We start from the raw sequence: 141,469 nt of genomic DNA on the forward strand, positions 1-141,469 counted from the left end.
AGACTAGCATGGCCAATATACTCCTCTTTGATGTATTTTATATTGTGAGGTTTCACATAGATTTTTATTGAGGAAACTCTATGACTAAAATCCCACATCCGGGATGTCCTCTCTCGGCTCTCCCAGCCCTCCAGCCCTGAAATGCCGTGTTCAGATAGCCTTGGGGCAGCCGAAGCCAGGAGTCTTCTTGGGCGTGTATCCTGTGTGTGTGGCCTTGGGCAGACTTCCCACTTTTCTGAGCCTCCGGGTCCTTACCTGTAAAGAAGAGGCGGGGGAGCTGTGAGGATCCACAAGGAACTGCAGACTGGAAAGGGGGAGATAGTGCTTCAGGGATACACTGACATTACTTCATCATGCACATTCGACCCACAACACCCACTCCAGGCAAGGACAGACGGGAGACTTCAGGTGAGGTAGCTGGAAGTCATGAAATTTTATTAATCCCTTCACTAAGCAAATATTTATTGTCACTGCTCAAGCTGCACAGGGCTCAGCAGCAACACACCAAAGTCCTTGCATCAGAGTGTAGGTACTGATGAGGGACACAACCTGCCCTGTGCTGGGTCCTGGGCCACAGTGCAGTCAGATCTTCTCTCTCAGCCATCATGCCCTCTGTCTGGGAGGAAAAGGGGTGGTGTCTGCCCCAATAACAATGATGGTTCACACTGATTGAGAGTTCACTATGTCCCAGACCCCTTGTGATTTAATTAAGCTTCAGTGAGTTAGGATATAATATAATATATGTATATACCATGTAATATATACACACACACACACACACACACACACACACACACACCCTTTACTCAGAGTGGAAAACTGGAGGAACTGAGGGATTGAGACACTTGTCCAAAGGCTACAGGTAGGACGTGTGGCAAGGCTGAGATCTATTCCAGTGCCTGCACATGAAACCACAGAGCTATTCAGATCTTGTGTGTATGTGTAGGTGTGTGGGTGGTGGGTGCAGGCTGGGGAAGGGGAGATAGGCAGGGGAGTGGGCTTCCAAGACTAAGCAGAATAGTAAAATTTGTCTGTTGCTTTGTCTCTTTCTGACTCTCAGACTCTCTCCCCGATTTCCATCTTAACCTCATTTGATAGGACGATTCCTGACTTCACAGTTCTCTTTGCCTTGCTTTAATCCTTTCATGCCTCCTCACTGTCCTCAGGATACTGCCCAAGATCCTAGGCCTGGCATTTAAGGCCCCCAGGAGGCTCCCCTCTCAGTCTCTCTTCCTGCCACTGTGCTGCCCCGAGCTCTGTGCTCTACTCAGATTGAGCTGTGACAGCTGCCCTCCCTGAGCCCGGCTGGCTCTCCCCACCCCACAGCTCTCTGCGCCCTGTTGTCCCTGCCTGGAGCACCCTTCCCCACTCTTCCCACTCAGCTCCAAGCAGCAGTTCCTTGGTCCTTGGGTTGGGCTATGTCTTTTCCCCAGCAGTGCCACAGCTCAGGCCCTTGACAGCTCCTCAAGGGCAGGGCCCAGATGGGGTCCCCAAATTTCCCCAACACAAAGCCTGCCATAGAGGGGACATCAGTGAACTTGCATTGGCCTGGATTACAGGCACTTTTTCAGGGACCCCTGGAGGATGGCCACACACACAGAGGGACAGGTGGAGAAGAGGGCAGGGAAGGGTGTGGAGACCAGGGCATAGGGAGGTCAGAATGGCCAGAGGTGTTCATCTGAGACCCCAAGAACAGATACTCAGATTGGTTCAGAGGAATGCCAGGGCCAAACCCCAAACATCCTATTTGTCCACGGCTAGGTTATGGCCCTGGCATTAAAAAAAAAAAAAAAAAAAATCACATATATTATGTAATATTAGATGCATACAAAAGAGATGCATGTTGCATTTTTATAATAATAAGTAGATAAGTTATATAATTTAGATCCAAATCAGGACTTTTCTGAGAAAGAAAGGGTGGCGATGAATAATTATGTTGGGACAACAGGTATAAATCAGGATTGTCCTGGGAACACAGGATGTATGGCCACCCTGGATATGAAGCATAATAATAGACACCTTTGAACCCAACTGAAACTTGAGTGTATGACTAATACTGTGGACTTCTTCCTTCTTATTCCCCACCCCTTCCCTACAATAGTAGCCACTATTTCGAATTTTATGTGAATCATTTCCTCAATAAGAAAAACAAACTTGTATTACGTATGTATGAAAACCTAAACAATATTAATTATTTTGCTTGGTTTTGAGCCTTATAAATGTTGGGTTATATTGCATGTAGTCTCCTGCAGCAAGCTTTTCGCACTCAGCATTATATTTCTAAGATGCCTTCTCTTAGTTGGCTGCAGCTATATTTAATTCATGTCCACTGCTGTGCTGGATTTCAGTATATGGCATAATTTATTAACTCATTTTTCTGCTAAGGACAGGTTTTTGCCACTATAAACAGTGCTGCTGTGAACATCCTTGTATAGGTCTCCTGGTGCTTTTATGCAAGTTTCTCTAAGGTTTCCACTTAGTAATGAAATCACAAGTTTCAAAGTGGTTGCAACATTTTTCACTGCTTTAGGAGCATAGAGGAAGTCCTGTTGTTCCACATCCTCCCCAACACTTGTCACTGTCAGATTCCTTTCTGTAAAAAATCTCATGTGGTATTAATTTGCATTTTCCTGATTACTATACGGTTCAGCATCTCTTCTTTAGATTTATTATCCACTCATATTTCCTTTGCTGTGAAATGCTTGTTCATATCTTTCGCTGTTTTTTAATTGAGTTGCTTGTCTTCTTACTGATTTGTAAGAGCTCTTTATATATTCTGGGTAGTAATGCTTTGTTCATTATTAGTGCTATAATAGAGTCTCCGAATTTGTGGCTAGTCTTTTCAACTATCAGAAAAAAATGAATTTGGAGGAAACAGAGACTATGAATGGTGATAAACACTTTAACAGAAACAATGACAATACATTAACATCCTCAAAGAATTGAGAAAATATTGCATCCATGAAAAAAAAGAACAAGATAGCATAAAAAAGGAATAGTTGGTGAACAAACATGGAGTTCTTGGAAATATGATAAGAGAAAAAAGAAAACTGTAGAGGATTGAAGACATTTTCCATAATGGAGAATAAAAAGAGGTAAGAAAAAAAGGTAAAAGACCAGTCCATGAGGAGTAAAGGAGATTCAGAAAGGGGGGGAAAAATAGAGGTGAGGAAATGATTATAAAGTAATTCTAGAAAATTTCCTAACTGAAGATGAGTTTCCAGAATGAGAGGACCTACAGCATGCCCAGCATGATGAATGGAAATAAGATTTACTCTAAGACACATTCAGGACACAATGACTAAAAGTTCCAGAGAGAAAGAACAGGATTTCTAGAAAAGATTAGCAAACAAAATGGCATTGAACTTTTCAACAGAAACTAGAAGACAATGAAGCAAGCCTTCAAAATTCAGAAGAAAAATTATTTTCAACTTAGAATTCTATAACTAGTCAAACTATCAGTTAAATGTGAGGCGCTTTTAGAAATCCAAGGTCTCCAAAATTTTACCTAAAATATTAACTTTTAGAAAGCTACAGGTAGATGTTCCCCCAAGTAAGATAGTGAGTATAGAAAGGGAAAGCATGGGATCTAGAAAGAAAGAGACGCAACAAAGAAGAAGAAGCCTCCAGATGATAGTAAAGGGAGAGCCCATGATGAGAGCTGGGCAGCTGGCCTTCCCATCAACCAGGCCAGGATGGAACAGTCAGAAATCTGCAGGGACTTCTAGACATGTGAATCAGTAGAACACTTAATATGAGTGATTGTATTAAGAAGAGAAAATGGAACCCTTGTGCACTGTTGGTGGGAATGAAAATGGTACAATTACTATGGAAAATAGTATGGCAGTTTCTAAAAAAAATTAAAAATAGAATGACCATATGACCCAGCAATTCCACTTCTGGATATATACCCAAAAGAATGGAGAGCAGGGACTAGAAAAAAATTCTGTAAATTCATGTTCATAGCAGCATTATTCACAATAGCCAAGAGATGGAAGCAACCCAAGCATCCATCAACGAATGAATGGATCAACAAAGTGTGGAATATACATACAATGGATATTATTCATCCTTAAAGAGAAAGGAAATTCTAACATATGCTACAATATGGATGAACACTGAGGACATAATGCTAAGTGAAATAAGCCAATCATAACAGAATAAATATTGTGTAATCCCACTTATTTAAAGGTAGCTAGAGTAGTCAGATTCACAGAGACAGAAAGTTGAATGTGGTTGCCAGGGGAGGAGGAGTTATTGTTTTTTTTTTATCCTCACCCGAGGACATTTTTCCATTTTTTTGTTCAGATAGAGTGGGAGGGAGAGAGAGGAAGAGAGAGAGAGAGAGAAACATCGACGTGAAAGGGATACATCCAGTGGCTGCCACCCGCTCGACCAACCAGGGCCGGGGACAAACTGCAACTGAGGTATATGCCCTTAGCGGGAACCGAACCCGGGTCTCTCTGGACCGCAGGCCGACGCTCTCATCGCTGAGCCAAACTGGCCAGGGTGAGGAGTTATTGTTTAATGGGTACAGAGTTTCAGCTTTACAAGATGAAAAGAGTTCTGGAGCCCTGGCCAGTTTGGCTCAGCGGTGAGAGCGTCGGCCTGCAGTCCAGAGAGACCCGGGTTCGGTTTCCACTGAGGGTACGTACCTCGGTTGCATTTTGTTCCTGGCCCTGGTTGGGTCATGCGGGTGGCAACCACTCGATGTGTCCCTTTCACATCGATGTTTCTGTCTCTCTCTCTCTCCCCCTCCCACTCTATCTGAACAAAAAATGGAAAAATGTCCTCAGGTGAGGATAAAAAAGAAAAAAAGAGTTCTGGAGATGGATGGTGGTCATGGTAGCACAACAACGTGAATGTATTTAACACCACTGAACTTGGTAATTTTATGTTATGTATATTTGACCGCAATTAAAAATAAAAAGACATTTTAAAATCACATAATTGCAACCATAGTGGAAGGATGGGCAGAAGTTGACACAGAGAGAGTTGAGTATGTGGGTGTCTGTGTGTATGTGTTTGTGGGTACTGGGGTGTGTGTGAGAGAGCTAAATCTTCGTTGTCATGGTGGGAGTTAAAAGATAGTGCCTAAAACCGAAAGATGAAGAAATAGAAATGAGTGTGTTATTTAATGATAAGGAGGTAAACACCAAAAGAATCAGCCAAAAGAGTTGAAAGTGTTTGCCTCTGGGGAGAAGGAAATGGAGGTGGGGAGTGAATGACTTAAGTTTCCATAGCAAGCCTCACAGAACTATTTGATTCTTTAAACTATGCGAAGTAAAATTTTAATAAGAAAATAGAAACGAAAACAAAACAAAAGCAAATGGAAAATTGCTCAACCACCCCTAGAAGGCCCTGTGACTCAGGCAGTGGGCACCCAGGGCGTGGCAGTCCCCAAGTCACCTTGAGGAATCATCATGGGCAGAGAGGTCGGGGATCCTGCCCTCCATCCTTTCCCCCAGATTAAATGGGAGACAGAGCTGGAGGCCCAGAGAGAAGCGATACACATCTGGATGGACCGAGGAGCATTGTTTATTTGAATAGGCACATATTTATTTGAATGTGTATTGGAAAAATGTTATTAGCATATCAAACATGTGATTTCATGGAGGTTATTGCTTAGGATAAAGCTAAGTGTATTAAGTGAGAAGATTTAAAGGAAAATACTAGGGTGATAGTAGAGGAGGTGAGTAGGAAAGGAGTTAAAAGATAGTGCCTAAGACAGAAAGATGAAGTAAAATTAGTGTGTTATTTAATGATAAGGAGGAAATAAAAAAGAAACAGCCAGAAGTCCAACCCCTTGTGTCAGGAATGGGGACCCCACTCCCAGAAGGGGAAAGGGACCTGCCCGTGTCCGACAGCCAGGCAGTGAGCGGGCAGATGTGACCCAGCTGTCCTGAGCACACGGCCTGCAGGCAGGAAACCAAGGCTGGGTTTGTCCTGCTCTGCCTCTAATCTGCCTGAAACCCTGAAACACCTTCACCCTCTCAGTTCCTGGGTGTCTCCCTCTGTATGATGAAGGGGCTCTGCAGTTAATAGCAATAATATTCGTGATAATTGTAGATAATCCTTATGGAGTGCTTACTACATGCCAGAAACAATAATAATGTAATAAGCAAGCACTTACATAGGATGTACTACATATAGAAAACTCTTCTGAGCACTTTATATATATATATATATATATATATATATATATATATATATATAAATTTATTTCATTCTCATTAACCCTATGGTTAATGTGGCAACCAGGCTCCAGGACGACCACAGTGATTTTTGCCTCCTGGCTGTCGCACTCCTGTAGAGTTCCTTTCCACATGGAACAGGGCCAACCTTTGTAACCAATAAGACATTGCAGAAATGATGGAGTATGACTTCCATAGTTAGGTTATAAAAGACACTGTCACTTCCTCCTTGCCTTCTCTTTCTCTCTCTTGGATCAGTCAGTGTGGGGGAAGCTGTACAGCATGAAGGACTCGGGCTGCCATATTGTGAAGACACACTCAAGCAGTCCTATGGAGAAATCTTTGCACTGAAAAACTGAGTCGTCCTGCCCATAGCCAACATGAACCTGACAGTCATGAGGGAGCCAACCCAGCCCCACGAGCCCCAGTTAAACCCTTAGAAGATTGCAGCCCAGCCAACATTGTGACCCAACTAAGCTGCTCCCAAATTCCTGACCCACAGACACTGTGAGAGATAGTAAATATTCATTGTTGTCTTAAAGGGCTAAATTTGAGGGTTACTATTAGGTAACATTGCCATCCCTGTTTTATAGATCAGGAAATTGAGGCACAGAGAGTTCAAGTAACTTGTCTCAGGTCATATGGTTATCAAGTAATTTAAATCCTGGCAGTTTGGGTCTATATAAAGTTCATGTAGCCCTGGTCAGTTTGGCTCAGCGGTTAGAGCGTCGGCCTGCGGTCCGGAGAGACCCGGGTTCGGTTCCCGCTAAGGGCACGTACTTCGGTTGCAGTTTGTCCCCGGCCCTGGTTGGTCGTGCGGGTGGCAGCCACTCGATGTGTCCCTTCACATCGATGTTTCTCTCTCTCTCTCCCTTCTTCTCTCTCCCTCCCACTCTATCTGTACAAAAAATGGAAAAATATCCTCGGGTGAGGATAAAAAAAAAAAAAAAAAGTTCATGTAATGACTTAGAATCCCTCTTTTACAGGAAGGAAGACACTCTGTAGAGAGTGGGGTGGTGGGGAGGGAGAGAAATACAGAGACAGTGACAAAGAGAAATTGGCAATTGGTCCACAGTACATACAGCATAAAGGACTTGGGCTAGACTTCTGTAAAGTGCAGGTGGTAAACAGAGAAGGGTACTGCTGTCCTTGAAGCTCAGCTGTGATTAGCTCGAGACCTCTGGTCTCTGACCCTGCCTGGGCATGTGACATAGCCTTGGGTACCTGAGGGTGGGACCCTGATGCCCCTGAGCAGCCCCCTGTCTGGGGCTCTTATCACACTGTGCTGTCATAGTGTGTCGACAGACCAGAGATTTCAAGGGCCGTGACAAGGTCTTGTTCAACTGTGCCCCTTGCCTGGCACAAGGTCAACAAGAGCAGCCTGGGGGAGGTGTATGCAGAAGGCCCGCTGGTCCTAGCCCTAGCCTTGGTGAGAATTCATATGGTCACACTTCCCTTTAACAAGTGATCACTGGAGACACAGCAAGAACCCAGATGACCCAGTTTCTGGCTCGAGGAGCCCCCCCATTGGATGAAGGATTCATCATTGACAGCCCAATGTGATCAGAGATTGGGATACACAGTGTTGTGGGAGCCCAGGAGCAGGCAAAACCTCTCTGGAGGAGGCCGGAAGGCTTCCCAGAGGAGGAGACATTTGAACTGAGGCCCAAAAGATGACTAGAAGTCAGCCACTGCAAGAGTGTTCTAGGAAGAGGGTACAGGCTGGCAGAGGCCTGAAGCTTCAGTTCTAGGGGGGCAGGGTGAGGGAGCAGAGGGTGCAAAGGATGGACTGCTGAGCTCCGGTGGCTCTGGAGGCTTCGGTGGGGCATGGTGCCATGCTGACAGCAGGTGGAATGTTTCTGTCTCATGAGGAATTCATTGTACTTGGGGTTGGGTTGGGTTTGAGGGTTTTCTTTGGAAACCCAGCAGTGTACAAAGCCCATATACTTGAGTCATCCCAGGATGGCGAGAGGACAGGTGGGGACAGGAAGTCCCCTGGGCAGCAGAAGTTGTACCAGGACCTCAGTGTCCATTTGGTGTCTGGTATGTGCCACCGGCTAGGCTTTCTCCATTTGCCCCTCACTGGAATTAAACGACTTATGTGCCCTGAAAAATTCCAGGTTCTGCCATGTATGTTTGAATGCTGGCTCTGCCACCTACTATCTGTGTGACCTCCCCATTCCTCAGCTTGCTTACCTGTAAGACGAGATAAACATAAACCCCGCCTCAAGGGGCTTTGTAGGGACTAAATGAGTTAAAGCATTGAAAGCACTTGGATGGTGCCTGACACCAGCAATTGTACAATAAATATTTACTATTATTATGACTTGATATGGTTTTCCTTTTAACTTTTTCAAGTATTTAAACATCATTTATCTAATGCTTGTTATATGTCAAGCCTTGTATTTATCCTCTGAATGTAAGGCTGATAAGACATAGTCCTGAGGGTAAAGAAACCATCAGTAAAGGCAGGAACAAACTGGTCCTGCCAGGGACCCACAGTGCAGTAGAGCTGATTCCTGTCCTCAGGGAGATCACAGGCTGACTAGGGAAAGAGGGAAGTGGCCCAAATTGGGTGGGGGATAACGGGAGCCCAGAGAACCTCTGCTGAGGGGGCTGTTGAGAGACAAGTAATTGCCCATTTTGGCAACTGGATGTTTGTGACACAATATGAGGAAAGACCCTCTGTGAGTGTTGAGAAGTCATCAGGGTTTTTTGAACAGGGAATTGTGTTTGAATAATAACATAACTAACAGTTATTATGCATCTACTGTATACTGCATGCCATGCATACATAATTTCATCTAATATAATCCTCACAAAACCCCTGTGAAGCAAGTACTGTCACCATTCCCAGTTTACAGCTGAAGAAACAGCCACAGAGATTAAGTGAATTGCCCAAGTTCACACAGCGAGGAAGGGAAGGAACAGACTTAAACCCAGGCAGTCTAACCCAGAGCTCATGCTCTTAATCTCTCTACCTTGCTGCCTCTGGACTTCAATCTACATAATTATCTTAAAACTACAATGAACCTTAGAAACACCCCATTACCCCCATTTTGCAGAAGAGAAACTAAGGTTCAGAGATGAGAACTAACTCTCCTAAAACCACAGAGTGAAGAAGGAGGGGCTGAACTGGAAAGGTCAGTCTGGTCCGCAGGAGGGGCTCCATCCCAGACTCCAAAGCCCCAGGCATCTGCTGTCACAGCAGGCATCTTTGGGCTTAGAACAAAATCCAGACTCCTACTGGGCCTATAAAGCCCTCATGTGATCAGGGCTTTTCTGACTCCCTCTGACCTCACCTGGTCACTACCCTCTCTTTGTCACCAGGTCTCAGACCACCTCAAGGCCTCTGCACTGCTGTTCTCTCTGATGGGAATGCCTTTCCACCTGATTTTCATGTGGCTGGGCTCTGACTTAGTCTGTTTGGGCTGCCGTGACAAAACACCATAGACTAGGTGGCTTATTAAGAACAGAAATTTAATTCTCACAGTTCTAGAGGCTAGGAAGTCCAAGATCAGGATGCCTGCAGATTTGTGTCTGGTGAGAGCCCAATTCCTTGTTCATAGACAGCCCTCTTCTCACTGTGTTTTCATGTTGTAGAATGGGTCAGAGATCTCTCTGAGGTCTCTTTTATAAAAGCACGAATACTATTCATGTCCTAGTTGCCTCCCAAAAGCCCCAACTTCATATAGCCCCACACTGAGAATTAGGTTTCAACATATAAATTTTGGAAGGACACAAACATTCAATCTATAATAGGCTCCTTCTTACCATTCAGTGAAATGTCACCTCCTCAGAGAGGCCTTCCTTCATTACCTCTTTCAAGTTACCTGCTAAAGCATAAACATGTTTTATTTTTTATGATGATCTGAAATTATCTTTTTTGTTTTCTTGCTTTCATGTCTCCCTCTCCCAACTAAAATGTCAGCTACAGGAGAGAAAGGAGGGACCTCATCTATTACTACACTGTATCCCCAGGCCTTGGACAATGCCTAGCACAGAGTAGGTGCTCCATAAATTTTTGTTGAAAACACGCATGTATTTCATTGTCTGCTGATGGTCTGTCTCCCCACCAGTCAGGGACCTCACAGGGGCTTGTACATGTCTAATTTGCCTTGGCACTACCTCTAGGCCCAAGACAGGGTTGGCATAGAGCAGGGCTGAAATATGTTTGTTGTATGACTGAATGAATGAGGATAGGAGTAATGGGAGGAGTACCTGCTGGACTCTACATTGGGTGGCCACAGCCATTTCCAAGGGGCTGCCCTTTGTGGGAAGTAATAGGGCTCAAGAGGCTGTTAATGAAACAGAGGGGCTTTCAGGCCTGGGACTAATAGCTCCTGAAGCCCTTTCTTCTGCCCTTCTGCAATGGAAATGAGAGGGCAAGAGGGGAGAGGATGGTGGACCTACACTGGGCTTAGGCACCTGTGAATCTATCTCTTTTGGTGGCCAATGCCCTCAAATCTTATTGTCCAAGAAATCTGTGTGGTTGGGCCTTGCTTACCAGCAGTCACCTAAAATCAAATCGTGGGTCTGCTCTCTGCACCCTGCACCCTGGCATGCATGAAGTGGGCCGTGGCTTTCCAGAGAGGCCTTTTCATTCATGCAGAGGTCAGCAGCAGTGGCAGAGGCCCTGTCTCCTGTGGGTAGCAATAATATATCCTTTCTGTGGGACCCCACAGTTCCTGCCCTTCTCTATCACAGCAAGGATTCCCCTGTTGTCCCTTCTAATTGTCTTCCCTCTACCCCAACCCCTGAAGAGTGTCAAATGAGGATGAATAAATAGTCTGTGCACCAGGCTCATGTACATGGACACATTAACCAGCTACATGGATGTGTAATATCCGTGTTGGAGCCATAAGGGGTGCAGAGATCCAGTCCGGCTCCCCAAACTTCTTCCTGATCATGCATATCCTGGTACCCAATCTCCTATTTATATGCTCCATGTGCACACCGCACAGACATGTGCACCCAGGAACATTGTCTTCCTTCCCTCCCAGGCTCGCTCCTAGGTTCCCTCAGCCTCCTATCAGCCTGTCACCTCCTCCAGGCAGCCTGTGCTGCTTTCCTTGGACCATCTGCTACCTCTGGAGACAGTGGCCTCGCCTGCCTTACCTCAGCTTCTGCAGCGCCCAGCAGCGGCCTGAGCAGGGTCACCGAGAGCCTGCTGAGGGAGGAGTGGACCAAGGACATGAGGGAGGAGGGAGAGGTGGCAGCAGCTAGAGGAACTTGGGGCGGAGGCGGCTGCGGGAGGGGGCGCGCGCGCGGGAGGCAGCAGTCTAGGGCCGGGGCCGCGCGCCCAGCCTGAGCCCGCCCCGCCGCCGAGCGTCACGGAACCTGCTTGAAATGCAGCCGAGGAGCCGGGGCGGGCGGCGGCGGCGGCGGCGGCGGCGGCGGGGGCAGCGGCAGCCCCGGCGCCGCAGCAAGAACTCCAGGGGCTGAAGCGCGGCGGCGACAGCGACACGGGGTGTGCGGGGCGCGGCGGCCGGAGCCCGGGGCCCGCCATGGGCCGCCCCGAATGGGGCGCGCTCCGGCCGCTGGCGCTGCTGCTGCTGCTGCTGCTGCGACTCCAGCATCTTGTGGCGGCGGCGGATCCACTGCACGGTAGCCAAGGTGCGTGCGGCCAGTCGCCGGGCAGGCTCTGCGCCACCGTAGCCGCCAACAAAGCGCGGCCCGGCGGCCGGGGAGCCGGTTGTACCAGGGCCACCCAGCCCGGGCCCGGCAGAGGCGCCCGGGTAGAATAGGGTCCTCCGGACCCATTTATCTTTTAATTTGCTCCCCGCTCCAGCGCCTCCCTGTGTTGTGGGCTCTGCCCTCCGGCACCTGCTTTTGGGGGATGGGCGCAGTGGGGTCCCGGCGGGCCGGGAACTTTGCCCGGAGGGGGTGGGACACCCGGGTAGTCAGTGATGGTTTTGGGTGGGCTGTATGATTCTTGTCGTTGACACGCGCTCTGTGGCGGTGGTGAGCGGAGCACAATGCGTTTCCGGGGACTCCTGCGTGCTGCCGAGAAAGAGGGGCTGCGTGCAAGAGGGGGATGTGCCCGGAGCTCCCAGTGCATGTGTCGCGGCGTGTTTCGGGGCTCCCTGTGGGCTCTGTCTCTGTGGATCTCTGACTGGGCCAAGTGAGCGAGCGAATGTGACTGAACAGAGGGTATGCCTAAGTCGTGTAACACCGACTGTGTGTGCCTAGTCTCGGCATGCCACAGAGCTGCCCGCCATCCCAGGAATCCTCCTCCCTTCCTTCCTGATCGAGGGTGCCCGAGGTCCCCGGGGTCGTTGCATCGCCCCCTTTCCTTCACCCCAGGAGACCCCTGCCGGCTGCCAGGACTGCATGGTCCGCGAATCGGCTCACGCCTCCTCTCCCCCGCGCAGGGCTGCTCAAGGAATGCGAAGAGGACCAGTTCCGGTGCCAGAACGAACGCTGCATCCCCTCTGTGTGGAGATGCGACGAGGACGATGACTGCTCGGACAACAGCGACGAGGACGACTGCCGTGAGTGGCCAGCGGGGAGGGAGGGAACGGTGCGGGACGCCATGCTTAGCGCGCTTGTGGAGGCAGCTGCCGCCGGGCCACCTGCGTGGACGTCACCCGGGCAGCCGGCAGGCAGGAAGCCGCCCGGGCGCAGCCTCCCTCGGGGCCGAGAGGCTCTTAGCGTTCTGGTGGGAGCTGGGCTGCAGGCGTGTCCTAACGGGGTCGGGGGCGGAGCCCGGGGCGATGTGGCCTGGGAGGAAGGCACGCCACACCCAGTTGCTGGGCCGGAACAGTGGACGGGGACGCGATGGTCCCTGTACGTGTCTAGTTTCCTGCGATCCGGCCCTTTCGGACTCCAGCCTCGGCTCCACTGAACGCGCGGGTGTTTCAAAGTTCCACACAGCTCCCGGCCTAGCCGCGCTCTTTTTCCTGCTTGAGTTTTTTGTGAATGAATGGGCTCCCCGGGGCCCCTGATTGGCTAGGCGAGGACCACCCCATAGGTCCCCGTGGCCGGAGCGGCCAATCGTGGTGCCGGCGGGTGTGTAGTTTTCGGGCTCAGTGGGCGCAGGGGCCTTGCCCTGGCCCCGCCCCGGCCACACCCCCGCACGCATCCCGCGGAGAGTAGGTGCAGGCCGGGCCTGTGAGCTGAAGCCCAATGTTTTTCCGCCTAGTCATCGAGAAGAAGCTCTTTTGTGCCACCCTGGTTGGCCGACCTCGATCTCCAGCCTGATAGACTCGGGCATGAGGCATGGGGCATGAGCCATCCGGGAAGGAGGGAGCCAGGAGGAAGAGTTTGTTTCCTGGGAGGGACCCGACGATCCCGAGGCCGCGTGTGAACCCCCGGCAATGTGTTGGTTGCGGGCGATCTTACCTGAGTGTGGTGTTTGTACACCGGGGGACGATTGCTTTGGAAGTTCCTTCTTGGTGTGCGCGAGGTTTCGGATGTCTGTGGGACCATAAGCGAGTTAGCAGGCAGTTGCCACGGCGGAGAGTAGTTCAGGGACAGAAAAACAGGACTTTTAGAAACAGACTCAGACAGACGGTCATTCATTCTCCGTCCCGGGAGCCTGCTGCGTGCAGGCACTGGGGCACTTGGAGAACAGGTCCACCCCACTGTCCCTGGAGAACAGGGTCTGTGGGAGGAGAGCAATGGGTGGACAGACCCATAGCTCCACACAGTTGTAGGGATGGGGGTGGGGGAGAGGGAACACATGGACAGGCACTACCTGTTGAATCCTCAAGGTTTTTTTTTTTTAAACTGGGTTTGCCAGTCAGCCTCCGGGTTCATTTTCTCAGACCCAAACCAGTGTTGGCTCTGTGACTGGGGCACATCTTTTCCTCCTGCCTCAGTTTCCTCACTTGACCACTTAGGCTAATGATTCCTGCTCTGGTTTTGAGGACCAGTTCTAGTAATGTAATGAGAAGTAATGAGACGAACAAGTGCCGGCTGTTAATTGTGTGCTAACTACTGTGGCTGTGCTTATTTAAATAAACTCCTTTAATCTTCAGAATAGTCCTAATTTACACACTAAACAAACAGAGGCACTGAGAGATGAAGTTACCTATATCCCACAGCTATTGAGTTGCTAAATAGGAACTCGAATTTAAGCATCTAACTGCAGAGTTCTTAGCTTAATCATGACTCCATCTTTTCCCAGTGCTATTGAACTTATTAATATGGCTGAGCTGGGGTAAAATATTATGAGTCTCATCATGGTGAGTTGTTCTCTGTGGTCCTCTTAATAGCAGGAGTGCTGAGGATGAGACAGGAAAATAAAAACTGCATTTCTGTGCTAGTTTTACCTTATCTCCCTGATTCTTTATAACAGCAATCTTGCAAGAGTGGCTGTGAAGAGCAGACATTTTTCTTGTCATCCTGTTTGTAGATAAGGGTTCTGGCTCAGAGAAGTTGAGTGATTTGCCCAAGGTCACACAGCAGAAAATGACAGAACTTAGTCAGGATGTCTGCCTGCCTCCCAGCTCAAGGACACTATTTGCTGTGGTGGGTGTGTGATGTGGAAGGATCTAGGAAGGTGATCCAGAATTTATAAAGTCATACTCTGAATATTGGGCCTGTCGCTTTTCATCTTTATGTGAGGCTCTGGGCAAGATGAAGGTGTGAAGTAGCAGGTGGCTGGATGAACCCAGATGGGACCAGGGGAGCTCCTGGGTTCCCGTTTTCATTCTGAAATAGATGGGATGGAATCATAGGCAGAGAATGAACAAAAACAAATGACATTGACAGCTTGAAGTGGAAGGAGTGAGGGCTTTGCAATTAGTACCAAGTATCAGTTCCACACGCTTGTCTTCTCTGAGCTTGTTTCCTCTTATTTGCTGAAAAGGGGTAACACCCATCATAGGTCATATGTAAAAGGTGTTCTCACAGGGCTGGCAAAGAAAAGGGAATGGATGAGTAGCACACCTCCAAGGTGTTTAGAGGTCTTTCATAGGGGGCCCCTAGGAGCCACAAAGAGAAATCTTAAAAAAAGGCGGTGGGGGCTTTGGGTGACTGTGTTGGGCCAGTTGTTTGAAAATGATCTTTCCTTACACCTTCCTTCCCCATCTGAGGATTTTCCACCCATTCTGGACCACCTGCCCAAATTGCATTTCTTTGAACTATCCTCCCCCCAAGGCTGTTGGCTTCTTCCTCAGCAACCTCCCTGCCTTATATCTGACCCCTTTCTTTTGCATTTCAACCCTCCGCTCTGTGACAGCTGCCCCACCTCTGTACCTTTCGACCTGTGAAATGGAGGTTGCGATTTGTAAGTGAAGTCTGTGTGAGGCAAAATGAGTTCAAGTTCTCAGCGGGGCCAGAATGCAGCCTGTGAATACCAAGAGCTAAGGGAGGCTGGAGGGAAGGAGCTTATATGTTGAGGAAGCACAGGAAGGCTTCCTGGAGGAGGAGACAGCTAGACCAGGCCTTGAAAGATGGTAACTAATGCCATTCCCTCAGGGCTTACCATTTAACAATAGGCAGTATAGCCCCCATATTATAGAGAAGGAAACTGGGGCTTAGAGAGGTGAAATGACTCCCCCAAAGTCACATAGCTCCTCAGGGTTGGAGCCAGCACTCAGACTAAGGCCTTCTAAATCCCGATCCTCAGCCACAGCAGATGGAACTCTGGAGAGTCAGGATAGAGCTGGCAGGGTGGGGAAGGGAAAGGCTCATGGGGCTTCAGTTCCCAGCTCAAAGGTTCTTCAAAGTGTAGGAAGGGGCTGGAAGCTGGAAGGCCAGGCCCAAGGAAGCCCAGGATAGCCCAGCCAGGGAAGTTGGGCTGTGGACCTGGGTCACGTAGGCCAGCTGGCCCCTTGGTCTCAGTTTCCTGTTGCTCCTTAGTGTCTAGGGGCAGACATGAGGGCTCTGGTCTCTGGCCAGCCCTTTGCTCCCAGAGTAACAACAGTAAACTCTTACGGAGCACTTGGTGTAGACCAGGCGTTGTGCTGAGATTCTGTGTGCATCAAGTCGTGCTTCTCAATTCTATAAAATGGGGCAACGCTATGATGTACCTGCATCATTCTCATTTTACAAAGGCACAGGGGAGTTAAGTAACCAGCCCCAGGGTATGTGATTTTTAAGCAGATTGCTGGGGTTTGAAAGCAAGCGCCCAACTATGGAACCTTTGCTGGTGACCTCAGGCAAGTCCTTCCAGGCCTGTTTCCCTATTTTGAGATGACATGAAACCACCTGTCCCTCCCGCTCTGGAAAGAACTCTGTTTCTCATTGTGGATGGGCTGAGGGGCTAGGTATATGGTGGACCAGTTTTGTGCTCAGATTCTTCTATCTTGTTCTGGCTCCTTTAGACTGCCTTGTTCTCCCAGCCCCCATCACCCCCTCATCCCAGGTTTAATAAAGAGTGGCTGCAGCGAGTTCTCCCACGGCTGAGAGTTCATTAGCTGGGCAAGGCCAGGCTGCAGGAGCGCCGAAGCCTGCTGGGAAGCAGCCTTGTAAATAATTAAAACGCTGCCCCAGCTCCCAGCTGGGGCTGCGGCCTGCATCTGCCCTTATGTGCCGCCTGGCCTTGGCCCCATTCTCACACCAGGCCCAGCGTCATCTCCTTTTTGGATGGAGTCATCTGACAGATGGTGCTGCTCCTTTCTAAACCTTAGTTTCCTCATCTGACCAGGCAACTCCATCTTTCAGAGTCCTCCTGAGACTTAGTGACCGGCTTCTGTTGCCCACTCCCCTCTAGCTCAGTCCTGTCTCTTCCTGTGAGCCTGTGACACCACACTGGGACTTTGTCTCACCCTTGCTTTCCTGCTGCTTCTCATCTCCAGGTCTTTGCATGTGCCATTCTGTCTGCCTAGAATACTCTTTCTGCTCCCTCACCTGGCCACCTTCTTTTTGTCACTTTACATGATTCAGTTTAGGTGTCACTTCCTCGAGGAAGCTGAGATACTAGAGTCAAAGAGAGGGACTTAGGGACCTGTTTTGAAATCACAGCTCACTGGGGCCCTGAATCAGACACACCTGGTTTTCTATGCTGCTGTCACTCCTGGCTGAATGGGTTTGGGAGTGATAATAGTCTCTCCCTCCCAGAGGTGGTGTGAGAGTTAAATGAGATAATGTCCCTGGTAAGGAGTGGATGTTCAGTGAATGGCAATGAGTATGATTGTCCTTGGAGGGAGGATTTTCACTGAAGTCTCTAGTTACCTGACTGCTGAGACACCCCTACTCCCCAGATGGCTGAAGGCTCCTGCAGCTGGGGCTTGCCTTAGCCAGGGGGTTGTCCAGCCACTGTGGAGGTTGCCCCAAGGCCATTCAGCCTGGGACCTGGAAAGAAGAGAGGTGCCCAGGGAGGGGTTGAGGGAAAAATGTGTCAAATAGTCCTTGTTGGTTTTGGTGAATAAGGCCCTGGGAAGGGCAGAGGATGGCTTCCCTGAGGCCTGTGCTTGTCCCAAGGCTGGTTTTGTCCTTGCTCCTTTCTTCCTGGCTGTGTGTGGGAAGGGGAAGCTGAACAGCCCCCAGGGCTCTGCCCAGCAGGCCCAACCTTCCCACTCTTCTGAGTCCAGATTTGTGCCTCTGGGGCTGGCCCTGGAAGGCCTTCCCTTGGGCCTTCCCACAGGCCCTCCAGGGACAGAGCTCCCCTCTGGGAGCCCCTGTGCTTTCTCAGGCCTGCTGGGATCCTAACTGCAACAGCCTCGGGGCTGGTTGGCCCCTCCCCCCCATTATCTACAGGCAACTGACTTGCCGGTTTTCCCTCCTTAGAGAAATGTCGGCAGTGGGTGAAACCAGAGTGATGCCCCCAGGGAGAGAATGAAGACAGGGAGAACCCAGAGGGCTGATGGAGCAGGAGTGTGTGGACTCCTTAGTGCCAGTCAAGGAATATAACCGGACGGAAACTTTCTTGGCCCCAGGGTGAGAAATCATACCCCTAGGCTGCCCCAGGGGAAGCCAGTCCTGGGCCTATGGGAGGATGTGGGGCTGTGTTCTGGGGGCTGTGGAGCCAGGCCTTGGGGCCCCAGTTCTAAGCAGCACTGATAACACCTACCCCATAGATGCCTTACATCCAGATCACCCAGTGGGTGGAGATGCTACCTGAAGGCCTGGTGGAGATGCTACCTCTTCCAGGTGACCTTCCCCGACCCCTTTTCCTCTAGCCTCCCAGTTCTTGAGTTCCCAAAACATGTCCCTATTCTTCCCACAGTTTCCGATTCTTCTCCACATTTTTCACTCTGCCAATCTTGTGCTGGGCACTAAGGATTCCAAAATAAATAATTCCCCCCAAAGAATTAATAATAACAGATATTGGCCACTTACCCCACACCTGGCACAGTGTCGGGCAATAGACATCTGTTAGCTTTGTCCCTCACAGTGCAGTGAGGGTGTTTTATTATCAGTCCCTGAGTGGTGGGACCAGAATTTGCCCCAAGTGTGTCTGCTCTGGAGACAGGCTGTTCCTCCCCAAGCTCTCTGTCTACCTGTTGGGATCAGAGGCCTGGGACTCAGCAGGTGTGGAGGAAATGGGTAGGTGGCTACAGTGTCCAGTTATGCCTCCTTGGGCTATAAGTTTCCAGCCTGGAAGATAGGATTGGGAGGGATTCTTGTCTCCGGAGACCCCATAGCACCCCAGTATAGCCCCCCAGGGTATGACTCCCCCCATTTCTGAAGGTCTCTTTGACCATTGTCTATGAGGTGGTGATTACTCTTCCAGCTGTACAGATAGGGAAACTGGGTACCTGACGTCACTGATGCAGGTGACCTCAAGGAGGGTCAGCCCCACTTGCTCTAGGAGTGTCATTCCCATTTACCATCTTTCTCCAGAAAAGTCCAAGAACCCAAGTCATTGAGACTGTTCAAAGTAGAGTCTTCATTTCTCTGAGCGCCCCACCCCCGGCCCATGCAACTCCCTTACTCCAGGTCTTTGCACATCATGTCCCCATCCTTCAAAATCAGCTCATTGCCACCTCCGTGAGGCTTTCCTCGTCTTCCTGGTGTTATCCAACCTCTCCTGTGTCTGGGTGCCCATGGCTTGCCCATGGCTTTGTGCACCCTGGTCATAGCCCATCATAGGAGCTCCAGCTGCCTTGAGAGTATCAGTGAGCAATTTGAGGTGGGGGACCACAGGGCCTGGCAGAGGCTGTATTTGGGGGATGGTGTATGAATGAATAAATGGGACTGAGGAAATGTCACTTTTGAGGGTAAAAAGCTGATTTTGGTCCGATGTGGGGGTATAGGAGCTTCTGAGTAGGCCCTGAGGGGCTCTTGAGGCTGGAGAAGGGAGCTGGGTGTCTTAGGGACCATAGTCAGGCCCCTTCTTGTGAGCTGGGTCACCTGAAGCCCAGAGAGCCCAAGCTACTTATCGGCAGGGCCTGGACTGCCTCTTTGTATGCGGGCTTCTCAGAGCTCACCCTGCAAACTTAGGAGCTTTGCCAGCTCCAGGCTTCAGAAGGTGAAACCAAGGCCCTGGTGACTGGAAATTGGCTCCAGGTGTTAACAGAGTCTGACTCTCAGAACTAGGGTGTCTTCAGTTCCTGGGCAGGTCTCGAGTCAGAACAGTATGCTCCTACCTCCTACCTGCTATAGCAGCTACCCACCACCCAGCCGTCTCTCCTCCCTGCTGGATCAGGCTAAAGGCTGGGCACAGCTTCTGCACATAGAAAGGGTTCTGGGAGACTTCAGGTGCAACCCCACCCCACCCCGGCTGGGCCCTACCTGCCCACCCCTGGATTGCTGAGAACTCATCTGAAATAATAATAATGTTAATTGTAATAAGAGTTAATGAGCATGTGTGCTGCTAGGGGCTTTCTCATACAAGACCTCCTTCAACCAGGGCCAGGAAAGAGCTGAAGCTCACTTGCTCTGGGTTTGGCTGGTTAGGGGCAGGACTGGGCCATGCCTGTCTGGTTATAAAGTCTGATGCAGGTGAAAGGAAGAGATACACATTCCATATTCACACATCCCTGTCACAACAGTGTGAATGGCATACCGGAGGACAGGAGGGGCTGTGGCCTCCCTTCCCTTCCAGGCACTCCAGGTGTCCCTCTTAGCCAGCCCCCACCAGTGAGTATACTGGCTCCCTCCTGAGCAGCTCTGGCCTCTGCACACCCTCAGGCATTTTTAATCACCAGCCATGCTCACCCTGGCTCCTCTCACAAGCTGCTGTATGTCACAGACCCCAGGTATAGTCGTTCAGCCCCCACCCACCTAGTCTGACCTCTGTGTCACTAGCAGGGCCTAGTCTAGATGCACACACGCGAGCTGCTTTGCGGGTGTGGAACCCAGCATACTATCATGTCCCTCAGAATGCCCTCTGGTGACTGAGAAGGTCACCCAGCAAGCCAGAGTCATGGGGCTTCCAGGTCCATGCAGGTCCCATGACCCCGCATGGCCTCCACACCTGCCCCTTGGAGCATGGCAGGACAGACAGCCCAAAGCCTCTCTGGGGTTTGGGAGCCTATGGGAGTGGTCACATAGCCACTTGAGTTGTCACAGAGACTTGATGCCAGTCACTCAAGAGCTATTTCAGTTTCTAGCCCTTTCAGTCTGTTAGGTCACAGTATGGCCTTTTCCAGCTCATGCCTCACGGCCTTCCTGAGAGGTAGGTGATGCAGGAGTTAATTATTACCCCCATTTTCCTGATGAGGAAATTGAGGCTCAGGGAGAGCACGGGGATCGTCTAGGGCCACACAGCTCACTGTTGGTAGTGCTGAAGCTAAGACTTGCTTTAGTTGATTTCATGTATTTATTTTTCCAGTAGAAGTAACTTTATGATTATACAAGAGTAATTTCATACTTGTAATAAAGAAAAAAACAAACACACAGACAATGCAGAAAAGCAAAAAGGGTGGTTACAACCACCCCTGGTTACACAGCCATGGAAGCAGCATATCTTCCCAAAGGTTTTCCTCTGCATGTGAGCTGGTGCGTGCAAACACACACTTTTTTAAGATAAAAATGAGGATGTGCTATGCCAATTCTTTTCTGCCCACATTATATGGGTCTTTCCATGCCAATAGAGTCATATCATTGTTTTAAGGACTAGGTAGTATTCTGCTGATGAATCATTCCAATTTAATGAAACCTCTCCTACTGACAGGCGCGAGTTTAGTTGGTTCTGTGTTTTCCACACAATGCTGGGACGAACATCCTTGAACTACACCTAAGGCCACATGGCCCTTCCCAGCCAGACTGGCCCACAGGACTTCCTCCTTCCTTAAGCACAGGGCCACCTTGTCCCAGGTTCACAGGGTAGACAAAGTAACCAGATCTCATCTGCACAAAGCAAAGTCAAGAGAAAGGACCATTGTGTTCTGGCCCAAGGACTCCCCACCCCCACTGAAGAAAACAAAAGGGAACAAAATTGGTCTTCATCCTTCTTAAGATATTTGTAGAATCCATCCCATTCATAGCATTATATTTGTTCTGTCTCCACCCCCAACTTGCTGTGTGACCCTGGGCTAGTGGTTCTCCCTCTCTGAACTTCATTTTTTCTTTAGCCATTGATCCTTGCTCTACCTACACTGCAACTAGCACTCTGAGCAGATTCTTTCTCCCTGGAGCTGGGCTCAAGGCCAGTCCTGGCCTGGGGGTGGGAGACCTGTGACCCTCAAGCTCCTTACTGCCTGGTGAGGATTGGTAGGCACATGGTTTGGTGGGTGGATTCTGGTCAGGCAGATATGGAGGGTGCTGGACTTCTTAGGGTCTACTTCCAGAACTCAGCCATTAGGCCCAGTTTCCTTGGGCCACTTTTCCTTCTGCCTTCTTCCTGTGCCCATGACTGGGTTGGATACAGTGGAGTGATGGAGAAAAATGGAGTCCGGCCCTTCAGCCCCATGACACACTAGCCAGGGGACCCTGGTGTGGGTCTTAGATTCTGAGCCTCAGATCCTTGGTCTGTGAAGCAGGATAACGAGCCCAGCTCGTGAAGGTGCACAGACTGACGTAAAGCATTCTGATCCTGAATGAAGATGAGCATGCTCCTTCCCCTTCCCAAGCCTGTGACCCGTGCGCAGGAACAGCTGACTAGAAGGGACTGGCAGCAGCTTCCTCCTCCTCCACCAAGGACACAACAAGAGGGCAGTTGCTGAAATAGCAACAAGAGAGATGTAGGTCAACTGGCCAGTTGGGAGGACTTGGCTGCCCGGAGAACAGCAGCTTCTCAGGTTGGGAGGGACTAGAGGAACCATCCCATCTGCACTGGGGCCCCAGGTGGCTGCTTCCTAGGTGGGCTGGGGAGCTAGTTAAGCAGAGGGAGCCAAGGAGAACTGGTTAACCAGCCAGGCCTGGCATGGTTAGTTATCCAGGAGGGGCCTTAGTTCACCAGTGGGTCCAAATTAACATCAGAGAGTTGGCAGCTGATAAGAGGCAGGAAGGCCCCGTCAGGCCCAGGTTAAGCTGCTCGAGTGAATAGCTGGAGACCAAGGCTGGGCTTTCCTGGTGGCCTGAGTCCAAGAACATTCAGGCCAGTGCGCCTCTCCCCCTCTCCACTTCCTGGACCCCGAGCTGCCATCTGCTGCCGACATCCCCTCAGAGCCCTCGCAGCCATGTGCCCGCACACGCGTCCATGCACTGGGGGTGCTCAAGGAGGGCTGCACCAAGGAGGGGAGTGCTGTGGATGCACGGAGGCTGCAAGGCCAAGGTGACTTCTTCCTCCTCCCACACTGGCCAAGGCGTCCCAGCCAAGCCAAAGCCCAAGCCCCCCGACTGGCTGTTTGTGGTGGGGAATTATTCGTAGCTGGAGAGGTGCCAGCAGTCTCTGTTCCCAGCCTGCCCCCCCCCCCCCGCCCCGGCACGGAGCCTCTCCCCACCAAGCCTCAGTCTGGCCCACAGTCTGGCCCCCACTTGGGGGGCTGAGGTTGGTATTATCACCATGGCCCAGAAGACAGGCCCGCCTCTGCCCCTCTTGGGGTCTCTGCTCCAGCTGGGCCAGGCATCTCCAGGCCTCTTTTGGCCTAATTCTCTGGGATTCTTTTGTTTTTCCCTGAGAGCCAGGGTATTCCCAGGAGTCCACCACAGCCAGGCCCCAGGTCGGGGTGGGGTGGTCTAAGGAGCTGCCCCTGTTCCCCGAGGCCAGGAGGCCCCGGGCAGGGAGCAGGCTGTGAAACCCAGCCCTGTACTCCAGGGACCTGGCCTGACGTGCACGCAGAGTCGGAACCAACTGCTTATTAGCTGAACCTGCATCCACCAGGGGTTTCCGCCTGTTTATTTTTTTTGCTGAGTCTGACCAGGCCAATGTTTTAATACCTGTGTGCCAGCAGAGCACACTTTGTATCAGCTGAGTATGTGGCATTCTTTTGTCCCCTTCCCTTGTCCTTCCCCCAGTCCCCCAGGCAACAAATGTCTCTCAAGGAGCAGAGGAGGCAGGGACCAGTGTGGCCTTCTAGTGTCAGCCAGACCTAGGTTTCCACTGTAGTTCCTCCTCATCCTAGTTGGGGGGCCGAGGGCAAGTCCCTGAACCTGAACCTGGTAAATAATTTCTGGTCTATCTAAAGCACCCAAAACCTTGTTGAGTCCCACGGAGCCAGTCAGTTCTTCCTCCACCAGGAATTGGGCCACACCAGGGCGCAGGGGTCTGCCAGCCTACGGTTACAGCCCCTGTTCCCTGTGCCCCCTCCTCTCCTAGACCCCTCACCCTCTCTCTCCATGGTTTTTGGCCCCTTCCATACCTGCAGATTCTGGGCTGAGTCCTCCTCCCTTATGTATGTGGGTTAACTGAACCCTGTTGCCACTCCCTCCACACCCTTGGCTCTCAGCCCCACCAGGACCCCTGTAGCCTCACCTTGTCACTGACTTGCTGAGTGACCTAAGCAAGTCTCCGCCCCTCTCTGGTCTTCAGGCTCCTCACCTGTACTGGGAAGGAGTTAGGATTGAATCAGGAGTTTGAGTCACTTTGGACAGCTTTTGAAATTCAGATTCCCTGCCCCTGGTCCAGGCCTGACTCCAAACCTCTGTGTGCTGTGCAGCCAGGTGGGAGCAAAGACCCTGCCCTTCAGGTCCTCTGCCTCTGACTGCTCCTGCCTGGGTCACCTCATCCATGGGAGGCCTCCCTGCGACAGATAGCAGCCAGGCCTCTAACCAGGCTGCCTGGGGTCCAATCCATACTTCACTATTTCCTAGCTGTGGGACCCAGGGCAAATTGCTTCACCTCTCTGAACTTTCGCCTCATCTGTAAACTGGAGCCATCAATACCTAACCCTCAAGGTGGCTGGAGGATTATGTGCGTTAATCTATAAAAAGCAGTCAGAGCAGTGCCTGGTCCATGATCAGTGTTCAAGTCAAGGTTAGCTAAGCTTATTTGACCTTCTGTGAACCTTCATTTCCTGTCTGCACTTTAGGAATTCCCTCCCATGCCATGCTTCTTCACTGCTGGGTAGAATGGGAGGGGCTAGGGCCTCCCCAAAGGCTCCTTTGTCTCCCCTTCTTCCCTGCGGCCCCAGGCCATAATTTACTGTCCTAGTTTAATTAGGAAGAGTCCTTCCAGGAGCCTCATTAGGAAATGAGCCCAGAGCCTCAGGGACCTCTGGAAGGGGTGGGGTGCAGGAGGAGGTTGCATTGTGCCTGACCCAGCCCAGCCCTTGGCCCTGTGTTCGTTCTTCAGAGGGGAGGATACAGATCTGTGCCGTGGAGTGTGGGCAGCCAGTGCCTCTGTCCTCTGTCCCCTGCCCTGCTCCAGCTTTGCCCCCTGAGTGGGGGAGGGGAAAGTTGAGAGAAGAGGCTTGTTTGGTTCTGCCCATTGTCCCCAGCCTGGCAGAGCAGGCCTTGGTGAACGTGTGCTGAGTGAATGAATGAGTGAACTGTGGCTGAAGCGGAGTCTTCATTTGGCCAGAGCAGCCTCCCCACACGCATCCCAATGCAGGAATTCCCTCAGCAGCCCCAGCGAGCGGTGTGCAGGGATTTCCAACTTCTACTTGAATACCTCCAGGGACAGGGAACTCACTAACTGACCAGATAGACTCTTCTGTCCCTGGACAGCTCTTCCTGTTAGAAAATCTGTCTTCCTTTCAATCCCAGATCTGCTTCCTGTGACTCTTGTATCCCCCTCTGGTCCCATTTCTGTTTCTGGGGCCTCTGCTCACAGAGACTACCCCATCCTTCACCCCAAGCCTGCTTAGGGTCCCTCCCCAGCCTGTGACAGCTGACATGCCATGTGGCCTCAGGTAAGGCCCATCCTCTCAGGTGAGGGCTACACACTGGTGAGCTACACACTGTCAGGCTCTGTAAACACTGGCTGCCTCCTGTGACCCACCTCCCAGGGAAGCGGAGGGTGAAGACAGTGTGCCGTGTCTTGAGGTAAAGACAGCTTGGTCTCCTGGTCAGTGGGGTGGCAGTGCCCAGATCCTATCATGACCTGCACACAGGTACTGGGGGTCTGAGCATGGACCTCTTCTGTCTCTGGTACCAGTCCACAGCATGGACATCACCTGGGCCTTGGGCAGGAACCTGGCAGTTGTCACAGCCTCACTATCCCTCACCTATAATAGCCACCAAGTCCTGAGATTCCTCCCTGCCACCTTCCAGGCCAAGCCCTTTTCCCATCCTGCTGCAGCCTTCCTAGCCCTCTGGGGCAGCCCTGACCGAGCTCCACTCTGCAGCCGAGTGCTCTTAACCATGACGGTTTTGTCCTGCCCCAGCTCAGCATCCTACAGTGATGTCCACCACTCATAGGATCAAGTCAGCTTGACTGACATGCAGGGCCATTCAAGTCCTAATATGCCCGTGGCATCTCTCTAGCCCCAGACCTCACCATCCACTTGCCACTGAACATCACAATTCTTGCTCCAGCCTTACCTCAAATGAGGATAGATATCACAGAAGCATCACCTTTTTCCTGAAGGCCCTTCCTCTGCTTGTCTGACCCTATTTACCTCGAGTCACCATGTTCAGGAACCTTCCCCCGCAGATGAGACTGGGCATCCTCTGGGCTTTGACCCTGTGTTTCCCTCCATTTCCTTGCCACTCTGCACCCAGATGGCCTACTTGAGAGTCTGGGGTTCACACCAGACCACGGGCCTCAGGGAATCCTGGCCAGGGCCTGTGAAGGGGGGGAGCGGGAGGAGGGGATGGGTTCTCTCTAGCTTTGCATATGTCCATGACCCTTCTCACCCACCCTGTGCTGTTTCTGCACCTCATGCTGTATGTGCCCGGACACGGTGTTTCTGTGAGATCCACCTCGGGAGCGTCTGGTGTGCACTGGGGCTCTTTGAGTCCGAGCCCCACCATTCACTGAAGGCCTGTTTGGCGCCAGTCCCCTGCCAGGACCTGGGAGGATCTGTAGGTGGGAAAGCAGACCCTATCTTCTGAACGGTGGACACCTAACTCAGTGTGTGACTTTGGGCAACTAGTTTCTCTTTTCTGAACCTCAAGCTTCCTTGGCTGTGAAAGGGCTGAGAACCCAAGACCCCTCCCTCTTTCCTTGGGCACTGTGCTGTGGCTGGGGTGAGACCTGGCCCCACAGGACCCCAAGACTGCAGCTGGGCCAGCACTTCCTCTCCATCTGGCCTCTGGGGCCTTGGGCCAAGCTGCACAGGGGTAGGGAGTGAGCACTTTTAGTCTCTTTTCTGTGAAATGCTCACCACTGCTTTTGCCCAGCACTTTGGCGTTATGAAGTGCCTATTTTCACATAGGGTGACCAACTCGTCCTGGTGTACTCAGAACTGTCCCGGTTTCTAAGCTAAAAGTCCCATGTCAAACGGGACATTATAGGCAGTCTACCTGTACCACATGAACTCAGGTCACTGCTCCCCCAGGTCTGTAGCAGGGCTTCCCCATTATTTGTGGATTCTGATGCCAGTTGACCAGGGATCGCTTAAGAAAAAAGTAAAGAACTGATTTCTTCCTTGGTTTTGGAGGGATTCATGGAGAAATAGAGCCTACTGGAAGGTCTGGAGGAGCCAGGGCTGGGCATCCTATTTGGGGAGCTGGCGTGGGCAGGCCCAGGAGGCCTGGCCATTGTCCCCGTCCTGCCTCAAGCACAGCTGTGTGACGGCTCGCTGGGCCTCAGCTTCCCCAGCTCTGCCTGCGCACCTCACCTTATATGGTGAGAATCATCACCTTGATGGCCCTGCCGTGCGTTCCTGCTGCCGTTTCTATCCTTCAAGACATTTTCCTGTGTGTACTTGTACCATTCTGACCTCTCCACGTCCAGGAGGAGGGCAGACTGGGTTTTCTTTTTTTTTTTTTTGTACAGATAGAGTGGGAGGGAGAGGGAGGAAGAGAGAGAGAGGGAAACATCGATGTGAAAGGGACACATCGAGTGGCTGCCACCCGCACGACCAACCAGGGCCGGGGACAAACTGCAACCGAGGTATATGCCCTTAGTGGGAACCGAACCCGGGTCTCTCCGGACCGCAGGTGGATGCTCCAACCGCTGAGCCAAACCGGCCAGGGCCAGACTGGGTTTTCATTCCCACATTAAATAGGAAGAAGCCGGGGACACCAAACATTTGCCTGCACAGGGCTCTGTGACTCACGAAGCCCTTTTCACATATCGCCTCCGGGCTCTTAAAAGCCCTTCAGAGGTGGGCCCGGCAGGAGGTATTGCTCAGTTGTATAGGTGGGGACACTGAACCCACAGTCAGGATTCTGACCCCTTAACGGGCAGGGAGAGGTAAGAGATGAAGACAGATGGGTGGCTTGCTGTGGCCATGGTATGTGGAGGTTACAAGTAAGTGGGGGGTCACTGGCTGGCTGGTCCTCTTCCTCTCCCCACTCCCACTTTGTCAATGACTTCATGAGCAGGAAAGATGCAGGTAGGCAGAAGGGAAAGGAGACACAGGGGTGGGGGCAGAGAGGGAACATGGGGTGGGGAGAGAGCGCTGGGGAGGCGGGGGAGGGGTCCAAGTAGAGCCGCTACTTGCTCTGTGGTTCTCACAGTCTGTCTGCACCGATTCCTGACAGATGGAGGGTAGGGGAGAGCTGGTGCCAAGAGGCTGTCACCGCAGGCGGGCAGAGTTGGGGGGAGGGTGCTTTGTGACCAGGGTTTGTATGGGGAGGGGGCAGCAGCTGGTGGTCTGGCTGCTAGGCCTCCTTGGAGCCTGCTCCCCGGGAACCATGGTTGGGGGGGTCATGGATGCTGTGGGGCAGGAAAGTGCAAGGGGTGAGCCCACCACCTGCCTGGGACTGGCTGTGCCCTTGCAGAGACAGCTGCCCCTCCCTCTTCCACACCCTGCTGCCAGCAACCCCCTCCCTGCAAGGACACCTCCTACCCATCCCTCACTGGGTATCGGGGTAGGCAGGGGTTTGGGGGCCTGGCACTGATCTGTGGTCAAGGTGGACCAGGGCAGGGAGAGCACAGGTGCTGGGAGACACCAGGAGGCCCTTGGGATCGGGGGCCATGGGACACTCAGAGCAGGGTAGAACCCAGCCTCATGTCTGCTGGGCCAGAGCTCAGCTCCTCTTTGAGCTCCCTGGGTGCTTCCCAAGCTTCCTTCATGGCAAAGTGCCTCTTCCTTTCTCTCCAGGCTCTGCCACATTTACAGGGGTGGGCAGGCCTGACCCGGGGTCTGTTTGGCACCTACAGCATCTCTTGCCTTTTTAGAGTGTGGGTTTCTCCAGGCAGGGTTGGGTCTCATGCTCTTTCCCAACACCCCAGTGCCCACCACAGAACTCAGCACAGAGGGGCCAATGAATACTTACTGAATGAATAGATGGACCCCTGGCTTGCACACCTCCTGGGATAGAGACTTCTCATTTGATCCTTACATCAGCCCCATAAGATAGGTACTGTTTTTGTCCCCCATCTTATAGAGGAGAGAAATGAGGTAGAGGTAATGAGTGGCATCCTCAAGGTCATGTGGCTAGTGTCAAGAGGTGGGGGGTTGGTAGGATGGGGGGTTGGCAGAGGGGGCCAGGAACGCGTCCTGGAACAGGGCATTGTGGCAGCGCTTGGAGGTTCATGGGGCTTTGCAGGGCTGAAAAGCTATCGCACTCTGGAGATAGATCTGCCCCAGCCCATACCCCCTCTGGCTTCCCCACACTGTTCCCAAGTAGATCCTTGACACCAAGACTCCAACTGGGCAGTCCCTCAGGTGAGACATAGGGACCTAGGTTCCAGAGCCCCTCCTGCCCCCTGGAGACCAGGGCATTAGGGTGCTCCTAGTGGAGCCCAAAGACCTTAACACAGCCTGTCCTGTTTGTGACCCACGATGTGTGCAGGGTGATGGCTGGGGCCTGGCATGTTGCATGGGTGCGTGGTAGCTGGGCCTTCTTCCTGCTGCTGCTGCTTAAAGTGGCTAGGCTAGGCATCAGAGGTGTCTTCCTCATTAATATTAATAACGGCAATCATTAATGATAAATGATGGTGTGCCTGCCCCATGCCAGGGCTGGGCTGGGCGCCCTGGAGAAAGCTGAGGAGAGTAAGAGGTGATATGAATCTTGAGAGCAGGGGAGCACCTTCCACCGCATTTATGACAGGCTGGGCATTCATGGGGCAGCGTAATGAAATCCCAGTGGTTGAAAAACAGGTACCTGGACCTCTCTGGTGGGATGCCCATTGCCAAAAGCACACTTCTCTCCTTCTTCCATCATTCACAGCTGGACTCCACGTAGAGCCCTCCCCTTGGTGCTGTGGATCCTTCCAGAGGCTCTCCAGTGGATGTAGGGGGGCTGTGTTCCCCTTACCCCTGCAGACTCTGTGTGGCCTTGGGCATATCTCCACCCTCAGTGCCTTGGCTTCCCCATCAGTACAGTGGTTATGACAGTCCCTGCCCTGAGGTGATCCTGGGAGGAGTGAATGAGATGATGAGCACAGGGACAGTAATATCACCGTTGGCTCCGATGCGAACGATGCGGGGAGGGAATATGCCAGTCTCAGAGCACCTGTGCCCTCCACACATGGCCTCATGCATCCTTCACACACGACCCCACGAATCCCCCCCTCACAGAGGGGGATTTGTTCTGTCCTCTTGCTGATGGGGATGGTGAGGCACAGAGAGGTGGGGTGACTCCCGCAGGGTCCCTCAGCACGAGTGGCAGATTTGAACTGTGGGCTCTCAGACCCTGAGGCCCGTGTGTTTGAACCGCACCAGGCAGGCACGAAGAGCTCAGCCTGAAAGCTCCTTTGGAAATGAAGTCGCAGAAGCTCCTGGCTTCCTGTGCTGATCTCCTGCAAGCAAGCCTCCAACCCCCCAGGTCCCCAGTCCCTCCTAATCCTGGGAGAGAGGCAGCCCCTGTGGTCACGTCTGCCAGCAGCTCTGGAGGCCTCCCTGGGCCTCTCACCTCCCATGTGAGCAGGGAAGCGGTAGGCTAGGGCCTGGGCTGCAAGGATGGGGGATTTCCCAACTCCAGTTGAGATCTGTCACAACATTAATGTTAATTAAGCCTCGTTAATTCAGCCCTCTGCTTATGCAGAGCTCCCAACACCAAATTACTCATAAGTGAGGCGGTAAATGTATTGCTGCATTTTCTCAAACACTCAGCAGCAAAGAATGTACCCCTGGAGAAGGTAGAGGCAAGGCCTGGAGGGCAAGTGCTGCCAACCTGAACCACTGTGCCCTCATGGCCCAGGGAATGAGCCAGGGCTCGCCCGGAGACCTGGGCGAGGATGGACCTTGGTCCAATCAGAGCAGGCTGCCTGGAGATGCAGTGAGCTCCCGGTCACTGGAAGTGTGTAAGGAGGACAGGGAGCATTGCAAGTCCCTCTGAACCAGCCCATCATCTTTCCAACTCATCCATCTCACACAGCAGACTGCCGTGGCTCTGTGCTTTGTTTCCACTCTCAGTGCCTTGGAGTCACACAGTAGGGCTCATGAAGGGCAAGTTTAGGTCTGGACGTGAGCCCAGAACTGCAGTGCAGTCTGACAGGAGCCCTGATGGCCTCGCAGGGACTGAGCTCCCTGTCTGCTGAGATGTGCAGGCTGGGCCAGACGGCCCTGCCAGGGATGCCGCGAAGGGGCCTCTCCCTGTCTGAGGTCGTGGAGCATTCTTGGAACCAGGATCAGACCCATATCTTGAATCCAGCCTTCCCTGCTAGGCTGGGCATCAACCCTCCAGGTGAGCTCTCAGCCTCTCCTGGGTGCAGTGGAAGCTGCTCTCCCTTCCTGGCCTCCCTCCTCCTTCCCCTAGGACCTGCTTCCATCCGTGGCCTCAGGCTGGGCCATGCCTGGGACATTTAGAATAAACTCATGCTCAGTATTCCTAGAATATTTTTTAAATTAATTAGAGCATTAAATGGTAGCCCTCTGGGAGAATCCCACCATATGGTTGTCACAGGAAAGGCAGGAAAATCTATGATTATTTGTCTGTAGTGTGTGAGCATCATATGAAGCCACCTGTGCATGTGTGGGTGTGCGGTCTGTGTGCTGCGATATGTGCACAGCGTGGCATGTGTGTCTGAGTATGTTCGGAATGTGGCGCATGTCTGAGTGTGCAAATGTGTGTGCCCATCTGTACATACGGGTGCTGTGTGCATGGACCTGAGGGCCTGCACGTCTGTCTGAGCATGCTTCTGTGCCAGGCCTGGCTTTTTGGTGCAGTGAATCAGGCTGGGCTGGAGAAGGGGCAGCCTCTTGTCCCCTCCTGGCTGAGGTGGTGGTCACAAACCACTGGCAGTGGGGCAGGGATACATTTAGCAGGTGCACGCTGGCCTGCAAGGGGCAGGCAGGGCAGGACTCTAGCCCCCTGTTTGACAGATGGGGAAACCCAGGCCCTCCCAAGCACAGGCCAGGGTGTGAAGGGGCCAGGACTGGAGCTCAGCCCAGACTGGGGCTCCCTGTGCAGTGCTCTTTCTGCGCCAGTGGGCCATTGCCCTGGCCAGCGCTTTGTGCCTTTGTCACCCTTTTGCTGGTGGATTCTCACAGCAGCTCAGAGAGGTTCTTGAGAGGGTATCACCCCCCCCCCCCCTTTCTCAGGGTTGCTTAGAGGACAAAGTCAGGACTTGTGCTGCAGGTCCTTCCCATTTTGTGGAGGAGACAGCAGGCCGCTGGCCTGGCCCAGGGTTGTGGTGTCAAGGCTGAACATTGGGCGGATGAATGGTGCCGAGCCCATCCTGCCCCTTCCTGAGCCTCGCGGGGTGGTTGTAAGACCTAGATGAGGAGGCATATACAAAGGGCTTTGTAAACCGCAAGATGCAGTGGGCAGATGAGGGCCTGGCCACCACACTGTGATCAGGGCCACATGTCTCCTTGAGGAACAGGCCAGGATGTGGGCTCCCAGCCAGTCTGGTGCCCTCCCCACCCTTGCAGACTGCGAACCTTTCACAGAACCATCTGTCTGGGTGTGGGCACCGTCCTCCAGCTCCAGTCTCCCACATGTGGCTCGTGGCGATGAACTGGAGGAAGAATGGGGCTCAGAGAGTAGGGGGACCCAACCCTTATCTAACAGGTGAATAGCTTGCTCAGGGCCACACAGCAGCTCAGGGACACGGCTGGAACCAGCCGACCCCCAGCTCTGTTCTCCTTGACACTGCACTGTTGTGTTCTGGGAAAGGGAGAAAGACGCAGAGGTGGTACCTATACCTGGAGGGAAGGGTGTGGGAATGTCAACCAACAACTGTCGAGGACTTGGGATCCCCTGAAGCCCCAGGTCATTATGCATGAATCAAGTATTTCTAAAGCAAGTTTTATGATTATTGTTTTTAATATGTATATAGAATGCAGGATGGTGAATATAATTAGTATCTTAGGCTGTAAATTCTACATAGATAGAAAAGAGCCAAGCCTCAAGGTTGCATTCATTCATTCATTCATTCATTCATTCATTTATTCAGCACACTCTTTTCAAGCATTCCCTTGGAGCCCACCATGCAGTCCTCATCCTGTGTCCGATGAGCTGCTAGTCTGGTAGGGAAAGGGAGGTGCATGACAGCAACACAGGGTGATGAGGCTGCAGTCAGGAGAGGCCTCGGATCCCACCTGGGGTCAGTGAAGGCCTTCCAGTGGAATCGGGGAGGGAGTCCTCCACTCCCAACTCCCACAGAATGAGGAAGATGTGCTCACCAGACACCCTGGCCTCCCAGCCTCACATGGGCTTGACCTTGGACAGGCTCATCATTCACCCAGAAGTGGGCAGTGGCTACCTTCCAGCTTCACTTCCCCTCTGTGCCCCCACACAGCTCTCATGGGCTCGGGCCCACACCAAGAGTGGACCTGTGGGCACCTGCCCCCTCCCTCTCTCTGCTTACCTCCCACAGCCATGCCTGTCTCCTTTTGCCCAGTGCTGGTCCTGAGCCTCTTAGCCATCCTGCTAGGCCCCTGGTCGGAGGCACTGAGCTGTGGCCTGCAGCCATGAACTCTGTCCATGCTGCCTGCTTCCTGGGTGGGTGGTCTCTGCCAGAGCCCTGAGCCCCAGCCCTGCAGGATATGGCCACCTCTGAAGGTCTTACCAAACTACAGGGCTTGCTAGCACCTAATAGGGCACCTGGCACACAGTAGGCCCCTACTTGATTCTTCCAGCAGCAGAGACCTGAGACTTTCCAGTTAGAAGAGGGGTCATCAGAAGCTTCGCCCTCCCAGATTCCCTCTCAGGACCCAGGACTTAAGGGTGTGAGCCGGGCAGGAGGAGGCCCCATGGCCCCTACACTGAGCTCTCCCTGAAGAGGGCCTGGGGACCTCCTCTGTCTGAGCACTGGCCAAGCAGCCCGATGGCAGTGCGTGGGCCTGCTTTTCCTCCTGCCTTGTGCAGACAGCTCCCAGGAACAGGGAGTGTTCCCTCATTCCCACCATCAGGGTGCCAGGCCAGGGCAAACAAACAACCTCATCCAGATGAGCCCGGGGCCACAATCACAGCCCCTTTCTTCATTTTCTCTTTATTTCTAGCAATTTTGAGAAGCCTGTAGTAATTGGTATTCCACACAGGTTAATAAAACTGCTGCCTTCTCAGTATTATGCTTTAATTTCCTTTATCGCATAGCAAGTTGGAATTAATCGCCCTTCTCCATCCTTTTCCCACCGCAAACCATTACCAGCCTGTCTGCTGGTTAAAGTCATTTTGTGGCAGCTCTTGGCTCCTCTCCACTTCCCTAGGAATCTTTCCGATCAGAGCCAAAGAACAAGGAGGGGTGAAAAATCCATTTGTACGAAGTGGGGATCTCCTGTTGAGAACTTATTTCCCTCCCTGTACAGGAGGAAGGAACGTGTCCAGCCTCCAGCCAGCACAGCTGACTGAGTCCCCTGTCGCTGAGAGCATTCAAGAAGGCAGAATGGCCATATGTCAGCGGTGGGAACAGGATTCCTGCACTGGTGGGAGGCAGGAGCAGGCCTTTGCACTCCAGGCGCCTGGATTAGCGTCTGTGACGCGAAGCTTCTAGGGTTCTGTCTTCTGTCTGTGATTTCAAAGTTGGAAAGATCCTATGAATCCACGGTCCTAACATTGGGACTTTTAGGTTTAAGTGCATTTAAATCGTGTGTTTTAAGATTCCAAGATCTCTTTTGGAATTAGAGATTCTGTTCTGTGGCTCTATAGCTGTTTTATGACTCCGTGATGCTGTTAAGCTGCAGTTCTGCCCCGTGACTAGGTCCTGGGAGGGGGTGTGACTGCTTCGCTGAGGCTGCCTTGGGAGTGTGGCCCCAGGCCAGCCCAGGCTTCTCAAGCCTCAGTTTTCTCCCATTTATGAAATGTAAGAGTTGGACCAGCTGGCCTCCAGGGCCTGACTCCCGGGTGTGTTCTGCCTGCAGCCCCTGCTGGCACCCTCTGTGTCTCCCCCCACAGTGCCCCATCTGCACTGACCATGCCCCAGCACCTCAGGGGACCTAGGAGCTTCTCCCATCTGAACCCAGTCCCGTGTCCACTTGCACCCAGCCCGCTCCCATTCCAGCTAGAAGGCAACCCGCTCTCCTCAGAGTCCCGGAAGGAAAGCCAGAGGGGCGATGGTAAAAAGTAAGTCAGATCATTGACAAGAGCTCTGCTGTCTTTGCGTGCTCTCCGGTTCACCATCTAATTTCAACATCTGTAACATCCTGTAATTCTCACTCCTGGGGGTGCAGTTATTGGTTGGTTGTTAGTCCCATTTTATAGATGAGGAAACTGAGGCTCTGAGAGGTTAACACCTGTAGTCACACTGGTGATGCCAGGACCCTGAGTCACACAGCTTCAGGCCGCCTGAGTTGACCCTGATCTAAGGAGCCCGAGGTGGTCAGTGTGATGAGGGAACCCAGGGGTCCTGGGGTCACCCTCCGAGGAATCTGCTACCTGTCAGGGGTGTGACCCACACATATACTTTCCTGCTGGAACCAACCCTTGGGATGTTAAAGGACTTTAGAGAAGAGATCCCATTTCCTTCCAAATGCACGAAGAAGCCAAAATAGAAACCACCTTCTCCACCTGTTTTTTGAGTCTACCTTCTTCTGGATCAAACAAGCTTTCTTCAGGCGGGCTTCCCCAGCCCCTACTGCTGCCAGCCAGAGTCACCCCTTCTTTGAGGTTCAACTTAAAGGCTGCCAGCTCTGCCCCACCCCCTCAGCAGCCCTCACTCACAGAGAGGGGAGGTGCTGGTGAGGGTTTGGGGACCCCTGGGTTCAGCATCCTTACTTTCAGGCCGGGGGCACTGAGGTCTAGAGAGGGGAGATGGCTGTCTGAGATCACGCAATGACCTCACCACCTTGATTTAACCAGGACCATCTTATCAGGTTCTGGGTTGTGGCTGTTATATCTGAATTCTCGGCTCTTCCGCTTGGCTGTAAGGGAAGGTCCGCCTCACACGTTCTCATTTTTCTTGTAGAGCATTAAGGATAAGATGACCTGGGTTCTGGTTCTCCCTTGAGCTCTGTCACTTTGGGACAGTCCATTGCCTATCAAAGGCTTTGCCTCTTCGTATCTCAAAAAGGGTGATGCCCCCACCTCACAGAGCTGCTGGGGTCTGGGGTCTGGGGTCTCTAACCTGTTAGAGTGCCTGCACTCGAGATCCCAGTTCTGCAGAATTCCTTTGGGCCCTGCTGAGTTTGTAACCAGTCTCTCCGTCCCCCTAACACCCCCATGGTTCCCCACCTCTGAGCCGCTGCTTCTCTGTGGCCCTATTGTCAGCGCCCTTCCCATCTCCATGGGCACCTACCCTGAGCCACTCACGTGCTCTGATGTCATCACCCAGTAGCACACCTGCTGTCCCTCCTAGAAGCAGGTGCCGACCACGCAGGCTTGCAGCACTGAGCCCTGCCCACACACCTGGAGTGCCCGCCCTCTGTCCCTTCCACTGTCAACCTGGGTAGACTTGAGTGGTGCACATGGAAAACCTCCCAGGTCTAGATGAGGAGACTGAGGCACAGGGAGGTTAAGGGACTTGTCCGAGATCACTCCAGAGGTCATGGGCAGCCTGGAGTAGAGCCCAGGATTCCAAGGCCCATGCCATTCAGAGACTCCTTCACATTCCCCCAATTCTAGCCTAGGTTTGTGGACCCCCCCCCCCTCAGGGAGCCCTATGAAGGGCATTCCCGCAGTCCAGAGCCCAGCTACAGTGAGAGGGGTAGGTTTGCATCTCCTGAGGCTGGCTTTGTGATGGTAGCTGAGCTGAGTGTCCCCAGCTGGCTGAGCTGTTGGGATGACTTATGAGCCCCCTCCACTCTGGTGGGTGGCTCCCGGGGCCTCCTCAGGCTGTCAACAGGGAGATGAGTGCTGTCCAGCAGGCTTCTAGATCTTCACCTCGGCGCTGACAGCCAGGGTGCGCACAGTCTGGAAGGGCTTGCGGCAGGCACTGCCCAGGTCTGACCTGCTGCAGCTGTGGCGACAGAATAAGCATCTCGTGGAGAACTGAGCTGGCTAATGTTCTTCGCTTGATGCTCTGAGCCTCCACAGGCTAGGGGCAGGTCTCCACTCCTTTTGGCCTTGGAGGTGGGGCATTGTCAGACACCATCGACAACTGACGCTTGAGCTGGCCTGGAGGAGTGGGGAGAGTTTCCCAGGGGAGATGGAAGAATCTCCTGCCTGGTGGAACTGCACAGTGAAGGCACTGGTGGGAAAGCCATGACCACTGAGTGGATATGGGACACGGTGGTAGCAGGGATGGGCCAGACAGGGACAGGTAGCAGGGCACTTAACGTGTTCTTTGGTATCTGCTGAGACACTTGCCCTCATTCTAGGGGAGATGGGAACCCAGCGGAATAAAGAAAGATGGCTTCCGGATTGTGAGAGGCCTTCAGCAGGGCAGTGGCTACTGACTCAGGACTTACAGCCCCACCTGGAGCACAGGAGTGAATTTGGAGGGCCTGGGGACCGAGCCTTGGTCTCCTCCCTCACCCTGGCCCCTGTGCAAGGTGATACCATGCTTCAAAAGGAAATGAACGTAGAGATCATCTTGTCCAATCCAGTTATGTCATGGAGGAAGAGAGCAAGGCACAGAGAAGACAGAGGACTTACACAAGGTCACACAGTGTCGCTGGGGCCCCAGGTCAGGGGTGGGAGAACCCAGTGCTAATCCCATTCACAGAGAAATAATCTTACCTTTCTCCGAATAAAAACCAGCAGCCTCCCTAGCACAGGCCTGAGCAGCTTCACAGAGTGACGCCCTAACCTTCGGGCATCCTGCTGGGCACACGTGGGCCGAGGCTCCCTGGCTGGCCAGCCAGGGACTAGGGCGTGGGGGAGGGGGCGCTCACACCAGCCTCCTGAGCCAGAAGCCCAGGGCCAGCACAGAGGGGGTGTCCCTGAGAGACTCACCCAGACCCAGGAGATGGATTTCCCAATAATAGGGTGTCACTGTCCATTTATCACCAGGATGGCCCAGTGGGGCTTCTCCCGGAAGCGCTTCTCGGTCCAGCCTAATTGGTGAAATCATTTGCATTTTCCACTTAGCCAGGGCTGCTTCCCAGCAATGTTAAACTACTGCCTCATGGCCAGAGGGAGCTGCGTGGACCCTCTGCAGGGCCAGTGCCTGAATACCTGTGGAGTGGGGGGAGGGACTCCCCCAGCAGGCGGGGGCCATCTCCCCACCATTCACTCCCTCGCACCTCCTGGCTGTGGGGCAGGAATGACTGGCCTGTCTACTCCCCCAGCAAACCCCATCCAGGCTGTTGACTGAGGTAGTGTCTGCCCTGCGTGGGTTCTCGGGCTCACTCCAGGCTGCAGCGTTCTGCCCGGGGAGCCCTGGGTTTCCCACTTGAGGGAAGCAGCAGAGCCCCGAGAGGCTTGCCCCGTGTCACCCAGCGTGCTGGGGGCAGAGCCGGGCTGGATTGAGACCTAGAGCTTTTTCCTCCGCTGCAGAAGCGGAGGCAGAAGAGCTGCCTCTCCTCCCACGGGGGCTGCCGGGGCAGAGCAGGGCCTGGAAGGTGGGGGTCCTTGGCAGGCTCCCCCGCCAGCTCAGGTGACCTGCCTGGGGTTTGATAGGAAGATCCGATGGTCAGAGGAGGCTGAGGCCCGCTGGGCTAGCAAATGCTCCACCTGAGTGGAGGGGCAGTGTGTGGCTGGGAGCCAGGCAGGACTCTGGCCGGAAGACGCAGGGGGTTTTCCAGCCTTGCCTCCTGTCCTCTGGAGGCTTCCACTCTGAGGATAGCAAGAGTTTCCCTCCCCTTGTTTCCTTGTGACCTAAAATCCCGATGCCAGGTGGGTGGCCCAAATCCAGGGTGGGCAGTCCTAGCCTAAAAGATGGACAGGGCCATGGGTATCCTCTCTGTGTACAGCCTGCCCTTCTAAGCAGCACCCCCACCCCATGGTGCTTGATCTTTTTGTAGACGCCAGCCAGGGACCCCTGCTAATTCCATCCACCTCTCCCCCACCCCCATTTCTCCCCAGCCCCTCACAGCTCCCACTGGCTCAATACCTCCTGCATCCACAAATCACTGCGACAGGAAGACCCCTTTGTCGTCTGTACCTCGGAGACGCTCATCTTCCCCGTGGCAACAGGGAGTCCCACATACCCCAGCGAGGGCTTGCACCTCCCCTGGTGACAGCAGTGCTGGGGTCGGGCCGTGTCCGAGAACAGCTGGGACGTGCTGGGGCCTGGAGGAGGGACTTGGCTGTGGGCAGCCCCAGGTGACCTTTCTGGAGGGGCCTCAGTGAGCACCATGAACCACAACTCATCTGTGTCTTAAAGTCGCAGACTCACAATGTCAGCTGGCCGGGGTCCTTAAAGATTTGTTCACGTGAGGAAACAGGCCTGGAGTGGGAAGGGGTCTGTCAGAGGTGTGGGGCCACAGGTAGTCTGAGCACCCGCCTGCTGTGATGTCCTGTGTGAGGCCGTGTGGAACACTGGGATGAGGAAATGATGGGGAAGCACAGTTGTGGGCCTGGGGACACGCAGGCTGAGGACACTGCCTGATTTGAAAGCAAAGACGCCTTCACCAGAGTGGCCCTCTCACACTCACCCTTCATTCTTTCATCTGCTCCAGCCCTTCACGCCCACCCTTGTGTCGTCTTTCTCCCTGGGTGGGTGGGGACATGGACTCAGATGGCACCTGCCGATGGACGGTGGTGGCCTGAGCCCTGGGCCCGCAGGGCCCCACAAAACTGAGGTTGAGACCCGCCTACCACACTCCGTGGGTGTCAGGACACTGTGGGAACTCTGCCTCTCTGGCACCGCCAAGAGCCTCGAGTCTGTCCGTGTGCAGACTCAGACACAGCCCCTCCTAGGGATGGGATGAGGGGTGGGGGCACCCACAGCTCATGGCCTGTCTGACTCATGCGGCGCTGGTCCTGGAGTCCATCACAGGCCAAGGGTGAGCGGGTCAGAGCGCAGTCTTAGAATCTTGGATTATTGGAGTGAGACCTCAAACCCAAGGCAGCTGTTCTAAATGTTGTATCAGACCCATGGGGTCTTTAAACCCAGGGTTGTTAGAGCATCATACATCGGGAGGTGTCTGGGTGAACCCCGAGCTGCTGGTGATGGGCTGTGAGTGGGTGTCACCGCCCTGCTGGGCCTGGTGGGGGGATAATGGGGAAACAGCTGATGGGGTTCCCCTCACCCTGCTTCCAGTAGTGCAGCTTCACTTTTTTGTTGGGTTTCACTTTGGAAAAAGAGTTCCTCTGCTTAAAAATAAAGAGTAAGTTTTCCGGGCCCTGTGCTGTGCCACAGCTCCGGAGGTGCCAGGGCCCGCTGCAGCCTGAGGACCGCTGGCAGTGGGTGAGCAGGCGGGGGCGGGGCGGGGGCTCCTGAGAGGGGGTGCAGGTTGCTCTGGGCCACCGGCTCCTCCCCCTCTCACTCCTGCTGTGTTGTTGCCGAAGCCAGAGAACACTCCGGGTCTGTCGTCCGTTGACTGGGGTGACAGTTTAATAGTAGCTTCCTGGGCTGTCATTTAAATCTGCCTGCCAGGTTAGTAGGCCAGAGGCGGGCTGGCACGCCCCCTGCCCCCACCCCGGATCTTCACTCTACTGGCAGTGGTTGTCTTGGCAACGCCAGGGCCTGGCGAGCTCTGCAGAAGGGTAACCATGGGGGAGCAGCCCTTTCATCTCCCCGATTCGGGTACAAGTGGTCCAGCTGTCTTAGGGCTGGGCTGCAGGGCCGGAGCCAGGCCACCCGGAGTTGGGCTACCCAGGTCTGGTCCAGGCCTGAGAGAGGAAGTTGGAGCAGATGAGTCCCCTCTGCACTGACCTCCAAGGCAGGGCTTTATGTGTTTGCCCTCTCAGACTCTCACCTACCCGGGAGGGGAAGGGACATGCCCCAGCTGGTTCAGCAACAATGTTGAGCTGGAATCCACCTTGCCTATGGGTCTCTACCCTCGTAGAATATTCCTTGAGGCCCACGACCTTAATGCAGAAACCCGAGACCAGACAGAGCCTACATCCCCAACATCTCTCTCATCTCTCTGTGCCATGTGGCCTGGTATTAGTTCCCCTTCCCCATCCTGGGCTCTCCTCTGGACATGTCCCTGCTCTGAGGACTGGGATGTTCCCAGGGGTGTCCTCTCAGCTTCACTCAGAGCCAGGTGCTCTGTGACCACCTCCTCCTATTTTCATTTTTGTTTTTATCCTCACCCAAGGACATTTTTTTGCATTTATCCTCAGATAGAGTGGGAGGGAGAGAGGGAGGAAGAGAGAGAGAGAGAAACATCGATGTGAGAGAAACACATCGACTGGCTGCCACCCACACAACCCCAACAGGGGCCAGGGACAAACTGCAACCAAGGTACATGCCCTTAGCGGGAACCGAACCCAGTCCTTTCTGGACCATGGGCTGACGCTCTAACCGCTGAGCCAAACCGGCCAGGGCAGCCTCCTCCTATTTTCACTGCTTGGTGGAGTTGGCTCAGGGACAGAAAATGGGGTGCAAGCTCTGCTGTGTGACATAGGCCAGTCTTTCCCCTCTCTGGGCCTCATCTGTACACTGAGGGGCTTGCACTGCAGTGGTGTTTCCTTGGGTGTGGTTCATTGGACCACTGTTTCTTGGGAAGTGAACGCATATGGCAACCAAAAAGGAAGTTTCTCAGCTAAACAAGTTTGGGAAGTGCTGGAGGAAACAGTCAATTTGGTACCTTCACTGTAGGCTTTCTCAGGGCCTTGGGAAAGCCAGTAAGCATCATACATCTCCAAGGGGCAAAGTAAGTGTCTTATCCCAAACATCTGGGTCGATGGCCCCCTGCTCACTGTCCTGCCCTCTGCCTTTCTCTTCCTCTGCTAGGAAACCCTTGAAAGAAGCCCCAGCAATTTAGAACCGTGAGTTTTTTGGCTGCTGAAAAGCAGCCCTGTGCTTAGCAGAGGCTGGTGAGTCTCTGGGTGAGCTCAGGAAAAGCCAGGCCCCTGCACTGGCCGGTGAGGAGTAGCTTTGTGCTGGGTGGGGCGAGCTGGCCCCTGGCCTAGTGGGGCTCCCAGGTCTCCAACCCTGCAAGGCCCTTCTGCTCCATGTCCCAGGCTCTGTTATCCTTCACCCTGGAACACCCTTCACTGCTCTCCCCACTCCCAGCGTGGCTGACTCCTCTTCCTTGAAAACCGCCCCTTCTCCAGGAAGCCTTCCCCGACTCCTAGACCCGGTGGGACCTGGAGTCAGGACCCCGGTTGGGGTGCAGCCCTCCTGTGGACATGTGCTGTCACTGGGAGCAGCCACTTCTCTGCCCTGGTTCTGGCGTATGGACTGGGAGAGCTGTGTAGAGGTCTCCAGGGCTCCGACATACGGAGCACTGTGATTGCCTAGAGGAGCCACACCAAGCAGTTCCACCTGGCAGCCCCACCCATCTTTGTTTTGAGGCCCCTGTGTACACTGGGGCTGTGGGGTGAGCCTGGGTGGGGAACTACCGTGTGAAGGATGTGTATTGTCTCGGGGAAGGACGCCTCTGGGGTGGGGAAGCTGGCAGGTGCTGAGTGATCACAATAATGTCACAAGATCATAGACTGGGTGCAGAGAGGGGCTTAAGATTCATTCAGCACCACACCTGCATTTCCATATGAGGAGGCCCAGTGTGACAGATGGGCCCACTGTCACACACAGCAGCTGGGGCTGCTGACTTCACACACATCAAACTTGCCCCTTCATGCTTTTCTGGTTATGCACTGGCACCATCCTTAGCCCTTCGACTCCTCACAATAATCCCTTGTGGTGAAGCAGGGATATTACCCCTGAATGCAGATGAAGAAAGTGAGGCTCAGAGAAGTTATGTAACTTGCATAAGGTCACACAGCCCACTAGTGGCAGAGCAGAGTTTGATTAACCGTGGACTGTCCAACACTTTCCTTGACCAGCGTTCTTGTTATAAAAAGCAACTCCCACTTCCTTTGTCCTGGATTTCCCATTCTCCCCCCCAATCTGCCCTGGTATCAGCCCCTCCCACCGCCCTCTGGAATCCCAAATCCTTTGTGGCAGCTCATCTGTTGCCATGGCACCAGATTATGATGTCGCAGACCTTGGATGACTATGCGCTGCCCCTGGGCTGTGGATTACAGGGACTCACAGAGGTGGGCATTGTCCAAGGGGCGACTGGCATGGAGGGACATGACTCCCTGGAAACAGGGAGCCACGGCCTCCAGCCCAGCTGGGGAATCACCCTGGGAGCTGGAGCCAAGGCCAAGAGAGTGGGGCTGGCATGGCTTGCTCCGACAGCCTCGAAAGACAGCCCGGCCCTCATCACTTGGCAGTGCTGATGTAGCCTCTTGACGGGCTGTCGGGCTCAATTCACTGAATGACCCGGCACTGGGATGCTTGCTCAAGTTCCCCAGAGAGCCTTTCTGCCTTTTGTACTGATAGCACAGCACGGGAAAGCCACCGTCCCCACTTGCCCAGAGAGGGAAGGAACTTGCGCAGAGTCACCCAGGGAAGAGGTGGCCGTGCCGGGACTCAGTCTCAGCTCTGACTCCAAATTCTTCCATGTGGTTACACTTCAGATGGGCCCATCAAGGTGGTTCAGTCTAGTCCCCAACCTGAAAGTGCATGCTGCCTGCCTGCCTCAGTTTCCCCAGGACAATCCACTCTTAGCACCAGTTGTCATAAACCCAGACTTACTCTACGGCACACTGTGGGCACGTTCCTGGACCGTGGTTGCTCTGCCTTGTCCCGTGGCTCCTAGGACTCATCACTCTGCACTTGCCTCTCTGGAGACCTCCTTGGGCCAGTATTGCTGAGACGACTGAGGGCCTTAGTGGAGGGAGACTCAGTTTTGGCAGCTGCCACGCAGAATTGCAGTCCTACTTCTGCCACCCTCATCTCTTTGAGCCTCTATTTCCTCTTGTGTGACTGGGATGAACAGCAGCTACCAGATCACTGGTAGCAGACTGTGAGGTCACATTGTGGCCCTGCTTTCTCCCATACGTGACCTTGGGCATGTAAGTTAGCACCCTTGGATTTTCCCATGTGTCAAGCGGGACACATGGCCCTTTGTCATAGGGGATCCTGGTAAAGTACCTAGCACAGAGACTGGCACACAGGACACAAGAATGTTAGAGCAGGAAAAAGAAAACACTGGAATGTACGTTTCTCTTTTGGATGCTGAGCTTCTGGTGGAGAAAACACTCTGTGTCCATGTCGGGAACCGCCCCAGGTGCTGTGGCCCATAACTGTGCTTCCTTTCCCGTGCTATGGGCCATGACTTACCTCAAGGCAGTACTGGTGTCTGCTACCTACCACGATGCCTTGGCGCAGGGCTCAGGGAGGGCTGCTCGGGACCCCGCCTGGGATTCCGGAAGGCTGGGTCTGATCCTTGCTGTTTCCTGGGCTGGTCTCTTTCCCTCTCTGAGCCTTTGGCTCCTGATCTGTGGGTGGATTCTGCACGGACAAAGGTGTTCTTCTATGAAAGTAGGAAGAAAAAACTCACCTTAGAATGAAGATCTGCAAAGATTCCACTGAAAAGAAAGGCAGAAATGGAATGGACTCAGGAGACCCAGTGTCTGTCCCCAAGTCCCTGCCAGGCTGCTTGGGGGCTGTGGGGCCGATGGGAGGATGTACTTAATTGAAGACTGGCCACTGGGAAGGAGCTTCTGGGAAGGGGAGTCCCGCCCCAATGTGTGTGAGCAGAGGCTGGGTAGCTGTGTTTCCATTGAGTTCAGTGCCCCCACTGCCGAGCCAGGTCCTGTGCTGAATGTGACCAAGTACGACGCTGGGGGAGCATCAGGCCAGGGAGGGACAGGGAGAAGAGCAAACCATACTGGAGCCTGTGCTCTCGTCCCAGTTCTGTTACCAGCTGTGAGATCTCAGCTTGCTACACACACCCCCAGGAGACCATGAACACCCCATTTCCTTTGCTTCTAATTAAGACTTCAAACCGTAAAAACAGCAATAGCTGCTACTTACCAAGCATCTGCTGAGTGCCAGGATCTTTGCTGCGTGTTTGTCATACATTATAACTTCTTGTTACTCCCCCTCAGAGCCCTTTGTTTCCTTCTTCCCATTATATACATAAGAAAATAGAGGCTCAGAGGCTCAGTAACAACCTTAAGGTCAGGCATATAGAAAGAGGAAGACTTGGGATTCAAACCCGGTGTGGAGGCCTCTCCCTCCAGACTAGATGCACCCTAGGGGCAGAGACCGATTTGGGTGTCTTGCCCAGTTGATAGATTCTCCTTCCGCCACTCTGAACAGAAGATACTCATTCATCTTGCTACAAAATAATCATTTGTCTTTATAATTTATTATCACTTGCTTTCTGGTGCTTACAAAAAAGAGGCCTCAACTTTGGTCCGGTCGGGGCGGGGGTGGGGGGCCAGGATAGGCAGGTAAGGGACTGAGAACTGGTAGAAGGGGCTAACGCAGCTGTGGTAGGTGATCAGGGAAGGCTTCCTGGAGGCTGTGACAGTGGAACTGGACTTTAGGGGAAGAGAAAGGTGGGATAAGGGAACAGGCATTCCCTTGGTGGATGGATCCTGTCACCCTTGTTGGACTTGAGCTCTGAACTTGGAGGGCAAAACAGGTGTCACCTGCCTCCACCTGGTGCTCAGTAAAAGCCTTTCCTGTTTTCTCCTCTTAGCCCTGGGGCACCCTGGGGCCTAGTGGGGCTGTGGAAGGTCATGTGGTCCAGCACGTTCTGGTCACCCATAGTCACCTGTCCTAGGAAAGCTTTCTGTGCCCACCAGGCCCCTTACGTTCTTCTCCTCGCCCCACAGCCAAGAAGACTTGTATGGACAGTGACTTCACCTGTGACAACGGCCACTGCATCCCCGAGCGGTGGAAGTGTGACGGCGAAGAGGAGTGTTCAGATGGCTCCGATGAGTTCGAGGCCACTTGCAGTGAGTCCTGACCCTCAGGCTTGGGGTGGGGGCCTTGCTCTGGGCTTTGGTTTCCTCGTTGAGCATCCTTTTGGGAGGATGGGAGGCCAAGTGAGGTGATCTGTCAAACACAGCCCTCGACTCACCTTGTGCTGTGCCCTCGGGGGCTCTTGGCCAACAGCAGGTGAATCTAGTAGCTGGTGTCTAATGACCTGTTTCTGGGCTTTCTTCCCTTGCGCGGTGGGCCCTGGTCCTGTAGAAACAGCCCCTTTGAGCCTTCGGCCCAGAAGTAGCCACAGCACATCCTCCAGGCCTCCCCGTCTACTTCCCCCACTATTGTTTTGAGGACTCTAATCATAACTCTAATAGTACTGATGACAGCCGGTGCTTATGAAGCATGTACGGTGTGCCAGGCACTGTGCTAAGCGCTTTGTACATATTCATTCTTTTTTTTTTTTTATCCTCACCCGAGTACATTTTTGCATTTATCTTCAGATACAGTGGGAGGGAGAGAGGGAAGAAGAGAGAGAGAGAGAAACATTGATGCGAGAGAGACACATCGAGTGGTTGCCACCCACACGACCCCAACCTGGCCAGGTCCAAACTGCAACTGAGGTACGTGTCCTTAGCGGGAACCGAACCCGGGACTCTCTGGTCCATGGGCCGATGCTCTAACCGCTGAGCCAAACTGGCCAGGGCTGTACATATTAATTCTTATCCCACAGCAGCCTCATGAGGCAGGTATTATCACTTTCTGAATTTTTCAAAGGAGGACACCGAGGCTCAGAGAGGTTGAGTGACTTGCCTAAGGCTACCCAGCCAGGTCTTTGAAGCCTCAGTTCTTTCCTCTGCCCTGGGCGGGTCTGCCCAGGAGCCCCAGCCTCCATGGCAGGCTGGTGGCAGCCGAGGCAGCCGGGGGTGAGGTGGAAGGCCAGAGCTGAGCCCCAGGCCTCCCTCCCACACTCAGGGCTTTGTCTCTCTGTGATTTCTTTTCCAGGCCCTAATCCTCAAAGCAAACTTACACCAGGCAGGTCATTCTGTGACATTTGTTAAATTAAAAAGGAGATGAGAAGGGGGCGGGGAAGGACCCAGTGGTCCTGGAGGCAGAGCTTCATCTGAGTGAGCCTGAGACAAGGGGGGGGGGGGGGGCAGGCAGTTAAAGCACGTGGAGGATGGTGGGGTTGGGGGGGACCTGCGAGTCACAGCCCCAGGTCCTTGTTAGGGGTCCCAGTTGCCTCAGAGGCAGAGGCAGGGACAATGGAGGCCAGCATCCCATCTAGTCCCATCTAGGGCTGCAGCTAGTGATAACTGGGTTTCCTTGTCTCCTAGCAACAGAGCTACCAGTCTCCGAGTCACAGAAAGAAGGGAGAGAGGCGGTGAGAGCAAGAGCAGCCCAACCTGAGGCAGGGCCCCCTTCCCTCGCACCACTGTCCCTGCCTTCCCTGCAGTGCCCGGGCCTGTCCTTTCCTCACCCACCAGGTGGCCAAACCCAGCACTGTCCTGGAGGTGCCTGGGCAAGGGCAGCCAGCTCATTGTCCTGAGCTTCAAAAGGAACAAAGCCCAGCTACACCCACTGTGACTTTCCTTCTCATGACAACCTTGGAAAGGGGGGAAGTGGAGTCCCATTTAGAGAGAAGAAAACAGGCTGGGACAGGTTCGCCCACTGGCCCAAGGCTACCGAGCTAACAAGAGGCAGAGCTGTGTGCAGCCGCAGCAGGGTATGGGGAGGGGCTGTGGCCACACGGGCTTTTCCACCATTGCAGTCAGCCAGCTGGGCCACCCAGCCCTCACTCTAGCAGTTACCCTGGACACAGGGGCGGGGGCAGAAGGGGAGGGGAGGGAACCCCATCACTATTATTATCAGGATCTATCTTGCTGCCTGAGAGCTGTGCTCCCCCTCTCCCCACATCTCTTTGTTTTGGTGACCCTTTTCGTCTTCCTCTTGCCCCTGAACCCCGCCACCAGTGTCCTGCCCACCCATTCCCTTGGGCTGCTTCCCTTCTCTGCCTGCATCCTGCCCTGCCCCACGTCTCCCTGTCTTTGTCCCTTTTTCCCAGTTAGCACTCGCTGCCTCCCCATTCTCTGGGCTGTGCAGGGCCCTCTGGTCTCGCCCCTCCTGCCTCCCAGGCCTGCTTGTACCCAGCTCGGGGGCACTGTCATCGGACAGCTGAGTAACTGGAGGCCGAGAGAAGCGGAGGGCCTTGCTTCCAAGGCACACAGGTTGTTCGCAGCTGGTCTGCTTTCCGTGACGACAGGCAGGCTCCACAGGCTCTCTGAGGCCTGAGACAGTACCCGTGGGAGTGGCGCCAAGGCTGCGTCCAGGGAGCCAGGAGGCCCAGCTCTCTGGGCTCTCCCAGTGATTTGCTGTGAGGTCCTGCATACTTTCCTGCCCCTCTCTGGGCCCTGGTTTCCAACATCCACAATTCCAAAGACCATGATTCTAAGATTCCTAGACTCGTAGGCTTCTGGGACACTCTTTCTCCCTTGCCTATGCCCAGCTGGGACACAAGGCCCAGGACCCCACTTCCCGTGCAGAGCTGCATGGTCAGAGGCAGACAAGGCCTATGGGTGGGGAGGGCTGCCTGGACGAGGTTGGCCAGGGTGGGACCTTGAGGGTCAGGCAGAATTGGGGCAGCAGGACCTGGTAGCAGGCTTGCTCACAGCTTCCTGACCAAAGGGGACCTGCTGCCCATTTAATTGGTGTTGTCATAGCAACCTTCACAGCCTACCAGGTTTCTGGGGATTGTGCCAGCTCCCAGGCTTGAGCCCCCTCCCCACCCTCAAAGAAAGATTATAGGCAGTAGTCAAGTGTGGTGAGTCTGGTGTTTGATATATTCGGGTTCAGGTCCTCTAACCTGTGAGTTTTCAGGCAGATTGATTTCCCACTCTCCCTGGGCCTCAGCTTTAAACTGGGGTGATGGTACCTGCCTTGCAGATGTGAGGCTCATGTGAAAAAGTGCATGTCAATGCTGGAGCAACTGGCAGGGTTCTTTTTATTATTATATTTTGATTCAGGCCCTCTCTCTCGCATACACCAGCTTAAAATCTTAGAATAGTATAGGCGAGGGGGTTGCATCGAGAGGGAAGGGGTTTGGGAGCAGCTTCCCATTGTTGCGTTCCTCCACTGTGTCCTCTCCTCCTGGCTAGGGCTTCTCCCAGCTGTTTCCTTCTGGTTCTGGACTCTGTGTCTATCAGATATAGCCAGGAGTCACAGTAGGAAAGCCTGGGATATTTGCCTAATGAAAGTAGCATTTCAGTTCTAATTATAGCTCACTTGATTGGGGATGGCTTCTGACCCATCTTCAGGCATCTGTGGGGGAGATGGTGGGTTGGAGATTGGCTCAAGGTGAATGAGTTACAACTCTGGGTGCTACTTACTAAAAGTGGGGTTTTATTCATGAGTCTTAGAACCTTTTCCCCTGGAAGAGGACCTCACTGATTAACCGAGTGCACCTTCCTGTTATAGCTAAGAAGTGGAAGCCTAGAGATTTCCTAAGATCACCTGCAAGTTAGGGGCTGACCCAGCTACAAGTACTTAGTCTGAGCTCATGTGAAGAAACTGGTGTAACTGCCCCTTCTGCACGGTGGATGGGACAGCAGCTGGACACTGCTAGCTCCCGACGCCTGAGCTCTGGTCCCCTTGGAGCCAGCTGTCCCCACGTGGAGGCTGTCTGGCCCTGAGCCTCACGTGACCTGAGACTGCAGACGTGCTTGCTCAATAAGCAGCCACCAAGTACTTTCATTCTTTTATTCAACAGACACTTCCCTTTTTATTAATTTGTGAGCTTATGAATTAGAGACAGTACCCATGGGTTTGGATTTCTGGGGCAGGTTTTTTCTGGGATTGATCAATGCTGACAGGCACTCCAGTGTGCAGTATTCCTGACGTCTGAGACAGTTGGTTCCTCACTCCTGCCTCTCAGAATCTGGGGATGCTTGAGCAGCAGGCTGAGGCATCCCTCAGGCATCTGTCTCAGAGAGAGAGAGAGAGAGAGGTGGGCAGAGACAGACGTGTGTTATGGGATGGGGCTGATCCTGATGGGCCATGTGGACTCTGATCAAGTGTGTCCCTAGCCCTTTGCATTTTATGAAATAAAACGTGGGCCATGGTTTTTTGAGTTTCTTCCAGGTTCTGAGAGTAGGGATTTCCATATGTTTCTCCATTTAAAACACCCACCAACTCTAGAAGATTTTGTTAACCCTGTTTTCAGCTGCGGGGAGCCAGAGTGCAGAGAATTTAAGCGTCTTGCTGAAGGAACTTGGTGTTAGTAAATGAGAATTGGGCCCAGGTCTGTATAACTCCAGAACCCATGCTCCGTCTCTTGCCTCGTGCTGCCTGAGGCCTTTGGCTTCAGTTGTCCTGAAAGTGCAGACCCTGCCTTAGCAGAGGCCTCGTGAGCCTCCTCCCTCCAGTACCCTTCTCGATCCCAGGGATTCCAGGGAGGCTGACATGGTTGGGACCAACGGGGCCTGCTTTTCTCTTGCAGTGGTTAAGGGTTGAGTGCAAAAAAGTCAAGCATTGCATTTGTAGTTGAGACCTGGGATGGAAATCCAGCTCTGCCCCTCACTGCAAGGCTTTGAGCAAATGACTTACTCTTTCCTGGCTTTGCTCTCCTCATTCATAAAATGAAGGTAATGATAGTACCCTCCTCCTACAGAGACACTAGGCGGTGAGAGTCCTGGCCCAGGAGCCCAGAGAGCGAGGCTCATGTCCTGGCTTTGGGGAAGATCTACATCGCAATGGAGACAGGGAGGTTCCAGGGGAGACAGGCAGTTGGAACAGCCAGCATCCAGTAGCCTCAGCAGGTCCCTTCCCCTCTCCAGACCTCTGTCTCCTGTCACTGTAAGGCCTGCTCCTCGATGTGACCCCCAAGGCCTCTCGAGTCCTGGCATTCCAAGATGGTGCCTTGGTTCTCTGAGGGCAGGAGGGCTGCCGTCGGGCAATGCTGAATCCTCAAGAGCCTGTCATTAGAGCTGTCTATTTAGGGACATAGCAAATGTCTTATTAATTATAAAGAAAGGAAGCAGACAGATTGTTTAATCATTGTCCTTGCTGAAAGGTTATGCAATTAACTGTACAAATATTCATTAAAAGTTCAAGCGGTGGCCTGCTACACTAGGGTCTGCAGAACCAAGCCCCCAGAGGTGGTACGGCCAATGGTCAAGGGACATTCCAGTCACCTGGGCTTTGGGGCAGAGAGTTGGGAGCCGGTTCTGAGCCACTTCTCCACCCATAGGAGCATGTGGGATTTGATGAGAAGGGCGGGGCTCTGATCAGAGGCACCTGGACTCTGCCTCTCACTGCTGTGTATCTTTGGCCATTATTTGGTCTCTTTGAGCCTCAGTTTTCTCATCTGCAACATGGATGAGGGACCACTACCTGCTCCACTCTATGGGCAGCGCAGACACGACAGGCTTTATGAATGGTGTCCTGGAGTTGCTTCTCACAGGCTGCAGGGCCTGTTTACCTGGCAGGGTGAAGCCAAGAGTGAAATGGGAAAACATCCAATGCTTGGCATGGAGCAGCCTGACACACTGAGGGTGCTCCGTGAATATGACTTCCTTCCAACTCCCCTGTGAGGTTGTTTCCTGAGGCCTGGCTCAGGAATACACGGTCACCTTGTCCCTCCAACCCATTGCTCTCGCAGGGGCTTGCAAACATATAGAACATTACTGTCGCTTTTCTGGGAGTACATTTAAAGGAGATGAAATGTCCTGTATCTTTTGGATTTGCAGAATGGTAACCTGGGGGTTCTCAAGGGGACACATGGGAATCAGTGGGGTGGGGGAATTGCTAAAATACAGATTCCTGGGCTCCGCCTTCAAGTCTGGAGTCAGTGTAATGTGGGCTAGGGCATTTCCAGGAGCCCCCACATCCTCACCCCTTAGTCAGGACTCTGGGAAATGCTGGCCAGCTTCAGCTCCCTATGTTCTGATGGGCCCAGAAGGGGACGTGCTTGCTGATGCCCTGCAGTGTTAGTGTAGGGGTGCTCTGGAGGAGCCCCACCTCCCGACTCCCAGGCCCTTCACCACCCTGCACTGCAGCCTCTAGGCCACCCAGGCTTCACCCAACAGTTATTTATTAAGGGAAATGTCTATAAAAAGAGTCTTGTGAATCCTGTATTCCCAATAGGATGCTTTCTATTTCACAAAATGTATTCCTAGGGATAACTCTGGGGTCCGTACTGGGGTCCAAGAAACTGCTTTCTCATGACACATTAATGTTCGGAGGCCTGATTCAGATAGCTGCGCCCCTGCCCCACCTTGTCTCTGCCCTTTTCTCCATCCCTTCTGGCCTCTATGCAGCTTTGAAAGTAAGAAGAGTGCCAACTGGCCTGAGATGAGAGAGAAGAGCTGAGGGTCAGACAACAGTAACCCACTGCCTTCGGGTGCGATGGACTGTGCCCAGTCGCTGGCATCAGACACAGCTGGCTCTGAGTCCTCGCTCCATTCTTGACCAGCTGTGTGACTTCCCACCGTGCCTGGTGCACAGCAGTGATCGATAGATGTTCACAGAGAGAATAAACTAGTCCTCATCTGTTACTTGTTGATGAGGAGTCATTAGTGCACACTGGGCTAAACCTTCTAGTTCTAAGTTTTCTTAGTCCAGAGCCCATGCCCTTGACCTCTGCTGGGGGCCACAAGATACTCCTCACCCTGCAGGAGTTATTGTGAAGACTAAGACTGCCTGGCACATCCTCGAGATGCCTCCTGTACACCCTGAAAGAGTCAGGAGCCAGCCACCAAGGACTCAGATGCGTCTGCCTTGGCTGGGTCTGTCACGTGGGTCATCCTTAGATGCTCAGGATGAGAGCCATCCCCAGCCTTGATCAGGGTTCTCATTCTTTCTTCGAAATTGAGAATCAACCCTGGGGCTTCGGGCCCCTGACTGAGTCAGCCTCTGATTGCGGCTACAGTAATTATAGCTGTGTGGTCCCGCTGGGCCCTGCCACGCAGCGCTGCGCTCAGCAGCTGGCTTGCACCATCGCTGGAGAGGGACTTGGAGGGGGTGGGTTGTACTGGGGGAGCTGTAGAGGTCTTGGTGAACCCTTCAGATCTATAGGTTCGGATCATGGTGTCACTGATCTGGAAGGCAAGCTGAGGCCCTAGGGGGCATCTTGCCCAAGGACACACAGCTAAGAGATGGCAGAGATGCATGTGGGGTGTGGCAGCTCCATGTTGCTGGAGCTCAAAGGGGCGGGAGGTGGGGCCAGTGAGGCAGGCAGGGGTTGGCTGGATCAAGGAGGCTTGAGTGCCTGGGTAAAGGGGGGCATGAAAGGGAGTTAGGCGGGGCAGTGGTGGAGTCAGATATAGGATTCAGTCTTAGGGGCACACAGGGGCTTCTCAGATGAAGAGACTAGACACACAGAACAGGAAGGCTTTGGTGGATTCCCAGGGCCTCAGGCCAGGTGGCCGGGGCCAAGCAGTAGGACTGGTTGGCACCATGCCCTCTGTCCTCCTTGGCCAAGCCATGCACATGTGTCTGTCTCCACAGCCAAGCAGGTGTGTCCTGCAGAGAAGCTGAGCTGTGGACCCACCAGCCACAGCTGTGTGCCCGCCTCATGGCGCTGTGACGGGGAGAAGGACTGCGAGAGTGGAGCGGACGAGGCCGGCTGTGCCACCTGTAAGTCTGGGTCATATCCCTAGGGTCTGCCTCACACAGTCAGGCAGTCCCTGGGGGCTTGCTCAGTGGAAAGGAAAGGGGGATGATCAGGACACTAGTAATGGCCAGGCACTTTGGAGACATTTTCTTCTTTCATCTTCACAACCACCTCACAAGCAGCCATTATTCCCATTTTATGGGTGAGGAAACTGAGGCTCAGACAAGCAAGTAAAAGTACTCAAGGCCGAGTGATGGAACTGAGATTCAAATTCAGGTCTGGACAGCAAAGCCCATGAGTTTCTTTTTTACCATGCCTGACATTTGCTCATCCATTCCATGTCTCTCCGAGCAAGAGCAGGGAGAATAGGCGGGGCTATAGCAAGAAATGGTAGTGGCTTGGGCCAGGGCACTGGCAGTGTCAGGGGCATAGGGGGAGGGGGAGGTGGGGGTGGGGAAGAGGACAGATTCCTGAGGTGTAAAGCACTGTTGCTGAAATCTCAGATTCAAGCGCAAATGTTACAGGGCGGCCTCGGCAGGAACAGATGGAAGCGGTCACTGGGACAGTTCCACATCACTGAGCTTCAAACACAAGATTATCTCCATCCCAGGGAGTAGGCCAGCAGGTCCTGGGCCAGGGGGGAGTGAGGCTGGGCCACGCTAGTTTCAGTTTGATGGGCACCTACTGTGTGCAAGGCCTGAGCCAGGCTCCGGAAGGGACAAGAAGCAAGTCCTATCCGTTCTCCCTCTGGGAACTCATGATTAATAAGGGGACAGACTGGCTGTTGATAACTAGGCTGGGAGGCTGGCTGGTCACTCAGGAGCTCTTGCCAGGCACTTGCCCACCACTGTCTCCACCCACTCCCTCAACCAACCTCTGTATTTGCATCTTATCCATCCTTGCTGGCCCAAGGGAAATGCCATGTCCTCCTGGGGCTTCTGAGTCGCAGCTCTCTGAGCGTCTGAGTCTGGAGTTCGGAGGTGTGTGAAGCAGGAAGCATCTGGGTGTGGTGGGAGATCCTGACGGGCCAGCAGTTTCAAAGCCCCAGTGACAGCACTGGCTCTTTTCTTCAGCTGGATAATTTTGTGGGGCCTCACCCTCCATAATCAGGTGTTTCCTCGGTCATAAAGACCATCAGCCACTTACTGCAGGAGTGGAAATAGCTCTAACTAGGGCATGTTGTAGCAGGAAAGTTCCCTGTTACTCAGAACAGACAGGGGTGTTAGAAGGTTTTAGTGGGCTTCTCTGCTACAGCTCCCAACCACCTGGGCAAAGGGGGAAAAAAAGGAGGCTCCCCTCTCCTATCCCTCAGACTTTCTTCCATTGTGAATGCTGTGAGTGGAGTCTCTGGCCGTAGGCCTAAGAATATAGAGCTTAAACTTGCTGTCAGTTCAAAGCCTTGGAGAGAATGCAGTATAAAGAAGTACTTCCTCCAAGAACTCTGAACATAGTGAGCCCTCCCTCCCTGGACATGTATAAGTCGAGTCTGGACAAAAAGGAGGAATCTAATCTAGGCATCAGCATAATCTCTTTTAAATGTTTTTTTCCTTTATTGATTTTAGAGAGAGAGGAAATAAGAGGGAGACAGAGATAGAGACATCGATGAGAGAGAACATCGATTAGCCGCCTCCTGCATACTCCCCGCCGGGGATCTGGCCCATGACCTGGGCATGTGTTCTGACCTGGAATCGAACTTGTGACCTCTTGGTGCATGGGTCAGTGCTCAACTGGACAGCATCAGGCATAATCTTAAGGGGCAGACATCACAGGGTGCTGTGTGCTTTTCCCACCAATGCCCCCACATCCCAAAAGCCCAGAAGGGGAAAAAAATGCATCTGTCAGAAACTTGACAGAACTGTCAGCCACATGTGACATGAGCTGCCTACACTGAAACTGAAGGCATCATTCTATTTTATGTTCAATAACAATGAAAAAATGACTTGTCATCAGAAAATAAAAACAAACTCTTGGCGCCCCCACGTGGAGAGATCTGGTGCCACCACCTCCAAGTTACCTGTGACCACAGCCATGCCCCACCTTAGCCCCCAGGGTTGTTCTTGGCCTCTGTGTAAGGAGTGAAGGAAAGGAGGCAAGAAGATGGTTGCTCTGGAAACAGCTTACACTCCAGGAAAAAACCAGAAAGCTGAGAAGCACCAGAGTAGGAAGGAAGAGCCCCAAACCTGAATTCTGTTTCCGTTGTCACCCTGGACTGTACCACCCTGAGAAAATTGCTCCCCTCTCTGGGCCTCAGTTTCCCCATCTGTAAACTGGAAGTTGGGCTGGTGATCTCTATCTAAGGCCCTCTGAGCCTCTGAGCTCAGAACAGCCCACCAGAGGGGAAGCCCAGGCCCCCAGGCAGAGCCAGTGACCTTTGCCCTTAACTACTGCACATACCTAAATTAGTCCTCACACCCATTGGCAACACACCGACCCATTGCAGGGAGCTCTGTGCCAGGCCTTCAGGACAGTGCTGGGTTAATCTCAGAGCCAGTGCCATGCAATCTGTGGTCATAGGGCAGATGGAGAAGGATATGAGACCCAGACACCTGAGAATGATGTGAAAGGCACCCGACAGGAGAGTAGGAAGGAGGCTTCCCAAGCAGGGGAGCATGAAGTGTGTTATGAAAGAGGTGGAATTCAGGCCCTTGATGGATGAGAACTCATCAGTGTAAAGTGTAGAAACAGTGGTGGGCAGGAGGTTGTACCCAGCAGATGGAACAGCTTGAGCCAAGGCCCAGTGGTGGAACCTGTGCAAATGGTGTAGTATGACTGAAACCAGGGTGTGTGCGGGAGTGGAGCAGGTAATGGCGCAGAGCAGTGGCTCCATGCTAGTGGCCTTGGATGCCAGGCCAGGGGACTTAGATGACAAATGGGAGGGTGGGGAGGAACCTGAGCCGTGCTATAAGGAAACAGCTCCCAGACCTTATTCCCTGAAAGTGTCAGTGTCATGTTACATGCCATTTCCTAGGAACATTGCAAAGTCCTTTAAGACAGGTGGCGCTCCGCAGCTTTAGAGACTCAGGAATTCCCACTCCCAGTGAGGCTGGGGAGCCTAAGGGAGGGCAAGTGTGCTGCCCAAGGTCACCCCCCATGACCCTGGATTGGAAGCCCCCTTTGCTGTCCTTGATGTCATATCCACCATTCAGCCTCCTCCCCCCACCCCGCCCCCAGGGCGCATTCTGGCCCAGAGGTGAGGGTCCGGGCCCCTGTAGCAGGACCAGCGGGCCGGGTCGCCGGGGATGGGGTCCAGCGGGCCGACTGGCTCTCTGTCCCGCGCAGTGTGCGCCCCGCACGAGTTCCAGTGCAGCAACCGCTCCTGCCTGGCCGCCGTGTTCGTGTGCGATGGCGACGACGACTGCGGCGACGGCAGCGACGAGCGCGGCTGCGCCGACTCGGCCTGCGGGCCCCGCGAGTTCCGCTGCGGCGGTGACGACGGCGGCGCCTGCATCCCCGAGCGCTGGGTCTGCGACCGCCAGTTCGACTGCGAGGACCGCTCGGACGAGGCGGCCGAGCTCTGCGGCCGGGCCGGCCCGGGGGCCACGTCCGCGCCCGCCGCCTGCGCCGCCGCCGCCCAGTTCGCCTGCCGCAGCGGCGAGTGCGTGCACCTGGGCTGGCGCTGCGACGGCGACCGGGACTGCAAGGACAAGTCCGACGAGGCCGACTGCCGTAAGCCCGCCCCTGTACCGCCCAGCCCCGCGGCCCATGCGCGGCCAGCCAGGCGCACCCTCCGTCCCTTGCCTGCCGGTATTACCCTCTTACTGTGGCGGAGACGGAGCTTGGGAAAAGTGAAGTGACTTGTTTGAGTTCACCTGGCTACTAAGCTGCGGAGGTCTAACAACAGAGGTCAAGGGTCGTCAGTGGTACCCGTGTCCTTGGATGCTGCCCTCCCTGTCACGCCTCCCACCCCTGCCCTTTTCATCCCCAAGCAGTCACCCGCTGATTCCAACAAGGGGAGACCTTAAAACACCCGGGAACTCGCGCCACCCTCCTACCTGCTGGGCCTGAGCTGCTCATCCTTCAAGGCCTTGCCCAGAATCCTCCGACCTTCCCATCTGGGCTGGGTCTCTCCCGTGGGCTCCTGCAGGTCCCTGGGCTGCCCTCTCTTGTAGCACATTCCACATTGTTATGCCGCCAATGTATTCTTCAACCAGCCCCTGCACTCCTGATCTCGAGATCTTAGTCTCTGGGTTCTCATGCCTGGCAAACAGTGGGCATGCAGGAAGGGTTTAGTGGAGGGATGAAGTAATTAAGAGGTGAGCACCAAGACAAAAGAAGGCCATGTGTCCACTCTGGAGAGGCAGTAGAGGGAGAAACGAGACCTGAGTCAGTCCTGGCTCTGCCATCCAGAGTGCTGTGTGACCCTGGGTGAGACCTTCCCCCTCTCTGAGCTTCAGTCTCCCCATCTGTACACTGAAAGTGCCTTGGTCAATTGTCCTTCAAGGACTCCCAAGCTCAGCCACTGGCTCTGTTCTTGCCAGGGGTGGATATGGAGTGGGGGCAGGAGAGCTGTTCCAACACCAGGTTGGCTCTGACCCTCTCCTCTTTCCTCTCCTGGCAGCACTGGGGACTTGCCGTGGAGACGAATTCCAGTGTGGGGATGGGACCTGTGTCCCTGCAAACAAGCGCTGCAACCAGGAACAGGACTGTCCGGATGGGAGTGATGAAGCTGGCTGCCTAAAGGGTGCGTGTGGGCAAAGGCAGAGGGGCAGCATCTTCCATGAGAACCCTGAGTTGTCCCTTAACTCCAGTGGGGAGAGCAGAGTTGGAAGCTGCTTCCTCTTGGTCCCTGAGATACATCTTTCCCCAGAGCATCTGCCCCTAAACCATCTACATCCCCTCCCTGGGGTCCTAGTGGCATCAGAACTAGATTTTTAAGGACTTTCAAAAGCTGAAAGAAGCCTAGAGGGAAATGAAAGGGCACAGAAGGAAGTCCAGCCCCCACCATTTGTCCACATCCAAGCCTCCAGGTGGCTTTCTTCACTAGTTCCCAGACTGAGCAGAGCCTGAGTCCTACTCCCCAGGGAACCCCTTAATTCTCAGATGCTCTTCTGGTCATCACTCACCCCCTTCAGGAGCAGGGACCCCAACCTACTGGTCATCTGGGGAAGTGAGCAGAGAGGCAGCCTCCCCTAACCAGAACCCCTGGGACATAGGTCCTCCCCAGGAAATGGTCAGTCCATCCCTCAGGGTCTCTGTTGAGCTGCCGCTTTTCCCCTACGGGGCCCCTGTACTACCATATAAGATACAGACCCCCGGCCTTCCCAGCTACATGATGCCTGGGCATCCTGATCACCCCTGGGGTCCTGTCCTGTGAGCAGAGCTCCAACCACCCTGCGTTCGGCAGTCTGTCCTGGGCCACCCTCTAGAGATGCCAGGCTGGAGCTCTGCTCACCTCCCATGGGCCCTCCCTGCCGAAGGTCTCACAGGTCTGTCCACTCTCTTGTCTGGCCTGACAGAGTCAACATGTGAGGGTCCCCGCAGATTTCAGTGTAAGAGTGGCGAATGCGTGGACGGCGGGAAAGTGTGTGATTCTCAGAGGGACTGCCGGGACTGGTCGGATGAGCCTCTGAAAGAGTGTGGTACAGTACCTGTCTGCATCCAACTGCTGGACTAACCCTCCCTCCACGCCCCTCCTGGCAGCGAGGCCAAGGCCCTCACCTGCCCCTTGGCACATGTTCCACTCTGACCGTCTCTGGGCTCTTGCACTGTCCTGTGGCCTCTGACAGAGCTCTTTGCCTTTGGGGCCTCTTGTTCTGCATCTTTACAAATATAAGGGCCTTTCCTTTCCAGCCCAGATGCTCAAAGATTATGCTTCCTCTCACAAACCCAGACTCTACTCCTCACTCCTTCCACATTCAGGCCTCTGTGTGTGTGCTCACTCTGGAACCTCCTCTCTTACTCAGTGTTTCTGCCCTGCTGACCTAGCCGGGGCCCTGGCCTCAGGCCTTCCACACCCCCACAGGAGAGACAGGTGGGGAATGGCAGGCATGTGGCCAGGTGAAGCACATGCCAAGGTCACCTGGCTCAGGCCAGGCCTGGGTGAGGGAGGACAGAACCAGCAGCAGAGGGTGGCATCATCCTGAGCCCCAAGGAGCTTCGACTTTCCAGGACCCAGACTTACAGGCTGGACAAGAGTGAGGAACAGAAGGGGATGGCTGCCCTGACGGCTAGAGCTGGCAAGAACAGGAGAGTCTGGGCTGTAATTGGGGTGGGCATCCCTGAGAACATGCAGAAAACCCAGTGTGGGCTCCAGAAACATTCATTTTTGAGGTCAGAGGTTTGGACAGAATTCCTGGGAGGACAGAGCCTAGGTCAGACCTCCCTCCGTACCTTCCTGGCAGACCCATTTTCATCCAGTGCCCCTCCTGGGCACTCAGAGGAGCTTCATTCTCTGGAGCACCATAGGAACTGCATGTTTCTGTCCCTGTTGAAGATTTTTAAATTGATTTTGAAAGGAAGAGTAGTTGGGTGAGGGTCACAGCCTGCACCTGAGCTTGCAGGTGACAGACTGCCCCCCACCCCCAAGGCCCTGCCAAGAAAAGTCCTGGAAGGAACCTGTAGAAGAGAGGATAAGGAAGGGGAGCAGTGAGCCCCGCCCCACCCCACCTCCACCCAGACTTGGAGTTAGCCAGGGCCTACTAACCTGCTTAACTCTCTTCTCTCTCATCTTTTGCATGACACGCCAAAGAGAAGTATGTACGCATGTGTTTGTGTCTCTGTGCTGGTGAGAGGCCAGTATCTGTATCCATGGCTCCTTCTCTGAGTCAGGCAAGGGAACTGCATCACGTGTCTGTGTGTGTTCCCACGTCTGTGTGAATGTCTGTGCAGCCCACAGGCCTGTCTGTGCCACTGCACGTGAGCTGATGTGTGTGCATGCAGGTGTGTGCATGTGCTGGGAAAGGGACACTGCCCTTCCTTCCATGGGGGACAGGTGCTGCTCAGGCCTCTCTGGACCACTTGCCCCCTCCTCCCCTGCAGGCCCCCCTGAAGAACGAATCACCTCCAGGCTAATAGAACTGGGAAGGCCCAGAGATTCCCCTTCAGCCTCCACCTTGGTGCTAGCCTTCCAGGGAAGGGTTGATAGGGATAGATAGGTCCAGGCCTGCTACCCATTCTCACCCTGACCACCTCAGCCCTGGGAGACGTTCCCCCTTCCGAGCCATCCTACACATGCCATTCCACCAGCGTTCAGTAAATACAAGTGCTGAGTTGCTGCTACCTACAAATGGAGAGGGAGGGAGGGAGTGGGTGCATGAATGAAGCAGGGAGAGAGTGGGCGAACAAATGAATGGATGGTGCTGAGGGAATAATATGGCATGGGAGAGGTCAGGGAGGGCTTAGAATGACAAAAAGATTCCTGGAAGTGGTGCCCCACAAAGATCACCCCAAAGGTACCATGGTTCAGCCCACGCCAAGGGGCTGGGGCTTCCAGGGCAGGCCTGGTTGAATCACCCCAGCCCCCTTGTTCATGGGGTTGCTGTGGTCTTGTTTTTTCAGTTCGGCCAGCATCTCAGGGAAACAGGAGGAGGCCCAGGGGTAAAGGGGAATGAACTTTCCCTAAGCATGGCTTAGGCTGGAGCTGGGGTACCCACAGCTGTGCATGGCCTGGGGTAGGCAGCTCAAACCATCTGTTTGCATGGCCATGGCTGGCTCAGCTCGGCTCGGCTTGGTTTGGCTTGGCTGGAGTGGCGGTGCATGAGCCTGGAGGGCAGAGGGGTGGTATAGCACCTTCCTTGGCTTGCAGAATTAACCTTCTGTGATTCTAAAGCTCAGAAGATGCTGTGAGAACTTGGTGAGCCTGGGTCCTGGCCTCTCTGACCTCCTGTAGGACCCTGCCAGAAGGTGATGAGGAAGTGGATGACCTCCTGGCATCCCTTCATTCCTAGTAGCAGTTGGTAATCCTGGGACCAAGCCTGTGACTAAGTGTAGAAATAGCCAGATGCTGAGAGGGAGGTGAGAAATACTTCTCATCGTAGGAGAGAAGTGACTTAGCAACAGCTCTGTGTAGATACAGGCCTGGAGCCTTAGATAACCACCAGCCAACACAGAGAAGACTGCTCAGACGTCAGCAAGGTGGGCTGGCTCTAGGCTCTGTCCAGAGCGGGACATGGACAAATGGAGTATATCCACAGAAAGGTACCTGGTTGGTAGGGGGTCAGAAAGCAGCGCTTTGAGGATATTCTGAGGCAGCCATTAGACTGGTCAGCCGCACACACAGCTGGGAGCGGGAGCAGACACTACAGGGCGGCTGATCTGTGAGGAAGAACCCTGTTCCAGGTGGAGCCAGTGCCTTGGGGGGAGTGGGCTTCTGAGGCTGGAGAAGTTGAAGCAAGGGCATTTCAGAAGGGTTTACTGGGGTGTCCTGAGGGCTAAATGTAATACATGCAGGCCCCTTCAACCGAGGTCATGAGGAAGGAGGAGCTGAAGAAACGTGTTTGTGAAAGGAAAAACCTTTGGCAGCCTAGCTGCCTCCAGCCTGGCAGTGGACAGAACCGTGGCCTGGGAGGCAAAGGACCTGAGTTCTGGTTCCACTCTGTCCCTGTCTGTGTGTCTGGCCTTGAGCAAGGACCGCCCCTCTCTGACCCACCTCTTGCCTAGTCATCTGGTTAATGAGGCTGAGGCTCAGTGAGGCCACAGAGCATCCTGGTTCGATGGGAGTCCCGCTGCCCTGAGTCTCTGCTTCAGCTTGGGCCCACCCCCGTCTGGCCCCCACCCTAGGCTGGGCTCCTGGACCCTCAGGAGCCCATGTCCCTTTCTAGGGCTGAACGAGTGTCTGCACAACAATGGTGGCTGCTCCCACATCTGCACTGACCTCAAGATCGGCTTTGAGTGCACCTGCCCAGCGGGCTATAGGCTCCTGGACCAGAAGACCTGTGGCGGTGAGACCCTCCCCTCATGCCCTCAAGCAGAAGCAGATCCTCCTGCCAGTTCTGACCTCTGCTCCTCCCCACAGACATTGATGAGTGCGAGGACCCAGATGCCTGCAGCCAGATCTGTGTCAATTACAAGGGCTACTTTAAGTGTGAGTGCCACCCTGGCTACGAGATGGACACACTGACCAAGAACTGCAAGGCTGTCGGTATGGACACCCCAAGGTGTGCGGAGGGAGGGGAAGCTCTGAGGAAGTATAGAAAGCAGTGTGCACACACAGTGCTCAGAGTTTACATACACACTGCACTGCACACTAACACCCACACGGACACTACACAGAAGCTGCCCAGTACAGCCCCTTCTCTCCATTCTCACTGGCTCTACCCTCCTGCAGACCCCTTTATTTCTCACCTGGATGCAGTCAACAGCCTCCTAACCAGTCTCCCTGCCTTCATTCCCTCCCTTTCCAACCCATCTCATAGTCCACAGCTGCCACAGTGACCTAACATGCCTATCTGACCGTGTCCTCTGGCCTGTTCGGTTATCTGTGCCAGGATAAAACCCCAACTCATGGAATGCAGAGCCCATCGGATATGGTCCCTTCCTGCACTTATTTCCAGTCTTATACTCCACCTACCCAGCTCTACCCTAACTGAATACCTCACCTTATTCAGTATTCCGGAACACACACCTCTGGGCCTTGGCACATGCTCTTTGTGTTTCTAGTGAACCGGTCCTTCGGGACTCAACTACAGAGCCTTCTGCATCCTTCCAGGATGATGTAGTAGTCTCCATGTCTCTGCTGCTATAGCCTGAATATATTCTGAAATCACATTATATTGTAATTATCTGGCTATAAATGTCTCCTCCACTAAAATGAGTTCCTCTGCCCTGACCAGTTAGGCTCAGCGGTTAGAGCATCGGCCTGCAGTCCAATGAGTCGTGGGTTCGATTCCAGTCAAGGGCACATACCTTGGTTGCGGTTCGTCCCCAGCCCTGGTCAGGTCATACAAGAGGCAACCAGTTGATGTGGCTCAACAGTAGCCAGGAATGTCTAGGCCACTGCTAATATTCCTAAAATCTAAAGTCCATAAATGGGTTTTGTGTGTACATGGGCAGTTGTGTGTTGTCCTCATTGCACATACATAATCTGTGTCATATATTACACACATCCCATCCCTATTGGCTCAGAATAAAGTGCAAACTCTCCACCCAGGACACTTCATGGTCTGGCCCCTGCCAGCCTCTGCAGCCTTATCTCTTGCCATGTCCCCAAGTACACCCTGCACAAACTAAAGACCCACAGTGACCTCCCTGAATCTCCTCCCTCTAGTCTTACCCCAGCTCTGAGGTCTGTCCTCCATACTGAAGCCTCAGGCATCTTTCTAAAACACTTAATGCTCAAGTTGCTCTTTCTTGAGCTACAGTGGGGCCCGAAACAGAGGAGGTGGTGGTTGCTGCAGAGAAATGCATTCTGGGTAGAGGGGACAACCTGAGCAAAGGCCCTGAGGCAGCAGAGCTCTGCCATGCTAGGCAGAGACATAGTCTGGTGGCTGGATCAAGGTGTGCTGGAGGGGTGAGTGATGAGGCCAGACAGGGAGCTTGGGGTTACACTGCCTTCAGTACAAACCTAAGGAGGAAGTGGGGACTCATAAAAGATTTGGGGGAGTTTGTATCTAATAAAAAGATGAAAAATCCTTATGTGTGGTACTTTCGCATCTTATGCTTTTTGTAACAATTGTTTCATCTGCTCCTCTAATCTGTGAGGTAGGACTTGTCACCTCTGTTCTGCAGGAAAATGAGGTATCACCAGCACACCAGTGGCAGAGCCTTGGTCTCCACTTTCCCGCCTTTTGCACTGACCCTTTCTCTCTCAACCCCCCTGCATGGCAGCTGGCAGAAGCCCGTCCCTAATTTTCACCAACCGACACGAGGTGCGGAGGATAGACTTGGTGAAGCGGGACTACTCACGCCTCATCCCCACGCTCAAGAACGTCGTGGCGCTAGATGTCGAAGTTGCCACCAATCGCATTTACTGGTGTGACCTCTCTTACCGCAAGATCTACAGGTGAGCAGTGGCAGGTGTTTGTCAGCCAGGCCTTGGGGGGTGGGGGCTGACAGAGTTGGGGCTTAGGAAGGGACATAGAGTCATGGTGGCTATGGAACTGCCGGACTTCACCCTCTGGACTGGCATGGGCTGTGGGCTCTGTTGGGAGAGCAGCTTTGAGCTCCATACTCCTGGGCTTTGACTGACCTCTGGCGGCCTAGTGGGGGCAGTGCAAGACCCGGAAAAACGTTCAGTCAGAGCAGAAAGGAAGAAATCCCTGGCTTTGGTGAGGACTTTCAAAGCAGCTCACATTGTCTGTGTGTTGGATCCTGAGGACTCAAAGATGACTCAGACTGCCTGGAGGATCCATTCATAACACAGTGGCATACATTGTGATGACCATGAGTGGAAGTACAGAGGAGGCCTCTGACATCATCTGGGGGGTCAGGGAAATCTTCCTGGATGCAGTACCCCCAGTCCAGCCCTTCACTGTGTCTGTGATGCCACAGTCAGTGGACTTTGGCTCTCAGGAAGGGTCCTCACAAAGTTCTTTCCTTGTTCTTTCTCAGATGCCACAAACCTACCTCCCTGTGTGTCCTGCCCGTTTTGGGCAGTGACAGCCTTTCTTTGTCCTGAGGTCCATCCACTTAGCAGATCTGCCAATGACCAGGCACTGGGGAGACTACTGAAAGATGCTGGGATGGATGGGTGGATGGGCAGATGGAGGATGGGTAAAAACAAATATACCAAGTGCTACTCACTGACAACTCAATGCCCACCCCCCACCCCCCACCACAAGGAGACTCACTTAGTTCACACTCACACACACACACAGAAACAATGAGCACAGTACTTGTCCAACAGTTACTGAAATAGGCAGGATTTGATGACAGACGATATGGGGCTGAGGAGGGAGAATCCAAATGAACCCACTCCCAGGTTCATTTTGGGAACCATTCTGGTTCAGGAGGTGCTGTGGACAGTGCTGTTCTCTGAGGTGGGAGCTGCGGAGGAGAATGGAGGAGGGTGGGTTGGGCAGTCTGGCTGGCTGGGTGGGGGGAATGGAGATGAGGAGTCTGGTTGTGTTGAGTTTAAGGTATCCATGGACATCCGAGGCGGGGCCAGTTGGCTGTACAGTCTGGAGCTTGAGAGACTGGTCGGGATGGAGAGTCAGAGTTACGGATGGCAGTGGGCTGTGGAACTAGGTACCCAGAGAAAGATTATGGGGGAGAAGAAAACCTTGGGAGAAACAGCATTTGGGAGATAGAGAATCCTGTTAATGTTGCCTCCTGAGTGTCTACTGTGTTTCAGTCCCTTCTCTCCATTCTCACTGGCTCTACCCTCCTGCAGACCCCTTTATTTCTCACCTGGACGCAGTCAACAGCCTCCTAACCAGTCTCCCTGCCTTAATTCCCTCCCTTTCCAACCCATCTCATAGTCCACAGCTGCCACAGTGACCTAACATGCCTATCTGACCGTGTCCTCTGGCCTGTTCGGTTATCTGTGCCAGGATAAAACCCCAACTCATGGAATGCAGAGCCCATCCGGATATGGTCCCTTCCTGCACTTACTTCCAGTCTTATACTCCACCTACCCAGCTCTACCCTAACTGAATACCTCACCTTATTCAGTATTCCGGAACACACACCTCTGGGCCTTGGCACATGCTCTTTGTGTTTCTAGTGAACTGGTCCTTCAGGACTCAACTACAGAGCCTTCTGCATCCTTCCAGGATGATGTAGTAGTCTCCATGTCTCTGCTGCTATAGCCTGAATATATTCTGAAATCACATTATATTGTAATTATCTGGCTATAAATGTCTCCTCCACTAAAATGAGTTCCTCTGCCCTGACCAGTTAGGCTCAGCGGATAGAGCATCAGCCCGTGGACCAATGAGTCGTGGGTTCGATTCCAGTCAAGGGCACATACCTTGGTTGCAGTTCGTCCCCAGCCCTGGTCAGGTCATACAAGAGGCAACCAGTCGATGTGGCTCTATCACATCCATGTTTCTCTCTGTCTCTCTCTCTTCCTTCCTCCCACTCTATCTGATAATAAGTAGAAAAATATCCTCAGGTGAGGAATTAAAAAAAAAAAAATTTATTAAGCCCAGCCAGTGTGGCTCAGTAGTTGAGCACCAAGAGGTCGCTGGTTCGATTCCCAGTCAGGGCACATGCCCAGATTGTGGGCCAAACCCCCAGTAGGGGGCATGTAGGAGGTGACCAATCAATGTTCTCTCTCATCAATGTTTCTATCTATCTCTCCTCCCTTCTTTTCTCTCTAAAAAATAAATAAAAAACCTAAAAATAAAAAAGATAAAATGAGCTCGTCTGGGCTAGAGGCCATGGCTGATTCCAGCCTGTATGCTTACCCTGGTGGCCCAGGGGATGTGTTGAACAGAAATTAGCTAAGCTCCTCCAGAATCCTCCGCCATAGCCCAGAGGGAAGAGAGAGGAGAAGGGTGCACAGGCAGCTCAGAGGGATGCGTGGGTAGAACACCTGCCCGATGGCCAGCTCTGGTTGCTCCTAGCGCGTACATGGACAAGGCCAGCGACCCGGCCGAGCAGGAGGTCCTCATCGACGAGCAGCTGCATTCTCCAGAGGGCCTGGCAGTGGACTGGGTCCACAAGCACATCTACTGGACTGACTCGGGCAACAAGACCATCTCAGTGGCCACAGTCGATGGTGGCCGCCGATGCACCCTTTTCAGCCATGACCTCAGTGAACCCCGGGCCATCGCTGTGGACCCCCTGCAAGGGTGAGTCTCCCACCGTAGGCACAGTCACGCAGTGGTCATGTGTCTGTCACAAGAGCTTTCTTGAGGGCTTTAAACACAGCACACGGGAAGAAAGTCTGTGCGGGCCCCTCAGCCTATTAACCCCCAACCAAGGGTCCTCTGGGCACTGGTCATCAGGGTTCTCTGGGACTCTCTCGCTAGCTTATATACTAGAATAAGAGCATCTCAGAACAGGGCAGGCTGAGAGACTGCTTTGTGGAAGCTCCTGGGCAGGACGTCTGTGCTCACAGTGCAGGTGGACACCTGGTGGCTGCGCACACACTCTGACGGGCTCGTCACTGCCCCTGGGGACAGTTCTGCCTGCCAGAAAGTTTTTTGTTTTGTTTTTTTTTTGTTTTCTCATACTCCCAAATCTGCCTCCCGTTGACTTCCTCCATAGCCCTGATGTAAGTACGTGAGGTGAAACCGCTTAGCCCAGCGCCTGGCACATAGTAAGTGTTCAATAAATGTTCAAGAAAAAAGGGAAGCCCTGAAAGTTCTAGCTGTATGGCCCTGGTAGATCATCCACTTTCTCCTCTGTGGACCGGGAAAATGAGAGAGAGTGGACATGGGCCCTTTCCATTCTGGCATGTTGGGGTTATAGCTGGAGCTGCTGGGAGTGAGAGATGGGCACCTGACTATCCAGCAGAGGCTGGGTGGACACTCGGGGAACACAGGCTTCCCAGGACTCAGATGAGGTGAAGGCTAAAGCGCCTGCTAACTCTAAGGTTAATGGATCCAGTGGGTTTCAGAGGTCTTCCCAGTCCTCACTAAGCAAATGTTCAACATTCAGTGGGTTGTTAAGCCCTCGTGATCCAGACCGTCCCAATCACATCCTGACAAGAAACCCTATTGGGTTCTTCTCTCTTTTAGGTTTATGTATTGGTCTGACTGGGGGAACAAGGCCAAGATTGAGAAGTCTGGGCTCAACGGTGTGGACCGGCAAACCCTGGTGTCAGACAATATTGAATGGCCCAACGGAATCACCCTGGGTGAGCCCTGCCCTCCCTAGATTGGGGGCTGTTCTAGCACCTGGTCCTGACCACTGTCCTGAGCCCCATGGACCTTGTTTCTGCATCCCCCTCATAGTGCCAGTGCTTGTGTTTCCTGATGGTTGCCCCCAGGATGGCCTCAGTTGGAGGCCTGACCTGGAGACATGGGCAGGGAGGGGGCAGAAGACCAGATCTAGGCTGTGGTCCCAGGCTCGTGACCTGATGCCCTATCCCCTTCATCTCCCCAAGATTTGCTGAACCAACGCTTATACTGGGTGGACTCCAAGCTGCACCAGCTGTCCAGCATCGACTTCAGCGGAGGCAACAGAAAGATGCTGATTTCCTCCCCTGACTTCCTGAGCCACCCTTTTGGGATAGCTGTGTTTGAGGTGAGCCCTGCGAGGGGAGGCATGGCCCCATCAGGAAGCCAAAGCCCAAAAAAGGTTTGTTCAGATGGGATGGCTCCTAGAGCTGTCCAAATGGAAACAAAGGGACAGGGAGGCCAACTGACATGTCTGTGCACGGGGTGAGCTGCCGCCACGCAAAGGCTTTGCAGCCCGTTGTCCACCTGGCAGCTCTCCTGTGCTCCCTTCCCAAGACCACTCTCTCAGAGCACTGCTCAGAGGTAAGTTGCTAGACCATGTATGTCTTCTCTTGGAACTCTCAGCACCCAGCACTGTGCCCACATATACAGAAGGTACCCAATAAAGGGAGGGAGGGAGGGAGGGAAGAAGGAATCTTTATTTCCTTACAATCATTCATTGTTGGAAGTGGCCTGAGAGATACTGTGCAACTCAGCACACTTTTACTGACCTTTTCTGGATCTTGGGGTCATAGAGGTGAATCAAACATCGTCCCCATCCAAGCTCCCAGGAGGGTGAGAGTTGAGACCCTCCTGTGTTCTGACCCTAACAACCTTTCTCCTCTGGGAACAAGGAAGCGAAAACCAACCAAGGTCTCACACACCTACCTCTTCCCAAAAACTAACTCTGCCACTGGGGCGGGGGAGGCAAAGGGACAGTGGTCTGTGGTGGGCATTGGCAATATTTGCTTGGAGCGACGTCACCCAGCAATGCTCTGAATTTATGGGCAAAGCCCCACCTGCAAATTCAGCCCCTGCTTCAAATGACAGGTGTGTTCGGACACATGTATGTACTTGTGCATATTTGTGGCACGTATGTGTAAAATATATGTATGTGCATATGTGTACATGAATGAATTTAAAAGCATGCATTCTTTGCCCTGGCCAGTGTGGCTCAGTTGTTCGGAGTGTCATCCTGTGCACTGTAAGTCGCAGGTTTGATTGCTGGTCAGGGCACATACCTAGGTTGCAGGTTCAGTCCCCAGTCAGGGCAGGTACAGGAGGCAACCAACCGATGTATCTCCCTCACATCAATGTCTCTCTCTCTCCCTAGCCCTCTCCCCATTTCTTCCTCTCTAAAATCAATTTAACAAAAGGAAAGCATGCATTCCTGTATATGCCGGTGCTTGTGTGTGTAAATATGTATACCAGTACTTAGACAAGTGCTTCTTTAGGTACAAGTGTGTCTTTATGTGTGTGGATGAGCATGCGGGTATGTGCCCAGACCTGTGCATGAGGCGCGTGTTGAGCCTGTCACTGTGGACATGTCCGCAGATACACAGCCAGGCTTGCATGGACTAACCACTGCATGCACATGCGTTACACCCAGAGGCTGTAGGAGGCCCAGCAAGGAACAGTCCTCAGCAGCCCACATATTCCCTCCAATCATGGTCCTGGGCCCCAGAAATGGTAACAACTAATAGAGACCCAACTTGGGTTTCTGCTGGGCCCCAGGAAGCAAGGCCTAGCTAAGCATTAATGAGCAGCCTCCAGGCCAAAGCACAAAATCACCGAATAACCCTCTGAGACAGAAGGGAGCCAGAGCACATGCCACAGGTCAGAGGCTGAGTCCCACTGTGAATCTGTGGACAGGAGAGCTCAGTGGAGATGGCAGGGCAGCTCTTATGACTATGGTTTGGGGCTGAACCCTCAGATTGAGGTCATGGGTTTAGGCTCTAGGCCTCCCATCCTTTGTATCTGTATCCCACAGGACAAGGTGTTCTGGACAGACTTGGAGAATGAGGCCATTTTCAGCGCAAATCGGCTCAATGGCCTGGAAATCGCCATCCTAGCAGAGAACCTCAATAACCCACATGACATTGTCATCTTCCATGAGCTGAAGCAGCCAAGAGGTGAGCCTTCCCTGGCCCCAGGTCCCCTGCCCATGTCCTCTCCAGGCTGGTTCACGTTCACGCAGCGTCGTGTCTTGACGCCCCAGGAATAATGGCAGCAATCCCTCTCATCTGTAGAGGGCTTTGCTGTCACATATTTTATTTCATTTTGCCTCAAGCAAGCTCTTGGTGAAATAAGCCTGGGTATAAAGAAATAAATGTATAAATTGCCTCTTTTTGCTAATCCTACAGAGTGCGGGTATTACTGTTCTCATTTAACAATTGAGGAAACTGGTTCAGAGGTAAAATATTGTTAGCAGGTAGCAGAACTAAAATCTAAAATCGGATTCCAGGGCTCTTTCTGCTGTGAGGAACACATTGCTTCTCATTTATTATTTGTACCCATTAGACAGAAGTATAAACGAATGTATCCTAGGGCCAGATAGTAATTCAGTGTGTTGGCTGGGAATAGAAGCCAGGAATCCTACCACCTGGTTTTCCCCTCTTCTTTCACTGGGATATACTGAGTCTAACTAACAGAGTTGGCTGCCAGGATGAAGGTGAGAAAGCACAGGGAGGAAAGGAGATAAGCTTGGTGCCTGATTCTAGATCTGGAGATTATATAAGAAAGAGAAATGGCATGTGGCATAGGGGGGATAACATGGACTTTAGAGTCCAACAGACCTCAATTTAAATTCTTTCTCCAAAGTTCTTAGAGTACAGCTTTGACAAGTTTATTCTTTTTGTGGGCCTGGGTGTCTTTTCTCTATCAATCTGTGGCATAATACCCACCTCCAAGAGCTGCTGTCAGGAGTAAATGAAAGTGTGGGGACAAAACACCAGGTACGGTGCTGGAAGGTGCCTCCCTCTCCCTCCCTCCCACTAGCTGGAGATGCCTGCGAGCTGAGCGCCCAGCCCAATGGAGGCTGTGAGTACCTGTGCCTTCCTGCTCCTCAGATCTCCAGCCACTCTCCCAAGTACACGTGTGCCTGTCCCGACACAATGTGGCTGGGCCCAGACATGAAGAGGTGTTACCGAGGTAAGCGGACCTATCAGGAGGGGTGGCCCTGGCCATGCCCGACCCCATCCTGCAGAAAATCCTCCCTTGGCTTCCGGGACACTTGTATGCTCCTGGTTTCTCTGCATTTGCTCTAGCTACCTGCCTTTGCAGTCTCCTCTTTTTTACCTTCCTTGAATGCTGGTGTCCCCCAGGGTCCTTACAAGGCTTTCCTCTTCTCACTCACCCCAAAAGTCACATATACAGACAACATTTTAAATTCACTTTCAGGGGCTTTCTGGAACCCCTTCAAGACTTCAAATTAAGAACCTTTGATCAGCCTTGGCCAGGTAGTTCAGTTGGTTAGAGCATCATCCCAATATGCCAAGGCTGCGGGTTTGATCTCCAGTCAGGGCACATACAAGAGTCAACCAATGAATGCGTAATATGTACAAAAAATCAGTACATTTAAAAAACAAAACAATGTTGATCCTCATGGCTTTAGTCGCTGTTTATATGCAGGTGACTGTAAGCTTGCCTATTTCTTGCCAGAACTTAATACACTACATAGAAGCCCTTTTGTGACATGATTGGGACTAACAGGTAATACTTCAACCATATAAATTTATATTCTTTCCCCAATCTTGCTGCAGGGTCAAAGCCTTTTGTTTGAGCATAAGTCTGCTGCATCATTTATGATTTCCAGATTCAACTGTTTAAAGTGGAGAACTTAAACCTAATGGTATAACAGTATGCTTGTAAAAGCCTTCTAGATTTTTATGATTTCCCTCCTCCCAGACTTTTACAGTGGTCTTGCCCACACCTAATTCTACAGTCTTGTTTTAATAACTCACCTTTATCAAATCAGCACGCAGTTTAAACACAGACATAGTGCTTGGGATTCAGCTAAGGAAAAGCTCACAGCCCGTTCAGGAGGATTAGGGAAGGCTTCACAGAAATGGCATTTGAGCTGAGCCATGAGGATAAGTTCATAAGTTCATAAGTTCATAGACAATCATTTAGGCACTCAATCAACAAAATTCTCTGTCCAAGTGACCTCCGTGGTATTTCCCCTCCAGCACCTCAATCTACCTCAATGACGACGTTAGCCTTGACCACGATGAGGACAGTAGCTGACTCCACAGGAGCCCCTGGGACCACCATCCACAGCCCCACCTACCAGAACCACAGCACAGAGACACCACGCCTGGCAGCTGCAGTCCCAAGCTCCATTAATGCCCCCAGGGCTTCCAGCATCAGCCCGGCTACCCCAAGCCCTGCAACCAGCAACCACTCCCAGCACTGTAAGGAAATGAGTTCTGCCATCTTTCATGATATGGGAAGCCATGGTGTGGGAATATGTGGGAAGGAGAGACGATACCAGAGCTGAATGTTGGATATCTGAGGAAGAAGCCAAGGGAGGTAGAGTACCCACCTGCGATTTAGGAGTCTTAGGTGCCCCTAACTTACAGAGGGTCTTGAAGGAAGCTATTTCCTGTCTCTGAGCCTCAGTTTCCTCTCCTACAAAGTGGAATAGTAATAACCCTTTTCCTCCCTGCTTCACAAGATCGCCAGGAGAGGCAAAGGAGACAGTGTAAATGGAAGTGCTCACACACACCACCTCTGCTCTCTGGGCATGTGTCTGTGTCACATGTCACTGACATGTACATATAAGGGAGTGTCCCTTGGATTTGGAAACTTCAAAAGCTCTGGTCTCAGTTCTCAGCACCCTCGGTAGGTTCCTCAGATACTAATATCCACGACCAGTCTGCTCATGCCTCTTCCCAAACCCTGGGATGAAAGTAATTAGGTTCACCACTTACGAAATCATCAGGAGCAGTAATTATCACTGCTAGAAAAGTTCTCTCATTAACCAGCAAATACCTCTTTAATTGAGTTACCTGCCAAGGGGAGTTTATTTACAAGGATAAACTTTCCCATACCTGCATGGCCCAGAAACCCAGCAGCTCGGCAGCACCTTTCTAACTGGGTCTGCCCTCCCAGCAGTCACTGGGTTTTCAGAGTTGAGCACCTACCTGGAAGTTTGAGAGGCAGGTGGGACACGTGTGCCTTCCAGTTCCGCGTATCCGGGACAGAGCCTCTGGGCAGGGGTGCCCCGGCTGCATCGTGCTCTGGGCTGTAACACTGCGGTCGGCGTTTGCTCGGCCCCGAGGGGGAGGGCAGCCGTGCCACGGTGGCTTTGTAAGCAGCGCCGCTCTTTTCTCCCCTGAGTAACTAGGCGCCCTTAGAGTTACTAGGAGAAACACACACTGAGAGGTTGGCCTCTGGGCCACTGCTGGGGCAGTCCTCTCCTCTCTTGGGGCAAAAGCAGATGACAACTTCTCTTCATGCTCAGAACTGTCGTGAGGATCCGGGGGGATGCCTTCTGAACTACCAAGTGCTGTACAGATATCACAATGAAGATGGTTGTAAGAGTGAAAAAGATGACAACATATGTTTTAAAAATGACAGTTCACCTTCCAAGCACTTTTCAGTTTAGAATGTGCTTCATATACCCTATTTTATTTAGACTTTACAACAACTACCCCACTCCCTACCCTCTTTGAACAGGGCAAGGCTGTGCCAGGCACTGTGCTAAGTAAGCATTTTACATAAATCATCTCATTTAATCTTTACAATCTCCCTAGGAGGTAGGTAATATCATTATCCCCATTTTAAAGATAAAGAAGTATATTTATACTATATAACTTGCCCATGATCACTCAAATAGTGAGTAGTAGAGCTGGACTTGAACCTAAGAAGTCCAACCCAGGAGCCTGTGCTCTTGATTCCACTACATGATATTGTGTCCCATTTTAATTACTTCTTAAAAATAAACTGATAATGCAGATGGACAGACAGACCACCAGAAACAAGAGACATCATCCTGCAAATGTTTGTATTTTGCAGATGGGAATGAAGGTGGCAAGATGGGCTCAACAGTCACAGCTGCTGCCATTGGGATCCTTGTGCCCATGGGTGAGTGTGGTCCCATGTCACTGGGGAGAAGAGAGAGACCCTGCCCCGGGTCTGGGGAAAGCACTAGAAGGATAGAGCACTTAGCATGCTGACCTATCCCGCTGACCTGTCTCTGCCCTGGCAGCCTTCTTGCCCACCTCCCAGTCCTGATTTAATTTGGTTTCTTAGCTTGGCACTGAGAAGCCCTTTAGGACCTGGCCCCAGGCAACCATCCGGATGCACCCCCATAACCCATTCATTCACCCTTGCATCCAGCCACAGGAAGCTGAACTGTAGGCTCCATGGGACAGGGTAGCGTCTCGTGCTCGCGCTCTCCCCAGCTCCTGGCACTGTCTGGCACATGGTAGGAAATACAATATTTATTGACTTCGTGAGTAGAGCTACTTGCAGTTGCTTCAGTCATGCCATCCTGCTTGCTTTCTGTTTGGTTTTCAATAAACATTTATCAAGCAGCTACAATGTACCAGACTCTGATTAGGGGAAGGAAAGTGGTTAAAAGTGGGTAAGACGTGGCTCCTCTCCTCCAAGGTTATAGGCTTGTCATAACTCAGATCATTTGATTGTGACATGGTATGCCGTAAAATTAAGCCATATGTAGTTTAGTGGAAGTGCCAAGGAGGCATTTAACTTAGAACTGGGAGAGAAGGGAGGCAGGCAGGGAAGGTTTCCTAGTGGAAGTTATATTTGAGCTGAGTCAACCAAGTGAAGAAGGATCAAGGAGTAACAAGCAGTGAAGACAGCATGAGCAAAGCCAGGAATGGGAAATGGCACGGGGGAAAGGGGTGGAACTAGAGGAGCTCAGTATGGCCAGAATATGTAACATTTGGTTAAATCTCACCAAGAAGCCCAGGGGCTGATCCAGTCTCTCCCACCTCGCTGTTCAAATGGTATCCTGAATATCCTGTCTCTCATACCTGTGTCACCTCTTGTCAGGATCTTTGGATTGTGATTGTCAGTTCATAGTTTTATCTCTCTTACTTACCCAAGAGTAGTACCTCAAGGACAAGGGCTTTGCCCACTTATCCTGGGAATCCCCAATATGGTGGTGACTTAGTGAGTGAATGTTTTTTAAAAAATTCTACACTGAGCCAGGGACTGTGTCAAGTGCCAAGGATCCAGGGAAGAAAAAGAGACTTGAAGAGGTTTCAGTCCTTGCCCTTGTTGGAGTGGCTCAGTTGGTTGGATGTCATCTCATGCACCAAAAGGTGGAGGGTATGATTTCCGGTTGGGGCACATACCCAGGTTGTGGGTTTGATCCCCAGAGGAGAATACAGGAGGCAACTGGTCGATGTCTTTCTCTCACATTAATGTTTCTCTCCCTCTTTTTCCCTCTCCCTTCCTCTCTCTCTCTAAAATCAATAAAAACACATTTTAAAAAAAGAGCTTTCCGTCCTTAATCAGACTTAGTCATAAAAAAGTGATTACAGCCCTGGCCAGTGTGACTTGGTTGGAGTATTGCCCTATACACCAAAAGGTGGCGGGTTCAATTCCTGGTCAGGGCACATAACCAAGTTGGGGATTCGATCCCCAGTCAGAAGTGCAGAAGGCAACCGAAACCCATGTTTCTCTTTCATGTCGATGTTTCTCTAAAATTGATTTTTTTATTTTATTTATGTATTTATTTATTTATTTATTTTTATCCTCACCCGAGGACATTTTTCCATTTTTTGTTCAGATAGAGTGGGAGGGAGAGAGAGGAAGAGAGAGACAGAGAGAGAGAGAAACATCGACGTGAAAGGGACACATCGAGTGGCTGCCACCCGCACGACCCAACCAGGGCCGGGGACAAACTGCAACCGAGGTACGTGCCCTTAGCGGGAACCGAACCCGGGTCTCTGGACCACAGGTCGACGCTCTAACCGTTGAGCCAAACCGGCCAGGGCTAAAATTGATTTTTTAAAAAGTTAAAAAAATTTTAAGTGATTATTAAATCACTTAAAGAGGTATTAATGCATATTATGTGCTGTAATAGGGGTGTCATGCCCTGTGGAGGAGAGGGAATGGCACTTCTGGAGAAGATGGCATTGAATTGGCCTTGAAAGGGGTTCAACAGTAAAGATGACAGTGAGGCTGTTCCAGACTTATATTGAGTGGAGTGAGTGGGAAATGCTCTGAGTGTTGTTCAGTGAAAGAGAAATCAACCCCTTTCCTGGCATCCTCTGCTCTGCAGAAGGGCATGTGTGTGCTGTTTCCTTGACAACAATCCACTCTGATATAATCAATATTTTAAATTTCTGCTAATCGGAGGGGTGAAAGATGAGTATTCTTTCCCTGATATTTTTCTGTCTCATAAGCTTATTGGCCATTTATATTTCATCCTTAATGAATTGCCTATTCACAGTCTTTTTTTATTTTTCTATTTTTTAATTTATTCTTATTTATAGAAATGTTTATACATAATGAATATTAAATGCCACTTGAAATGTGTTCATGGTAACTTTTGCCATGTGTAAATTAAAAAATGTTTAAATATCAGATAGTTCATCTTTTGTGTTGATTTCTGGGTCTTAGGAAGGTTTGCCTCACTCTAAATTATTAAAATAGCTCCCTATGTATTTTTCTGTTACATTAAACCTTTTTTTTTGTATTTAGATATTAATACATTTGGAATTTATTTTAGAGTATCATGTGAGGTAGAAATGTAACTTTTTTTACATGCCTGTCTAGTTTTCCCAAGACCATTACTGAATAGTTCCTTTCCTTCTGACTTTATGATAAACTACTTGCCTGTGCATACTTGCCTGCTTCTAGGCTGTTTATTCTCCTCCCAGTCATCTGTCTGTTCCTATATACTAGAAGTACATCTTTGTGATATGTTTTAATATCTAATAGGACATTATTATTCTTGCAACATTTCCGTAGCTATTTCTATTTAATTTCTCTTCTGGATGAACGTTCGAATCATCTTGTTCATCTATATAAAAAATCATGATGGAATCTTATTCTTTGGATATATAAATTGATGTGGAGAGAATGTACATTTTTACAATATTGAAGCTTCCCATCAAGAAACATAACATACCTCTCTATTTATTTGAGCCTTCTATTATGTCCTTCAGTAGAATTTTGTAGATCATATAGGACTTGCACATATCTTGTTAGGTTATCCCAGGTATTTTGTAGGTTTTGCTGGGCTATTATGAATGTGTTCTTATTCCATTCCATTTTCTAATTAGTTGTTGCTGCTTAATATGAAAGCTATTGATTTTTTATGTGGATTCTTGATTAACTAAAATTTTTCTAAAAGTTTTTCATCTGCTTCTCTAAGATTTTTTCAAAACACACATTATCTGTTAAGAATAACATTTTGGGCCCTGACCGGTTTGGCTCAGCGGTTAGAGCGCCCGCCTGCGGTCCGGAGAGGCCCAGGATCAGTTCCCGCTAAGGGCATGTACCTCAGTTGCAGTTTGTCCCCGGTCCTGGTTGGTCGTGCGGGTGGCAGCCACTCGATGTGTCCCTTTCACATCGATGTTTCCCTCTCTCTCTCTTCCTCTCTCTCCCTCCCACTCTGTCTGTACAAAAAATGGAAAAATGTCCTCGGATGAGGATTAAAAAAAAAAAAGAATAACATTTTGGTTTTTCCCTTTCCCATATATGTACTCTTCAATTCTTTATCTGGTCTTACTGCATAGCTAGCTCTCTGGGACAATAAATAGTAACAATGATAAGAGGCATCCCTGCCCTGGCCAGTTTGGCTCAGCGGTTAGAGCATCAGCCTGCGGTCCAGAGAGACCCGGGTTCGGTTCCCGCTAAGGGCACATACTTTGGTTGCAGTTTGTCCCCGGCCCTGGTTGGTCGTGCGGGTGGCAGCCACTCGATGTGTCCCTTTCACGTCGATGTTTCTCTCTCTCTCTCTCCCACTCTATCTGAACAAAAAAATGGAAAAATGTCCTCAGGTGAGGGAAAAAAAAAAAAAGAGGCATCCTTGCCTTGTTCCTATCTTTAATGGATACCAATTATTATAATCTCACCAAAGTAGAAACCCCCTCTGTTACATCCTGGATAGGTACTATCCAGCCTGCACGTGAATGCTCAGAGTGTTGATTACTATCTCATGAAGATGCTTGCCCCATTTTTGCTCAGCTGTTTGAGAACTTCCTCCTTTACGCATTAATTTATGCACTTATTCTAACTCAGAGCTGGTGTTTCCCTGCTCTCTCTTCTTCTAGAGATGCTCCTCTTCTTGCAGAGTCCCTTCAATTTGGGGAGAAAATCATTTTCTTAGAGAAATCCAGGGAAGCAGCAGCATTAGGGCAAATGTGTGGTGAAGAAATTCACTCATTTACTCAGCACATGTTACTGAGCACCTACTCAGTGCAAGGCACTGGGCATAGAGAGAGAAAGAAGACACAGTCCCTGCCCTCAAAGAGCTCAATCTGGTTGGGGGTCACATGTAAAGTACGATACCATGGTCTGGGAACACATGTGAGGGAACAACTGACTATACCTTAAGAAGTTGAGCAAGACTTCACATTTGAGCTGGATTTGAAGGATGAGCAGTTAATGAAAGCGGAGATGGGAAAAGGGCTTCTGAGCAGTGGAAAAAGAACATACAGTAATAGAGCCTAAGGAACAAGGGCAGTAAGATTGAAGAGGTGGTAAGAGGTGCACTGACGTCTGAGCAACGGGCTGGAGCCTGCTGGAGGTCTAGCGCAACTGTCTCTTCCTCCAGGGGTAATAGCCCTGCTGTGCATGAGCGGCTACCTGATCTGGAGAAACTGGAAGCGGAAGAACACCAAAAGCATGAATTTTGACAACCCAGTGTACAGGAAAACAACAGAAGAAGAGGATGAAGATGAGCTCCACATAGGGAGGACTGCTCAGATTGGCCATGTCTATCCTGCAGTAAGTATCCTTGCTGAAGAATGAATTCCTTCCTCCCTTTCTTTCTTCCTCCCTTCTTCCCTTCCTTCAAACATTTATCAAGAGCCTACCATGTGCCAGGCACTGTTCTACGCCCTGGGGACACAGAAATGTTGGAGTAGGTAGTTGGGGTAGAAGGGTATCAGGGCCTTCTTATTCCTAGAGGCTCTTCCTGGAAGTAAAGACACCAAATGTCTTTTTCTCTGCTGAGTAAGTTTTTAGAACCTTGACCTGGAAGGGTAACTGGGGCCATTCAATTCAAATGTATTCATTTCAACAAACGCTGTATGCTGGTTATGAACCAAGCACCACATTAGATATTAAGTGTTCAAAAGGAAGGAAGGATGTACTTGCTCCCAAGGAGCTGGTGGGAGTAAGAGATCCTCACTTACTATTATTGTACAGCTGTGTGCCAAGTGCCATGGTGGAAGATCAAGAGTCCTCTCTTCTGGGAAACTTTCTCTGGCTTTCTTTGTTCTCCCACAGCCTCTCTCCATCACAGCACCTGTCACACTCTGGTCAACTTGTCTTTTTAGTCGTTGGTCTTCCCACTAGACCGTGAGCTCCTTGAGGGCAGGACTATCTGATTCATCTGTGTCCCTGATGCCTAGCACAGCATAGGTGGCTCCCAGTTAATATTTGTTGAACAAATCAACAAGGGGGCTATTACTTCTGTTTGGGAAATCTGGCAGGGAGTGCCTCACAGAGGAGGTGGCAGATAAACTGTATCCTTGAAAGAGTAGTAGCAATTTTCCTGGTAGAGAAGGAGGCAAATGGCACTCCAGAAAGAAGCATGTGCAAAAGCTGAGAGGCACAACAGGGCATGGCTTGTTGGGGGAGCAAGGACAACAAAGTGGTGGAAGCAGTGTCATGGTTGTATAGCAATCAGGGGGCTGAGTGTAACCTCATAGGTCATCCAGTCCATCCCCCGTCAGGCAATCAGCAGCTTTGATCGCCCACTGTGGGCAGAGCCCTGTGTTGGGGAGACCAGAGAACTGGAAGACTCAGCCCCTGCCCTCAAGGAGCTTTTTGTCTTGCCGGGAGAACCAAGGTCACAGCTGCACCAACTCCCGAAGAACCCTCTTTCCGAACTGCCTGTCGTCAAGTGCAAGGTAGGGCAGTGCCGCTCTGAGTCTGAGGGGCTGATGAGTGAGGGTGTGAACCCAGGCAGGTACAGCCAATCTAAGACTTTCTGGTTCTGGAAGGCTGCAACCTATAAGCTGGGGATTGGCACAAAGAGAAAAGATGGGTTAGTTGCAGACTGAGGAAATGGCATGTGGAAGAAATGATTGAGTATGAGCAGGACAGACTGAAGCAAATTGTTCGTGAAGGGGAGACAAGGGAAATGAGACTGAGCAAGTGAGGAGGGCTAACAGGTGGCTTTGAGGATTCTTAGCCTGGGCCAATCCAAGCAAATAGTTGCTTAACCAAATTGTAATGATCAGAGAGGGCACAGTGGAAGAAATGTTGAGCTTGGAGTAAAGAGATGACTCCCAGTTTCACTATTCCACAGCCCTGTGATTTTAGCCACTTCTCTGCTCACTTTTACTTGGAAAATGGGGATAATAACTCCCCTTCTACCTGCCTCCTAAGTTTATAAAGTTCAAGTGAGAGAGCACATGTAAGAGTGCTCTGTGCGTTATAAGCCCTCTGCAAATGGGAAGTGGCATTACTTCCAGAAGGAAACAACCATTCAGGAGGAGCTATTCCCGAGGAATCTGGAACTGAGGAATCACCTCCTGCTATTTGCAGAGAAATAGAGTAGGAGAGTGAGGAAATCAACCTTTAGTGAGAACCTACTATGTATCAGACACCACTCAGAGTTTCACATGCATTTTCTTGTTTAGTCTTTACAGTAACCTTATAAAGTTGATATTATTAGCCCCATTTTTCAGATGAGGAAATTGAGACTCAGAAATTGAATAATACCAAGGATCACAACTAGAAGTGGCAGAACCAGGATTCAAACTCCAGTCTGTATACACACAAAAACCCGTGCTATGTCATGGGGTAAATAGCCTTGAAGCTCTAGAGACCTGTATTCTCAACAACCTGTTCTCTCCCTGTCCCTTTCTCAGGTAGCACTTCTGGGACCTGCTTTCGGCCTAGAGATCTGTCTTGGTGAGAGTGGGAGGGAAACTAGACTAGAAAAAGATGCTCTCAAATATCTATGCTAGTGGAGCAAAGCCATGGCATTCATGCAAAACCACAAATAACCAAAGGTGACATGAAAGACAGTGGAGTTACCTTTTATTGTATGTAGAATGTCCAGAGATAGAAAATGCTTGTCTGGTTATATTTCATGCTGGTTAGGTTGATCTAGAATACTCTGGACCCCATGTGTGTTAAGTACTATATTAAGCACTCTATATACATTATCTCATTTGATTTCCCAACAACCCTAGAAAGTAGGTCTTATTATTATTCCCACTTGACAGATGATGAAACCAAGGCTCAGAAAGGTGAAGTGGTTAGCCCAAATTCACATAGCTATGAGAAGATATTGAAACACGAGTCTGTCCAAAGGACGGTATCCAAGAAGTGGATGAGTGGGAAACAGAATTACAACAGGACCAGTTGGGGAAAGCTAGATGTATAACTTGGAGAAGATAATACTCCGAAGGAAGGGAACTCAACCACAATGTAAATTTCAAGTGTTGTCTATGTTGAACCCTCTGAGTCTAAGGAAGAGAATTAGGAAACATCAGAAGATATAAAGAAACAAATTTCATGTCAATAAATGAGAGAATTTAAATCCATTGTCCAAAATAGAATAGACTGGCTCAGGGATTAGTGGGTTCACCATTCAGTGGTCAGCCATTTGTCACAGAGGGAAATCTAGCATCTAATAACTAGAAAGTAGTGGTAAAGGAAAGAGGTATTGAACTTCATTGACCTGAACTGCCTTCCAATTCTGTATAATCATTTGGGAGGGGTGCAGCAGATTACCTTCCTAGCTGTGACTAACATGCTAGAGACAACTAGCTAGTGACCTGGGATTAAACATATGTCAAAACTAACCCAAAACATATGCAAACCTAAAATCCTTCAAGAAAGGATTGAGAAAGTTTAGATCTCTGCAGCCCTCCTTTACAAAGAGGCAGAACAGAATGATGGGAAAAGCTAAAGCTCTGGATTCGCACAGATCTGGGTTCAAATTTTTGTTCATCCACTTGCTACGTGATCCAGGACACACATTTAAGCTCATTGAGTCTCAATTTTCTCATCTGTAAAATAAATATGACAAACCTGTCTCTTGGGGTAGTTTAAAGATTATATGAGTTAATGCCTGTAAAGTAATAGAATGCCTGGTATAAGTAACTCCTACAGGTCTAATGGTGATTTCTTTGCTCTGTCTCCCCAGCGAGTGGCATTAAGCCTTGAAGATGATGGACTGCCGTAAGGATGGGACCACTCCCTTCATGCCTCACGGAATTCAGTTCCATGCACTACACTCTCTGGATGGTGTATGCCTGGATGGAAGGATTTCTGTATGTGGGTCTGTGTGAGCGTGTGTGTATGTGTGTGTGTGTGTGTGTGTAATTTTTTAAAATTTATGTTGCGGAAAGGTAACCACAAAGTTATGATGAACTGCAAACATCCAAAGGATGTGAGAGTTTTTATATGTATAATGTTTTATACACTTTTTAACTGGTTGCACTACCCATGAGGAATTCATGGAATGGCTACTGCTGAGTGACTAACATGCTGTAAATAACCAAATGGGGCCGATGGTACAGTAGCTTACTCATCATTTAAAAACTATATTTACAGAGAGAGTATTTGATTTTGGAGGGGCTTTTTTAGGTTTGGAGTTTTGTGGGGTTTTTTTTGTAAATAAAATGATTATGCTTTGTGGCTATCCATCAACATAAAAAAAAAGAAGAAGAAGAAGAAGAAGAAGAAAAAAACACCTCAACTCCCTCCCCAACTTAGATTATTTATTAACAAACTTCAGAGATAAGATTAGTTCTATAAATAATTTAGAGACATGAGAGTATTTATTTTTGGTATGACTGGCCCACCGCACAGACTCTGTGTGCATTTTTGTTTGTCTGCATGTGTGTGCAAGAGAAAAATCTAGAGAGGAGGAGCACCTGTGGCTGTTATTCAAGTACATAAAGATAAATAGATTTTAAGACAGTCCACAAGAGGGTACATGGAGTTTTCAGAGAAGCCTTTGGAGATTTAGCTCAGAAAACAGATACCATGGTTTGTGCAAACATGTAGTGGAACAGGCAGAATCTTTCCACCTCTGGCTATTCCTGGGACCTGAATCAGTCAGGAGAAGCCCTTCCGCTCACCCATGGCTGCTGTGACCCTCACCTGAGCTTTTTCTAGTGTGGCTAAGGCCAGTGTACTGACTTTACACGGGACCAGAAGTCCTTGTGAGATCAGATGAGAACATGCCTGAACCTTGGCTACTCCTGGTTTTAAAGTTCAACATTTCAAGCAACTTCATTTTCCTTCAGGACACTTGGGTTGAATTCATTAAGGTTCCTCTGAAGCACCCTGAGGGTACCTTCCTGGTTATAGAGAGCTAAGTGGAGATGTTTCTAGAACAGCCCAAGTTTTACTCTGGGAACTGAGTTAGGCACAGAACCCTGAGATGTGCTATGGACGAGGCTACAGATGGTGGCATAGGCTTTGTTACATCTCCCTCTCTCCCTTCCTCTCACTCTCTACCATTTCCTTTAGGCGGGGAAGTGTAATACATAGGTTTGCTGCCATAATGTGTTCACATAGATGAAACTAATTTTGGGCTTAAGTCAGAAAAAGTGGCCAAACCTAAAGTTGTGTTTGAGGGGACAATGGTATACGCAATATTATAGTACACTGAATATATATGTTCACACAGAGATTTGGTTTACTGCTTTGTAAATAAAAGGAAAAGCTCTAGGTATATGTACAGATTTTTTCCCCACTGTGGATACTCTCTTTGCTTCTCCTGGCCCTTGGGGGAGGCGGGGAGAAGTGCTCTTTTCTCTGTGGGGCCTACCATTGAAGACAGAATCTGACAGTCCCAGAAGCAATCTGGTCCCCACTGGCTCTCATCCACGGTCTTTCCTTAACTCTGTTGTTCTACCACGTCACTCCCACTGGACAGCCAGGGACAAGATGTGACACAGAAGTGTTTGGCTTACTTACTTAGGAGCAGAGGACATGTATTTAACCTTATCATACCTGGAACTTCACACATTTAAGAAAATTCCTCTCTCCTGCTTCCTGGCTGCCCCCAACTCAATGAAGCTTAGATGTCTCACCAGCTTGATACCCTTTGAATTTCCAGGCAGACATTCTGGAGTTCTATCACCCTGTTCCTAGGACCTTTCTCTACGTCACTCATGGTCTCCTAAATTCTGAGAAAACAACTATTCTGGAGCCTGGGCACTGTGTTTTGCATAAACAATCAATTTCTTCATGATATGCATGTGTTGATAGTCCTGAAACATCCATTAAGAGGGAAAATGCAATTCGCCTAGAATGACCATTACCAAATAGAATTCTAAAAACAGCTGGCCAACTCCTCTGGAACTTAATCACTTACTACAATTCTTTCAAGAATAAAAAGTAAAATTATTTCTGACTGAAGAAAAATGATGAAAATGAAAAATCATTGAAATTTACACAAAACAAGCAACTTTTTCTGTAACCTGCCCCCAAAGAAATAGAGTGTCCTGGGCAAAATGATAACAGTGACTAATGCATAATATCTGAACCTTCAGTCAGCTCCTGGCCTTCACAGAAAAAAATAATGAATAGGGTCATGATGATTCAGTCTGAGGTCGCAAAATGATGATGAAACACAACTTTCTCAGAGACACCCACGTTTTCTGAATATGCTACAACTGCAGTTTGAAAGGCAGCTATGGGAACAATCTACAAAAAACAAAAGTGTGGAACACTCACGTGTTGGATAATAGTAAAATAGAGAACTCTGAGGAGTCAGGTCCATCCTCTAGTCCTGAAGGCTTTTAAGCCTCATTCTGAGATTTAGTTGCATTTCTGTTGCCTTTTGCCCCTGTGCCATCGTATATCAACAAGTCGAGAACAGGTTAGAGAGTCACTGGACCATAGAGCTGGAAGGGAGCTTAGAGATAATGCCAGGAGGGAAGAAAATTTATCAGACAATTTTTCTCTATTTAAAAGAAACTGGTCCTGGTCCTTTTCCTCCCTCTTCTTCTCCAGTTGACTACATTACACTACCCGAACGTTGTACTGATCTGCTACCTATCCTTCCAATGGAATTATGAAAGCACTGGTAGAAATGGCCTTCCAGAAACAGGGAAAACTAAAATTTCATTTACTTACTTTTTTTTTTTTTTTTTTTGCTCAGATAGAGTGGGAGGGAAAGAGAGAGAGAGAGAGAGAAACATCCACGTGAAAGGGACACATCAAGTGGCTGCCACCCACACGACCAACCAGGGCCAGGGACAAACTACAACCAAGGTACGCGCCCTTAGCAGGAACCGGACCCAGGTCTCTCTGGACCTCAGGCTGATGCTCTAACCGTTGAGCCAAACCAGCCAGGGTTCATTTACTTATTTTTGATAGCATGATTATAAAACAGATTGAGATAACCAACTAGATCTAAATTTATGGCAACAAGCACTATTGATCCCTCCCACTCTCTTTGTGATTGCAATATATTCTTTCACTGAAACCATCTGTTAGGTACCAACTAAGAGTCAGGTACTGCAGATGTACAGGTCAATCAAACGTTTTCTGTACTTCTTGAGCTCACAAGAGCAGTAAGGAAAGATGTGGAAACAAAAAAGGAATAGATTCTTTTCAGAGTACTGTTCTGGTACAATGCAGTCATTTCTACCAAAGGAGATGAGAAACGGGGTCCAGAAAGCCATTGTAGGGGAACTGACCTTAAGCTAAGTCTTAAAAACTAAGTAGGGATGTCAGGCTGCTTCAGGCAGAGAAACACTGAACTAAGACAGAGGCATGAAACAGCATGGGGACTTTAAGGAATTGCATGTAATTCATTTTAACGAGCAAAGAGCTCAAGGGGGACTTAGCAAGAAATGAGGCTGGATGGAAAGACAGGTTCAATATAAGCACTTTATAGAATACTTCTATTTAACTTTTGATTCAATTCAGCAAACATTTCTTGGTCATTTACTGTGTACGAGGCACCAAGTGCATGGGAAAGTCATCAAGGATGCGTTGCCGGCACTTGAAGATGTGACAGCTTCAGCCTCAAGCTTTCCAGTGGCCAAAGAGAGACAGTGACTGCTTTTCATATATCTGAGTTAAAGTTTTTTTTTTTATATGGTCAATGAAAACTAATATAAGGGCAGTGGGATTTTCACAGAAGTGTTCCATGTTGTCAAGAGCCTCTGAGATTTTCTCAACAGTGAGAAAGAAAACTGGAAATTTTGAAGACGTGGAGTCCGCAGAGGGGACCCCAAGCACTGTCCAGTCAGGTGCTGGTGGGAATGTAGAGGGCACAGGAATGTGAGCCTCCCCACCTCACTCCCTAATTTCAGCCATGCATTCATCATTTCACAGAATTTAAATGGTTAGCAGTTAAACGTTTCAGAGTAAATTACCTCCTTTCCCATCAATGCATGAAGATAAAGTATTGGAGTCTTCTTACACTGTTTTTAGGGTACTGGGGATTTTCAGGATATGGAAAACTTAGAGGTGGAGGAATTACAGCTTCAAATTTTCAGTTAATAAAAGAAATCAGGAAGCTCTCTTCATTCAGGCTATGCACCATGTGCACAGTCAGGAATCAGCAGAAACACTGTATTTACAAACAGTTTGTGCTATAAAAAGTAATTTTAAAAGAGCCACCTGTATATGTATATATATATTTAAAGACATGAAGGTTTTGATACTTTTTTACAAAAATTACAAGAGAAAAATACCTGTACAAACCACGTGCTTTAAAATACCATTTTGTTCTATACAAGCTGTTGTTAATTTGACGGTGAAGTACTGGTTTGCAAACTCCACATTGTACCCAAATGAATTTTCCTTGTTTGTCTCCCCACCACACACAAACAAATGACATTTGATGTAATGTAACAGGCATGTTAGAATGTCGAGTCACTAACTGTTCCTTCTCTTTTTGTCTTGTCATTCTGAGTTCCGATGGCTTCTGTACTCAGTCCCCTTTGGAGTCTGGTTTCTCTTCCAGAGGCAAAGGGTGGTGCGTGCATCTCATGAGCTGTACTGGCAGCATCTTGGTGAACTAAAAACCAAATGTGGACATTTGTAAAATCAGTGCACTGTTTCTAGAGAAAGATTAAATTCATTTTTTAAAATCCTAAAGTATTGTTTCATTGTGATGCTTTAATGAAAGAGGGGAGAGTGAATGGTCATTGATTGGGTCTCTAATGTATATTCGGTATTCCACATAAATTACCTTAATCTTCGTCAACAATCCTGTGAGGTAGTGCTCATGTACACGTGGTATTCTTTGCCTAGATTTTCCTTCTCTGCTGCTTCATCCTGGCTAACTCCTGTTGAGTACTCCAGGCAGCATTCTCTATTCTCTCAGACCCAGACCTAACTCAAAAGGGTTGGGTAACTATGCTTCCACAACAAATTTGGCCTACTTGTATCCCAATACTTCTGCCCTACTTATCACTCCCATGCCACTGAGGTTGCTTTTACTAAGGCCACCCAGGACCACCTTGATTATAAATCTTGTAAATACTTTTAGGACTATCTTCCTTGACCTCGGAAGGAGTATTTAACATTGTTGGCACTCCTTTTTGGGATACTCTTATTTTGTTTTACATAATACTGTATACCCAGTTTTACCCCTACCTCTCTGGCCACATTGTAATCTCCTTTGTTCACCCTTTAAATTATGGTATGCCATCTCAAACCCATCTACTTTTATATCTCCTTTGCCACTACCAGATTATGTATCACCATCATCTTGGATTATCACCATCATAAATTACTTAACAACTACTTATCTGAATTTTATACTTCTAATCTTTCCATTTTCCATTCCAATTTACAACACTGCAGCCAAACTGATCCTTCTCGAATGCATTAGGTCACCACCCCTTTCTACTTTCCTGCCTAAAGCCCTTTATCTGTTTCCCTTGCATTAAAATCCAAAACCCTCGGATTTTAGCCTAAACTCCTTAATATGTCTTTTAAAGTCCTTCATGATTTAGCTTCCATCCCTTCTCCAACCTTCTTACTATATTCACAACCTCATTCTATATTCTAACCACACAGCTCTAGGCCCTCTCTCTGGAACATTTCCTTCAGAAGACTTCCATTAAGCCCCTAGACTGGATTAGGGGCCACTCACTCCATGTGCTTCTGTTGTGTTTTGTGCTTCCCCAATTTGTAACCTTTCTCCCTACATTATAATTGCTTGTGTGCTCCTTAATTGCCTCCTCTGCAAGCTGTATGAAGGTCTGTCTTGTTCACTGTTGTATTGCCAGCACATGACACACAGTGATGCTCAGTATATTATGCTGAATTCAGGCACATCAGCCACACAGACCATGCTCTTTTGGCTGTACCATGCTGTCTCATAAACCCAAACCTGGATCACTTCACAGCCTGCTTGGAGTGAGGTGTCCTTTAAATTTTCTAGTACTTTTGCTATTTGTCACATCTGCAGATACCCAGCTTTACCAGTTACATTATAATTTTTATAATTTCACTCTTGGAAAATAACCTTGTGGTAATTACCCAATGTCTCTGTATACTTAACTCCAATGAACAACTGTGAGGATTCAAAGAACAAGCACTTGTAAATGGGCTCAGCCTTAGGGCTGACATTTATTAGGTGCTTAATACCTGGTGGTTCCCTTCTCTTTTTTATACAGTTCCTTTGTTACCACCTATATCCATTGTTGCTTTTTTTAAAAAAATAATAAAATGCCTTATGGTTTTATAGTAATTTATAGTTTGCAAAGTATTTTTCAATTCCCAAGACATTTTTTCTTACCCTTAAAACAGTTCTGCCAGATGTATAACATTATGTTCCTTTTAAAGATTAAAAAACCCGAGGTCCAAAAAGTTCATTTAGTTTACCTTTGATGACAATGAATCACTATCACACAAAAGTTTTTTTAACATAAGTCTCCAGTGATTTTTTCCCCCATCACACCCACTCTAAACTCTGTTACCAATGCTTTTACAGGGAGAAAAGAAATAATGGCAAGATTAGGAATGATAATCAGAGACCACCAGTCTGAATACAGAATAGTATCTAGTTATAGTCACCAGGCCCCAAGAATGATGCCATCTCAACACTGTCTCCAGAACCAATTCCATTCCCCCTCTGGCTGAACTTAGATGAAATAAAGCAGGTTTCTAATAATTAGGATATTTTTTTGCTCTTGGCCTAATCAAGAAGGAAATTTTTTTCCACAGCCAGAAAGCCTCCACAGAGGTTAACCACTTTGGCCTGAAAAGACAAGAGCCTCTTGCCCTGGTCGGTTTGGCTTAGGGGTTAGAGTGTTGGCCCCTGGACCAGAGAGTCCGGGGTTCAGTCCCTGCTAAGGGCACTTGCCTCGGTTGCAGTTTGTCCCTGGTCCTGGTTGGGGTCGTGTGGGTGGCAACCAGTTGATATGTCTCTCTCACATGGATGTATCTCTCTCTTTCTCCGCCCCTCTCTGTCTGAAGATAAATGCAAAATAAAAAAAGAGCCTCTTGCCTAATTCTTAAAACCCTGACTCCTCTGGGGAGCTTTGCAAAAAACAACAACAAAACACACACAGATGCCCGGATGCCCAGGTCCACCGTGAGAGATTTTGATTTAATTGGTTTGCGGTGGGGCCCAGGCATCCGTATTGTTTAGACGCTCCAAGGTGACTCCATCGTGCTGCCAAGACTGAGAAATCACTGCTGGGTAAGCAGTGCAAAGATAGGTGGGGAGTGGGAGATCAAATATTCAACTTCACTTCTACCCACGGCACCTGCTTCAGAAACCAGTGTGGTAGAAAGGGAAAGGTAGAAATGAAAGGTAGAAAGAGAGAAAGTGGGGGATAAATGCGTGCCTGTTAATTCCAGGGAAATGGCATTCTCCACTGTGTATTCAGGAAAAGCATAGCTGAGAACGGTTTTCTCGAATTGATCCTTAACCAGCAAAGTTAGGTCGGAGCCAATATTGACACGTGCATTATCAATGCACTGAGTTCTGTGAGGTCTGGTCATTTAACCCCATTTTACTGTAGAGACAACTTAAGTCCAGAGGCAACCAAGGGCTTTGTCTCACTCACACAAGTTGGGTGTCCGTTACGTGTAGGTTGAGACTTCGGGGTGTTCAGCCCAAAGTGTCTTAAAGCGAGGTCTACAGACCCCTCGCCGAGGCCTTGAAGCCCTAGGCTGACGTCTGGTCTCACGGCCAGAAGGCCAACTGGTAAACTTAAGACACTTCGCAATTTAGAGGGCGTGGCTGCACTGACCCCACCTCCACGTGAAAGGGGCCTCGTGTCCGCCGAGAGGAGCGGGGCAGCCTTGTTCCCACCTCTGGGCGGGGCGCGAGGGGAGCCCTTCGCTTCCCGCGACGGCGTTGCCCTTACGTCACTTCCGCGCGCCGCCGTAACGTCACTGTCGGGCGCGTACAGCGGCCGTAAGAGTTGCTGTTCAAGTTCGGTCTCCGTGGCCTCTCGCGAGCCATGGAGAGTGACTTTTATCTGCGCTACTACGTGGGTCACAAGGGCAAGTTTGGCCACGAATTCCTGGAATTTGAGTTCCGACCCGACGGTGAGAGCGGTCTCTCGTCCCCCGGGAACGAGGACCAGGCCTGGGGTGGGCGCGGGGAGGCCGGGGGTCTGGAATGTGCGCGGAACTAGACGAAAGAATGGATCTGGAAGGAACACTCCTGTGTCCGCCCCACTGGTTCTTTTTGTCCAGGTGCAGGGTCTTCTGTACAGTGACATTTTACCAGAATGCTTCAAACATTGACTGAACTCACACTTTGAACCAGGCTCTGTGTCACAATCTGGGATACAGGAGTGAACGATAGACAAGCTTCCTCTCTCATGGAGCTTGTCTTCTAGGACTGGGAGAGAAATCATAAACAAAAAAGATTCCAGATAGTGATGAATAGTCAGAAAATAAAATAGGGTGGCCATTGGAGAGCTCTCTGAAAAGGGGATATTTGAACTGAACCTTGATTGACAAGAAGCAGCCAGCCTTGTGAAGCTTAAAAAGAGCATTCTAATCAGAGGGAGTAATGAATGCCCCCCTCTAGGGAAGGGATGAGCTAGGCATATTTCAAGAGGCCAGTGTGGCTGAAGAGTAGTGAGCTCTGAGGAGAATAGTAGGAGATAATGTAGGGTATGTAGAGTTTGGGTTTTATTCTAAGTGCAGCAGGAAGCAGTTGAAACGGTTTAAGCAGAGAAGAGATGTGATCTGTTCTTGAAAAAATATTTTAATTATTGGGTACAGAATGAGCAAAAATGAAAACAGGCCTACTTATTAGGCGGCAATTAACAATTGTCCGGACAAAAGGGATTTTGGTTGGGACTAGGGTGACTTTGTCAGTTATAGGATTTAGGGAGGAGGCACAGTGGTTAAGGAAAAGGAATTAAAGATGACAGAAAACTCTCACTAAATAGGGGCACAAAGATGAATCTGACAAGCTACATTTGTGAAAGAAATAGATTTGTAAACAGTGACAATACAGTATATCAGGGGCTGTGGGTAGAAAGAAACAGAAGGGATTCTGGGAGCAGAAAGAAGGCACCTAATCTCGCTTGAGGGTTCAGAAGAAGCGTCCTGCATAAAGTGATGGAAGCGGGATGTGAGTTTTCAGTAACTGTAGGGGTTGTTTAGGCACACAAGAATTAAGACATTTTGGACAGCATTAACAGCAAAGAGACTGAAAACCAAAAAGTGCCTGGGATGTTTCAGGCAGAAACTAAGTAGTTTAACTCCAGCTATGTGAGAGATGGCTGTTGCAGAAGTGAGTCTGGAAAGGCAGGCAGAGGCTCAGGTCAGCAGTATGCCATGTTGAATTTGGATTTTATCAAGGAGGCAGTGGGAAGCCATTGTCAGTATCAGAGTATTAGAGTAACCTAATGAGATCCATCTGTTACATCACTTTTTCCACTGTGTGGAGAATGAACTGAAAGGAAAGAGACTTGAAGTAGAGAGTACAGTGATGCATCATTTAATTTGGCTCTTTCATCTTTTTTACAACCACCATATACCCAAATTAGCCTGTTAAATGCATATATGTGCAAAGGGCTCTGTATATCAATTGTGTTAAATACCAAAACCACAACTTTTTTTTCAATCTTCACCCAAAGACATATTCATTGATTTTATAGAGAGAGGAAGGGAGAGAGAGAGAAACATATATCAGTTGCCTCTCATATGCGCCATGACTGGGGATCAAACCCGAAATCCTTGTGCACGGGACAACACTCCAACCAACTGAACCACACTGGCCAGGGTTAAAACTACAACTTTTCCATTGCAGGAATAGATCAGAATGTTCCACAGTCACATGATAATGTATGTAAACAGCACTTAAAATTTTCAGAAGGCTTTCATAACTCATTTGAGCTTCAGCAGGCCCTGTGTGCAGGCAAGTTACCAATTACTATCTCTGTTTTCAACTGAGGACATTAACCTGCAGAGATGATTTGTCAGAGTCACAAGAATCTGCCTGTGTTCTTTTATCACACCTGCAAGAACTGTAATTCAGCATCAGCTGTATTTTTGGCTGTGAGGCTACTTAATAGCATAAAGTGAAGAACTGAAAAAAATGTATTGTTGAAACACTAAAGGTATAAATATTAAAATGTTAGATTTTGAGGGGAAAGTTAGAATACATTTGAAGCGCCCTGGCCGGTTGCTTCGTGGTTAGAGTGTCAGCCCGCATACCAGAGAGACCTGGGTTCAGTTCCTGCTAAGGGCACGTACCTCAGTTGCATTTTGTCCCCGGCCCCGGTTGGGGTTATGTGGGTGGCAGCCAGTCGATGTGTCTCTCTCACATTGATGTTTTTCTCTCTCTCTTCCTCCCTCTCTCCCTCCTGCTCCATCTGAAGACAAAATTGTAAAAATGTCCTCGGGTAAGGATAAAAAAAAAAAAGAATACGTTTTAAGCAACAGCTGATAGTAGACTAATGATGGTTTATTCACATGTTTTTATTATATATTGAATTTTTTTTTTGCCCTTCACAGGGAAATTGAGATATGCCAACAACAGCAATTACAAAAATGATGTCATGATCAGAAAAGAGGTAATGCGCCTTCTGAGATCCTTTCTCATTCACTAGTTTAGCCTTTTGTCTTTTTTGTTGTTGTTCTTTCTGGGAGTAGTATTGAAATATAAAGAACAGGAAAGTATAGACATATCTGTAGACGGCTTCTAAAGTTTTTCTCAAATCTTTTAGTTTATATTTTCTTTCACAACACTGAGTCAACTACTGACTTAAAGTCTTGCAGACTTTGGCTTAAACCCGGAATCTGCTGCTTTCTAACCATGTGACCTTGGGCAAATCTGCATCTGAACTTGATAAATTCAGTGTCTTCATCTGCAGAAACTATATGAGTTACACCCTGACTCAAAGTGTTTGGTATATTCCCTGGTACACAACACTCAATAGAGCTTTTTAATTTACATTTGAATGGGAAAAGGAGCATGGGAAAACAGTTAATGTTAGAGAATGCATGTTAGATGCCAGGCATGACACTAGATATTTTACATACATGACCTTATTTAACCCTGATTGTAAGCCTGGGTGATGGGTGGTATTAGATATCCTTTACAGATAAGACCGTGAAGGCCCATATATTAATTATGGGGCTTGTTCAAAGTCACCGCTGCCAGTAAGGGATAGAACAGGAATTCAAACCTATGCCTGCCTCTGTCAAGTCCATGTGCTCCATTTTGGTATGATTTCTACTAGACCATTAAGTCTTCATCAAAGGCACTCTTTCCTTTTAACCACTTGGTCACATTTGAAAATATCTTGCAGTCAATATATTTTCACACTGTTTTATTTAATTAGTCATCAGTTTTATGTTTACCTACACATCAGCATTCTTTTTTTTTAAAAATGTAAACTAGTACGTAAAGTGTATTTAAAAGACATGTCTTGCCCTGGCCAGTTTGGCTCAGCAGTTAGCAGACCAAAGGGTCACAGGTTTGATTTTGGTCAAGGTCACATACCTCAGTTGTGGTTCGGTCCCTGGCCCTGGTCGGGGTCATGCAGGAGGCAATCATCGATGCGTCTCTCTCCTATCGATGTTTCTCTCTTTCCCTCTCCCTCCAACTCTACCTGGAGATAAATGGAAAAGTATCCTCGGGTAAGGATTTTAAAAAAGAAAGAGAGAGAGTGAGAGAGAAAGAAAAAGAGATGGCTCTGCTCTTCAGAAGCATGTCATCTAGTTAAGAATAATGGGTTACTCACAGATCTTTTGTTTTGGGTTTAGGTGTGAGTTGGGTGTGTAGGCAAGGAACAGGATGTGCCAAGTAGAAACAATTACAGGATGTCCCAAAAAAATGTATACAGGATGTATACTGGGTGTCTGTAGATTCTATTACATTTTGAAAATCAAATGTATTTTAATAAACACTGGCTTTGTAATATTCAAAATTGTGTATACATTTTTGGGGGACACCTTGTATCTGGGGGGCTGAGGTGTAGTCTTTGGACACTTCTCACCGTGCCCTCTTTAGCATGCTGAGGTCAAGCCTGAATGTCTTCCCATTTGCAGAGGTGCCAGAAATAAGTTTTCAGGAGCAGTCTTTTTTATCTTTAATCATTATTTGAGGCAGAACACTGCTTAGGAATACAACTTAAATTCTGTTTTTTAACTTGCTTTCAGGCTTATGTACATAAAAGTGTGATGGAGGAACTAAAAAGAATAATTGATGACAGTGAAATTACCAAAGAGGATGATGCTTTGTGGCCTCCTCCTGACCGAGTGGGCCGGCAGGTGAGTGTTTTAGGAACTGTCCACAGTGCAGACATCTTATAAATAAGTTGACTACTCTGCATATGACATTGAATCCTCTATTTGTGGTGCACATACTCGTGTGCACTGTAGAGTCCTTCAGAAAGCAGATTACCAGAACCTGGGTCCAAGGAAGCAGTAAACCCTCAGGGGAACAGGGAGAGTAAGAAGTGCTGTCGACCACCTAGAGCCCAGCCTTGAGTTTCCTCTTGTGACCCTCCCTCCCCCTCTTCTCAGAGTTTTTGCTGCTCACCTTACTTATTGAGTAACTACTATAGACAAAGCATTGTGAGGATACAAAAATAAATAGAACATAGATATTTCAACAGTCTAATGGAAGGAAGATCAAGCAACTAACCTCCTCTGCTTCTTTCCTAATCCAGACTTCTAATTGATTTCCTTGTTTCTCCTCGTCATATACAACTCATTTTTCCATCCTGAAGCCAGAGTAATCTTGTAAAATGGAAATTTGTTTATGTACAGCAGGTCCTCAAATAACATCATTCTATTCAATGTGGCTTCCTTATTACATTGATGAGATGCTATATGGATTTAACTGTTGCTTCTATCAATTAGCCTATGATAAAGTTGGTTTTGTTACACTGCAGCGCTTTTTTTTTTTTTATTTTAAATATCTTTTATTGATTTTTTTTTTTTTTTTAGAGAGAAAGGACGGGAGAGGGAGAGATAGAAACATCCATTGGCTGCCTCTTTCACACTGTCCACCACACTGGGGATCAAGGCATGTGCCCTGACTGGGAATCAAACCGTCACCCTCCTGGTCCATGGGTCGATGCTCAACCATTGAGCCACACCAGCTGGGCTACATTGCTTTGTTTTAAGTTGCAGAACTGCCCTGGCCAGTTTGGCTCAGCGGTTAGTTGGCCTGTGGACCGGAGAGTCCTGGGTTCGGTTCCTGCTAAGGGCATGTACCTTGGTTGCAGTTTGTCTCTGGCCCAGGTTGGGTCGTGTGGGTGGCGACCACTTGATGTGACCACTCGATGTGTCTCTCTCACATGGATGTTTTTCTCTTTCTTTCCTCCCTCTCTCCCTTCCGCTCTATCTGAAGATAAATGCAAAAATTATCGGGTGAGGTGTTTTTTATACATATATATATGTATATATGTATATATAAAGTCACATATATATCAACAACGTTAAGTAAGGAGTTAGTGTATTACACTGCTTTTAAACTCTCCAGTAGCTTCCCACTGCATTTAAAATAAAATCCAAACTCCAACTTTATCTTCTACCTTTCTCCTAATCTCTAGCTGTGTTCAAACCTCGCTGGTCTTATTTCTATCCTTCAGACATCCCTGCTCTTAGTGTAGGACCTTTGTATTTGCTACATGCTGCCTGAAAACCTGAAATAGTCTATCCAAGACTTTATTATTGAGGTATTCATATGTCACTTCTTCAGTGATGTCTGTCCATCAGATCTAAAATACCCCTCCCCATCATTTAAAAAAATCTGTTTGTCTTCATAACATTTATAATTATCCAAAATTATCCCATGATGCCCAGAAAAGTTAGATTCTTGATATATGTAAAACATAGATTTATACATTTTACTCTACACTGTTAACAATGAAAACTCATATACAAAACAATTATGTAATTTCTTCCAAATCTCAGATGGTAGAGCCTTACAGACACAACTTCCTCCAAGAGTATGAGCTACTCAAGGGCTAAACCAGTATTTAATTTATCTTTTTGTTTCTAGTATCTAGCACAGTTTGGTATGCAGAGTGAATTGGTCTTGTTTATGTGTGGTAGAGTTTGTGTAATTTGACAGGTGAACCCTCGTCCTATGTGCTTAATGCAAAACCCAGTTCGACTTGACTTAATTCTTTTTAAATGTTTCTAGGAGCTTGAAATCGTCATTGGAGATGAACACATTTCTTTCACAACATCAAAAATTGGTTCCCTTATTGATGTCAATCAATCCAAGTAAGTGTACACGATCCTTATAACCAGATGTGTCTGTTTTACAGCAGATTGATATGAAACCCTTAACCAAATTGGGACCATTATGGTAAGCTCTAGTACAGATGCAAGATAGAAGGGGTCAGCTTTGTCCCTCTCATTGGAGAGAGACTCTAAATTATTTTCAAGGACTTGCTCCTGTTGCTTTTGGTGTTTTGTCCAGTTATTACTAATAAGAGCTTCTCAGTGACACACACAGTAATATCATAGGAGTAGCCAAAGTGAGTAAGAATCTGTCCAGAACAGAAAAATGAAATATACCAGTACAAGTGCTTGAGATAAACTGTAGAGTCACTGAGTCTAAACACCTTCCTCAGTGTTATTCAGACTAACACATCTTAAAATCTGACTTGGATGAAACTTGAAATTATTTGGAATATAAATGTAAAAATTCATGTTGTCGGTAGGGCAAATTATAAAGTTGAGATATGAATCTATGCTGCAGAGTCTTCAGAATTTGAAAATCTCTTTGGCTCTTGTGTTTTGGGATTAGATATGGCTCACTTTTAGTATGTGGTGGGCATAATTGTCTTCCTTTGGACAGTCTCTTTGTTCTTTGCCAGTTATGCCATAGTAATGATCATCATCTTGATCCTGACTAGTACTACTTGGGGGGGAAAAAGTTGTCCTAATTCTGAAACTTACACATGCTCATTATAGAAAATAAAGGAAATGTAGAAAAGTGAGGGAAAAAGCACCCATAAACCTGTCAAGTAGACAACCATTAATGTCTTAAAGTATTTCTTTTTCTTTTTTTTTAAAGATTTTTATTTATTTTTTATCCTTACCCAAGGACATTTTTCCATTTCTTGTTCAGATAGAGTGGGAGGGAAAGAAAGGAAGAGAGAGAGAGAAACATCGATGTGAAAGGAACACATCGAGTGGTTGCCACCCACACAACCCAACCAGGGCCAGGGACAAACTGCAACCAAGGTAGGTGCCCTTAGCGGGAACCGAACCCGGGTCTCTCTGGACCGCAGGCCAACACTCTAACCGCTGAGCCAAACCGGCCAGGGCTCTTAAAGTATTTCTTACCTTTTTTTTCTGTACCTTAAAAAATACGTGATTTTTTTAAAGAACAAAAAAGATAATTTAGATCAACATGTTTTAATGTTTTTTTTTCCACTTAATATAAGCTTTTCCCCATTTTTAAAAACCTTAATATTTTAAATGATCTTTTAATATTGTCTTAATATATAGCATATAGCCTTTTCCTTCTTTTTGGACACTTGTTGTTGTCAAAGTTTTAATTCTGTAAATACCTTTATAAGTAATATCTTGGTACATAATTTGCATTATTAAATGGTATTATCTTGCCAGGTTTTCTCAGCTTTTTAAACATTTTTTTTCCTTTTGCATTTTAGGGACCCAGAAGGCTTACGAGTATTTTATTATCTTGTCCAGGACCTGAAGTGTTTGGTCTTCAGTCTTATTGGATTACACTTCAAGATTAAACCAATTTAGATTGAATATTGGTGTGGACACAAGGGGGGTGGGAGTAGCTGTTTTTAATTACCATTATCAGGAAATTTTTGTGTATATCAGGCCAATATTTTTTTTATAAACTGTAAATGACTGTCTTTAATAAATACGTAACAAAATGCAACTTTTGTCTTATAAAGAACTGAAAGTGTGAACCCTTCTCAATTAACTTTTTTTTTTAAAATCTTCACCCAGGGGTATTTTTATTGATTTTAAAGAGAGAGAAATATTGATGCAAAAGAGAAACAATGATTGCCTCCTGCACACACCTAGACTGGGGATCGAACCTATAACGTAGGTGTGTGCCCTGACCAGGAATCAAACCTGCATGGTGTATGGGATGACCCTCCAACCTACTGAGCCACCTGGCCAGAGTGCAATTATTTTTTAAAACATTAACACATCTTGGGTGAAGTATTGCCCCAAAATCTAATGGAATCAACTCTGTAGATATAACTGCCAAGTCATAGGAAATAAGAAAATAAGAGTCCTGGCCTGGTAGTAGCTCAGCTGGTTAGAGTGTTGTCCCCATATGCCAAGGTTCAATCCCCAGTCAGGGCACATACAAGAATCAACCAATGCATGCATATCTGAGGGGAACAACAAACTGATGTCTCTCTCTCCCCCCCCCCCCCCTTTCCTCTCTCAAATCAATAAATTAGTTTTTTAAAAGAAAATAGAGAAACATGTTTTAAAAAATACAGTGAGAGTCCAATCAGCAATATCCAGAGAAAAGTTTGGTTTCTTCAATAAATAAATTGCAAACATAAAATAGGGATGGAGCAGGAACTTATAGATTAAAGGAGATTTAAGAGACATAATCAAGACAATGTTTGGATCCCATTTAGATCATGACTCAAAATTTTTAAATTGACATCATAGAAATGCAAACACTGGATATTTGATATTAATGAAGTATTTATTATTTTTTAGTTGTAAAATCGTAGTGTGGTTTTTTTTCCTCCAGCTTGACAGATATATTTGAGCTTAAGTTTTTTTAAAAAATCACTTTTATAGATATATCTACAGCTATTTCACTATGGGAGAAAATACTTTAAGGGATAAAATGCCTAGTCTCAGTCAAGTTTTTCAATACCTTTTAAAATCAGAATACCAAACAGCCATTAATAATTGAGACCTAGTGAGTACAGTGTGGGAATTTGTTAAGCAGGTAAATCTATGGGAACTTTTTCTTGCTACTAAATTGCTGGGAGGCAAATTGCTGGTTGAACAGATTGTGGGCACTGAAGAGAAACAGGCCTTAATAAGTCATTTGACTGAGGGGAAGTGATTGGGCAAAGCTCAAATCTCTCAAGACAGGCCAACGTGGGGCATGGATGGTCCCAAGTCTTCTGACTCGTAGGTCAGTGCTCCCACCACTCCCAGCATATACATACCCTACTCCTACTCTGCCTCCTTCAAAGATACCATGGCAGCAGGTTAGGTGCGGATCTGGGACCTGAGATGTCACGATTCCTGACTACAACAGGGTACTTGGGCAATGAGGCAAGGTGGTGGTAAAGTAGGGTCAAAAACAGTCACTCCAGCCCTGGCCAGTGTTGCTCCGTGGTTAGAGCTTCGGCCTGCGCAGGGAAGGTTCGCGAGATTGATACCCACTCAAGGCCAAGTACCTGGGTTGCGGGTTCCATCCCTGGCCAGGGTGCTTGCAGGAGGCAAGTGCGATGTTTCTCTTTCTCTCCTCCTCCTTCCCCTCCAGAAATCAATGGGAAAAAGATCCTCCTGTGAGGATTAACAAAGAAAAAAAACCAAGTCACTCCAACTTTTAAAGAAATGACAGCTAGAAGGCTGCAAGTTTCAAATGGGCTGTTCCTTGTAATGTTCACAGCACCTGTATGGTCTCAGATGTAAGTAAAACAAGGTTCAGTGAATGCATAAGGATAAAGGAGATGGGAGCCCAGAGAAGAGCCAGGTGAAGGGGAGGGTCCGGTCTTCGGGACCACCCAGAGCACGAGTGCACGCGACAACCCTCTGAAAGCAGGTCTCGAGGTGGAAAGAGGAAGCTGGCCCTGGGCAAGAGAACCAACGTACCTAAGAAGCCTCAGGGCAGGCAGGAACCAAGTGGGGAGTTGGGTAAGAGAAGGCAGAATAATGAAGAGCCAGGAAAGAGAACTGAGGGGCAGGAAAAAGTTTGCTGCGATATTCCTCAGACTAATTTAGCGCTGGCACGAGACCCGTGTTTAGTAACTATCCGAATTACAGATTACTAGACAGGCTAATTGCGAACTCAGACACCGTTTTCTTAAACTAACGCAAGAAAACCCACGAAACACCCAGGATGCGCCGGAATGAGGAGGCCCGCCCCCACGCCCTCCCGACGCAAGCCCGAGGCCGCCCATCGTTTACGACGGGCCGGAAAGTAGCGACCGCAGCCAGCTCCGGGCTGATCTGGGCCACTATGGGGGTGAGACGGGGGCGAACCCCTGCCGGGGCAGGGACTGGACAGTGTGGCGGATCTGGGATGTCGGAGCTCGTTCCAAGAGAGAATGAGGGGAGTGAGCTCCTGCTGACAAGGAGCGGAGAGGGAGGGCTCGTGCCGGGGCGAGCGGGGCGGGGCTAGGCGTGGGTCTGCGCAGGCGCGTGTAATGCCCTTGCTTTGGCCGCCCCTTCCTCTCAGAAAATCGCGCTGCAGCTCAAAGCCACGCTGGAGAACGTCACTAACCTCCGGCCTGTGGGAGAGGACTTCCGGTGGTACCTAAAGGTGCGACTGCAGGGGCGGAGCCCCTGACGGGGAGAGGGAGGGGCTCCGGGAGGCTGTGGGCACTTCGAGGTTCCGGGAGGGGGCGCCAGCGGCGGGGGAAAGGTTTTCAGCCTGATCCAAGTGTTGAACGGGAGCGTTCTCTCCAGCAAGGTTAAAGTGTTTAACCATTAAATATTCTTCTTTTTCTGGTTAGGATTTTATGTATGTTTTTTAAAGTTTATTGGTTAATCCTAATTGACAGTGTCTTGGAATTCCTTTTGTAATTTTTTTCTCCGTTAAATATTTTATGGTATGTAAACAAGTGCTAAACGAAAGGCTACTTGAAGGGATATTGTGATTATTTCATAAGGAGAATAATTTCATCTTTTATTTGTTGATTGGTTTTATTATGAAATCATTTAATTTTGTGCATGGCTCCACCCGTACTTCCCCACCCAAACTGGTACATCTGGTACTACCCTAGTGGCATGGTCTAGAGAGGTCCCCCTCTTATCTGAGCAGATCCCAGAGCTTGCAGCATCCTTCAGTACCTGACAAAAGCCTTTTCTCTTTCAGGAAGCCTCTGACCACCTTTAATTTTATATATTTTGAAGCCCAAGTTCCAGGGCTTGTTTGGGGAATTGACCTGTGGTTTCAAAAAGCACAGAGTCTAGGGAAGGAGACAGAGAAATAGAGTAACGACAGAGTGATAAATATTTATACCAGGGACCTTCAGGGCTTGTAGGAACACAGAAGAAGCTCCTAACCTAGCAGAGGGGGTGGGGGGCCTGTTGAGACCATCCCTGTACCACATGAGCCTTGAATCCCCAGGTAGATTGGGCACTTCTTAGAGGATGAGAAGCACCTTAGCATTTCTTTGCCCAGAGGTAAGTCTGGTTATGTCCTTGGTGAGGCTAGTTGTGAGGATGAGGTAGGATTGCTGACATGAAGGTAGATCATGAGCCTGCCTTCTTACCCTTCCCTCAGTGTCTGCCAACTGAGCTAACTACTTTACTAATACTTTTTTCCACCCCCAAGATGAAGTGTGGCAACTGTGGTGAGATTTCAGAGAAGTGGCAATACATTCGGCAGATGGTAATTGCTCCCCTCTCCACCATAGCCACGCACAAACACACATACATCTCTAAGCAGGAATTTGGGGAATCTGTGACCCTAATCTCTCTAGTCTTTGGACCTTGCTTTTATGGTTTGGGAGGGCAGGCATTCATATGATCAACAGTGGGAACAACGGGCTTCTTTGGGATATGAGGCAGTTCAAAATCAAGGGGAGGAAGCCCTTTCCTCGGTCTCAAGAAGCCTCAGCAGGATTCTTGTCCTAGCAAGTCACTCACCCTCTCTGGATCTTGGTCTCTTCAGTTGGATAGTAAGTGGTGGGACTGGATGTCTTCAGGACCCTACAACTAATTGATATGTGACTAGAGGTTCTATTTACTTCTTGCTAGGACAGTGTGGCACTGAAGGGAGGCCGTGGCAGTGCCTCCATGGTCCAGAAGTGCAAGCTGTGCGCGAGGGAAAACTCCATTGGTAGGTCAGGCCATGACTACTGAGCTCTGCCAGGCTAGCCCCTAGTTTTCTGACGCCAGACCTAAAGCAGGTTCATGTTACCTGAGGTACCCACGCTTCTGCAGCAGACTCTTTCCCAGAGCCACATCTGGGGACCTGGGGTAGGACTTAGGTGTGCACTCAAGTCATCTTTGTCTTCTGTTTTATGTTTCAGAGATTTTGAGCAGCACCATCAAATCTTACAATGTAAGTTGCCTGCTGTAATGGTGGGATTAAATCCAAAGCTGGGAGCTAGGAGGCCTGGGTTCTAGAGTTATAAGTGCTGGGCTGTAGGAGCTCAGGGGACCTCTGATTCAACCTGGCACCTCAGTGGCCATTATTGGGAGCACTTGCCTTATCTACATTTAGGGGTCTAGTGAGTCTTCTCTGAAACCATGGGCAAGAGAGTCTTTAAATGGTACTTTCCATCCATTATATTGTCCAAATTATTAGGTAGTTACACATTATTGTATAACAAATTAGTCCCAAAGTGAGGAAGGGTGGGCATGCTTTGAGTCTGTGTGTTTAAAGAAGGGAATTTAACTTGTATTTATCCATTCCTTATTTGGTATTTTTGAAAAATACCTCATTTATGTCAAACTCTAAGCTTTGTCCTGAAGTTAAAGAGAAATCAAATAAGGACTTGCCCTCAAGTAAATCATAATCATAGTGGAAGAGACAGACTAGCAAACAAAAAACAAACTAGGACCAATGGAGAATTATCAGGCACGTGGTTGGTGTGCAGGAAATTATTTTACAGTGACTGACAGAATGAGAGTGAATGTGTAGAGATGACGCTTGGAGTCTCAGAGCCCATGGGTCAGGTAGGCATGAATTTCCTGGCTATACCATAGGTGCTCCCTCTAGAAGCAAATCTCATTTCAAAGGCTTTAAGTCAGCCCCCTGCCTTCACAGCATAGCAGGTGGTTAGCAAAAGGCTGCAGGTTAAGTGTACTGGGGCTCTTTGGATGATCTGGAGACCTTTGTATATTAACATTCTTACTCATATTTGTGATGTTGGTAATTTTATCCACAAGCTACTGAGCATAGTGTTGGGTACTCTGCTGGGCACTTGACACATAGTGGTTTCCTCACCTCTGTTTGATAGTCTCGGGCCCAGAAGGAAAGGAAAGCAGAGCTGTGCTTCGTATCTAGGCGGACTGACCTGAGTCCACATTCTTTGTTCTGTAGCAACCATGTCCAAGGTCTTATGGGGAGCAGGTGGCTAAGGCAGGCTTTCTCTGGAAGGGGGTGAGTTGATCCAGTGTCCCATTCTGGGCTCACAGGGGCAGTAAGGACCTGCTTAGCAGGAAGGGTAGGGGAAATAGGGTTATCTTGAGAGACCATTTGGGCCTACCTCCTCAATATACTTCCTTTCTAGGCTGAAGACAATGAGAAGTTCAAGACGATAGTCGAGTTTGAGTGCCGGGGCCTTGAACCAGTTGATTTCCAGCCCCAGGTGCGTGATTTCCTGGAGAACCTATATCTTTGGGGAGGGCATATAGGAAGTAATAGCAGAACTTTGCTTCCTGCAGACACCGTGGAGTAGGAATTCTCTTTTGTAAGAATAACAATAATTATTAAGTGCTAGTAAATGTTGGGCACCATGCTGGTCACTTTTACATGTTATCTTACTTAATCCTCACAGTCACCCTGTGAAGTTATTCGTACAGTTTTTCAGCCAAGGAAATAACTTCAAAGGTTTTGCACTTTCCCAGGGTGACACATTTTGAATGCAGGTCTATTGACTCCAGAGCCAGTGCTCATCCCACTTTATTGGTGTAGCATTTTCACCTCACAACAAGTCTTGTGAAGTAGGCAGAAGAGAGAGTGTTGTCATCCCCATTTCATAAATAAGAAAACTAAGGTCCAGAGAGGGAAGCAACGTTCCCAAATGGCAGATGGTTAGCAAACGGCTGCCACTAAGTGTACTGGGACCATTTGAATGACCTGGAGACTTTATAGCTTAGTCTGTCTTTCAGACAATCAGAAAGAGTTTATCCCACCCCTCTTGTCTTTGGGGTCTAATTGGAGGAACTACTCTAGTTTGGGGCAGCTGCCAGGCCCTGGGAGTTTGGTAGTTATTCCAGAACAGCTACTCTGTCCTTCCTTCCCAAATGGTGTGGTGAGAAAAGCCAGTTCCCTGGCCAGGCTCACGTACCAGACCAGTGTCTCCTTCCCCTCAGACTAACTGCTGCCTTCCTGACCCTTGCAGGCTGGGTTTGCTGCTGAGGGTGCGGAATCGGGGACAGTCTTCAGGGACATTAATCTGCAGGAGAAGGTACGGGACTTGGGAGCCTTGCAGGGTGCTGTAGGGCATGTGGTGGAAATTACCTTTTTTGATGAACAAGGGTCATCAACGGAAAGCTGTCTGCACATCTTTGTGCATTTTGTTGTTTAAGATGGCCCCAAGCATAAGGCTGAAATGCAAGGAGGCTGGACGTGCCTGCTGGAGGCAATATATATTAGATAAGCTTTGTTCAGGCATGAGTAATTATGCTGTTGTCTGTGAGTTCAATTTTTTTTTTAAATCCTCACCTGAGGATATTTTTCTATTTATCTTCAGATAGTGGGAGGGAGAGAAAGGGAGAAAAAGGGAGAGAGGGACAAACAACGACATAAGAGGGACACATCGACTGGCTGCCTCTCACACAACCCCAGCCAGGGCTGGGGACGAACCACAACTGAGGTATATGCCCTTGACCGGAATCGAACCCGTGACTCTAGTCTGTGGACCGACGCTCTACTGCTGAGCCAAACTGGCCAGGGCTGTGAGTTCAGTTTTAATGAATCAACAATATATTAAAAGGTTTTTTAAACAGAATCATACATGAAACAAGGTTATGTATTAATTGGCTGAAGAAAATGTTGTGATCAGATGCTCCCAGGAACATCAATCTGTATTTTTCCTGGGAGCATTGGTTCATTATTCACTAATTCGGCGTTTGTGGTGACTTTGTAGAACATAATTACTACAAATAATGAGAATCAACTCTATTACTGAACACGGTACTGCCTTGCAGATAAGGAAACCTTGTGTTCAGGCCTCGAAGGAAGACAAAAACGTCCTCCAATTTGTATAGCACATAATAAAAACAGTAGCTGGAATTTATTGAGCTCTTACATGCACCTGGCACTATACTAAGTACTTTTACATGTGTTACTTCATTTGATTCTTTCAACATTCAACGTGAAGTCTATTGTCCTTTATTTTTTAAAAAAATAGAGAATAGCACTGAGAATCAGAATGGTTAAGCCATTTGCCCAAAATCACAAAGCTAGAAGAGCTAGAATTCAGGCCTGAGCAGTCTAGCTCTGTTCTAGGTCATTCATGTTCATGAATGGCTGAGTCAGAGCCTGAACTGGGCCTTTTAAGTCCCAGTTCTCCACTCCACACTGTTGTGAGGCTGACACTGCCATTTTCCCCCCACAGGACTGGACTGACTATGATGAAAAGGCTCAGGACTCTGTGGGAATTTACGAGGTCACCCACCAGTTTGTGAAGTGCTGAACCCTCTTCCTGCATACTTGCCTCTAAGGACCGAGAAGGGACAGTGTACCCCAAGCAGCAGAGCCCACCGAGGCTGGTGCCCTCATCCCTTGTTTCCTGGCAGCTGTCCAAGCCCTCACAGTCTGCATGCTGGGTTCTGTCACAGCTTCCCAAGCCCCACCAATAAAGCCCTTGTTTGTGCTGTACTCATGCATGAAAGTAGAGTCAGGTAGCAGCTACTCACTCCATAAATAAGAATTCATGTTGGAGGTCTTTTACTGCTTCCTGACACCTTCCCACAATATAGAATCTTACACCTGACTCAATTTGAAAAATATGCAGGAACACATAGCTTCTAAGGGCTCTCTAGCTTGTGAGGAGTGAGCAGGTCAACCTAGAGATCCAAAGGTGTCAGAGCCAATGGTACAAAATGCAGCTGAGCCTGTGGAAGGATGCCATGAGCCCAATAATCCTGAGCCAAAACACTGCATTGATTAGCTTGGCTCTTAAGTAAATGCAAGTATCTCTGTTAGCTGGTGTCACTTCATATTCTAGGGTCAGAAGGGACTGTAGAGGTAAGCAAACCAGTCCTGGCGTGAATCTACTCTATGAAATTTGGGCCAGGAAGTCATTAGGTCTTTGCTCACTTGCTGTGATGGGCTTTCTCCTCCCATCACAGAAATCAGTATGAAAGTTCTTATGCTAAATCAGCCTCTATGCTCCCAGTAGCTCCTGGTCCTGATTTGTCCCCTTTGTAGTCATACTTCTGTATGCTGCCCCCAGGCAGCTCTGTAGAAGTGTGAAGATAACAGTCATGGGCCTGGTTCCCTGGGTCTGAAGACCCCCTACACAGGGGACAGAGTTATGTAATGCACAGTTAGGTCATGAGAGTACGTATGCTCATGCCTTCCCATTAGCAAATCCATTTGGAAAACCTGTTACAAAAGACCTTATTTCTCCAGTGTTCTGCTGGAGCCTGGAATTCTTTGGAAGTAAAATTAGTACAGTATCTTCATTTTCTGAATGGCCCACCGGGAAAGGGTCTGCCTACTCCCAGGCTGGTTATGGGGCTCTAGGAAGGGGGATCCTCGATGTCAGGTAAAGGTGGCCTTGTCCAAGAATGGTAGAGGTGCCTGCCTTGTCCCCTTTCCCGTCTGGCAGCTGCATCTTGTTTCCTCTAGGTCTTGTATTCCCTGGGGCCTCTTTTCTGTACCTGACAATAGTACTTCTTCAGCCCTCGCTCAGCCAGCAGGCCTTCTAGCCCCTACCCACTGGGTCCAGTCTGCTGCCAAGCCTGAAAGCAAATAAGTGGAAGTAACAGGCTGGGTAAGCAGCCTTTCTAGTTTTCTGTCTCTATACCAGCCAGTATGTGTTGACCTCATAAAGACAAACACTAGAAGGATCTATAGGTTTTGTTTATATATATATATACATTTTTCCCCCTCACCTGAGGACATCTTTTCATTTTGTTCAGATAGAGTGGGAGGAAGAGAGAGAGAGAGAAACATCAACTTAAAAGGGACATATAGAGTGGCTGCCACCCACACGACCCAACCAGGGCCAGGGACGAACTTTAACCGAGATACGTGCCCTTAGCGGGAACCAAAGCCAGATCTCTTTGGACCGCAGGCCAACACTCTAACTGCTGAGCCAAACCGGCCAGGGGGGTTTTGTTTATATTTTAAATTGCCCTCTCATCTTTCAGGAGGTAAAAGAACTCAAAGTATCATTAATTAAAAGAAGAAAATAGAGTATGTCAATAGATGCAATAATTAAACTTTATTTCTGCTTCAACAATAAATATACCTGAGTTATTTTTCCAAAGCCTACCCTCCAATCAAATACCCTTAAAATGAAATCACACATTATCTTTCATTGTAATCTAATTCCACTTGGAAATGACATGTTTCGTTTTAAAACCACAATTTCAAAGCTCAGGCTTTACAGCACTGGCTGTTTAGGCACCTCATGATCAGTTCCATCACAGAATAGTACTTATTGGCTACACAGACCTCAGTTTTCATGTCGATGAAGCAATGGAGACTAACCCATCCAGAAGCTAAGTTTTGATAGATTTGCCTTCCATGGCATCAAACATGTCTTCTAAGGCCTTCTGCACACATTGTAGAAACTCCCGGGCATTGCGACCTTTGTAGGAGGAGACATTGCAGCCTATCCAGTTGTCATGAACAGCATACCCAATGCCAAAGCCATCAGGGACCACGGGGGCAAAGCCACCAATGTTCACTGCTGGGCTGGCCAGTGTGCTAGTGGACAGGATGTTGTGGTTTATCTGTGCATATGCAGGGTCCAGATACAGCTCAGGTAGGACAATCCCTTTGGCTGCTGCCAGGTATCGCAGAGCAAATAAGTGTCGGTCAAAGCCCTGGCCTGTCAGAGAGAAAACAAAAAAGCAGAGTCTCAGAATTGCAGAACTAAAAGGAGCCTTAGTAAAACCTCCCACCCCTGTAAGAGTCCCCTTCACAGCATCCTTGAGAGTGGAAGGGAGGGCCTGTCCACCTCTGCATGCACATCTCCAGCTCTGACCTCTGGAGCAGTTCATTCTAGAATAAAAAATGGGCCCCAAATGAAAGCATGTAGTTTTAAAAACTCTGAAACTAAGTCAATTTAGTCAGATAGCCAAGAAAAATACAGGAAGAGAGCTCTGGACTCAAAAACTAAGATAAAACCCAAATCCAAATCAAATGTAAAAGACAGAAATGAGTAAGTGGAACAAAATGAAGAGTTCTAATCTCATCTTTACTGCTAATTTGCAGTGTAACCCTGGGCCAGTGGCCTCGGTTGCCTACCTATAAAATGGGACAGGATGAGATCAGAATGTCCTAGAAGTCCCTTTTAGTTCCAGGACTTTGGACTGCATGAAAGGATTGGTCTATATGATCCTCCAGGTCCTTTCCAGGTCTCAAATTTTGCCACAAAGAGGCAAAGCAGGATGACACTTAGATTTGGGAAGAGCTTCTGAAATGATCTATTTACAGGGAGCCAACATGCGACATCTGAGGTGAAGTAAAGAGAGGCTGCAGGCTTAGAAATCCTAAATTGTCAAACTGAATCTAATGACCAATAAATAGTAGAGAATTGTGTCACAGCTCAAAGTGACCTTCAGTGAGGATGAAGTTAGATGCATTTCCCGATCCCTGCTTAGGAGAAAACATTCTGATCCCTAGTGGCTTGTCTGACTGTTCAGACTATTAGAGTAGAAAAAAATAATCATAAGGGAGCTGGCTGATGGATTAAACCTAGTAAAGGGGTGGGGGAGGAGAGGGATTCACTGAGTAGAATATTACTGAGGCCTATCCCAGTGCTGAGGGCAAGAAGACCCATGGGCATGCTCCCCACCCCCATCTCACCCATTGCTGCTTCTTTGGTCAGCTGGCCATGGTATCTGGAGCACTCGGCCATCATCTGCTGAAGCTCTCCAGCACTGTGCTTGGAGGGCTCCCTGACAAAGGCCTCAGAACACCTCTTTGTGAAGATGGAGGCTGGACGGATGGTCTCCGTGCGGCCATGCTTGAATGCTGCAGTGCTGCAGGACTCGTAGGTGGCCACTGTCTGCCCATACTGCCGCAGAAAGGCCATTTGGAAGGCCAGCTGGGCCACCGAGTCAGGGCTCAGCTTCTGTTTCTTCAAGAATTCTTTGCCTCCTCTCTGAAACTGGATGCAGTCAATGGTGAGGGTCTTCATGGTGGCATCAAACTTTTCTTTAGCAGCTCTGATGCCAGTCTTTAAGGCATCATTCAGCTTGAAGTTGAGTTTCTGCACAGCAGCAGAAGAGTCAGTGCTGGCCGGCTGGCTCTGTGGAGTGATGGCAGGGGTCTGAGTGCTGTCTTTAAACACTTCATTGAAAAACCTGAGCACTGCAACACCATCGCCCCACGCATGCTCAAAGTGGACAGCCGCAGTGCCGTCCTTGGCTATAATGAGGTTAAAGGATTTATCAAACCAGCGGTTTGTGCCATCACTGTGCAGCATGGTGTGGGACAAGTGGACAAGGTCCTTAATGGGGAAGTCATCTAGGCAGAGACAGAACACAGCAGAGTCCACTTTCCTCAGGGTCTCCTCATTGCCACTACTCACCAGCTTCTGCCTGAGCTCTGCCCAGGTATCTCGATTCTCACTGGTCAGATAAGCCAGTGGAAACTCGGGGGCAGGGCCATTGTCTGAGAGAATGTACTTCAGATGAGCCTGGATTTCAGAGGCGCTCATAATGTTCCCATCGTGATCCAGGACATCAAAGACATAGAAATGTCCTTTTCTTAGGACCAGGAGGTGTCTGGCCTTGTCATCAGTGAAGAGTTCATCACGACTGGGTCTGGGTAAACGAGTTGAATTGAAAAGCCGAAAATACTGGGACATATCCAGTGGATATGCATTTACCAAGTAAGCACCATACCAAGACAGAGAGGAAGGCACAAGTCGTATGAGTTTCTTGAAGATATCAGTGTCACTTTTGGCAGGGTTCAAGTGGAACACTTCTGGCTCCAAAAGGCCAGCCCGGAGTGTCTTCAGAAACCGGATGGCAGAAACCGTCATGTTGGTTGCCCTGGTGAGCTGGTCATTATACTCAGACTTAGGATCAGGATTGAATGCCATAAATGGATTAAAGTTCAGGACAATGGGGTCTCGAGCAGTTAAGTACATATCGAACCAGGGGCCTAAAAATGTAAAAATAAAAAAAGAACAACAAAAGTGAACGCAGTTTCTAAAAATAAAATTTGAGACAGTAAATAAATTAAGCATATGCAGAAGAAATGATATCAACCTTCCAGAGGGAGGAATTTCCTGATTATTTTTTTTGCTCTGCAGTAATTCATGTTATACAAACAGGATCATACACTATGTGGTCTGGCTTCTATAATTTACACTAATGTTTTTGAGGTTCATCGATGTTGTAGCATGTATGTTCTTCATTTCTTTTTATTGCTGAATAATGTTCCATATAGCACATTTTGTTTATCCATTCATCAGTTGATGGGCATTGGGTTTCCACTTTTTGGTTATTATGAATAATGCTGTTATGTACAATTTTTGTGAGGATGTATGTTTTCAATTCCCTTAGGGATATAGTTAGGAGTGGAACTGGTTGGTCATGTGGTAAGTCTGTGTTTAACCTTTTGAGGAACTGCTAAGTGCCTGCATCATCATCACCAGCAGTGTATGAAGGTTCCAATTTCTCCACATCTTCGGCAACATTTGTTATTGTTTGTCTTTTTGATTGGAGCCAGTCTGCTGGGTAACCATCATTGTGATTTTGATGTGAATTTCCCTAATGTTTATTAATTGCCTTTTCTTTTTCATTCTGTTTCCTTTCTTTTTTTTAATCCTCACCTGAGGACATTTTGCATTTATCTTCAGATAAAGCAGAGGGAGAGAGGAAGGAAGAGAGAAAAACATTGATGTGAAAGAGACACATCGACTGGCTGCCACCCACACAATCGCAACTGGGGCGGGAACAAACCGCAACCAAGGTACATGCCCTTAGCGGAACCGAACCTGGGACTCTGGTCCTTAGGCCGATGCTCTAACCGCTGAACCAAACCGGCCAGGGCCCGTTTCCTTTCTTGACTCTTAAAGGAATAAAATACAATCACACCTCACTTGCATTCATGCTGGAACAGAACAGTTGTTAATTCCCATCCCATCTCCTTAGGTTTCCCTTGCTTTGTCTACCCTCAGGGACAATATTCACACTTCACTGTCTCCCTAACATGGGGGAGTCTTCACCATCATTCTGTGTACTGTGTACATTTGTGCATTCCCTCTTTCAGGAAATGCTCGAAAAGCACTTAGAAGTAACTATGACTGAGTGTGGATCACTCACACTAGCTCTATGCATTGCGGTGGATGTTCTGCTTGTAAAAATTCCAGAAGCAGTATCTTATCAGAAAATATGTCTTCAAGGGAAGCTCCTGCCAGGACTAGTAAGCATGAATTAACTGTACTAATAAGGACCATTTTCCATTGGAGGAATAATTTTCACAGGTAAAGCACTGGAGAAAGGATTAATGAGCACAAATTTGTCTGTTATTCATTGGTTGGTTCATTTATTCCATTTCATTCCTTGAGAATAAGTGCTGAGAATCAGGCCTTGGTCCAGGGGAACATAGAAATAGAACATGGACTTTGATTTGGAAGAACTGTGGTGAAGGAACCAAATAGAATTAAAACAAAATGCATTGCACTAAAATGGTAAGAGAAAAGATATACTGGGGTGGTGGTGAAATATATTTGATGGAAATAGACATGTCTCTGATCCCTTCAGAAAAATAATTTTAAAGAGATATAAACCAGTAAGAAAAGAGAATGAAAGAAGAGAAAAGAGCAAATATTAGAAGCTGAAAAGCATTTAGGCAACTGGTAATGCCTAAAGCAGATTCAAGAAAGCCAACCCTAAGCTGAGAAAAGAGAAATAATATGATTTACAAAGCAGAATCCCCAGAGGGCTCAGGAGTTGGCTGCCTAGACATATCTGATTGAAAAGCTATTTAGACCCACACTCCTACAACCCAGATATTCTCTGAAGAAAGTAAAATTGTGGGACATAAATCTTGAGATCTCAAGTTTTCTTCCTTTAACCACTTCTACAATACTAGTGACCAGGAAAATACCTTTTGGCAGTTTTCTGGAAAAGCCTTCCCTGGGAGCCTAACCTCAAAGACACTAACATTAGGGACACTCAAGGAAATGATTTAGCCAGATCACATTACAAGTAAAGCTGTGATTAATAAGACTCACCCTCATCCACAGAGCTTCCAATAGCTTTTTCAAAAAAAAAAAATAATAATTTTTCCTTATTGATTTGAGAGAGAGAGGAAGGGAGAGGGAGAGAAATAGAGACAATGATGAAAGATAACATCGACTGGCTGCCTCCATTATGCCCCCCAACTGGGGATTGGGCCCACAACCTGGGCATGTGGCCTGACTGGGAATCAAACTGGCAACCTCTTGGTGCATGGGTCAATGCTCAACCACCGAGCCATACCAGCTGGGCCCAACAGCTTTTTAATAGGTTATCCATATCCAAGACCACAGATTAAGAAGCATCTGAAAAAGAAGGCAAAACAAACAGCAAAAAAGCAACTTGGAGACAGACTATGAAGAAAGATGAAAACTTAAAAAATAAAATAAATAAATAAATAGTAAGTTAACCAAAATTACAAATAACTATACTGTGAAAATGATGGGATAGGAAATGGGCATGTATACCCATATATGTGGTGAAAATATGAAGCTGACAAATTCTAATCTTCTATAATGAGATGTCAATAGATAATGCCTAAAACAAAAAAGTTAAAATACAGTAATATAAGTATATAATTTAGAGAGTGAGGATACATATCAAAAGAATCAGAGAGCAGCGGAAAGTGAGAAGTGGGAAATTAGGGGAGGGTCAAGAAATTGCTTTTTCCTAGTAAGCCTAGTAGAACTATTTAATTCTTTAAACTATATGCATGTATAACCTTATAAAAAATATAAACTAAATTAAATGAAGTGCTGTGGAAACAAGTGGAAGCAACAAACTCTGAATGGAAAGGGAGAAGGACAAAAGTTTCATACAAAAAAAACATCCTGCCCCGGCCGGTTTGGCTTAGCAGCTGGAGCGTTGGCCTGCGTACCATACCAGAGAGTCCTGGGATCAGTTCCCACTAGGGGCACGTACCCCCCCAAAAAAAACTTTTTAAAAATAATTCTACCTGAGTGTTTTTTCTTTTTCTTTACTTTTTTTTCATTGAGTATATAATTGGCATAAAACATTATACTAGTTTCAAGTTACAATACAATGATTCCATATTTGTATATATTGTGATATTGTGAAATGAGCACCACTATAAGTCTAGTTAACATCCATCACCATACAGTTATAAAATTTTTCTTATGATGAGAATTTTTAAGATCTACACTCAGCAACTTTAAACAATCCAGTATTATTAACTACAGTCACCATGTTGTACCTTACATCCCCATGACATATTTATTTTACCTGGAAGTTTGTACCTTTTGATCCCCTTCACCCATTTCAACCACCCCCAACCCCTGCCTCTGGCAGGCACCCTTCCTGAGTCTTAAAGGAAGAATTTTCCAGGTAAAAAAATGGCAGTGAAAACAACACAAATGAAGGCACAGAGAATGAAAGACGAATGGGTTGAGGGAATGAGTTGTTCGGGTTTGCTGAAGCATGGAGTGTGTCAGAGGGAATGGTAAGAGAAAAGGCTGGAGAGCGCAGTCAGGCCAGACTGTGAAGGATCCAGAATCATACACATAGGGACTTAGTCCTACATCCTTTTCGGCAGAACCAATGATTAGGTTCTGTCTTGATCCCATCTATAGAGGAAGCAAGCCGTCGCTCTTGAGCATGAACTCCAGTCAACATCTTAGTGGAGGGGGAACTCATTCTGCCTTAATGTTTATCTCAGGAAGACAGGATTGACATTATTTCAATGCTGTCCCACCAAAAATATTTTTGAGACCAAAACAGGAGAAAGCTGTCTTACTTTCAATTATGGAGGGCTCTGAGGAAAATTAGGCCCACAGCCCAGCCTACATACCTGAAATGTAGCTTGTATGTTTATTCTGCTTGTCCTGAGCAACCAGCTGCGTGTGCAGTTCTTTTCCAATCCCACTTTCAAAACTCTTGCAAAGTTCTTCTGTTTTCCTGAAATGTTTGAGAAAAGACTACACTCAGCAACTTTAAACAATCCAGTATTATTAACTACAGTCACCATGTTGTACCTTACATCCCCATGACATATTTATTTTACCTGGAAGTTTGTACCTTTTGATCCCCTTCACCCATTTCAACCACCCCCACCCCTGCCTCTGGCAGGCACCCTTCCTGAGTCAAATAATGGCAGAAAATACATGATTTTTAGAGTCACAGCCAAAATTCATACACAGAGCTTTGAGTCCCCAATAGCATATCCCTAGAACCTAGGACTGAGATCAGAACAAGAATAAATCTAAAATTAATAAATCTGGGATATTTTTTTTTAAATGACTGATCGGGAAGATCAATCAACATCTCATATAACTATCTGTAATCTAGGAGGCAGTTTGGCATGGAGAAAAGGACATTAGCTTTGGGGTAAAAAAGAGCTAAGTTTGAAATTTAGCTCTCACTTTCAAACTGTGTGACCTTAAACAAGTTACTTGATCTGAGTTTCAGTTTCTTCATGTAAAAAATGGAGATAATATACCACCTTACAAGATTAAAAATATTCATAAAGCTAAGGATTTAGGACAGTTTGAAACATAATATTTAGTAACTGGTAGCTATTAAATTATTACCATCTCAAGAGAAGCTTCAAGTGACAAATAAGGAATATTTAAAAGTAGAGGACTAGATTATGAGCAGTTCACCTCTGTTTTTCCATCACTGTCCAGTATAGGATTCTGTGGTTTTAATGACAATAACAGGCATCTGCATGAAAAATTCCCATCATGGAAAAAAGGTACAACACTAGGATGTAAGAGCTTAATGCAATCCACTTTTTGACAATATCCAATATTATTTTCTGATTCCATGCTGTATTACTTTCCTAGGACTGCCATAACAAAGTACCAAAAACTGGATAACTTAAAACAACAGGAATTTATTCTCTCATAGTTCTGGAGGCTAGAAGTACAAAATCAAGGTATTAACAGGACCATATTCTCTCCGAAGACTCTGAGAATCTATTCCATGCTTTTCTCTTAGCTTCTGGTGTTACCAGCTGTCCTCAGCATTCCTTGGCTTGTTGACACACTCAAATCACACACTCAAATCTCTGCCTCCATCATCACCTGGCTGTCTCTGTGTCTCCTCTTCTTAAAAGGACATCAGTCACCTTGGATTAAGGACCCACCCTACTTCAGTATTATCTCATCTTTTTTTTTTTTTAATCCTCAACCTAGGATATGTTATTATTGGTTTTAGAGAGAGGAAGAAAGAGGGAAGGGGAGAGAGAGAAACATCGATGTGAGAAAGAAACACTGATCAGTTGCCTCCCATACATGCCCTGACCAGGGATTGAACCTGTAACCTAGGTATGTGCCCTGACCAGAAATAAACCCATGACGTTTTGGTGCATGGGATGATACTCCAACCGAGTCACACTGGCCAGGACTGATCTCAACTAATTACATCTGTAACAACCTTACTTCTAAATAAGGTCATATACTGAGGTTCCTAAAAGAGTATGAATTTTGGGGACACACTATATAAATACCCAGCACACATGCTCACCAAGCAAACTTCTGGTCTGCCATATGCTCTCCTCAGTGGATCTCCCTACCAGGAGTACATGCCTTCTGCAAATGATCAGTACCAGCTAGCCTCCCAGGTACGCCTGCCAAGATACAGTACAAATTTGGCATTCTGGCTTATAAACCATAACCTGTTGAGTCTGGTTGGAAAGACTTGGTCAGCCCTTCATGAGTAAAAAACCTATTTTCTGAATTTGCAAATGTAAAGACTAGGTCTCAGGATCCTGAAGACCCAATCAAATCACAGATACTTCCTGAAGCAGAGTCAACCATTACTTGTCAACTTCTCTTGAACCACCCAACCATGATCATTCAGGGTTCTCAGCATTTACCTGAACTGCCCATCATCCAAGAGAGGCTTCTGTGCACTGAGGTATCTCCTAATGGTATCTTTAAGTTTGGGGACAGGCAGCCTGAGGAGAAAGCAAGGTCAATGTAAGGGTGACAATATGTGAAACAGGTTAACTTCACAGCTCAAACTAATAAACTGATTACTGGATAATTACCTTCCAAAAAAAACCAACATAAGACAAATCAGACTCGACGGATTTACTAATGTAAGTATCAGTGGTAACTATACTATATTTTTAAGTAAAATAATTTGTAATGTATTAATGATAAATTTCATAAGCTCAATTAGTAAATATACTAATAGATTCAAAATGGAGAAGTGGCCCTGGCCAGTTTGGCTCAGTGGTTAGAGAACTGGCCCAAGGACCAAAGGGTCTCAGGTTCAATTCCCAGTCAAAGGCACGTACCTGGGTTGTAGGTTTGACCCCCAGCCCCGGCCAGGGTCGTGTGGGAGAGAGCCATACGATGTGTCTCTCTCACATCAATGTTTCTTTCTCTCTCTCTCTCTCTCTCTCTCCCTCCCTTCTACTCTATCTAAAAATAAATGGAAAAATATCCTTGGGTGACAATTAACAAAAAAAAAAAAAAATGGGGAAGCGAAAGCTGCCCAAAGCCTTCCAGTTTTCCAGTCACAATTATAATACCTGTGCTAGCCCTGTATTGGCACTGGTTTGAATCCTACCCTTAGTTTCAACAATTACATTTTTCTCCCCCAAGATTAAAACAAAAAGTTGTTTTTAAACTTGCTTGTGCATTGTACAATAGAGATTCATACAAGAGTGAAACATAGGTCTGTCCAAGGGCCAGCCAAATATGGGGTCAACCATCAAGCCATGCCCAGCCACCAGGAGTTCTGTGAGGAGGAATAAGATCTTGCTATGTGCTTACTTATTCATAATTCTCTACTGGTAGATTCCCAATGACAGCTATGGTGATGAAGTTACTGGTCCATATTGAAATTAAAACACATGGTGAGGTGTTTGATGAGGTGTACTTTCTTTTTCATGTCAATAATTTTACTGAGACTTCCGGTCAAGATGGCGGCCCACAACCACATCAAAGTTACAACTAAACTACAGAACAACCATTATTCAAAACCGCCTGAAATCGAGCTGAATGGAAGTCCTACAACTATGGAATTAAAGCAGCAGCCACATCGAGATCGGTAGGAGGGGCGGAGGCAGACGGGCTGCTCCCACACCCATGTGTGGAGGATAAAAATCAGGAGGATACCTGGCTGGGAAGGTCCATCCTGAGGACTGAGGGGTCCCCGTCCCACACCAGGCACCCCGCTCAGGGTTCCAGTGCCAGGAAGAGAGTCCCCGTCACTTCTGGCTGGAAAACCAGCAGGATCTGAGGCTCAGGGAGGCTGAGGCGGCTGGAGCCCCAGGCAGCTCCTTAAAGGGCCCGCACACGAACTTATCAGACTCCTTCTAAGCGTGGAGGGGAGGCTGCTCGAGGGGCACCAGAGACATACAGGGAAGAACTGAGCTGTTTGGCACTGGAGCAAGAGCTGGAGAGGGGGCGTTCTCTGGGACAAACGTACTGTCAGAGGCCTTTGTTTCTTTGGTGAGCCCTTCCCTGGGGTGGCAGACAGTCGCCATATCTGAGACTTCAGCAACCTGGCTCACACTGGTTGCTCCACCCTGGTGATTCCCTGAGGCCCCGCCCCACCCAACTTTCAGGCCCACCCAAGCTGTTGCCAGTTGCTTAACCATAGGATTGGCCGGTCTTGGATCCTGCTTCAGGTTTTTCCCAAATTCTTTCAAACAAGCAGCATCTGGTCTCAGATAGCCCCATACCTCTTGCTAAGAAATACACAGAAACAAACACAGGGAGGCAGCCAAAATGAGGAGACAAAGAAACAGGTCCCAAATGAAAGAACAGAACAAAACCCCAAGAAAAGAGCTAAGCGAAATGGAGATAAGCAACCTAACAGATGCTGAGTTCAAAATACTGCTTATAAGGACGCTCAGTGAACTTAGGGAGGGCCTCAAGAGCATAAAAAAGGACCAGTCAGAAATGATGGAGGCACAGTTAGAAACGAAGGAGGCTTTAATTGAAATAAAGAATAATTTACACAGATTCAATAGTAGAGTACGTAAATCCAAGAAGCAAACCATTGATTTGGAATATAAGGAAGCAAAAAACGCCCAATCAGAACAGCAAAAAGAAAAAGGAATCCAAAAAAATGAGGATAGTGTAAGGAGCCTCTGGGACAATTTCAAGCGTGCCAATATTCGCATCTTGGGGGTGCTGGAAGAAGACAGAGAACAAGAAATTGAAAACCTGTTTGAAACAATAATGGCAGAAAACTTTCCTAACTTGGTGAAGGAAACAGATATACAAGTCCAGGAAGCACAGAGAGTCCCAAACAAGATGAATCCCAAGAGGCCCACACCAAGACACATCATCATCAAAATGCAAAATGTTCAAGACAAAGAGAGAATCTTAAAAGCAGCAACAGAAAAGCAGTTAGTTACCTACAAGGGAGTTCCCATAAGGCTGTCAGCTGATTTCTCAAAAGAAACTTTGCAGGCCAGAAGGGAGTGGCAAGAAATATTCAGAGTGATGAAAAGCAAGAACCTACAACCAAGATTACTCTATCCTGCAAAGCTGTCATTTAGAATCGATGGCCATATAAAGACTTTCCCAGACAAGAAAAAGTTAAAGGAGTTCATCACCACCAAACCGTTATTATATGAAATGATGAAGGGTCTTTTTGAAGAAAAAGATAAAATATATGAACAAACAAAATGGCAATGAATACATATCTATCGACAATGGAATCTACAAACAAAATGAACATGCAGAACAGAAACATTCTCATAGATACAGAGAACATTTTGTTGGTTGCCAGATGGGAGGGGGGTTGGGGGAATGGGTGAAAAAGGTGAAAGGATTAAGAAGTACAAATTCATTGCTAGAATGACAAACCTCAAAGGGAAAGGGGTTGGGGGGTGGGAAGAAATAAACCAAATAACTTATATGCATAACCAATGGACACAGACAATAGTATGGGAAAAGGTGGGAGGGGGGTGGGACAGGGAAGGAGGGGGTCAATGGGGGAAAAATGAGGAACATCTGTAACATACAATAAAGATTTAAAATAAATAAATAATTTTACTAAAAGATATCCCCTGGTATCAAAACTTAATTTGTTAGGTTACCTCTGCCAACTCAAATTAACAGATACATTCAAATTATCTAAATACAGCAGCCATTTAGGAAAACTGGAAAGTTATCCATAAAATGTAGCTTACTATAAGATACACCATGGTTCTTCCATTTGTTTTCAATGCATGTTTATCCAAAAAATAATGTAAAAAGTAAATCTAAATTATTTATAGCCATTATGAACTTAGGCTGCACTAAGTAACCATTCACGACACTTCACAACTGTAGATACCCTTATATTCGTGGACTTACATAGAAAATCCCAAATACTACCTCAACTACCTCATAATTACAAATTACACACTTTTCTCAAGATTTTGTTTTGACACAGCAGGAACATTAATGAAAATTTACCTTCTTTTTATTTTATTTATCCTCACCCGAGGACATTTTTCCATTTTTTATTCAGACAGAGCAGGAGGGAGAGAGAGGAAGAGAGAGAGAGAGAGAGAAACATTGACATGAAAGGGACACATCGAGTGGCTGCCACCTGCACAACCCAACCAGGGCCAGGGACAAACTGCAACCAAAGTACATGCCCTTAGCGGGAACCAAACCCGGGTCTCTCTGGACCGCAGGCCGACACTCTAACCACCGAGCCAAACTAGCCAGGGCCACCTTCTTTTTAAACAAAAGTCCAAAATTAGAGGCAACGGCAGTTTTATAAAAACAGTGCTTATTAAAAAGATTCTGGAGTGTTAATTCTAGCCGGAATGTACCTTAGTAAGGTAAAGCAAGTTTCCAGAGTGATTTATATTTTTGTTGTTAATACGATACTGAATTTTCTCAATGAAATTACATAGAGACAGTATATTCTGTATAAATATTTTTATCATAGACATAAAAACCACCTGTTTTCTATAAAAAATATTAAAGACAACATAATGAATATGCCAAAATTACCAGGTCTATATTTTTGCCTTATATAAAATGCCTTAAATGTAAATGCCAAATAGCAATCCAGTCCACATCACCAGACTACTAATACTTGGCAGACAATAGCCATGAAGTTACTAGTTCAGTGAAATGAAAAAAAAGCAACAAAAAACAGGAACAGAAGAGTGAGCTTTTCACAAAGCTAAATTTGTTTAATTTAGAAGTCTGTTCTTAAGGCTAGGATTGTTAGTTATTTGTTTGTTTGTTTTTTTGGATGGGGGATGAGAGCCATTAAAGGTCCATTCTTTTAAGAAATAACATTGATAAGTATTTTTCCCCATAATTTTAATGATCTGTGAAGTCTAGAAGTATAAGAACCACTGACACAGTAGAAAGAGGATGAAGTTTAGAATCAGACCTAGGCCTGAGTCCCAGCTCTGCAACTTAATTCTTAATTTCTAGTTAAATGGTTATAGGTAGCAAATTACTTGATGTTCCTCAGACTCTATTTCTGATCTATGAATTGGAAAGAAAAGTTGCCTCATAGAGAGATCTGAAATGCTATCTGTCAAGTTCCAACCCTACCTAACACATCTAGTATAGGGAGAGAGGTTAAGTTCACAGCCTTTGGAATCTCACAGATCTGGGTTTGCAGCCTAGATTCTGTCACTTATTATCCATGTGATCCTGGACAAACTTCTTAGTCACTGGTCCTCCTTTCTGCATTTCTTAAGTAATAGCTCACTGGGCTATTATGAGAATTAAATAAAATTATATATATATGTATATATATATAATTTTATAACATATATATATTAACTTAGGAAGGTATCTGACATATAGTAAGCATTAAAAATGCTGAACGAGCCCCGGCCGGTTTGGCTCAGCGGTTAGAGCATTGGCCTGTGGTCCGGAGAGACCCGGGTTCGGTTCCCGCTAAGGGCATGTACCTCGGTTGCAGTTTGTCCCCGGCCCTGGTTGGTCGTGCGGGTGGCAGCCACTTGATGTGTCCCTTTCACGTCGATGTTTCTCTCTCTCTCTCTATTCCTCTCTCTCCCTCCCACTCTATCTGTGCAAAAAATGGAAAAAAAAAAAAAATGTCCTCGGGTGAGGATAAAAAAAAAAAAAAATGCTGAACGTGTATTTAGAGACATCCAGATATCTACCTATATATGAATAGCTCATTCTATCTCCTTTCCATTTCCCTCATAGTTTCTTGCTTCGCTACTTCAATACCTTCCACCTTAAGCACAAAGTCTATCTGCTACTACTTCCTTCCATTTGCTCAGCAATATCCAGTTTGGCCCCATGTAACCACTATTCTTCACTAGCTGCTTCCACCATACCTTTAGAACCCCCATTCTGTTCTAAAACTTATATTCTATACTTTCTTCAGTACTTTGCCTATCTCCTTGCCTCTCTTAAAAATCTGAGTATAGCCCTGGCCAGTTTGGCTCAGCAGTTAGAGCGTCGGCCTGCGGTACAGAGAGACCCGGGTTCGGTTCCCGCTAAGGGCACGTACCTCGGTTGCAGTTTGTCCCCGGCCCTGGTTGGTTGTGCGGGTGGCAGCCACTCGATGTGTCCCTTCACATCGATGTTTCTCTCTCTCTCTCTTCCTCTTTCTCCCTCCCGCTCTATCTGAACAAAAAATGGAAAAGTGTCCTCGGGTGAGGATAAAAAAAAAAATCTGAGTATAGCCCTGGTTGGTGTTGCTCAGTGGTTAGAGCCAGTCCACCCACAAAGGGTCGCAGGTTTGATTCCTGGTCAAGGGCATGTACCTGGGTTGCAGGTTCCATCCCAGCACTGGTTGGAGCAAGTAAGGGATGCATCCAATCGATGTGTGTCTCTCTCACATCGATGTCTTTCTCTCTCTCACCCTGTCTTCCCCCCACTTTCATGCTTTCTAAAAATCAATGGAAAAAATATCCTTGGGTGAGGATTAATGACAACAAAAAATCTGACCACAGTCAGCCCTCTATATATGCAGGTTGCATAACCAACCACAGAGTGAAAATATTTAGGGGGGGAAAAAGTAATGTTGCTGACATGTACTCTGTAGTTAGGTCTATGATTGAGCATCTGTACTGAACATGTACAGACTTTTTTCCTTGTCATTATTCCCTAAAGGATACAGTATAACAACTATTTACATATCACCTGCATTGTATTATGTATTATAAGTAATCTAGAGACAATTTAAACTATATAGGTGGATGTGTACAGATTACTAGCAAATACTATGCCATTTAATTTAATTTATTTATTTACTTATGTATTGGTTGTAGAAAAGTGAATTTTATCAGCTCACTTCTATTGTCTCAGTGACATAAAGTTAATAGAAGTTTGAGGAGAAAGTAGCAAATGTGAATAGTTTTTTCCCTCTATGAATATGGAGGAACAATTACATGGTAAACAATTAGATGAGGATGGACCAAGCCAGACTTAACATTTAAAAAACCCTTCGTTCAGTTAGATAGGTAACTCACTCACTAATTTCTAATTGCTTTATCTTTCTCTAATTCATCTCTCTGCTTTTTGCTGTACTGATGTTGAATCCTTTTATAATTCTCCTTTGAATTCTTTATGTCCAGAACCTTTCCAAAATCAGTGCCTTGGGTCTTTGAGGTAGTTTTTGTTTTCTTTTTTGCAATTTTTATTAATTTATTTTTGTTACAGATGTTTCTCCTTTTTCCCCCATTGACACCCTCCTCCCAACCCCCCCCCCCCCAATGCTGTCTATGTCCATTGGTAACGCATACATGCATATAAGTTCTGTGGTTTATCTCTTCCCTCCTCTCCATCCGACTCCTCTTCTGAGGTTTGTCAGTCTGTACCCTACTTCTATGTCTCTGGGTCTGTTTTGTTCAACAGCTTGTATTGTTCAATTATATTCTACAAATAAGTGAGATCATGTGATATTTGTCTTTTTCTGATTGGCTTATTTTGCTTAGCATAATACTCTTCAGGTCCCTTCATGTCGCCTCAAAGGATAAGAGATCTCTCTTACAGCTGCATAGTGTTCCATTGTGTATATGTACCACAGCTTTTTTGTCCACTCATCTACTGATGGACACTTGGGTTGTTTCCAGATCTTAGCTATTGTAAATAGTGCTGCTATGAACAAGGGGGTACATATATTCTTTCTGATTGGTGTTTCAGGCTTCTTAGGATATATTCCTAGAAGTGTGATCACTGGGTCAAATGGCAGCTCAATTTTTAATTTTTTGAGGAAACTCCATATTGTTTTCCATAGTGGTTGCACCAGTCTGCATTCCCACCAGCAGTGTACTAGAGTCCTCTTTTCTCCACATCCTTCACCAGCATTTGTTGTTTGATGATTTGTTGATGGCAGCCATTCTGGCAGGTGTCCTCACACCAGATACGTCATAGTCATTTTAATTTGCATCTCTCTGATGATTAGTGATGTTGAACATTTTTTCATATGCTTCTTGGCCATTTGTATGTCCTGTTTGGAGAGGTGTCTATTTAGGTCCTCTGCCCATGTTTTAATTGGGTTCTTTATCTTCCTTTTGTTGAGTTGTATGAGTACTCTATATTTTGGATATTAGCCCCTTATCTGATGTATCGTTGACAATTATGCTCTCCCATATATAGTGGGTTGCCTTTTCATTTTAATGCTTGTTTATTCTGCTGTGCAGAAGCTTTTTGGTTTGATGTAGTCCCATTTATTAATTTTCTCCTTTGTTTCTCTTGCCTTAGTGTTGTAGCAGCAAAAATTCTGCTACATGTGATGTCTAAAATTTTGTTGCCTACATTTTCTTCTAGGATTTTTATGGATTCACAAGTCACATTTAAGTCTTTTATGCATTTTGGGTTTATTCTTGTGTATGGTGTAAGTTGGTGGTCTAGTTTCATTTTTTTGCATGTAGCTGTCCAAGCTTCCCAACACCATTTATTAAAGCAGCTCTATGCTCTTGCCACCTTTGTCAAATATTAATTGGGCATAATGTCTTGGGTCAATTTCTAGTTTCTCTATTCTGTTCCATTGATCTGTATGCCTGTTCTTGTGCCAGTACCAGGCTGTTTTGATTACTATGGCTTTGTAGTATAACCTGATACCCAGTATTGTGATCCCTCCAACTTTGTTCTTGTTTTGAGATTGCAGTGGCTATTAGGAGTATTTTTTGGTTCCATATAAACTTTTGGAGTATTTGGTCTAGTTTCATGAAATATGTTGTTGGTATTTTAATGGGAATTGCATTGAATCTATAGATTGCTATGGCTAGTGTGAACATTTTAATTATGTTAATTCTTCCAATCCATGAACAAGGTATATGCTTCCACTTTTTTATATTTTCCTCTATTTATTTTTTTCAATGTCCTGTAGTTTTCTGAGAACAGGTCCTTTACTTCTTTGGTTAACTTTACTCCTAAGTATCTTAGTCTTTTTGGTTTTTTTTTTTCAGCAATGCTAAATAGGATTTTTTTTAGTTTCTCTTTCTGTGAGTTCAGTATAAGAATGCCATCAATTTCTTGATGTTAATTTTGTATCCTGCAGCCCTGGCCGGTTTGGCTCAGTGGTTAGAGCATCAGCCTGCGGTCCAGAGAGACCTGGGTTTGGTTCCCGCTAAGGGCGCATACCTCGGTTGCAGTTTGTCCCCGGTCCTGGTTGGTCGTGCAGGTGGCAGCCACTTGATGTGTCCCTTTCACGTCGATGCTCTCTCTCTCTCTCCCTCCCCCCCCCTTCCTCTCTCTCCCTCCCACTCTATCTGTACAAAAAATGGAAAAATGTCCTCGGGTGAGGATAAAAAAAATTTTTTTTGTATCCTGCTACTTCGCTAAATTCATTTATTAGCTCTAGTAGATTTTTGATGGAGTCTTTATGGTTTTCTATGTACAATATCATGTCATCTGCAAATAATGAGTTTCACTTTCTCCTTTCCAATTTGGATCCCTTTTATTTTTCCTTCTTGTCTAATTGTTAAATAAGAGTGGTGAAAGTGGGCATCCCTGTCTTATTCCTGTTCTTAAGGGAAGTGTTTTTAGTTTTTGCCCACTGAGTGTGATGTTGGCTATAGGTGTTTCATATGTGGCCTTTATTATGTCAAGATATGATCTCTCTATTCCCACATTGCTGGGTATTTTTATCAGAAATGGGTGCTGGATTTTGTCAAATACTTTTTTAGCATCTACTGATATAATCACGTGGTTTTTATCTTTCATTTTGTTTATGTGGTATATCACATTTATTGATTTGTGAATATTGTACCAGACTTGCATCCCTGGGATGAATCCTACTTGGTAATGGTGAATAATTTTTTTGATGTATGGCTGGATCCGAATTGCTAATATCTTATTGAGGACTTTGGCATCTGTGTTCATTAGTGATAGTTGCCTGTAGTTTTTTCTTTGTAGTGTCTTTATCTGGTTTTGGAATTTGAATTATGCTGGCTTCATATAATGAGTTTGGAAGTCTTCCTTCTTCTTAGATTTTTTGGAATAGTTTGAAGAGAATGGGTGTTAGGTCTTTGAATGTTCGGTAACACTCCCCTGTGAAGCTGTCTGGGCCTGGCTTTTGTTTGCTGAGAGTTTCTTGATTACATCTTCAATTTCCTTAGTTGTTATTGGTCTGTTCAAGTTTTCTATCTCTTCCTGGTTCAGTTTTGGGAGACTGTGTGTTTCTAGAAATTTGTCCATTTTGCCTAGATTGTCCAATTTGTTGGTGTATTGTTCATTGTAATTTTTAATGATCCTTTGTACAGTGATACCTCGGTGCTCGAACATAATTCGTTCCAGGAGGACGGTCGAGAACCAAATTGTTCGAGAACCGAAGCAATGAAACCCAATAGGAAATAATGGAAACTGGATTAATTCGTTCCAAGCCCCAGAAAATGCCTATTTACTGGCCTAATTTGTATATAATATGTAGAAAAACATAAGTCTCAACAAGAAATAAAAGTGTACAGTATGTCTAAGGGTTAAATTCAGTGTAAAGCGTGACTCTCTCCACAAAGCGTGACTCTCTCTCTGCACTCACACTGATGACGCAAGCAAGGCGCGCTGGGCCGAATGAACGCCATTCGGCTCAACTCGGCTCATCTCGGATGTTCGAGTTCCAAATATTTGTTCGGATTCCAAGACAAAAGTTTCTTGAATCTCCTGGTCGAATACCGATTTGGTCGAAATCCGAGGCGTTTGAGAACCGAGATATCACTGTATTTCTGTGGTGTCAGCTGTTACTTCTTTTTCATTTCTGCTTTTGTTCATTTGGGTCCTCTCTTTTTGTTTCTTGGTATGATTAAGGGTCTATTAATTTTGTTTATCTTTTCAAAGAACCAGCTCTTTGTTTCATTGATCTTTTGAACTTTTTTTTTTTTTTTTTTAGTTTCTGTTGTTTATTTCTGCTCTGACCTTTACTATTTCTTTCCTTCTACTTGCTGTGAGTTTTTCTTTTTGTTTACTTTCCAGATCTTTAAGTTGTAGGGTTAGAAAGTCAATTCTAATTTTTGTTAGAAAATTAGGTAGGCCTGTAGTGCTATGAACTTCCCTCTCAAAACTGCTTTTGCTGCATCCCATAGATTTTGTGTTGTTGTGTGTTCATTTTCACTGGTTTCCAGGAAGTTTTTAATTTCTTCCTGGATCTCCTTGGTAACCCACTCACTGTTTAATAACATGCAATTTAGCCTCCATGTGTTTGAATGTTTTGCTGTAACTGATTTCTAGTTTCACGCCATTGTGATCTGAGAAGACGCTTTATATGACTTCAATCTTCTTGAACTTGTAGAAACTTAGTTTGTGTCCTAACTGTGATCTATCTTTGAGAATGTCCCATGTGCACTTGAGAAGAATGTGAATTCTGCTGTTTTGGGGTGTAATTCTCTGTAGATACCTATTAAATCCATTTGATCTAGTGCATCATGTAGAGTCTCTGTTTCCTTGTTAATTTTTTGTCTAGAGAATCTATCTAGTGATGTCAGCGAGGTACTGAAGTCTCCTGCTATGATTGTATTGCTGTTGATTCCTCCTTTGAAGTCCTCCAGAAGTTTTGTAATGTATTTTGGTGTTCCTATGTTAGGTGCATATATGTTTACCAAGGTTATATCCTCCTGTTGGAGAGATCCTTTTAATATTATGTACTGGCCTTCTTTGTCTAGTTATGGCCTTCATTTTGAAATCTATTTTATCAGATATGAGTACTGCTACCCCAGCTGCTTTTTTTCCCTTCTGTTTGCTTGGAAAATTTTTTTCCATCCCTTCACTTTCAGCCTTTGTGAGTCTTTTGTGAGATGGGCCTCTTGTAAACTATATACATATACATATACATATACATATACATATACATATACATATACATATACATATACATGAGTCATGCTTTCTTATCTATTCAGCTTCTCTGTGTCTTTTGATCAATGTGTTTAATCTGTTCACATTTAAGATTATTGACATGTATTTATTGCCATTTTTGTTCGTTATGGTTGTTTCTCTTCCTATTTCTTCTGCTTATTACAGTAATCTTTTGAACATTTCTTGGAGTGTTGGTTTGGTGCTAATATATTCCCTTAGTCTTTTTTTTCTTTTTTGTCTAGGAAGCTCTTTATTTCACTTTCTATTTTGAATGATAGCCTTGCTGGATATAGTAGTCTTGGGTTCAGATCCTTGTTTTTCATGACCTTGATTACTTCATGTCATTCCCTTCTGGTCTGTAGTGTTTCTGTTGAGAAGTTAGCTGACAGCCTTATGGGGATTCCTTTATAGGTAACCTGTTGCTTATCTCTTGCTGCCTTTAGGATTCTCTGTCTTTAATTTTTGGCATTTTAATTATTATGTGTCTTGGTGTGGGCCTCTTTGGGTCCTTCTTACTTGGGGTTCTCTGTGCTCCTTGGACTTGTATGCCTTTTTCCTTCACCAAGCTAGGGAAGTTTTCTGTCACTATTTTTTCTTTTCTTCTTCTTCTTCTTCTGGTACTCCTATGATGTGGATGTTATGTTTCATGTTGTCCCACAGTTCTCTTAAGCTGTCTTCTTGTTTTTTTTAAATTATTTTTTTCTTTTTCTTTTTCTGATTGGGTGATTTTTTTTCTACCCTGTCTTCTAATTCACTAATCTGGTCCTCAGATTCCTCTACTCTGCTGGTTATTCATTCCAATGTGTTCTTTATTTCTGCTATGTCATTCATTTCTAGTTGGTTGGTTTTCAATGTTTCTATATCTTTACTCATGCTGTTGAGCTTACTCATGATTATTACTTTGAACTCTCCCTCTGATATCTTGCTTAAGTCTATGTCATTTATTTCTTCTCTTGCCAAATTATCTTGTTCTTTCATTTGGGACTTGTTTCTTTGTTTCACCATTTTGGCTGACTCAGTGGGTTTTGGAGCCTGCCAAATTTTCCTTGTGGGTGTTGGTGTTCCGCTGGGTGTGGCTCCCTCTACTGGGTTTGGATGAGTTTGGGAGGATCCATGTTTAACACCATTGTCAAGTCTTACTTTCCTGGGTATATTTGCAAGTCAAGGAAAGGTTCAGTTATCCTCTAGCTTTTTGCCTGGAGGCTATTAGTCTCAGTCACTTGATGAGCCTGGATTTGAGTCCTCAGCTGAATGAAAAATTCTTCAGGTGTAAGAGGACTTCCAGCGTGTGGGGCACTTGCTTGCTATCAGACTTGATGTTAATGAGCCTCAATCTGCATTTCTTTGGCCAGACCTAATGGTGTTGAATTCCTACAGGAGGGGCCACTGCTTCTTCCAGGGGCTCTGGGAAGGGGCTCTTGGAGTAAGATGGCTACTGTCCTGTGAGGGATTGATTCAGTACAGAACTCCCCGCATCCACCCCTCCAACTTTCTCCTGAGCCAGGAGTCCCACTCTTTCCATACAGTTCCAGTCCAGTCCACCCTCCCTCTGCCAGAGCCCAAGGTGAGTGGCTATAGGTGAATTGGTGCTTTTTAAAACCCCTGCTTTCTCAGCATTAATACAGCCCTCACTGCTGTCCATGGGCTCCCAGCCTGCCCCCATGCACCTCTGCAGTTCCTACCAGGCTCAATTTGGCATCCTTTCTCTGTCCCTGGTTGTGCTGGCTCTCTCCCAGTTGCTCTTCAGTTGGTTTTTCCCTGATGTTTTGTCTTTATTTTAGTTGTAATTCCAGTTTGGTCCTGGGAGATGGTCTGTGTAGCTTCCATTCACTCTGCTGCCATCTCCATTTTTCTCCTATGCCATTTTATATAAAGGACTTACACATTCATGGATTTTGGTATTTACAAAGGGTCCTGGAACCAATACCCTGTGGATACTGAGAGACAACTGTATTCCGAAAATACCACTTGCTTTCAAATTTCTCTCCAAACAAAGCCACTTCTCAAGACTATCACCCTCCTTACCCCCACCACCTGCCATCAACATTAAACAAATTTCTTTCCTCTCAAAACCCATTTTACCCCCTTATCTGCATCCTCATATATTATTCACTCCAAGGGGTAGTGTGTTAGTAAGCTAGCTTTCCAGTGGGTAGGGGATGAAACCCTGATTTGTAGCATTTATCAATTTCTATAAATCGCCCACCAGATCAATTTCTTTTTTGTTCTTTTTCTCACCAGGCCAATTTCAAGCTACCAACATGAAGTCACGGGGGGGGGGGGGAAGGGGAGCTGGGAAGAAATGCAGAGTTGGCTCTCATAATTATGGCAAAGTACAGAGAGGGGAGTTCACTGCTCATTAGGAGTCTTCCTCTGAAACCTCTTCTCTGATCTCCACTGGCACACAAGCCAGCACAGAGTAAGTACTTAATAAATGTGTGTCAAATGAATTAGCCGATTACTCCTTCCTTTAACCGCTACCCATTCCAGGACCCTGCATTCTTCTCTATTGCATTTAGTGGCATTTATGTATTTATGTCTCTTTCCCCATTAGACTGCAGGTTGTGATATCCTTAAAGAATGTAGATGATGGCCCTGGCCAGTTTGGCTCAGGAGTTAGAGCGTCAGCCTGCAGTCCAGAAAGACCAGGGTTCGATTCCTGCTAATGGCGCGTACCTCGGTTGCAGTTTGTACCTGGCCCTGGTTGGTTGTGCAGGTGGCAGCCACTCGATGTGTCCCTTTCACATCTATGTTTCTCTCTCTCTCTCCCTCTCTCTCCCTCCCATTCTACCTGAACAAAAAATGGAAAAAATGTCCTTGGATGAGGATAAAAAAAAGAAAAAAGGAAGGTAGATGATGGATTTAGAAATTCCCCCACCCTGTTGGGTTTGACACCATCTTCTTCTGACTCACTTGTATGTCCTTTTGCCCTGAAAGTGCATGTTTTCTCATGACTGGGTCCTCTGCTCTCTTCTGGCTAATTATTTTATATCAGCAATTTTCAACCAGTGTGCTGCAAAAAAAAATTTTAAACACGTAATACCTGACTATTTAGTCAGGGCACTGACCTCTTTCCCCTTAGATTGTATTAAAACAAAACAAAACAAAAAAGCCAATAAAACAACAGCAGTCCAGTGTGAATGAATCAAAATTATACCTTTTTTTTGTCAGATTGGCAAAAATTATCTTTTTTGGTGTGCTGCAGAATTTTAGAAATTAGTTGTGTGCCATGAGATGAAAAAGGTTGAAAATCGCTATTTTGTGATAACTTGTGTTCCAGATATAATGGACAGATTCTCTAGAATTCAAAGGTGAGGCCAGGGTTACCAATGTGTAAAGGTAACAGGTAAAACCAGTAACATTCTTGCCATCTAGGATGACTTTATCCCAATGATGATATTGTGTAAAAATACAAAAGGTTTTTTAGTTGTGCTCTTGCAGGACGAATTTTATCTATTGAGTATTTACCATGTGCCAGACTTGGTTCTAAGTGCTTTATATCAGGGTATTTAATTCTAACAATCCTGAGACAAAATAATATTATCAATCCCAATTTTTAGGTTAGATCACTTGTTCACAGCCATGTAGCTAGTAAGAAGTAGAGCTGGATTAAAAGTCAGATCTATCTGATTCCTGTCTCATGATCTTAACCATCATAAAATGTGGCATTCCACTTATATATTACATCTGAACGATCTGTTTACCTGTCAAATCTCCCCACTACATGGTAAGCTCTTCACCATGATGGATCAGTCTCCAAATCTATATCAATGTTTATCAAAGTAGTCATGTGAATGAGTAGGTCAGGCTGATCCACTCTTTGTCTCCTCAGAACTTCCAATTTTATATTCTGAAATTAACTGTTCAGCATATATAAATATAGCCCATAAAAAATAACACCTAGCCCTGGCCGGTTTGGCTCAGCGGTTGGAGTGTCGGCCTGCGGTCCTGAGAGACCCGGGTTCGGTTCCCGCTAAGGGCGCGTACCTCGGTTGCAGTTTGTCCCCGGCCCTGGTGGGTTGTGCGGGTGGCAGCCACTCGATGTGTTCCTTTCACATCGATGTTTCTCTCTCTCTCTCTCTCTCTGTTCCTCTCTCTTCCTCCCACTCTACCTGAGCAAAAAATGGAAAAATGTCCTCGGGTGAGGATAAAAAATAAAAAATAAAAATAACACCTAATTGAATTGTACACCTAAAAATAATTAAAACAGTAAATTTTATATTATTTATATTTTACTACACTAAAAAAAGAGCAAAGAAAAAAAAATGTAACATCTAAAAGGCAAGCAAATGACAGTCAAAGGGTTCCTAGAAAAAAGTGAGTCCAAAGCCACCTGGTCAATAGACAGCAGTGATATCACAGGAATAAGAGGGAGGGAGATCCAGTTGGAACACATAATACAAAGGAACCACCCTTGCCAACTAATTAGGATAGTTCTCTGTTTTAGGCATTTTATCTCACTCTATTGCCCCAATAACCCAATGAAGGGTGTGTTCCATTCCTACCTTACAGGTAAGAGCTGTGACTCAAAGAAGTTAACTTAATTGCCTGAAGTTACAGAGCATAAGATCCAGACTTTGACTTTGTCAGACTTCAAAGCTAGGGCTTTTCACCAAGTGTGACATCAAAATGAGTGTCAAAGATAACACACTGTACCAGTCTAGAATCTCAGAGATAAAAGGAATCTCATTTTATCTAAACCCCACTTTATAGTTGAGGTAATGGAGGCCTGATGGGGGGAGGAGTCCTTATTTAAGGTTAAACAGGGTGATGACTCAGTGCTACTGTTTGTAGCTTCAAACTATGGGCTACAAGAAATGATCTTGAATATTCTTCCTAGCTTTCCAATTCTAAAATAGAGAAAATCCCTTTGATCTTGGAAAGTCAAGGGCCATCTGCAGCCGGGTTTGGCAAATGCAGACAGGTTCTGTCATTTCTCACCTTTCCCCCACATACCGGCTCAGCTCATACACAGGCTGTCAAGAAGACGTGTCCCAGGCGTATCCCCCTGGCACAAAGACACTTTTACTTCCTCTCCCTCTACCTCTTTTTTTTTTTTATCCTCACCCGAGGATATTTTTCCATTTTTTGTACAGATAGAGTGGGAGGGAGAGAGAGAGAAACATCGACGTGAAGGGACACATCGAGTGGCTGCCACCCGCACGACCAACCAGGGCCGGGGACAAACTGCAACCGAAGTACGTGCCCTTAGCGGAAACCGAACCCAGGTCTCTCCAGACCGCAGGCCGACGCTCTAACCGCTGAGCCAAACTGGCCAGGGCTCCCTCTACCTCTTACTAAATTTAAACGATGAGACTGGGACTAGGTAATTTCATTTTAATTTGTTTATATGTCTTCACTCTGTATTTCACAAGATTACCTTGGATGATTTTCCTAAGAGGGTGGGGGTGAGCAGTGATGACAATGGATTCAGGGGTTCCTGCATGTGAAGAAAAATAACCTAGTACTTGGAGGTGATGCCTGGTATATAATCTTTGCTCTATTCATGTGGTGCAGAGTGCTGGCCTCCAGCCCCTGGATAGGAGACTCCTGATGGCAGTTCCGAGAGAAAGAGAGAAAAATCTTTGATACAAATTTGGAATGTGGCACCAGGAACTAACTGGTGAGTAGAGAAGGTAAAGTCTGATTTTAGGGGGTGAAGGAATTGGGGAAATTTCTCACACTGGAGAAGGAGACCTAGCAGCTCAGATGAAGGCTGGTAAGACTGGGAAAACTGGAAACTGAATAAAAGAAAATACTGGGTGAGGAAAACGGAAGAAAGATTTATTGGGACTGTTTTTTCTTTCTTTCTTTTTATCCTCACCCAAGGACATTTTTGCATTTATCTTCAGATAGAACTGGAGGGAGAGAGGGGGGAAGAGAGAGAGAGAAACATCAATGTCACAGAAACACATCCACTGGCTGCCACCCACACAGCCCCCTTGGGGTCAGGGGCAAACTGCAACCAAGGTACATGCCCTTAGCAGAACCAAACCTCTGAGACTCTGGTCCTCGGGCCGACACTCTAACTGCTGAGCCAAACTGGCCAGGGCTCTTTCTTTTTTTTATTTTTATTTTATTTATTTATTTTTTTTATCCTCACCCGAGGACATTTTTCCATTTTTTGCACAGATAGAGTGGGAGGGAGAGAGAGGAAGAGAGAGAGAGAGAAACATCAACGTGAAAGGGACACATCGAGCGGCCGCCACCCACACGACCAACCAGGGCCGGGGACAAACTGCAACCGAGGTACATGCCCCTAGCAGGAACCGAACCCGGGTCTCTCCGGACCGCAGGCCGATGCTCTAACCGCTGAGCCAAACTGGCCAGGGCTCTTTCTTTTTTTTAAATAAGAGAACGTTTAGTTAGAAAGTTACAAAGGCAAAAGGGCCCTTGGAACTTAGGAGAGAGAAGGGTAAAGGTAAGGAGCCTGGGAGGAAGAAGAGGGGGAGTGGAAAGGCCGGGTGTGCACCCAGGAGGCAGCGTGCAGGATTGTTTTTATAGGGGAACTAATTCTAGATGGTGTTTTAGAAGGTGCTGGGATAGCCTATGGTGAGAAGGAATAGATAGGATTTGGGTGGGCTCTGGATCTAATCTGAATAAGACTTTGGGAGGGGTACTGAGAGTGGCACCTAGAATTCTGTGAGGGTGGGCTGAAGATGCAGGGGTTAATGTGGGTTAGGGAGGTTATTTTAGGGGGAATGTTGAGGAAGGTTTGACAGTGTTGAAAGGATTTCAGATGAAGACAGGGCTTAGAATGCTGAAGACTTTGGGGAGAGTGAGATGAACACTTCTGTGTGCTTGGGGGACTGAAGGGGCTGCTAAAAGAGCAGAGTATTGTTGGCATGGGAGTGAGCTGAGGGTTCTGAGTAACAGTGATGAAGATGGGGTGTTGGGAGAAGCTGAGGGAGGATAACTATTATGTATCAGATATTGGCCTGTCCCTCCATGTTCTGGGCAGGAATGTGGGGCAGTCATGAAAATACTTCGCGAAACACCCTGGGTGGAGGGGTTAGAGTGGTGTTGGAGATATGCAGGTTGGATATTTTTCAGAGGAAAATGTGAGGAACTCTTAGGGTATCTGGCTGGAAGTTGGGTTATTGGTGAGAGTCTGAGAAGGGTTAAAGGTGAAAAATCTGGGGGCAAAGACACGTTCTAGAATAAAATTTGCGCGCTCTGCGGTTCCTGTGCTAAGAGATTCTGAAAGACTGGGGTATGTGGCAGCGTCCCAGGGGGCAGAAATGGTTCAGCGGAAGAGTCGTGACTGGAGCGAGGCTGGGCCGATCCTAGGCGGGCAGTGGGCGGCGGGGTGAAGGCCGGGCTCACCTGGGCAGGCTGTCCTGGTAGTGCATAGTGGGCACAATGCTGCGCTGCAGGTACTGGCCTGGCCCGGAGCCGGCGCTCAGGGGCCGACAGGGGGCTCCCGGGCCAACGGCAGGGCCCCGGGGCCGGACGCGCAGTAGCAGGCGGGCCACCATCGTCCTGGGAGGCTGCGGCGGCAGAACGCGGGGCACCCGGAGTTTTGTGTTGCAGAGAACAACCCCCTCGCCCCCACCTCAGGGCCCCGGGGCGCAGCGTCAGAGATTCCGGCCGAAATTCGCGTCGGGCCGCAGAGCCACTTCCGGCCCCGCCCACGGGAGGCTCCGCCCACCGACCCTGGCCGCCCAAGGGTCAGGGATTCTGGACGAAATTCGCGTCCGGCCTCAGAGCCACCTCCACCCACGGGAGGCTCCGCCCACCGGCCCCGGCCCGAGGGTCCAGCCCACTGCCAGACGGGCAGGGCCGCTACCTCCGGGCGTTGCTGGTCACCGTCCTGCTCTTCCAGGCAGCGGGAAACGAAGCTCCGAAACCACTTCCTTCTGTTTTTTTGGAGCAAACTAGAAATTAGAGCCGAAGAACAGCCGAAAAAAGTTTTGGAATCTGATAAACCTAAATTTGATTCCCAGGCTCTGCCCCTGGGAGATCGTGGGCAAAATTTTAAACCTTTATTTCCTCCCTTGAGAAATAGAGATCAGGATGGTTCAGCGTACCTCCCACGATCCTAGATATGCAATAACTTCAGTTGGTATGTACACTGTCTGGCGCCGTGGGCAATAAATGGTGGCGGTGGTGGCTGTTGGCAACCGGTTACGTTTACCAAACAGAAGATGTCGGACAAGATTAATGCCGCGCAGCTGCCCTGCGAGCTCCCCGAGCCGGAATGAGAGGAATTGTGTGCCGAATCCACAAACCATGGAGCCCCCATCCAGCCACCTCTTCTGTGCAGAAAGACCCCTTACGGTTCCCTTCTGCTTGAACACCGTTCTTAGACCGGAAGCTCCTCCTCTGGCTCTGGGGAGCCTTCCATGCTCGATGGACCACGTGAAACTGCCTGTCAAGAGCACACATCACCTCCAAGTTTCCTTCCAATTGACTTTAAAATTATCCAACTTGAACAAATATCCATCATCCCAAACCATCACAAAACAAATGACCCCGCCACACGCTAATCCCTGCTGTCAGCTGCAGCTGAAGGGTCAAATAAACTGCACCCATTTTACAGAAGAAAAAAAGGGAGGTCTCAATAAACATAAAATCATGCTGTCTTGCTTGAGGTACAGACTTTTATTCTGGAACAGCCTTCCCTTAGCCCAACTCTCTATCATGGCCCTGTGGGCTCCAGGTACCACGCACATTTGGTCGGACTCACAACTAGCTAAGCAATGCCAGAAGCCAGAGCACAATGGAAAACGCACTGGACTGGGAGTCAGGAGACCCAAGTTTGGGTCTCAGCTCTGACCATATTAGTTAGGTAAACCTTGGTTCAATAGGAAGATTACTAGTCAGTACTAACATTCATTCAGTGACGACTATAAATACTTAAGACCATTAAGGAAGGCCTTCTAATTCTGGCTCCCACCTGCTCCTCTACCTCCCATCGTGTCACCCCAAGTACCTTATGCCATAGTAACACTTGAACTACACAAAATTCCCAGAACCTGTCCTTACTCCATGTGCCCCCCTCCCCTTTTCTTAGCTGTGCCTCTGTCTGGAATGTTCTTTTCATGCATCTCTGCCTAGTACACTCTGACATCCTTCAAACCCCATTTCAAAATTCACAACCTACAAAGTCTTCCTTAAGCCTCATCCTTTCTCCTTCCCACAAAACAAATTTCTCCTCAGTGATTCCACAGCACTTTTCATATCACTGTTATATATGTAAAACATGACTATATTATTATTGATTTAATTATCAGTCCATCTCTCACAATACACTTTGAGGCCCTCCAAGGCAGGAATCTTGTTTTCATTTATGTACCCAGATGTCCAGCACAGGGCCCATCATCAACAGCAGCAGCAGGAGTACCTGGTGTGAAGTCAGATAGACCAGGTTCTCCCTCAAACTTGTCATGTGACTTTAAACAAGTCCGTTTATATCTGAGCCTCAGTTCCTTTTATTAGTAAAATTGGACTAATACTCACACTGACTCCTCAAGTTTGTTTGTAAAAGGAATTTGCAAACTCCCTCATGCAGGTGCGAATTTAAAAATTATTGCAGGAACCCAATCCTGTAAAATCTACTTCCTTCATATCTTTTCTATTCTTAACTGTATTACTCATAACCTGTGACTTGTTTCCAGTCTGGGTCCCCTCCAGTCCTCTCCATTGTGTTGTCAGTCTCATCTTTCCAAACCACAAATCTGACAATAATAATATTACTATTATTATAACAATCTTAATGATGAGGGCTAATATTTATTATTTGATTATTTGCCAAGTACTTCGAGTCTTCTTAAAACCCTAGACTTCATTAGTAAGGTCAAACTCCTTAGCCTGCCACTCTTTCATGATCTTATTCCTATCTTCTTTTCTAACCTAGCTATTTACCCCTCCCGTGGGTGAATCCCAGTCTTTCCTAATATGCTGTGGTATTTTATACTTCTTGTTCTAACTTAGTCCTATTCATCTTTTTAACTTGGTCCTAACTTCACCTCCCACAAGAAGCTTTCCTTGCCCTTGATTGTACAATCTGGCTGAATGACCACACCCCTGTCCTGGGCTCCCATATAGAGCATGCCATGTCCAGCATTTATCAGATGCTTTGTCATTGCTGGTTCTTTTGTTTGTCCTCCTCACCAAATTCAATTCCTGGCTCAGAGTAGAAGTTCAACAAGTATCGGCTGATTGAATGAATCAGAATGGCTGGAGGGCAGATTTAAGATGAATACTAGCCCTGGCTGAGCACGAGAATCACTGGGGTTGCTTATTAAAACTAGAAGTGCCTGAGCCCTACCCTTGGAAATTCTGATTCAGTAGATCTAGTATAGGGGCTGAAGTCCACACTTTACAAATCTCTAATGTATAGTCTGGTTTAAAATAACTGTTCTATACCTTTGCTATTCCAAGCGCAGTAGGGGTAGACTAGAATCACCTGAGAGCTTATTAGAAATGCCGACTCTCACCCTGGCCAGTTTGGCTCAGCGGTTAGATCGTCGGCCTGTGGTGCAGAGAGATCAGGGTTCAGTTCCCGCTAAGGGCATGTACCTCGGTTGCAGTTTGTCCCCGGCCCTGGTTGGGTTGTGCGGGTGGCAACCACTCGATGTGTCCCTTTCACGTTGATGTTTCTCTCTCCCCCCCCCCCACCCTCCCACTCTACCTGAACAAAAAAATGGAAAAATGTCCTCGGGTGAGGATAAAAAAAAAAAAAAAAAGGAAAGAAATGCAGACTCTCAGGCACCACTCCAGGTCGACTGAAAAAGAGTCTGCAGTGTAACAAGATCCCCAGGGAATTCATAGGCACATTAGCTTTTGGGAAATATTGGTCTCTTCCATTGGACTAGTACCATCTACCTCATACTAAACAAGGAACATTTGTCAGTGAGATTTGTATATTTGTCAGTTTGTAATTTACAAAGCACATTTCAAATAGTAAAAGGAAAAGCAGTAAAACATTATTTAATCCTCATGACAATCCTTTGAGATAACAGCAGGTGTTCCCAGAACTCTGACCGATGACATCTATCCATGATGGGTTCTCAAATTAGATATGTGTAAAGATGCCCTATCCAGCCAGAGCGAGTTTGTGACTATGACTAAATTCACATGATTAACTAACATATACCTTCCTGAAGGGCCACCATATTGTCTTTCACATTCTTTTTAGCCCAGAGACAGCAAGGTTCTTTGGTTCAATTTCAGAGTGTTAAATCAATCTGTTACCATATATATCTATATTTTTGTTGTTGTTAATCCTCACCTGAGGATATTTTTTTCATTGATTTTTAGAGAGATTGAAAGGGAGGGAGGGAGGGAGGGAGAGAGAGAGAGAGAAAGATCAATGTGAAAGAGACACATAGATTGGTTGCCTCCCACATGTGCCCCTACCGGGCCAGGGATCAAACCTGCAACCCAGGTACATGCCTTTGACTGGGAATCGAACCCATGACCCTTTGGAGCAAGGGCTGGGCTGACGCGCTAACCACTTAGCAACATCAGCCAGGGCTGTTACCATATTTTTGAGGACTTACCGGCTGGGTGTGACCAAGGCCTGTCTGTGACTCACCTAATCTCAGGTTGTCAGAATTTCTGTCTACCTCACATGGCTTCTTTGATCAACTGAAGGTGTCTTTCGAGGTTCCCTGATAATTTGAAATAGTGTAATATGAGGTGATAATAAATCCTGATTTCATGTGTACAACTTTAAAATAATGCAACTCTCCCTTATTAAAAAAATTAATGGAAACAATTTCCAAGCTGGTTACTCAAGTAAATTGTGAACGGTGTTTACAATCGTGCCACACGGTGGCGCCATTTTAGCCGGTAAATAGAAATCGGTGCCGAGTTTTGTCAGTATTGTCTGAACCAGGTTGGGGTTTACACGCACCAGCATTTCTTAGAAAATTGTGGTGGCTTTTATTTAGTTTTTGTGTTTCAAAATCCCTTTAAATATCTTATAATAATGTTATCCTAACATCCCATTAGCGGTGGTGCTACTAAAAGGGCTGAAAAGCACAGCTGAAAATCAGTTACAATGGAAGGGAGGTTAGGCGTGATAAAACCCCATGATATGCTCTGCAATTTAACCAGCAGAGAGCACGCCATACAATATTAGAGATAATACTGAGAATATAGAAAGCAAAACTATGCTACAGGGGCTGTAGATTGATGTTTTCCTAGAATACATTTCCCTAAGAAATATTTCTAAGGGAAATGAGCGCTGATTGATGGGTGCTTGGATTCCCATCCTGAGTGCAAAGCATTTATTTATCTTGCATAATCAACCACATGCTGGGAGATTCCAAAAGACCAACACAGAGGCTCCGCTGATGTTTTTTTTAGCAGTTGGGTCCCTGGACTATGGATAGAGATAATCTGACTCCAACTCTCCTGCTCCCACCACTTCCTAGTAGTGTAATTTTGGGCAAGTCAATAACAAACTCTGTCTTATTTCCTCATCTGTAAAATGGGCACATGATAGCACCCAGCTCATAGAGTTCCTATGTGAGAGCTAAATGAAGACAATCTAGTAGGAGTAAGTGCTCATTAAATGTCAGCCATCCTGCCCTGGCTGGTTTGGCTCAGTGGTTAGAACGTTGGCCTGCGGTCCCGAGAGACCCGGGTTCGGTTCCTGCTAAGGACATATACCTCGGTTGCAGTTTGTCCCCGGCCCTGGTTGGATTGTGCAGGTGGCAGCCACTTGATGTGTCCCTTTCACGTCTCTCTCTCTCTCTCTCTCTCTCTCTCTCTCTCTCCCTCCCACTTCATCTGAACAAAATATGGAAAAATGTCCTCAGGTGAGGATAAAAAAAAAAATGTCAGCCCAGCGGTTAGAGCGTCGGCCTGCGGTCCTGAGAGACCCGGGTTCGGTTCCCGCTAAGGGCGCGTACCTCGGTTGCAGTTTGTCCCCGGCCCTGGTCGGCTGTGCGGGTGGCAGCCACTCGATGTGTTCCTTTCACGTCGATGTCTCTCTCTCTCTCTCTGTTCCTCTCTCTCCCTCCCACTCTACCTGAACAAAAAAAGGAAAAATGTCCTCGGGTGAGGATAAAAAAAAAACAAAAACAAAAAAAAACGTCAGCCATCCTTCTTCTCTTCTACATTGCCCAGAGAATTCTTTGCCCTTCATCTCTCTGCATATCTGACACATAACTGGCTGTGCTCATTCTGGAAAATCTGTTATTTGATTCTTTGTCAGTCTTATTTTGAAATATATGAGAAAACTTTTGGGTTTTCCTGAAATCGTAGGAAAGGCTGTTATAGCTCTGTGGATCAAGGCTGGCAAGATGTTGGCAGAATCTTCAGGGACCTGTTCCTCCCTTTTGCCATGTCCAACCCTCCTCCTCTGGATTTGTCTGACCACCTCCTCACGTTGCTGAAGCCATCACAGGGGCCTGCTGCCCAAGACACAACACTCTGCCAGCCAGGCCCAGACTTCTCCTCATCCCCTCCATCTAAGCTCAGAGAACTGGGCTCCTAGAGACTTC

At 48.0% G+C, this 141,469-nt stretch overlaps 4 protein-coding genes across 12 annotated transcripts; 3 read left to right on the forward strand and 1 right to left on the reverse strand.

Moving 5' to 3' along the window:
• The first annotated feature begins 11,562 nt into the window (after positions 1–11,562).
• On the forward strand, positions 11,563–84,472 carry LRP8 (LDL receptor related protein 8). 6 transcript variants are annotated; one of them, XM_036256015.1, is made up of 20 exons: positions 11,702–11,810; positions 12,569–12,688; positions 45,486–45,608; positions 53,083–53,211; positions 56,468–56,854; positions 57,747–57,869; positions 58,645–58,767; positions 61,948–62,067; positions 62,142–62,267; positions 63,953–64,127; positions 66,634–66,861; positions 67,753–67,871; positions 68,121–68,260; positions 69,944–70,085; positions 70,951–71,103; positions 72,141–72,365; positions 73,972–74,040; positions 78,713–78,885; positions 79,839–80,015; positions 82,268–82,431. In XM_036256015.1, the coding sequence occupies exons 1-20, from the start codon at positions 11,702–11,704 to the stop codon at positions 82,304–82,306; spliced, it is 3,000 nt and encodes a 999-aa protein (XP_036111908.1). In that variant the 3' UTR covers positions 82,307–82,431. The 6 variants fall into 6 exon arrangements, with proteins under 6 accessions (XP_036111912.1, XP_036111909.1, XP_036111908.1 ...); XM_036256016.1 differs by lacking the exon at positions 58,645–58,767 and having other exon boundaries at positions 11,603–11,810; positions 82,268–84,472; XM_036256017.1 differs by lacking the exon at positions 79,839–80,015.
• Positions 84,473–90,422: 5,950 nt separating this feature from the next.
• Positions 90,423–98,438, forward strand: MAGOH (mago homolog, exon junction complex subunit). The gene is made up of 5 exons (XM_036256359.1): positions 90,423–90,606; positions 93,037–93,095; positions 94,687–94,797; positions 96,683–96,765; positions 98,166–98,438. Exons 1-5 carry the CDS (start codon positions 90,519–90,521, stop codon positions 98,263–98,265), a joined length of 441 nt encoding a protein of 146 aa, XP_036112252.1. The 5' UTR covers positions 90,423–90,518; the 3' UTR covers positions 98,266–98,438.
• Positions 98,439–100,639: 2,201 nt separating this feature from the next.
• Positions 100,640–106,424, forward strand: CZIB (CXXC motif containing zinc binding protein). 2 transcript variants are annotated; one of them, XM_036256159.1, is made up of 9 exons: positions 100,640–100,705; positions 100,919–101,002; positions 102,020–102,076; positions 102,445–102,526; positions 102,720–102,751; positions 103,736–103,795; positions 103,926–104,003; positions 104,760–104,825; positions 105,978–106,424. In XM_036256159.1, exons 1-9 carry the CDS (start codon positions 100,700–100,702, stop codon positions 106,053–106,055), a joined length of 543 nt encoding a protein of 180 aa, XP_036112052.1. In that variant the 5' UTR covers positions 100,640–100,699; the 3' UTR covers positions 106,056–106,424. The 2 variants fall into 2 exon arrangements, with proteins under 2 accessions (XP_036112052.1, XP_036112053.1); XM_036256160.1 differs by lacking the exon at positions 103,736–103,795.
• A 1,400-nt stretch (positions 106,425–107,824) lies between these two features.
• CPT2 (carnitine palmitoyltransferase 2) lies at positions 107,825–135,670 on the reverse strand. 3 transcript variants are annotated; one of them, XM_036255383.1, is made up of 5 exons: positions 135,336–135,670; positions 116,630–116,710; positions 114,602–114,708; positions 109,406–110,710; positions 107,825–108,425 (listed from the first exon to the last, which is right to left on the reverse strand). In XM_036255383.1, exons 1-5 carry the CDS (start codon positions 135,485–135,487, stop codon positions 108,094–108,096), a joined length of 1,977 nt encoding a protein of 658 aa, XP_036111276.1. In that variant the 5' UTR covers positions 135,488–135,670; the 3' UTR covers positions 107,825–108,093. The 3 variants fall into 3 exon arrangements, with proteins under 3 accessions (XP_036111276.1, XP_036111277.1, XP_036111278.1); XM_036255384.1 differs by lacking the exon at positions 135,336–135,670 and adding an exon at positions 116,278–116,380 and having other exon boundaries at positions 116,630–116,714; XM_036255385.1 differs by lacking the exons at positions 116,630–116,710; positions 135,336–135,670 and adding an exon at positions 115,836–115,927.
• Positions 135,671–141,469: the final 5,799 nt, after the last annotated feature.

The sequence above is a fragment of the Molossus molossus genome, unplaced genomic scaffold (assembly GCF_014108415.1).
Source record: "Molossus molossus isolate mMolMol1 unplaced genomic scaffold, mMolMol1.p scaffold_m16_p_12, whole genome shotgun sequence".
Classification (NCBI taxonomy): Eukaryota; Metazoa; Chordata; class Mammalia; order Chiroptera; family Molossidae; genus Molossus; species Molossus molossus.

Bases quoted from the DNA above. Each gene is read 5' to 3' on its own strand.
- CZIB (XM_036256159.1), top strand. The intron at 102,527-102,719 runs GTAGGTCAGGCC...TTTATGTTTCAG, and splicing joins CGCGAGGGAAAACTCCATTG to AGATTTTGAGCAGCACCATC. The intron at 102,752-103,735 runs GTAAGTTGCCTG...TTTGTTCTGTAG, and splicing joins GCACCATCAAATCTTACAAT to CAACCATGTCCAAGGTCTTA.
- MAGOH (XM_036256359.1), top strand. From the start codon at position 90,519: ATGGAGAGTGACTTTTATCTGCGCTACTACGTGGGTCACAAGGGCAAG. The intron at 90,607-93,036 runs GTGAGAGCGGTC...TGCCCTTCACAG, and splicing joins ATTTGAGTTCCGACCCGACG to GGAAATTGAGATATGCCAAC. The intron at 96,766-98,165 runs GTAAGTGTACAC...TTTGCATTTTAG, and splicing joins ATTGATGTCAATCAATCCAA to GGACCCAGAAGGCTTACGAG.
- LRP8 (XM_036256015.1), top strand. From the start codon at position 11,702: ATGGGCCGCCCCGAATGGGGCGCGCTCCGGCCGCTGGCGCTGCTGCTG. The intron at 56,855-57,746 runs GTAAGCCCGCCC...CTCTCCTGGCAG, and splicing joins GTCCGACGAGGCCGACTGCC to CACTGGGGACTTGCCGTGGA. The intron at 70,086-70,950 runs GTGAGCCTTCCC...CCCTCCCACTAG, and splicing joins TGAGCTGAAGCAGCCAAGAG to CTGGAGATGCCTGCGAGCTG.
- CPT2 (XM_036255383.1), bottom strand. From the start codon at position 135,487: ATGGTGGCCCGCCTGCTACTGCGCGTCCGGCCCCGGGGCCCTGCCGTT. The intron at 116,711-135,335 runs GTGAGCCCGGCC...CTTTCTCCTCAG, and splicing joins TACCAGGACAGCCTGCCCAG to GCTGCCTGTCCCCAAACTTA. The intron at 114,709-116,629 runs GTAAATGCTGAG...CAAACATTTCAG, and splicing joins TTGGATGATGGGCAGTTCAG to GAAAACAGAAGAACTTTGCA.